Source organism: Sarcophilus harrisii, chromosome 4 (assembly GCF_902635505.1).
Source record: "Sarcophilus harrisii chromosome 4, mSarHar1.11, whole genome shotgun sequence".
NCBI lineage: Eukaryota > Metazoa > Chordata > Mammalia > Dasyuromorphia > Dasyuridae > Sarcophilus > Sarcophilus harrisii.
In genome coordinates this window covers 313155549-313299727 of record NC_045429.1, presented here as the reverse complement: position 1 = coordinate 313299727, position 144179 = coordinate 313155549, and the positions used below count along the sequence as shown (strand labels likewise).

At 33.0% G+C, this 144179-nt stretch overlaps 1 long non-coding RNA gene across 1 annotated transcript; it reads right to left on the bottom strand.

Annotated features, from left to right (window-relative positions):
• Positions 1–97794: 97794 nt before the first annotated feature.
• On the bottom strand, positions 97795–141239 carry LOC116423267. Its single transcript, XR_004233799.1, has 3 exons — positions 141181–141239; positions 127058–127135; positions 97795–101100 (listed from the first exon to the last, which is right to left on the bottom strand). It is a non-coding gene; the product is annotated as an uncharacterized LOC116423267 (long non-coding RNA).
• Positions 141240–144179: the final 2940 nt, after the last annotated feature.

The following is a 144179-nucleotide window of genomic DNA, read 5'->3' as shown; positions in this document are numbered from 1 at the left end:
TTCTCTAAGATACCATCATGTCATCGGCAATTGGCTTCCTCATTCTATTCTTATTCCTTTTATCTCTTTTCAGCTCTTATTGCTATAGTAGCGTTCTAATACAATATTAAAGTAACGGTGATAGGGGGCAACCTTGTTTCACTCCAGAACTTATTGGGAATGGTTGCAGTTTGTTCCATTACATATGATGTTACTGATGGTTTTAAATGATTGCTGATTATTTTAAGGAAAGTCCATTTATTCCTATACTCTCGAGTGTTTTAATAGGAATGGATGTTGGATTTTATCAAATGCTTTTCTGCATCTATTGAGATGATCATATGGTTTTGTTAATTTGGTTATTACATGGCCAATTATATTGATAGTTTTCCTAATATTGAACCAGCCCCATTCCTGGTAAAATCCTACTTGATCATAGTGTATTATCTTGGAGATGATTTTCTTGTAGTCTTTTTGCTAATATCTTATTTAAGATTTTAGCATCAATATCATTAGGGAGATTGGTCTATAATTTTCTTTCTCTGTTTCATCCTACCTGGTTTAGGTATCAATTACACGTCTGTGTCATAGAAGGAATTTGGTAGGACTCCTTCATTTCCTATTTTATAAATAATTTATATAGCATAAGGGGAATTGTTCTTTAAATGTTTGAAAATTACATATAAATCCATCTGGTCCTGGGTTTTTTTTCTTAGGGAGTTGTTTAATTGCCTGTTCATTTCTTTTTCTGAAATGGGACTATTCAACAATTTACTTTCTCCTCTGTTAGTCTGGGAAGTCTATATTTTTGGAGGTAGTCATCCATTTCACTTAGGTTATCAAATTTATTGGCATAAAGTTGAGCAAAATAATCTATTATTTCTCAATTTCCCTTCATTGGTGGAAAGTTCTCCCTTTTCATTTTTAAGACTACTTAATTTCATTTTCCTCCCTCCTTTTCTAATCAGATTTACCAAAGGCTTATCTATTTTATTGGCTTTTCATAGAACCAACTCTTAGTTTTATTAATTAGTTCAATAGATTTTTACTTTCAATATTTTTAATTCTCCTTTAATTTTAGAATTTCCAATTTAGTATTTGATTGGGGTTTTTAATTTGTCTTTTTAGTTTTTTTAGTTGCAAGCCCAATTCATTAATCTTTTCTTTCTCTGTTTTATTCAAGTAAGCCTCTAAGGATATAAAATTCCCTCTTATTACCCTTTGGCTTGCATCCCACAAATTTTGGTATGATGTCTCATCATTGTCATTATCTTGAGTGAAATTATTAATTGTATGTATAATTTGCTGCTTCACCTAATCATTCTTTAAGATGAGATTGTTTAGTTTCCAATTACTTTTGGTCTATTTCCCCTAATTTTTTTGAATGTAGTTTTATTGCATCATGATCTTGAAAAGATTACATTTCTGCTTTTGCATTTAATTTAGGTCTTTATTCTAATATGGTCAATTTTTGAATGTTATGAACTGCTGAGAAGAAAGTATATTCCTTCTATCCCATTCAATTTCTCCAAAGATCCAACATACCTAATTTTTCTAATATTCTGTTTCACTTCTTTTTTTTTGATTGAGGCAAGATTGGATCTCCTTCTTATTACAGTTTTGTTGTCTATTTCTTCTGCAACTCTCTTAACTTTCCTTTGAAGTTGAGTGCCATACCACTTGGCAAGTTTAATATTGATATTGCTTCGTTGTTTATGTTACCCTTTAGCAGGATGTAGTTTCCTTCCCTTATCTCTTAATTAGATCAATTTTTACTTTGCTTGATCTGAGATAAGGATGGCTACCCTCTTTTTGACTTCACCGAAGATAAGATTTTGGCTCCACCTTTACCTTTACTCTAATATTATCCCTGCTTTAAATGTGTTTCTTGTAAACAAATAATTGTAGGGTTCTGACTTTTATCCAGTCTGCTATCGTCCTCTTTATGGGGTTCATCCCATTCACATTTACGGTTGTTATAAATCTGTATTCCTTGCCATCCAATAACAGATTGTGTTTACTTATTCTTGCCTCCCAACCTCTTTTCCCCTTTTAAATTATTCCCCTTCTTTATTAGATTACTTATCCTCTTTATAATCCTCCCTCCCCCTTTTGAGTCTTCCTTCTTCCCTTATTACTCTTTTCTTTTCCTTCCTCTCCCCCCCTTATCCACTTAGATCAATTTTGCTTTTGTTGATCTGAGATAAGAATGCTACCTCTTTATTTTACTCACTTGAAGCATAATAGATTTCTCTTCCTTGTATTACTCTATTTATCTCCTGTTTAAATGTGTTTTTAAACAACATATTGTAGGGTTCTGACTTTGATCCAGTCTGCTATCTGCCTCTCATGGGGAGTTCATCCCATTCACATTTACGTTAGAATTACTAAATCTGATTTCCTGCCATCCTAATAACCCCAGATTATGCTTTACTTTTCTCCTCCCCAACCTCTTTCCTTTGACTTATGACCCACCTTATCCTGATGTTACCCTTTGAATGTCCTCTCCCCCTTTGAACTTTTCCCTTCCTTCCTTATTACTCTTTTTTTTTTCCTCCTTCCTTTTGAGGTGAAGAGAATTTTCTAAACAAATGTCAATTATTTTTCTTTGAACCAACCTGATGAGAGTAAGATTCACTGTTTCTCCCCCTCTAAATTCCCCAGTATAATTAAGTTCTTGCCCTTCTGGGATGTGGTTCCCTCTTTTTATCCCCCCCTTCCCACCTTATTCGCCATCACCTCTTTTCCATTCCTACTTCAGTTTTTTTATTCATAAAATCAAATTATATGTATTCTTTTTTATATCCACAACAGAAATACCTCAAGAGTCTTTTACCTTTTCGATCTCTTGAGTTCTATTTGGAGATCAAATTTTTGTTTAGCTGGTTTTAGAACAAATGAATTCATTTTCATTAAATGTCCATCTCTTCCCTAAGAAAATGCCTCGTTTAGCTGGGTAGTTTATTCCTTGGCTGCATCCCAAGTTCTTTTGCCTCAAAATTATGATTCCAGGCCCCTTCGATCCTTATTGGGGCAGCCGATCTTGGTGATCCTTATTGTCCTTGGTATTTAAATTTTTTTGGTTTTTTGTTTTTTTTGCTCTTGTAAAATTTTTTCCTTAATCTGGTAGTTCTAAGTTTCACAATATCCTTGGGGTTTTTTAGAGTCTCTTTCAGAAGGTGTTTGATGAATTTTTCATGCCTATTTTACTTCTGATTCTATTATCTGGAGTTCTCTTTGATGATTTCTTGTACAGTATCTAGGCTCTTTTTCATCATAGTTTGAAAGTCCAATAATCTCGATTATTCTCTTAGATCTATTTTCCAGTCTTCATTTTAAGAATAATTATGCTTTTCCAGTTTGTCATTTTTGGTTTATTTTGCTTGACTGATTCTTGCTGTTTTAATGAATCATTAGTTTCTATTTGTTCAGTTCTAATTTTAAAGAATTATTTTCCATTAGCTTTTTATTTCTTTCTGTATATGTCCAATTGAGTTTTAATGATTCTTTTGATCTATGGAATTTTTCCATTTCACTAATTTTTTTTAATTGTTATTCTTTCAATTAGATCCTATTTCCTTGAGTTCTTTGTCTTTCCCATTCACAAATTTTCTATAGGAATTTTTATTTTTCCAATTCACAAATCTTTCCCTGAGTTTTTTACTTTTCCATTCCAATTTTGTTTCTGACTCTGGATTTTATCTTTTTAATTTTTTCAGAAGTTTTGTCGAAGGTTCCTTCCTTTCCCATTTGTCTTCTACTCTCTTTAGACTTTAATTTGTCTCTTCATAGAATCATGTGGCAGTGCATTCTTTTGGGTTTGTTGATGCATTTTGCTATTAGTCTTAAGTTTCTGACCTCCTCCTTTTAAGAGTTATCTTCTTTTCATTTTTATTCATGTTTTAAGTTTAGGTTCCCAAGGGGAGTTGCTTCCTTGAGAAGGAGATTTAACCTTTCCCCAATATGGAGGTGGGAATTTTCCTTCCCAAGTACAGCATGGCCGAACTATCGAGGTGCCAGTTGGGCTGTTGTTGTGATTACCTAGGCTAGGCTAAGGGTGAAAGTTACTGCCCCAGGCCAATCAGGCTGTGGGTATTAGCTGCTGACCACAAACTGCCGATTCTACTGGAATTCTGCTCGGCAGTCTCTGCTCCAGTCTCTGTCCGATGCAAATCGACCCTGTGAAAGCTCTATTTCCCCAAGCCAAGCCCCCCACTGGGCAGATTAGAGGCTAACCTGGGCTGTGCCCTCCTGCTGTGCAGGTTTACAGCTATCCCAGTGGGTTGGGGCTGCAAGCTTGTGCTGAGATCTGTGCTTTCAATTTCGGTTTGAGAATCTCTTCAGAACCTAATTTCTCTCCCAGTCTACGCTGATCTCCCCCCTGGCCCTGGAACAAACTTTTTTTGGCGAGACTGCAGATTTTCTTTAGCTAGTGAGTTGTTATACTTCTTATATTTACGAATTGTAGCATTCAAGACTATTTTGAGGCTCAATATAATATTGATAAAGAGGGTAAGAGAAGAGCTTAGAAAGTCGCATGTGCTTTCTATGCCATCTTGGCTCCCAGTAGCACCTATTTAAAACCATCAGTAAGCATCATATGTAATGGGGAAAAACTGCAACCATTCCCAATAAGATCAGGAGTGAAACAAGGTTGCTCACTATCACTTTTACTATTTAATATTGTATTAGAAATGCTAGCTTTAGCAATAAGAGTTGAGAAAGGGATTAAAGGAATAAGAATAGACAATGAGGAAACCAAATTATCACTCTTTGGTGATGATATGATGGTATACTTAGAGAACCCCAAAGATTCTACTAAAAAGTTATTAGAAACAATCCACATCTTTAGCAAAGTTGCAGGATACAAAATAAACCCACAAAAGTCATCAGCATTCTTATATATCACTAACAAAACTCAACAGTTAGAGTTACAAAGAGAAATTCCATTGAAAGTAACTACTGATAGTATAAAATATTTAGGAATCTATCTGCCAAGGGAAAATCAGAAACTTTATGAGCAAAACTATAAAACACTTTCCACACAAATTAAGTCTGATCTAAGCAACTGGAAAAATATTAAATGTTCTTGGATTGGGTGAACAAATATAATAAAGATGACAATACTACCTAAATTAATCTATTTATTTAGCGCTATACCAATCAGACTCCTAAAAAACCATTTTGATGACCTAGAAAAAATAACAACAAAGTTCATATGGAAAAACAAAATGTCAAGAATTTCAAGGGAATTAATGGAAAAAAAATCAAATGAAGGTGGCTTAGCTGTAGCAGATCTAAAATTATATTATAAAGCACCAATTAATAAAACCATCTGGTATTGGCTAAGTAATAGATTAGTTGATCAATGGAATAGGTTAGGTTCAAAGGACAAAACAGCCAATAACTTTAATATTCTAGTGTTTGACAAAACCAATGTCCCCAGTTTTGGGGATAAGATTTGCTGGGAAAATTGGAAATTAGTATGGCAGAAATTAGTCACTGACCCACACTTAACACCATAAACCAAGATAAGGTCAAAATGGGTTCATGGCCTAGGCATAAAGAATGAGATTATATAAATAAATTGGAAGAGCATAGGATAGTTTACCTCTCAGAACTGTGGAAGAGGAAGGAATTTATAACCAAAGAAGAACTAGAGATCATTACTGATCACAAAATAGAAAATTTTGATTATACCAAACTGAAAAGTTTTTTGTACAAACAAAACTAATGCAGACAACATTAGAATGGAAGCAATAAACTGGGAAAACAGTTTTATAGTCAAAGCTTCTGATAAAGGACTCATTTCCAAAATATATAGAGAACTGACTCTAATTTATAAGAAATCAAGCCATTTTCCAATTGATAAATGGTCAAAGGATATGAACAGACAATTCTCAGATGAAGACATTGAAACTGTTTCTAGCCATATGAAAATATGCTCCAAATTATTATTAATCAGAGAAATTCAAATTAAGACAATTCTGAGTTACCACTACACACCTCTCAGATTGGCTAGAATGACAGGGAAAGATAATGCAGAATGTTGGGGGGGGATGTGGGAAAACAGGGAACTGATACATTATTGGTGGAATTGTGAAAACATCCAGCCATTTCGGAGAGCAATTTGGAAAAATGCTCAAAAAGTTATCAAACTGTCAATCCCCTTTGATCCAGCAATATCTCTACTGGGCTTATACACCAAAGAGATACTAAAGAAGGGAAAGGGATCTGTAAGTGCCAAAATGTTTGTGGCAGCCCTGTTTGTAGTGGCTAGAGGCTGGAAAATGTATGGATGCCCATCAATTAGAGAATGGTCAAGTAAATTGTGGTATATGAATTTTATGGAATATTATTTTTCTGTAAGAAATGACCAGCAGGATGAATACAGAGAGGATTGGAGAGACTTACATGAACTGATGCTAAGTTTAATGAGCAGAATCAGGAAATCATTATATACCTCAACAACGATACTGTATGAGGATGTATTCTGATGCAAGTGGATTTCTTTGACAAAGAGATCTAACTTAGTTTCAATTGATCAAGGATGGACAGAACCAGCTACACCAAAAGAAAGAACACTAGGAAATGAATGTAAACTGCTTACATTTTTGTTTTTCTTCCCGGGGTTATTTATACCTTCTGAATCCAATTCTCCCTGTGCAACAAGAGAATTGTTCGGTTCTGCACACATATATTGTATCTAGGATCTACTGTAATCTATTTAACATGTATAGGACTGCTTGCCATTTGGGGGAGGGGGCGGAGGGAGGGAGGGGAAAAATCAGAACATAAGTGAGTGCAAGGGATAATGTTGTAAAAAAAATTACCCTGGCATGGGTTCTGTCAATAAAAAGTTATTTTGTAAAAAGGCAAATAAGAGAGTTAGAATAAAAAAGGTGAAAAGGAATGAGAGGTTTTCAAGAGAAAGTCAATACCTTTGAAAACAAAGAAAAATGACTGAAGAAAACAAGTCCTTAAAAATTAAAATTGGCAAAATGTAAAAAAAAAAAATCCAGTAAAAAAACAATATTTTCAAAAGTAGAAATGATCAAATGGAAAAAGAGATACAAATGCTAACTGAAGAAAATCACACATTAAAAAGTAGAACAGAGCAAATGAAAGCTAATGAATGACTCTATGAAACAGTAAGAATCAGTCAAACAAACAAAAAAAAATGAAAAAGTGGAAGAAAATATTAAATATATCACTGGAAAAAACAGCCAACCTGGAAAATAGATACAGAAGAGACAATTTAAAAATTATTGACCATGCCCCCAAAAAACAGCCTGGATAGCATTCTTCAAGAAATCATTAGAGAAGACTACTCCTATATTCTTAAAACAAAAGGAGAAATACTCATTGAAAGAATCCATTGATTGATCGCTTTCGGAAAGAGATCCCACAAGATAACCCCCAAGGAACATTGTTGTGAAATTCCAGAACCAAAATCTCAAGAAAAAATTACTTCAAGCTGCCAGACAAAAAACAATTCAAATATCAAGGAGCAATATTCCTAATAATAGGATAGTATTGGTAATAATAGTAATAGGATTACTCAGTATCTGGCAGCTTCTACTATAAAGGACCATAGGGCCTTTGGAAGGCAAAGAACTTAGAGTCACAACTAAGAAACGGAAATTAACACAATAATTAGAAGCTATTTTGCTCACCTGAAAGACAGCAAATCTGATTGATGAACATTTACAAAAATATAAATTGCTCAGATTAATAGAGGAAACAAATTACTTAAATAGTCTTATTTTAGAAAAAGAAATTGTACAAGCCATTAATTAATTAACTCCCTAAGGAAAAAAAAATCTCTAAGACCAGATGGATTCATAAGTGTATTCTACCAAACATTTGAAGAACAATTAATTCCAATAATATGTAATTTGAAAAAATAAGTAAAAAAAAGGAGTGCTGTTCAATTATTTCTATAACATAAATATGGTACTGATAACTAAACCAGGAAGAGCAAAATATAGAAAGAAAATATCCCTAATGAATATTGATGCAAAATTTTTAAGAAAAGGATTAGAAAGACATTATTGCAATTTATCAGCAGGAGAATACATTATGACCAAGTGGCATTTATACCAGTAATGCAGGGATGGTTCAGTATCAGAAAAACTTTTACCATAATCGATCATATCAATAACAAAACCAACAGATATCATATAATAATCTCAATAAATGCAAAAAAAAGCTTTGACACAATACAGCACCCATTCCTATTAAAAGTATTAGAAAACATAGGGATAAAGGAAGCTTTCCTTAGCATCTATTTAAAACTAATTAAATCTAAATGTAAACCACTCTAAATCAAAATCTAAAACCGGTGTTTTTATTAGCATTTCATTTCTTTAGCAGTGTCTATCTAAAACCAACAGCAAATATTATTGTAATGAAGAGAAGCTGGATATATCCCAGTAAGATCTGGGGTGCAACAAGGATGCCCATTATTACCACTAATATTCAATATTGTACTTGAAATATTGGCTTTAGCAATAAAAAAAAGAAAATGAAATTAAATGAATTAGAATAGGCAGTGAGGAAATAAAACTATCACTCTTTGCAGATGATATACTTAGAAAATTCTAAAAAATCATACAAAAATCTACTGGAAATAATTCACAACTTTAGTAGAGTTGCCAGAGACAAAATAAATGCAGACAAATAATCAGCATTTTTATATATTACAGACAAAGCCCATTAGCAAGAGATAGAAAGAGAAAATTCCATTTAAAATTACTAGGGGTCTATCTACCAAGACAAATCCAAGAACTATCTGAATACAATTGCAAAACACTGCTCACACAAATAAAATAAGATCAAAACAATTGGAATAGTGTCATGTTCATGGTTAGGTTGAGATAGCAATAAAAAAGGCAATTCTGCCTAAATTGGTCTACCTGTTCAGTGACATACCAATCAACCTGCCAAAAATTATTTTATAGAACTAGAAAAAATAATAACAAAATTCATCTGGAAGAATAAAAGGTCATAAATGTCAAGGGAATTGATGAAAAAAAATGTATAGTATGCTGCCTTAGAAGTACCAAACCTAAAACTATATTATAAAGCAACAATCATCAAAACCATGTGATACTGGCTAAGAAATAGAGTGGTGGATCAGTGGAATAAATTGGATATACATGACACAATAATCAAGACCTATAGCAATCTAGTATTTGATAAACCACCAAACTCCAGTTTCTGGAATAAGAATTTACTATTTGACAAAATCACTGGATTTTGTCAAAACTGGAAAGCAATAGGTCAAAAACACCACCTAGACCTATATCTCACAACCCATTCCAAAATAAGGTCAAAATGGGTACATGTTTTGGGCATAAAGGTTGATATTATAAACAAATTAGAAGATCAAGGGTTAATTTTTCTATCAGATCTTTGAAGAAGGGAAGAATTTCTGACCCAAGAAGAGCTAGAGAATATTATGAAAGGAAAATGGACAACTTTGATTACATTACATTAAAAAGATTTTGCACAAACAAAACAAACATAACCAAGATTAGAAAGGAAATACAAAGCTGGGAAAAATCTTTGTAGCCATTGTTTCTGATAAAGGTCTAATTTTTAAAATATGTAAAGAATTGTTTCAAATTTATCAGAAATAAATCATCCCTCAATTGATAAGTGGTTAAATGATATGAAGAGATAATTTACAGATGATGACATTAAAGGCATATATAGTCATATGAAAAATCCTCTAAATCACTATTGATTAAAGGAATGCAAATTAAACAATTCTGAGGTCCCACCTCACATCTCTCAGATTGACTAAGATGACAGGAAAAGATAACGATAAATGTTGGAGTGAATGTTGGAGTGAAATGTTGGACTGAAACACTAATGCATTATTGATGGAACTATGAAATGATCCAACCATTCTGGAAGCAATCTAGAACTATGCAAAAAGGCTATAAAACTGTATATACCCTTTGACCAAGCAGGGCCAATCCTGGATTTATTTCCCAACGAAATCATAAAGGAGGAAAAAGGACCTACATGTGGAAAAATGTTTGTAACAGCTCTTTTTATGGTAACAAAGAATTGGAAAATGAGTAGATGCCCATCAATTGAGAAATGGTTGAATAAGTTATGATATGTGAAAATAATTATTCTATAAAAATGAGGAACAGGCTAATTTTAGAAAGACCTGGAAAAAATTGCAGGAAGTGATGCTGAATGAAACAAGCAGAACCAGGAATACATTGTACAGAATAACAGCAAGAATGTATGATGATCAACTATGAAACACTTGTTTCTTCTCAGAGGGTCAGTGATCCAGAGCAATCCCAACTGACATTGGACAGAAAATGCCATCTGCAGCCAGAAAAAACTATGAAGATTTTGTGTAAATCAACACATACTATGTTCACTTCTTTTTTTCTGCTTTTTTTTCTCTCCCATGGTTTTTCCCTTTTGCTCTGGTTTGTCTCTCCCCATATGATTCATAAAGCAATGTGAATTTAAAATGCATTTAAAAAAATAAAAATAAAAACAACAATTTAGGCTGTGATTACTAAAGTCTCCTTCAGCTCTTCCTATGATTTCACTATATTATATTCCCTTCAGAGAGAAAGTCATTATGAAGTATCTTTGAAATAGAATGGCTTGTTTATATTTCAATATGACAAGGTAATAATTTTGACTCTTAAAACTTTATTAGTATAACAATAATTAGAAGACATTCATTTAGATAGAGGATGTAGATATAAGGTAATTTTGATGGAATGACATCCCAAAAAATTAAAATAAGGGTGTGAGAAAGAAAACCCTACTAGTAGGAGGGAGAATATTAAATATTAAATTATTAAATTATTCCACATGAAAAAACACTTGAAAGAACTATCATAATGGAGAGGAAGATGGAGGAGTGATCAGAAAAGCTTAAATCTTATTCTCATCAAAATTGGCTCAGAAAGGAAATAATATGCACATTAAATTGAATATGGAAATATATATTATTCTATAAGGAATGAAAAAAGGACAAGAATAATAGAAAGAGGGGGACTGATAAAGGAAATATATATTTGGGAAGGTGGTGATAAGAAGTAAAACCCTTTTGAAGAGCAAAAGGGTAGATGATTAGAGGGGTGGAGGATAAATAATTTAAAAAAAAAATAGAGAGTTATAACTATAAATGTGAATGGGATGAACTTGTGCATAATGTAGAAACAAGAGCAGAATGAACTAAAAAACATTTTGTTTACAAGAAACACATTTGAAGCAGAGAGATACACACAGGATAAAGATAACAGATTGGAAAAGAACCTATTATGTTTCATCTAAATCTAAGAAAGCAGGAATAACAATCGTGATCTCAGGCAAAACAAAAGCAAAAATAGATCTAATTAAAAGAGATAAAGAAGAAAGATATATCTTCCTGACAGTTTTAGACAAAGAAGTCATATAATTGCTAATGACTCTACTAAATGGTAGAACATCTAAAATTTTGAAGAAGATGTTGAAGAAGTTAAAGAAGGAACTAGATAATAAAAGTATACTACTGAAGGATATCAACTTGCCCTTCTCAGAACTAGAAGCAAAAAGTAAACAAGAAAGAAGTTAACAAAGTGTATAAAATTCTAGGAAGGTTAAATATGATAGGTTTTTTGGGGGGAAATTAAATGGAAATAGAAAGAAATACCTTTTTCTCAGCAGTGCATGGCACCTAAACAAACAAAAAAATTTCCATGTATTAGGGCAAAAAATCGCACAAGCAAATACAGAAAAGCAAAAGTAGTAAACATTGTTTTCAGATCATAATGCTGTAAAATTATATTTAATAAAAGGTGATGAAAAAATACATTAAAATGTAAATTAAATAACCCAATCCTTTTAAAAAATTGAGAAAAAGAACAAATAATAGAAACAATTGATCATTTCATTAAAGAAAATGACAACAATGAGACAGCATGCCAATAAAACAGAGAAAAAAAAAACAAATCAATGAACTGGAAAAGTAACTTAAAAAATTAGAAAAAGAACAAATTAAAAATCCCCAATTAACCATCAAATTGGAAATGCTGAAAATCAAAGGAGAGATTAACAAACTGAAATCATATGATTAGCTCAATAGTTGCAGAAAAGGCCTAAGACAAAATACATTGCCCATTCCTATTTAAAAAAAAAAAGTTGATAGCATAGGAATAAAAGGTGTTTTTGTTAAAATGATAAGTAATATTTATCTAAAACCATCAGCAAAAATGATATATAATGGAGATAAGCTAGAATCCTGACAAATACAATCAGGATTGAAGCAAGGATATTCATTATGACATCTATTATATAATATTATACTATAAATGTTAAATGTAATGAGAGAAGAAAAAGAAATTAAAGGAATTAGAATAATCAATTAGGAACAAAATCACCATTCTTTGAAGATATGTAATTGTATACTTAGAAAATCCTAGAGAATCAACTAAAACCTGCTTCAAATTTCTAACAACTTTATCAAAGTGGCAGGACACAAAATAAATCCATATAAATCATCAGCATTTCTATGTATTACTCACAAAGGCAATCAGCAAAAGATAGAAAGAAAAATTCTATTTAAAAATATTTGTAGACAGTATAAAATACTTGGGAGTCTACTACTAAGATAAACCTAAAAACTACATGAACACAATTATAAAACACTTTTTCACATGAATGAAATCACATCTAGACAATTGGAAAAATCTTTATTGTTCATGGTAGAAAAATAGTGCCTGCCTATATTAATCTGTTTATTCAGTGCTATATCAATCAAACTTTCAAAGATATATTATAGAGTTAGGAAAACGAAACATAAGAAAATTAATCTGGAAGAAGGATATCAAGAGAATCAGTGGATGGGGGGATGCAAAAGAAGATCATCTAGCCATATATTTGATGTTAAACTGCATCATAAAGTGGTAATATCAAAACAAAACAATCTGGTATAAGGGGTGAGTGAATATTATATATATATATATATATACATACATATACATGTATGTATATATATATATATATATATATATAACAATTTAGTAAATAACCATAGTCATCTACTACATGATAAAGCTTCCAAGCTTTTGGAACAAAACTCATAATTTGACAAAAACTTCTGGGAAAACTGGACAATATGATGGAAATGAGTATAGACCAACATTTCATACCATACACTAGATAAGGTTAGAAAGGAATAGAATAAAATAGGGTTATTCATAAAGAATGATATCAAAAGTAAATTAAGAAAGCATGGAGTAGTTTATCTGTAAGATTTATGGATAAAGGGAAATTTTAGAATGAAAGAAGATGTAAAGATCATAAAAAATATCAAATAGATAATTCTCATCATATAAAATTAAAAAGTTTTTGCACAAACATAACCAAGGCAGCCTAAATTATAAGAAAAGCAGAAACTTGCAGTGTGGGAGGAGGAATTTGAAACAAGTATGTCTGATAAAAGCATCATTTCTCAAAAAATATAGAGAACTGAATCAAATTTATAAAAATACAAGTCATTCCCCAATTAATAAATGGTCAAAAATATCAACAGGCAGTTTTCAGACAAAGAAATCAAAGTTATTTATAATCATCTAAAATATGCTTTAAATCACTATTGATAGCATAAATGCAAATTATAAATACCCTGAGGTACCACCTCACATCTATACCAATGGCTAATATAAGCCCCTCAAAATAGAAATTGTTGAAAGCACTAGAGGATATGGGAAAACAGGAACACTAATACATTGTTGGTAGAGTTTTCAATTAATCCAGTCTTTTTGGAGAGTAATTTAGACCTATGCCCAAAGGGCTACAAAATTGTGTATATCCTTTGATCTAGCACTATCATTGCTAAATCTATATCCTAAAGACATAAGAAATGGGTAAAGACCTATTTATATCTATACATGTATTAATATGTATATATTTATATATACAGAGACAGAGAGATATAAAAAAAGAGAGGAGAGAGAGAGAGAGAGAGAGAGAGAGAGAGAGAGAGAGAGAGCTGGTCTTTTGTGATTGTTAAAAACCGGAAATTACAGGAAAGTCCATAATTTAGAGAATGGGTAAACAAGCTGTGGTATATAATTGTGATGAATATATTGTGCTATAAGAAATGAGAAGCAGAATAATTACAGAAACACCTGGAATGACTTGCATGAATTCATGCATAATGAAGTGAACAGAACCAGGAGAACATTGTACACAGTGACAATATTATTGTTCAATGAAGAATATGAATAACTTCGTTATTCTTAGCAATAAAATAACCCAAGACAATCTGAAAGGATTAATAATGAAACATAATTTCTGCCTTCAGAGAAAGAATTGATATTGATGGAATAAAAAATACAGCTGGAAGCATGCTATATTTTTACTTACTTTCTTTTTTTTTTTTTAATTCAAGTATTCTTAATCAAAATGAGTAATATAGAAATCTTTTAGATAAGTGCATATATACTCTATACCTAATTGTTTGCCATGTCATACGGAAGCAGGAAAGGGAGAAAGAAGGGGATAGAATATGGAACTCAAAACTTTTTTTAATTGGAGTAAAAAGAAATAGAACAGCTTGCCTGCCTTGAAACAGGAAGTGGGTTTGAGTTGAGGGAGAAAAGAGAAACTTAGTTTTTGTCTAGTCAGCCACTTTAAGTTGTCATATGCAGTGCTGCTCATAACTTCACATTTATATCATGCTTCCAATATTCCAAAATCTTTTCACTCATAATTTTCCAAGGTTAGCAACATGAAGATGATCATCCTTTTAGTAGATGAGGAAATTGTTCACAATTTACCATAGCTGATGGAATACAAATTAAATTTTGTATCTTCTGAGTCAAAGTCCATGCTGCTTTCTGATGATGAATATGAATACAATGATGATGGTGGTAGTGGTGGTGGTGGTGATGATGATGATGATGATGGTGAAATAAAAAAAAAATTAAGAATTTAATTTGTGTCAGACATTATGCTAAGTACTTGTAAAGTGAAGAAAGAAAAAAAAAACCCTTGCTTTCTAACAGTCTAATGATGACAAGTATAAAAATAAAGATAACAATAAAGATTTCTTGTAGTTGAATATATATATTTCACTCCTGAAGCTTTTCTATTCATAACAAGCAATAGCATTGTTTCATTTGATCCTCCACTAGATAGCATTACTATCTTTGTTTAACAAATGGAAGAAACAAGGTTCAAAATTATTTTACAAAAGCCACATAGATATTTAGTCATAAAATTACAAAAAGAATCTGGTTCTTTGAACCTTTCCATCAGTTTAGTCTTCACCAACAGCATGTTAATGTGACATTAACTGTCAATGTCACTATTCAGATGACAGTTCTTAAGTAGGACACACTGTCTCAATTTCCATTGTCCATAAAAAACTTAATTGAAGTAGTCCATCAGTTTGCATCATTGATAGGTTTTATAATATCTCTCCTCAATATTAACGTCAAAGATGTGGCTTTGGGACAGCTTTTGCTGTACTCAACACAAGCCTTTATAAATCGTTGAAGTCATAAAGAAAAAGTAAGGAGAGAATGAACTCTTTAAGTCAGTGAAGGTTTCTTGGAATCATCAATCTTCCGGGACTGTTTTCTCAACCTTCAAAGGAGCTTATCTAGCCAACCATAATTCTTAAGTGGGAAAATGTGCTGCCCACAAGTGATATAAAATGGCTTTTTTTTGGAGGTTAGGTACTGATTGCTCTAAGGACAAGGAAAGAAGGAGCATAGAAAAACAACACATATACACACACAAGTCCTTTGGATCAAGATGAAATAATCTAACAAAATGAATCAGAGGAAAGAATAGAAGGAAAACAAGAATAGCCAACTCTGCTGGAACAAGAGCCTTTTCTTTCTTCACTAGCAGTCTATCACTCAGTGCCATGGTGCTGTTTCATATCAAGATTTTAGAAATCATGACAAGCTGCATAGGTATTAGAGGTATAACCAGATGTGGCAGATTTTCCATTGTTGTGATTAGCCCATGGAAAATATTACTAATGGCCTGTGTCAGGGGAGGCTTAACTGACCCCAACTGGCCAAACTCATCTGGCCACATTTCTGTAAGTCAGATCCATTAAATGTTCCTTCTTGTTTTTTTTACAAAAAAAAAAAAAAGGCACTCCTTCCCCCAAACCCCTACTTCCAACCACCACCACCTTTTATGAGAGGTATGACTGTATAAAGCTCAGTTCAGGCAAGAGAAATTCCATGACAACATAAACAGGTGGGCTGAGAAGGGGAAGTACATTTCCCTGAAAGGAATTTTATTTATGGCCCACTTTTGATCATTTGTGACTCTGGAGAACTGAAGAGTTATGAAGGACAAAATACAAGCAATAGAAATGCATGACAATATGTACAGCTTCAAATGAAACAATCTCCCAACCTCTTTTCTATATCCACTAAAATATCACAAAAGTAGCAAAATTAACTTATGTGATCTTCTTCTTATATTATAACCCACTCACTCATTTTTGCTGGTGGAGAGGATAATTAAAGTATTGAAAGTGCCAGGCAGAAGCAAGATAAAGAAAAAAAGAAAAGAAAAGAAAAAGGAACTATGTAATGCACAAACAACTTAAGCCCTCAAATAGCTATAAGTAAGCTGTTTTTACAAAACACTTTTTTTTACTCCATATGAATTGTTATTGAAAATAAGTCTCCCACCAAGTCTTTCTGTCCCCAAAGTCAGGCTTAAAAAGTCTCCTTGGTTTCTACATATGACAGTTTCACCTTACAGATAGCTCTATAAGGCTCCTTTTGCAGTTTGTTCACTGGCTGGTTGGCTTCTTTGTTTTTAAAGGCATACCCAGACAAGAAAAAATAAAATAAAACAAGACAAGACACCCATGAAACTTTGTATTTAAAATGCCAACACACTAAATCTTAACTTTAGTTCTTCAATAATTTATTCCTGGCAAGTTAGGAAAAGTTGAGGAAGGCAAATGCAGTTTAGGGATCATGGCAAAGTTTGAATGCTTTGTTAAACTTCAAATGACCTTTTTCTGAATCTCTTGTGTTTATAACATCGAGGTAGAGAGCTTGATTCAATTTGATACAATTCAGTAAATATTCATTAAGAGCTTACTATGATGTCAAACACTGTGTGAAGCATTGATAATATAAAAAGAAGCAAAGGATAACTCCCACCTTCAAGAAGCTTACAATCTAAGAATTAAGACAATATGCAAATATATATAAAGCAAGCTATATGCTGGGTTAAATAGGAAATAATTAAAAGAGGAAGATGGTATTGCCCACTACAGTAATAGGAAAAGATGGAGGAGAGTTTCAGGGGGGAAATAATGAGTTCAGTTTTAACATATTAAGTTTGAAATGTCTCCTGGACAATCAATTCCAGATATATGAGAAGCAATTGGAGATGCAAAATTAGAGATCAGCAAAAAGGTGAGTTTGAGAATTATTGCATTAATATGGTAAATACATTCATGGGACCTAATGACATCATCAAGTGAAATATCATAAAAAGAAGAAAGAATAGGACTTAGGACAGAACCCTATAGGACACTTAAAGAAAGAGGGGATAATTCATAGAAGGATCCAATAAAGAAGACACAGAAGTAGCAGTCATAGAAGAAAGCCAGGGAAAAGTGATGTCCTGAAAACCTAGAAAGAAGAGAGTATGAAAAAGGACCCAATAGTATCAAGATTGCAGAAAGCTCTAGGAGAATGAGAATTGACAAAAGGCCAACTAAGAGATTATTAGCAACCTTGGAGATGCACTTTTGGTAGAATGATAAGGGGTTAAGAAAAAAGTGAGAGCAGAGAAAATGAAGATGCCCATTGTAAATGGTCTTTTTGAGAATTTTTGCAAAGAAACAAAAAACCAAGAAAAATAGCAAAGATAACAAAATCAAGTGAGAGCAATTTTTATTTGTTTTAGAAGGGAAAGACATGGATTTGATTCAAGGCAATAGAGAATGTGTCAGGAGAGAAGAAAGAGAGATAGACATTCAGACACATACACAGAGAGACAAAGAGACAGAGAGAGAGAGAAGAGAAAGATAAAAAAAGTGAGAGTAGAGATAACCAAGCGGGCAACTATTGGAAGAGACAGGATGAAATATTATCACTTGAACAAGCAGAGGATTTAGCCTTAACAAGGATTAAGGCCACTTCACATGAGACAAGAGTGATAAAGGAAGAAGTGGCAAAAGACATTCAAGGGAAGGAGGTGGGGAAGAAGAGAGAAAAAGAGACTTCAGAGGGGATGGCCTCAATTTTTTTTTTTTGTAAAATATGAATCAAGGTTCTCTACTGAAAAAAAATGAATGGAAGGAAAGCCAATGGAAATTTGAGGAAGTCTGAAAAAAATTTGAAGAGTTACTGAGGAGCATGGAATTATGAGTTGATAAAGGAAGTACAGTAAGATTTTCTACCTTCAGTGAGGACCCATCTGAAGTTGACCCAAATAGAACAATTTGTATGATGTTCTCCACTTTCATTCAGAATCAAGTGTATAGGCATGAAGGCTACAAACGGTAAGAGTGATCCAAATCTGATTACAGTAATCTGAAATTCTCTTATTTGACCACAATCTATTAGGTTTTCATCTCTCTGACTACCTCTTTATGGTAGAAAATATAGATAGAGAGATGAAAACCCAATAGATTGTGGTCAAATAAGGGAATTTCAGATTTATTGTATGTGGAGGTTTGTTTTGGGGTAATGGCAAAATCAAGGATATAACTATCTTTGTGTGTAGTTGAGGTAGATTGGAGAAATAGCTCATGAGGGGAGAATAGATGGAGAAACTGAGTATTTAGGGTATTAAGAAAGAATCAATATGTATATTGATATCCCTTATTATAAGAGCAGATTATTGTGTTTCCAGGATCCACATAAGTAATGCTTTAAAATAAAAGACGGAGGAGAAGAGGGGGAAAAAGAAAAAGAAGAAATTTACATGATTCTTCAAGGTTTATAAATATATAGAAGTAGCCATGTGGTAGAGAGGATAGAATGATGAACCTGGAGTCAAGAAAACCTGTATTTGGATCCTGCATCAAACAGTTGATTTTATGACCCTCACTTAAGTAAACAAATGACTTGCTTATTATCATATGACTAATAAACTTTTGAGATAGTAATGACGTGTGGGTCTCCTTGATTCCAAATCTTGCATATCATCCAGTACTTCATGCTGTCTATCCCACATGCCTACATATGATCTGTAATTCAGTACTTGTTCTTTAATGGAACTTAAAAAACAGATTTATTCAAGTAATAAAATACATTTGTAGTTTTTTAAAATTCTGCAATAAATGAAACATCATAGATGGCATTTCATTTTGGCAAGGCTACATACTCATGGTTATTGCACAATTGATATATTTTTGTTGGCCTCATTATGGTTGCTCTGAAATATGTGGATCCCTGTAACCATCTCCTTGAAGCCAAGCTGAGGAGTCAGTTGGATGTTTGACTCTCTTTATGGTAGGGTGCCAAGAAGGAAGATGAAAATGAAAGTGTGTGCCCAAACAAGCCAACAATTATATGGAGAACATCTCATGTCATAATGTGTCTGGCCAGCATTCTGTCATGTTACCCAATAGGAGTGCAAAACTAAGTTCTTAGTGGAAGATTAAATATTTTGTTTCTAAAATGAATGATGTACAGAACAAATAATGAGATGAATGCATGAGGTGGTTCTCTAGTCAAACTATTGTTCTACAATTTCCAAAATATTTTTGCTTTCTAAGCTTACTGAGAAACACAATAGTATTTCCAAATTGTTTTAATTAGAAAAAAGCAAAAATTGTCCCAGGCACATCATAATGTTTACATAGGACCCCATGTTGGTGTAACAAAAATTCTATTTGGTGAGCTTTAGTAATTGTGTCCTATTTTTATGAATGAAGTTGTAATGATTTTGGTACTAGAGGGACAGTTTGAATTCCTCTTCATCCTAATGTTCCACTCAGTTTGATGGTTGGAGGTTGAGAATAAGTGGCCGACTTTTTAATAGAACATATGATACCATAAGAAAACAACACTAAGGTTTTGTGATTTTGTGAGTAGAAATCAGGGATTTCTGCAAGGATGGAACCAAGATGATAGAGTAAAGCCAGCAAGCTGCTCAAGCTCTCCCAGTTTCCACATAAAACACAAGCCTCCACAAAAAATCTCATGAAACCAAACCTCTGAACAGAGTCCAATGGAATGAAACCACTCTCCAGTTCAAGATAGACTGGAAAAACTTCAAGAAAGGTCAATATCACTGAAATGAAAAGGATGTTCAACCTAGCTCAGATAGGCTATGAGAAAGCTGGTGAGAGAGTTTTAATCACAGCAAATCACCAGCTAAGACTCTCAGTCCTGGTTTAGTAGTGGGGCTAATCATTGTCCTAGCTGAGAAGGCAAACTCTGGGAAACCAGGCTGCTTCCTGAAAATAGCAGACAAAGCTACCCCTTGCAAATACAAGGAGTCCCTGTGTTCAAAGTCAAGGTTCAGAGTTCCACAGGAAACTTGGGACAGCACTCCCTTTAGCCCAGGATCAGAGCTCAACCATAAAAGTATAAAAAAATACCAAAAGAAAAGGAAAGACAATGAGCAAGAAAAAGAAAAGAACCTTGACCGTAGAAAGCTACCATAATGACAGGGAATGCCAAAATACAAACTCAGAAAAAGACAAAATACCCACAGTAGAAATCTCGAAGAGTAAGATGAATTGATCTTAAGGCCAAAGAGGCTTCCTGACAGGCTCATAAAAGATTTAAAAGGCAAATAAAAGAGGTAAAAGAAACAAAGAAGAAAGGAAATGAGACGTATGCATGAGAGATTCAACAGCTTGAAAAAGCAAGGAAAAATCGAAGAAAACAACTTCTTAAACAATAGAATTAACCAAATGGGAAAAGATACAAAACTCTAACTAAAGAAAATCAAACATTAAAAACTAGAACAAGGCAAATGGAAGCTAATGACTCTGTGAGACATCAATAATCGGTTAAAAAACTGGAAAAAGAATGAAAAAATGGAAGAAAATATGAAATACCTCATTGGAAAAATAGCCAAGCTGGAAAATAGATCTAGAAGAGGTCATTTCAAAATGAATGGCTATCTGAAGGTTATGACCAAAAAAAAAAAAAAAAAGATCCAAGATATAGCATTCTACAAGAAATCATTAAGGAAAACTTCCCTGATATTCTAAAAACAAAGAGAGAAATACTCATTCAAAGAATCCGTTGATTACCCTCAGAAAGAGATCCCACAAAGAAAACCCCAAGGAACATTGTTGTAAAACTTCATAATTACAATTTCAAGGAAAAATAATATAAACTGCAAGACAAAAACAATTCAAATATCAAGGAGCAACAGTTAGCATTACGCAGAATCTGGCAGCTTCTACAGTAAAGAATCAGTGAGTCTGGAATATCATATTCTGGAAGATAAGGAATCTAGGGTTACAACTAAGAATTAAATACCCAGTAAGACTGAGCATCATCTTTCAGGGGAGGAGATGGAGCTTCAATGAAATAAAAGACTTTTAATCATTTCCAATGATAATAACCAGAACTCAACAGAAAATTTAATCCACAAAAACAGGACTCAAAAGGGTAATATAAAGGTAAACAGGGGGAAAATATACATTTAAAAGTTAAACTGTTTTCAGCCCTAGACAGGAAAACAATAACTGGAATTCTTGCAAAAGGTATCTGTCACTGGGACAGACAGAGTGGGGCATCACATGGACAGAGATTGTTGTTGTAAATGGATTCTGATGTGATGATCAAAGAAAAAGACATCAAGGCGTGGAAAAAGATATGTACTAGGGGAAAAAAAGAGGAAAGGGGAGGCATAATGGAATAATTACTTCACAGAAAGAGATGCAAAAGACCTATGACAATAGAGGGAAAGAAAGAAGGGGGATGAGCATTGTTTGGGGGTTGATCTCATCAGTTTTGGCTTTAAGAGGGAATAATTTAATCATTCAGCCGGGTACAGAAATTTATCTAATCCTATATAAAGAAATAGGAGAAAGAGAGGGGAAATGGGAGGGCAAAAACACTGGTGAAAAGATCAGAGAAGCAAGAGGAGTTGATAGAAGAAAAAGTAGTGGGTGTAGTGGGTCAAAGAAATTTGTAAGAGAACAGGGGAAGAATGATAGGAAATAAGGTAGTAGGGACAGGTTAAAAAAAACAGGACTTAGCACGGGGTAGAAAGAGAGAGCAAAGATATATACATGGGAAAAATAGGATGGAGGAAATACAGAGCTGATAATTATAACTGTGAATGTAAATGGGATAGACTCTCCCATAAAAAGCTCATTTGACAGAGAGTCATACAGAGTAAAAGTTAAAGGCTGGAACAGAACTATGCTTCAGCTGAAACAAACAAACAACAACAAAAAAAAAAGCAGGGATAGCAATTCTGATGTCAGATAAAGCAAAAGTAAAAATAGATCTTACTAAAAGAGATAAAGAGCGAAAGTACAACTCCTAGAGAATATTTTAAGCCAATTACAGGAAGAAATAGAAAGCAGAATTATTGTAGTGGAGGACCTTAACCTTCCCCTCTAAGAATCAGACAAATCTAACAAACAAACAAACAAAAAAAAAAAGCAAGAAAAAAAATAGGGAGGTTAATAGAATCCTAGAAAACCTAGATATGACAGACCTCTAGAGAGAACTGAATGGGGACATAAAGGAATACACTTTTTCTCAGCAGTATATGGTACCTACTCAAAAATTTACCATATGTTAGGACATAAAAACCTGACAATCAAATGTAAAAAAGGCAAAAATAGAGAATGCCTCCTTTTCATACTTTATTTGAATAAAAATTATGTTTAATTAAAGACCAGGAAAAGATAAGCAAAAAATTAATTGAAAATCAAATAATGTAATTCTAAAGAATGATTGGGTCAAACAACAAATCCCTGAAACAATCTATAATTTCATTCAAGAGAAATGACAATATTGAAAGAACATACCAAAATCTGTGGGATGCAGCCAACACAGTTCTTAGGGAAATTTTATATTTCTAAATAGTTACATAAAATAGAGAAAGCAGAGATCAATGAATTAGGAATGCAACTAAAAAAGCTACAAAAAGAATAAATTAAAACCCCCCAATTAAATACCAAATTAGAAATTCTGAAATTCAAAGATCTTAATAAAATATAAATTAAGAAAACTATTGAACTAATAAATAAAGTGAGTTGATTTTATGATAAAATTAACAAAATAGATAAACATTTAATTAATTTGATCAGAGAAAGGAAAGAAAAAGACAAATCACCAGCATCAAAAATGAAAGTCATGAACTTACCACCAATGAAAAAGAAATTAAAGCAGCAATTACGAACTATTTTGCCAAACTCTATGACAGCAAGTCTGATAATCTAACCAAAATGGATGAATATTTACAAAAAATGTAAATTGTCCAGGGTAACAGGAGAGGAATTTATTATTTAAAAAGTCCCATTTTAGAAAAAGAAATGGAACAAGTAATTAATGAATTCCCTAATGACAAAATATTCAGGGTCAGATGAATTCACAAGTGAATTCTACCAAACATTTAAAGAACAATTAATTCTAAGACTATATAAAATATATTGAAAGATAGAAAAAATAGAACTTCCAAATTGCATATGTATGACATATATGGCACTGATAACTAAACCAGGATGAGCCAAAAGAAAGAAAATTACAAACCAATCTCCCTAATGAATATTGATGCAAAACTTTTAAATAAAATATTAGCAAAGACATTATAGCAACTTCTTAGCAGGAAAATACATTATGACCAAGTGGGATTTATACCAGAAATGCAGGGCTGGTTCAATATCAGGAAAACTATTACCATAATCAACCATATCAATAACAAAACAAACATAAATCACAAGATATTCTCAATACCTGCATAAAATGCTATTTTTTTTTACAAAATACAGAACCTATTCCTATCTAAAATACTAGAAAGCATAAGCATAAAGGGAGCTTTTCTTAAAAATAATAAGCAGTATCTATCTAAAACAAACAGCAAGCATTATTTGTAATAGAGAGAAGTTGGATGCATTTCCAATAAGATCAAAGGTGAAACTAGGATGCCCATTATCACCACTATTTTTCAACATTGTACTAGAAATGTTGACTTTACCAATAAGAAAAAAAAAATTAGAATAGGCAATGAGGAAATAAAACTATCACTCTTTGCAGATGATATGATGATATACTTATAGAATCCTAGAAAATCAACCAAAATTCTACTGTAAACAATTCAGTTTTAACAAGGTTGTAAGGTATAAAATAAAACTATAGAAATCATCAGCATTTTTATATATTACTGACAAAGCCCATCAGCAACAGAGAGAAAATTTCCATTTAAAATAATCATATACAAAGTGAAATATTATAGAAACATGATAACAAAATTCATCTGGAAAAAACGAAAAGTCAAGAATATCAAGGAATTTGATGTAAAAAGTACAAAGGATGCTGACTTAGCACTATCAAAACTAAAACTACATTTTAAAGCAGCTGTCATCGAAACCATTTGGTACTGGCTAAGAAATAGAGTGGTGGATCAGTGGAATAGTTAGATAAACACAACATAATCAACAAGGCCTATAGCAATCTAGTTTTGATAAACTCCCCAACTCCAGATTCTGGAATAAGAACTCACTATTTGACAAAAAATGATAGGAAAACTGGAAAATAATGTCAGCAACTCAGCATAGACCTACATCTCACACCCCATACTAAAATAAGGTCAAAGTGGGTACATGATTGTTGCATAAAGGATAATATCATAAATAAATTAGGAGATCAAAGGATAATTTTTCTATCAGATCTTTAGAGAAGGGAAGAATTTATGATCAAAGAGAAGTAGAGAATATTATAAAAGAAAAAATGGACAACTTTGATTACATTAAATTAAAAAGTTTGCACAAACAAAACCAATTAAATCAAGATTAAAAGGGAAGTGCAAAGGTGGGGAAAAATTTTTATAGTCAGTATTTCTGATAAAGGTCTCATTTCTAAAACACAAAAAGAATTGTGTCAAATTTATTAGAATACAAGGCATTCCCCAAGTGATAAATGGTCAAAGGATATGAACAGATTTTCAGATGATGAAACTAAAGCCATGTATAGATATATGAAAAAATGCTCTACATTATTATTGATTAGAGAAATGCAAATTAAAACAACTCAGAAATACCACATTATACCTCTCAAATTGGCTAAGATGATAGCAGAAGACAATAAAGAATTTTGGAGAGGATTTGGGAAAATGTATACTAATGCATTATTGGTGAACTTGTGAAATGATCCAACCAGTTTGGAGAACAATTTGCAACCATGCCCAAAGGGCTATAAAAGTGTGCACACCCTTTGTTTGACACAGAAGTGCCATTACTGTGTGTCTATCACAAGGAAATTATAAAGGAGGGAAAAGAACCCACATATGTAAAAATGTTTGTAGCAGCTCTTTTTGTGGTAGCAAAGGATTAGAAAATGAGTAAATTCTCATCAATTGGGGAATGGCTAAACAAGTTGTGGTACATGAAGGTAATAGAATACTATTGTTCTATAAAAAATGAAGAAACAGCTGATTTTAGAAAGGCCTGGAAAGATTTACATGAACTGATGCTATTCAAAACATGAATACCAGGAAGTTCATTTAGGAAAGACTTAGTTCTTCTCCGTGATTCAGTGATCCAAAGCAATTCAAATAGACTTTGGACAGAAAAGCCCATCTGCATCCAGAAAAAAAGAACAAAGGAGACTGAATATAAATCAACACATGCTATGTTCACTTTTTTCTTTCTTTTTTTTATCTCTCCCATTGTTTTTCCTTTTGCTCTGATTTTTCTCTCCCAACATGATTCATAAAGCAATGTATATTTAAAATAAATAAATTCACTAGGAGAAAAAGAAATCAGGGATTTCTGTAGGACAGAAAGGAAAGGATCAGGGTTCTTCCATCAATAACAGTAACAATTCACTTTTAACTTTGAAGATATTGAAAGACTTTACACATTATAGCTAGCCTTACTTTAAAAAAAGGATTCATAGCATTTTATAGTGCTTTAAAATTTGCAAAACACTTTACATGTTCTGTCTCTTTTCTATTATTACTAAAGTAAAGAAAAGGAAATAAAGTAATGAAGCATTTAAATAATAACCTCTTATGGGCAAGATTTGTTGCTGCTTTTAAAGAAAAGAAAAAAAGTAAAATCCAGATATAGCAAAGATACATTTTATAAGATATATTTAATTCATATAACATGCAATCAATCTTCCCTCAGAATTATCACTGAGACAATCACTGACACAAATATAGCTTATTTGTACATAATTGTTTCTTTGTGGGTTCCCACATGAGAGATTTTTATATTAGGGACAATCTTTTGCCTTTCTTGTATCTCCATCTTTAATTACAATGTCCAGCACATAGTACTTGCTTAATAAATGCTTGTCAATAGTCTTATGCTGTGTGTGTGTGTGTGTATGTATGTATGTATGTATGTATCTGTGTGTGTTGAATTCCTTTGGCAAACTGGTAAAACTTACAGACCTAAGAACTTTTTAAATGCACAAAATGAAATTTGTAGGATTATAAACACAATTATACTGAAATAATATTATAAATTATTTTCTTTAAATCAAGGACCTTAAATTGGCTCCTAAAGTCTTTTAGCTAGTTTGCAGAAAATAAGCACCTCGGTAAAAGACTTTAGGAGCCAACTTAAGGTCCTTGATTTAAAAAAAAAATTATAATGATGTATAACATTATTTCAATACAATTGTGTTTATAATCCTACAAATCCTGTCCACAAAGGTGTTTCATTCTTGTTTCTTAAACTGAATTGAAACTATAATATCTTTACCTAATAAAGGCAAATGTATTTATTATCTTTTATCTCTAGGCTGACTTTTTGTCATTCTATTCTAGAGAAGTCCCGGGGTGGCAACCTAATCAACAAGAGTACCTCTGCTGTATCATACCTTTCCCAAGATATTTCCACACTAGTGGAAGGTCTCAATACATTTTTCCAGATTTTATTATTGATGATCAATCTGAAAATATGAAATTGGTCTGTACATTCTCTCCTTTGAGTGGAATGATCAGAATAAGCTGTCTTCGAAGCGCAAAATGAGCTGGATATTTGCCAACTCTCCACTCAGTAGTAGGAAAATCTGGGCTGTGGCTGCTATTACTATAACAGAACATCATCTTAGATGAAAGCTCCATGGTTGCAAGTCTAGACACCAGCTGCTTCTTTGAATAAGCCATATTTACCTTGAAAATATGAAAATCAATTAAGTAAGTGAGGCTTTTTTTTTTCATTCTATCCCTGTTCTCTTAAGTTGCCCAGCACTAAATATTGCCTTACATGTAGGCAAATGCAAGACACACTCCAGTCCTATGTTTGCTTAATTGTTTTCTGTTTAAGATGAAAAAAGTTATATAGCAGTAAATGGCAATAGAAGACTTGAGAGTTTTTTTTTTTAAATAAAAGATTAAATTGTGAGCCTCATTCCTAAATGAACACTTAAGAAAAGTTGCTAAGAACTTTGAAAGATTACCGAAAATACCAGTTTTTCTATATTAAAAAAAACTTCATGTCCATAAGTAAGTCACTTAATGCTTCTAAGCCTCAGTTTCTTTTTTCTGTAAAGGAGAAATCATAACATGTATATTAGCTACCTCATGGAGCTGTTTCCCTTCATTTTCTAAACCTTAAAAAGTCCTATGTAATTGAAAGTTGGCATTTTCACTTCAGTAACATATATATTAAATTAGAATATGTAAGAGAAACTTGGCTCTTTCACAAAGATGACATATAAATATGTAAAGTGTTCAATATTTTTCATTCAAAGAATTTGATGTAGAAATATATCTAAATTAACATGAAAAAAGTTGGAGGGAAATTAAGAAAGAAGATAATCCTGAGGAGGAAATAATCACTAATAAATCAAACCTCTTCATGTTGAAGAAATAGAAATTAGGATGATATCAATTAAATTGGAGAATGGATGAACAAACTGTGATATATGAATAGAATAGAATAATATTGCACTGAAAGAAATGATAAAAGAGAATTTCAGAGAATCCTGAGATAGTAGGAACAATGTGGAAAGATAGTGAGGAAAGCTAAAAGAACAATTTATAAAATGATGATACTGCAAAGAAAAATAAATAACTTTGAAAAATTTGTGGATTCTGATAAAAAAAAGTCATCTCTTTAGAATAGTTATGATAAACTATGTTGCCTATCTTCTACCATAGCCACTGTTTGAATTTGCTTTGCTTGACTGAGTATGTTTGTTACAAGGATGTTGTGGTGGGGGTGTTGGTTGTTCATATTTTCTGTTTTTAATGGTGAAGGAAGGGAGGAGAAGGGCTGAAAGTGCTGGAGATGCCAAAAATGTAAGGAGAAAAGAAATTAAACATTAGTACTTAGAATACATTTAAAAATGAACACAAGAGTAAAGAAGGGGATTTAAAAGTAAATAAGCAACCAGAACAGTTTCAAAAATAAAGATTATATTTATGGTAAGCTTTTTCTTTTTAAAAATCAAAGTTATAATAAGACAAGAAAAAGAAATTGAAGGAATAAAAACTGAAGGAGTACAGGCAGTGAGGAAACAAAACTTTCATTCCTTGTAGATGATAAGATGATATATTTAGAGAAATTTAGAGAATCAGTTTAAAAATTAGTTGAAACACTTAACTTTAGTAAAATTGCAGGATAGAAAATAAACTCACATATTCAGTGTGCATTTCTCTATACTACCCACAAAACTTAACAGAAAGAGATAGAAAAAGAAACTCCATTTGAAATAACAGCAGAAAATTAAAAAAAAAATACATGGTAATAATCTACCTGCCAAGGGAAACCCAGGGACTACATAACCACAAATGCAAAATGCTTTTCATACAATTAAAGATAAAACTAAACAATTAGAGATATAGTAATTGCTCATGTATAGGCTGAGCCAATATAATAAAAATGACAATTATACTTATTAAATTAACTTAGTGCCATACCAATCAAAACACAATAAATATTTTATTCAACTTAATAACTAGGAAAAATAACAAGAAAATTAACCTGAAAGAATAAAAGGTCAAGAATAACAAGGAGGTTGAAAAAAACACAAATGAATATGCCCAACAGTACCATATTTCAAACTATGTTCCAAAGCAGTAATCATCAAAACAATCCAATTCAGGCTAAGAAATAAAGCGGCAAATCAGTAGAATAGATTACTCATATAATGCAAAAAAAGTAAATGATCATAGTAATCTAATATCTGATAAACCCAAAGACTCAAGTTTTAGGGGCAAGAATTCACTGACAAAAATTTACTGGGAAAACTATAAAGTAGTTGGCAAAAATTTGGCACTGACCAGCATTTTACATTATATTAAGATAGGATAAAAAGAAGTATATGATAAAAAGGCCTATATCGTTAGCAATCAGAGAGATATAGAAAATATTACCTGTTAGATCAATGGATAAGAGAAAAGTTTATGACTAAACAAGAGTGAGAGAGAGAGAGAGACAGACAGACAGACAGACAGACAATCACTAGCAGTATGATGGATAATTTTAATCACATAAAATTTTAAAGATTTTATATAAACAGAATTAATGCAGCCAAAATTAAAAGAAAAGCAGGAAACTAGGCAAAAGGAGAGATATTAGCAAGCTTTCTGATGAAGGTCTCATTTCTCAAACACATAGGAACTGAGCCAAACATAAAAACAAAAAGAGCCATTTCCCAGTTGACAAATGGTCAAAGGATAAGAACAAATTTTCAGAAGAAATCAAAGCTACCTATGGTCACATGAAAAAATGTTCTAAATTCTTATTGATTAGGGAAATGCGAATTAGACAATTCTGGGGTACTTACTGCCTCACAACTTACCAGGTTGTCTACCATGTCAGAAAAGGAACATTACAAATACTGAAGGGTATGTGTAACAATAGGGACATTGATACATTATTGGTTGAGTTTTGAACTCAAGTTCCTTTGACCCAGCAACAAAACTACTACATACATAGATATATAGATCTATCTATCTATCTATAAATATAGATAGATAGATAGATCTATGTATATATAGAGAGATATATCTATATATCAAAGAGGAACTATATGTAGAAACCTATTTTTAGAAGCACTCTTTGTGGCAGTAAAGAATTGGAAATTAGAGGGATATTCATTTACTGGGGAATGGCTAACCAAATTGCAGTATATAAATGGATTGAATATTATTGTCCTATAAAAAAGGAGGAAAGGAATGATTTAGAAAACCTTGGAAAGACCTGTATCAATTGATGCAAAATTAAGTGAGCAGAATTAGGAGAGCATTGTACGAAGCAACAATAGTACTGTAACAATGATCAATTTTACCTGATTTAGCTATTCTCCGCAATAAATTGATTCAAGACACTTCTAAAAGATTCATGGTGGGAAATGATTATCACCTTCAGAGGAAGAACTGATGAACTTTTAATACAAGTGGAAGTATATATTTTTAATTTGTTTTTGTATTTTCCCCATATGGCTAATAAGGAAATCTGCTGTGCATGTTTCCACTTTATAATCAATAATACTTTGCTTGTCTCCTTAATGGCTGGGGGAGGATTGGCAGGGAGGGAGAGAATTTGGGACTCAAAATTTTTTTTAAGTTTAAAATAAGTAATAAATTTAAAAATATAAAAATACCCCAAAAGTATAGAAAGTATGATTCATGATTTCATCTTTTATTATGTGCATAGAAATCTTCTTCTCAAATATTAATTATAGAATTGAAAAAAATTGTTTTCCTTTTTCCTTCATTTTAAACAAATACCAAGTAGAAAAAGAAAAAAAAAAGCATTTCTTTACATTATTTATATATAGTTCCATATTGCTCTCCAAAATGGTTGGATCATTTCACAACTCCATCAACAATGCATTAGTGTCCAAGTTTTCCCACATCCCCTTCAAAATTTATCATTATGTTTTTCCTGTCATCAGCCAATTTGAGAGGTGTAAAGTGGTACCTCAGAGTTGTTTTAATTTGCATTTTTCTAATCAATCGTGATTTAGAGCATTTTTTCATGTAGCTATAGATGGCTTTAATTTTGTCATCTGTAAATTGTCTGTTCATACCCTTTGATCACTTATTAAAATGGTATTCTCATAAACTTGACACAGGTTTTTATATATTTTAATATGACCTTTATCAGAAATATTGGCTATAAATATTTTCTCCCCCTTTGTACTTTGCTCTTAATACTGGTTTTGTTTGTGGAAACCCTTTTTAATTTAGTGTAATCAATGTTGCCCATTTTATCTTTCATAAAGTTCTCTAGATCTTTTTTGGTCACAAATTCTTCCCTTCTCCAAATATCTTATTGAAAAATAATACATTATTCTCCTATTTTATTTATGGTATCATCCTTTTTTACCCATTCATGTGCCCATTTTAAGCTTATTTTGGAATGGCATGTGAGATTTCTGACATATTTTCCAGTTTTTCCAGCAACTTTTGTCAAATAGCGGGTTTTCTATTACAGAAACTGGAGTTTTGAGGTTTATCAAATACTAGATTACTGTAGGCCTTGATTATTGTGTCATGTATATCTAATCTATTCCACTCAACAACCACTCCATTTCTTAGCCAGTACCAAATGGTTTTGATGACAGCTGCTTTATAATGTAGCTTTAAGTTTGGTACTGCTAAGTCAGCATTTTTTGCATTTTTTTTCATCACTTCCCTTGATATTTTTGACTTTTTATTCTTCCAGATGAATTTTATTATTATTTTTCTACTTCTATAAAATATTTTTGGTATTGTCATTTTGATTGGTATGGCACTGAATAAGTAGACCAATTTAGGCAGAATTGTCATTTTTCTATTATATCAGCTTGGCCTACTTAAGAGCAATTGATATTTTTCCAATTGTTTAGATTTGATTTTATTTGTGTGAGAAGTATTTTGTAATTGTGTTCATATAGTTCTTGGGTTGGTCTTTGCAGGTAGATCCCCAAATATTTTATTTTGTCTATAATTATTTTAAATGGGATTTCTCTTTCTATGTCTAGTTGATGGGCTTTGTCAGTAACATATAGAAATTCTGATGATTTGTGAGGGTTTATATTATATTTTGCATCTTTACTAAAGCTATAGTTTTTTTCCAGTAAGTTGCTGGAAGATTTTCTAGAATTCTCTAAGTATATCATCATATCAACTGCAAAGAGTGATAATTTCATTTCCTCATTGGCTATTCTAATTTCTTTTTCTTATTGCTAACATTAACATTTCTAGTACAATGTTGAATAATAGCGGTGATAATGGGCATCCTAGTTTTACCTTTGTTCTTATGGGAATGAATTTAGCTTTTCTCTATTACAAATGATGCTTTCTGTTTTTTAGATAGATACTGCTTATTATTTACAAACTATCCAATTACTAATGATAGCTTTAGACATACAGTTTATATCTGCACATATGAAAAGAAGCAATTTGTCTTTTTTGAGTCCTTTGTAATTAGTCTTTGGTGTTGATCTCATATTTTTCTTGGCTCTTGTATGTTAAATTTTTTGTTATATCCAGGTCTTCTGGCATAGACCTATATCTCACACCTCATACCAAATTAAAATCAAAATAGGTACATTTTTGGGCATAAAGGATAATACCATAAACAAATTAGGAGAACAAAGGGTAATTTACCCATCAGATCTTTGGAGAAGAGAGGAATTTTTGACCAAAGAAGAACTAGAGAACATTATGAAAGACGAAAAAAAAATTTTGTAAAGATCCTGTCTTTCATTTTGATTGTATTAAATTAAATAACTTTGATTACATTAAATTAAAGATTTGCATGAACAAAATAACTAAAACAAAATTAAAAGGGAAGAGCAAAATTGGGGAAAATTCATTACAGCCAGTATTTCTGATACAGTTCTCATTTCTAAAATTTATAGGAATACAAGTCATTCCCCAATTTATAAATGGTCAAAGGATATGAACAATTTTCAGAGGACAAAATTAAAGGCATTTATAGTTATATGAAAAAAATGCTCTAAATCACTACTGACTAAAAAATGCAAATTAAAACAACTCTGAGGTACCCCCTTGCACCTCTCAGATTGGCTAAGATGACAGGGAAAGATAATGCTAAATTTTGGAATGGATGTAGGAAAACTTTAACATGAAATTATTGTTGCTGGAGTTGTGAAATGATCTAACCCTTCTGAAGAGGAATCTAGAACAATGCCCAAAAGGTTATAAGACTGTGCATATTTTTTGGCTTAGCCAAACTGTAGCTGATTCTGTATCCCAAGAAAATCAAAAAGGAGGGGGAAAGGATTCACTTGTGCAAAAATTTTTGTAGCAGCTCTTTTTGTAAGTGCTAAGAAGTGAAAAATAATGGATGCCCATCATTTAGGGAATGGCTGAACAAGTTGTGGTACATGAAGGTAATGGAATATTATTGTTCTATAAAAAATGAGCAACCAGCTGATTTTAGAAAGACCTGGATTTACATGAACTAATAGTGGGTGAAACAAGCAGAACTAGGAATACATTGTACACAGTAACAGCAAGCATGTGAAATGATAATCTATGAAAGATTTGATTCTTCTCAGTGGTTCAGTGATCCAGAGCAATCCCAACACACATTGGACAGAAAATGCTATCTGCATCCAGAAAAGAATTAAGGAGACTGAATGTAAATCAACACCTGATATGTTCTCTCCTTTTTTTCTGTTTTTTTGTCTCTCTCATGTTTTTTTCCCTTTCGCTCAGATTTTTCTCTCCTAACGATTCATAAAGCATTAAAAGTATTAAAATGTATTAAAAGTAAATAAATTTACTAAAATAAAAAACTTCAGGTTTTTTTTGCATCAAAATCCTGCATGTCTGGCAATTATTTAATTTTTTAGGATTATGCTCAACTTTTCTGGATATGATATCTTTTAAGCAGCAATGACAATTCAATTGCTCTTCAATATATGGTGTTCCAAGACTTGCAATCATTTAATGTAGCTATAGCCTTGTCTTGTGTGATTCTATACAGATTCTTCTAAAAGGAACTGTCAGAAGAAGATAAAGACTTTTCCATTTTTTGAGGATGAAATATATGGTCCTTTGAACCTGCCCTGAGTGACCTATATGCAAAGGGTTAGAGTAAATAATTTGACAAGGATTGGAATTTATTTATCAGGACAGCCTATAAATAATTGTGACCACAAAATCAAACTCAAGTGCTTGACTGATTGACCACAGCTGAATGTATTATTCAACCAGATATTTTATGTACTCCATTTGATCATTCAATATTCAACAAATATTTATAAAATACTTTGTCAATGAGTGTATATGAGGAATACTAATTCAAGGAGACAATTTTCTCTTACATTCACAGAGTTATAAGAAACATGTAAGGTTATTTATTCTCACTTATAATCAAGCAAGAATAGTCACTTCAGCGTTTTAGATAAATAAATGGTCATCTTAAGGTTTGTTTGGTTTTTTTTTTTTATTTGACCAATGACATCAGGAAGGTGATGTCTTGACTTTCAAGTACATTATATTTAAGTAAAGCAGAGTTTGCAAAGTCCTCAGCCTCACTCTCTCCTCCAAAGTTATCTGAGTCTAGTAGCAAGACATAGAGCACAACAACTGATGGCCCAAATGCAGGGGAATGTTTTGGTCCTTTAAAGCTAAGGTGTTTCCCAGATCTGTTTGTCTAAAGTGACATTTACTCAGTTATTTAAAACTTGGTTAGAACTGAGGCAAAAGATAGCCTAGTGTGCTTTCTCAAAAGAGTCATTAAGAGATGGGAAGACCTACAAGGTTTCTGGCCATAACAGAAATAATTGCTATTTGTACTCATTCTGAGCCATCAAAACCCAAATAATGAGCAAGTGAGGCTTGGACTGGAACCTATTATTAGCCAAGCTGTGAGAGCCAGTGATTTAGGTTTAAAGGCATAGTCTGATAATTCCATTTGATTACCAAAAGGTAAGGCTGTGCAAAGTCTTCAGGCTCACTCTCTCCTCTAAAGTCTTCTGAGTTCTAACTTTTCTTTAAATATAATTAGTAAAGAAAAATTCAATAACTTCCAAGACAAATCATTATAATTATGGATACCTCTAAGTGATACGTTTTTTCCTGTGAACATGTCTAAAATTTTTTTCTAGTTTTCACTTATTAGTATTAGTTTGCTCTTTAGGACATGAATTTTTCATAAAGCCTTTCAAACATATATATATATATATATATATATATATATATATATATATATAGCTACATTTTGTTTTTGACACAATATTGTCTTCAGGGAAAAAAAAAAAAGTACCACCAATACCACAGCCCCCATTACCATGACAAAACATCTTATCTCTAAGAGAAGACATGCATACTTATGCATTGTTGATGAAACTATGAAATGATTTTCACCATTTTATAAAACCTTTTGGAATTAATAATTGAAAATTACTAAACTACTGATATTATTTGATCCTGAGGTTCCACTCTTATGTATATACCCTAAGAAGTCCAAAGACAAAAATAAAGGTAATTCACATAAAGATAGATAGATAAGTGGATCTAAATATAGATATAGAAATCACTTTGATTTCTGTTCTTACACAATAGCTAAACAAGCTCTTATAAGATTATAGATATTAATGTTTATAGATTATTTTTTATATAAACATAGATATTGTATTATAAGAAATCAATAGACATATGTGCAAAATGTTTGTGGCAGCCCTTTTTATAGTGGCAAGAAACTGGAAACTGACTGGATGCCATCAGTTGGAGAATGGTGAACTAGTTATGGCATATGAATGATATGGATTATTATCGTTCTATAAGAAATGATTAGCAGGATGATTTTAGAGAGGTATGGAGAGACTTACATAAACTGATGCTAAGTGAAATGAGCAGAACCAAGAGATCATTATACATGGGAATAAAAGTATATGATGATCAATTCTGATGGACCTGACTCTTTCAATCTCTTTCCAACAAGATGAATGAGACAAATTCCAAAGATCTTGTTATGAAGAAAGCCATCTACAATCAGAGAGAGGAATGTGATAACTGAGGATGAATCACATCACAGTAATTTCACTTTTTTTCTTGTTCTTTGCTTACATTTTATTTTCTTTCTCATTTTTTCCTGTCTAATTTGATTTTCTTGTGCAGTGAGATAATTTTTATAAATATGTATGCATACATTGGATTTAATATATATTTTATAATGTTTAACATATATTGGGGTACTTGACATCTAGGAGAGGGGGGAAGATGAGAAAAATGTAACGTAAGATTTTGGAAGGGTTAATATTGAAAAATTATTCATGTGTATATTTTGAAAATTAAAAAGCTCATGGATAGAATATTGGCCCTGAAGTCAGGAGGACCTGAGTTCAAATCCAGCCTCAGGCACTTAATACTTCCTAGCTATGTAACCCTGGTCAAGTCACTTAACCCCAATTGTTTCAGCAAAACAAAAAAAAATAAATAAATAAATAAAAAGTTTTACTAAAAATATAAAATAAAAAAAATATAAAGATATCAGCATGACTTTTTACATAGCCAAATATAGAGCTCACATAAATTCTGATATAAACAACAATAATAATACAACCAAGGAGATTAAAAAAAAACCTTGAGCAAATATTCAATATTATCATTATTACTGGCATCACCATAAATCTAGATGTACATAGCTTACCAGTTCTTAACTAAAAGGAAATATATTTTAACATCAATAATCTCAAACCAACATTGATCATTGAATTTGACCTGCTATCTCCTTTCACATTATTGTAGTTACTGTGTATATTGGTCTTTTGATTCTTTTCTATAATATTTTATACAAACTCTTCCATGTATTTCTCAATTGTTCATATTTATTATTTCCTATATAATAATTACATTTGCCTTACATGTATATGATTCAAATAGAAGAATTTAAATTATCCCAAGGAGAATATAATCAAGAAAGAAACATTTTTTATTTTAAAAGTCTAATATTTTAATATTTTAAAAAATCAAATAATGCTTATGGTTTGGGGCAGCAAGGGGTTATAATCTGTTTTATCCTTCCTTAAATTATATATATGAGATCCTCATATTTATAATTTTATAGAATAACAGGCTTCATTTCTTAATAGTTGGATACTTGTAAGGCTATAGGTAAATTACTGGGCCATTTTTGACTACTAAATAGTAGCTGAGGATATCAGCCATAATCCAAAACTCAGGAAATGTTAAATATGAATCTACAATTTTCTTATTCTTAAAAGAAAAAAATGATCCAAGTTAAATAAAGGAAAAAATGAAACAAACATGAAAAGACTGAACAGATGTCAACGCATTCTGCAATTTGCAAGAACTCACAGCTGACTACAACAAAGAATCTTCTATTAAGTATCATTCAAGTTGCTTTACTTTTGAGTTTAGGCATATCTGACTCTATGGAATTCATAACAGCTCTTTCAAACTCCAAAATATCACAGAAGTCTGTATTTTAATGCTTATTTTGTTTATGAGAGTTCCAAATAAAAGAATCAATCAATAATGCATTAATTTTTCAAAGTAAACAACACTTGATTTGCCTTTCTTCTGAAAGCTTGTTCTATAAAAGACTTTCTTAACTAATACAGTGATGCACATATAGGAGTCATTCGGTGTAAATATTTGCAGATAAATTAATTGATTTAATGCCTAAGCAAGCTTTTATCTTTAGGTAACTACTTCCAGTCATGGCTTTCTCCTCAAATATTTCAGGTGGCAATTATAACCATCCATATTTTTTATGCAGAATTTAATAGAATCAAGTTTAAAATTTATTTTATGCAGCAAAGAATGAAGATCGTATTTATTTAGGTATGTTTTTTTTTAACTTTAGGGGCAAATAGGTAGCACAGTGAGTAGATTGTCAGGAGGACCTGTCAAATCTGGTCTCAGACACTTAGTAACATTGTGACCCTGGATAAGTCATCTAATCCTATCTGCCTTGGTTTCTCCACCTATAAAATAAGCAAGGAGAAGGAAATGGCAGAGCATGCCACTATCTTTGCCAAGAAAACTCCAAATGAGATCATGGAAAGTTAGACATGGCTTATCAACAAAAGAAGTTTGATTGAAAAGAGAAACTAATGTGGCTAATGGAAGAAGAAAATGGCAAAAGAAACTTCTCTACCTTTTGATTTGGAAAGTGCCCTTGTATTTTCTACTATTAAACTATTAAGGCTACAATAAGTAGATATTAATCACTTCTCAAATTAACACTGAGTCATTATGAATCATTCTTTCCTTGCAAATAACACGTATGTCAATGATTGCTCCACATTTAAAGAATTTAATTTTCATAGTCTATACCTCGGTCTTAAAAATCATAAAGGCTATAGCCTTTTGTACAATTCCAAAAATTTTCATATTGACCAAAACCCAGTGCCAATCAAGAAACAAGACTGAAAAGCTGCTCAACTACGTCTGATTCAGCCTTCTAATTTTAGGCCTATAAAATCAAAGTTCACACATAGTAAGGGCCAACAAAGCTAGCAAGTAAATTAGGTTACTTCATTACAACTAGAGTTCTTTTTCACTACCTGAAATGCATATCCGGGAAATAAAAATAGCTTAGCTCTCATTTGTCTATTCTATGGTATATTCTGAAAGAAAAATTAATTTATTTACTTCCAGTAATTTTTTAGATTGTATCAAAGGAAGTAAGTCAGAAGTATTACAAGTGTTAATGATCTGTATGAGTTGTGATGAGAAGTTTGAATTAGAGTATTATTTAAAATTGATTTAGAGCACATCCATCTCATTTAATCACCAAATGAAAATATCCTCTTAAACAATGTTGGTGCCCTTGCCATCATTCTCCATTCCTGTTCCTCCCTTTTCAAACTCCTCAATCCCTCCCAACCCCTCCACACACAATGATTGTTCTACTCTGGCTTAAAGTTTCATTATAAATGGAATTCCAATTCATCCAATTTCATGCATTGGAAAATGTGGAGATTTTCATTGAATTGGAAAACTCAAAGGGGATGGAATGGTGCATGTTTCTAATCCCCAAAGCTCAGAATTCTGACCTAAATCAGACCTTTGGGGGTTTGAACTCATTTACATTTCATAAAATGCAGCTTCCTATTTCTAGATAATAAAAAACTTTGAAAGTCCCAAGGAAATGGTTCAAAAGGCATCCAAGACATCAAATAGCTCTTACAAACCCCCAATTTGATGAGCTAAGTATAAAGGAATCAGAAACATATGGATTGTATTTCCCTTAAAATACACACAGGTTTAAAAATGAAGGGGAAAAATGGCTGGTACAGCATGGTTCAGGTTTTTCCGAACCCAAAACATTTGGAAAATAGTTCAAGATGGTTAATGAATCCAAAAGAGAGCCAGGTCTGCCCTTCCTACTGTAAGAGGAATTATACTGGATTTTACTTCAGTGGGAGTGAGGGTAAGGAGAGGGGGTTCAGCTGGATTACTGACATCCCTCTTTTCACAGCTCATCATACAAACAATGATTCTTTAGAGATTCAAAAAGAAAGAACAATACTGAAAGAGAAGGTAGACCTGGCTGAGAAACAGAGTTCAGTCTGGATTCCATGTCGAATAATTCATGTTTCACCCTAGTCCCTGGCAGTCATCAAATTCTCTGATTTGGTCATTGCAAATTGAAGGAAGATGCAAAAAGAAGCAGAAGGGGTTAAAGAGAAAAGTAGAAGGAAGAAAAAGAAAGAGAAGAATGAGGAGAAGAAAATGTTTAATGTGAAAAAGGAGAAATAAAAGAACAAGAGAAAAATAGAAGGATGAGGAAGACTTAACAGTTAAAAGAGTAAAAAGAAAGTAAGAAAGACTAAAAGAAGAGTTTCAAATATTGCTAAAATTGTTTTCTAAAAGAGGATATTCAAATTTAAAGTCATTTCAGAACTGAAGAATAATTAAATTGCATTGCCAAGTTCAATATTAATAGTGTCATCTGTTTTGGTGGTATTATGAACGCTAGCTTGGAACTGAGCACTGGGAAATACAGTGTTCACATTGAATGGAACCAATGGAAATGAGGATAGATAATAGCCTGAAAACATGGTAGTAAACACACATAAGCATTCTTTCAAAATCCTCTTCTGACATAGGTTAGAAAATAAGCATACAAAACAGCATCATTTTTATGAAGGGGCAAAAAAAATGTGGATACAATATCAGCAAAAGGGCTAGATTTATAGGTGGCGTATTGCTATAGCTGAGGTGCAGAATGGAAAGCCTGTTCACTTAATCAAAATAAATGAAGGAACAAGATTAGAATAGACCTCAAGTAGGAGGTAACCCTTGAATTGAGCCCTAGGAAATCAGGGATTGTGTGAGGAAGAAATAAGAAGGTAGTGAATTTCAATCAAGGGGGAAATATATGCAAAAACATGAAAATAGATGACAGAATTCTCTGTATGGAGAACAAGTTTTCACAAACCCTAATTATTCCTTTTGTGAGGTTGGAATGTGATGGTATAAAGAATAGCTATGGAATCTAAAAGATCCACAAGAGATAACTTTACTTTCACTCCAATGGGATTACGTCTCCAATAAAAATCAAAAGAAAATTGATTCTTAGAGGAAATAAGAGAATCAACTACCCCTTAGAACTAGCATTTAGAAAGAGAAAAAAAAGAGTAATATACATGTATATCCCCAATAAATATACCATCACACACAGAGAGAAAGAAAAAATGCACATTATATTCTTATGTATGTATATATGTTTATATAAACATATATATAATATATCCATATATGTGTACACAAATTGGTAAAGAAATGGATATACACACATAACTAGACACAAAGGTATGGGATGGTGAAATTAGGATTGAGTATTGGGTAAAAAGCTTATCTTCCCTAATAAAATAGGTATATTATTGTTTATCATTTAGTCCTCAAATCCAAGCAAGTGGTATAGTTGCTTAGACATGGTGGGCAAATAATAAAATTATAATGAATGTATAAATGAACAAATTCAGTTCCATTAAAACTGTCTAAATGCCACAAACAATTTTCAAGAAGTGGCTTAGCAGATATTCCAATTGGAAGAAGAGAAAAGACTATTCTCTTATTTAGACTGCTTGGATATTACAGGAATTTTAATCTGTCAGTATGCAACTATATGTGTGTGCATGTGTGTGTGTCTGATTAATTTAAATGCTTTGTCAGTGTTATCTGATGTTTACGAAATCTTCTCAATATTTTTTCTTAGACAAAAAGAGTTTTTTGCCAGAAGAAAATAAGAACATGGAGTAAAAAAAAAAAAAAAAAAAAAAAAAAAAAAAAAAAAAAAAAAAAAAAAAAAAAAAAAAGAAAAGAAAAAGAAAAAAAAATTGCCATCTTAAACCTTTTCTTCAATCCCTATGTGGAAATATTTGACTTGAAGTATCAGAGGCCTTCAGTCCTCTGTTGGTGGAGTTGGGGGAGGAGAAACATGATGATATAAAGCATTTATAATTCACAAAATCAGCTATATATTTTGGGAATATATGGAGTATGAGAACTGGCTATTGAGGGCCCAGTAATTACAGTATGCTTAGATTGGCAATTCCTTGTGGATTACACAGAGTATGTGCAAAATTCTCTATCTACTTCCAAATCAACACAAAAGTGTGAAGCTTAGTGAGCCTTCTTCCGGCCCTAAGTAATACAAATCAAATGCTATTTGATGATTTGAAAAAATCTAAATGTTTTCATCATGAATTGTTGATCTGGAATTTGATTCACTTGCAAAAAGTGTCTATATACCCCTCGCTCAAACTTTTCTTTCTGATAAATAAATAGCTTGAACTGCAAGAATCCTACCCAAGCACCATGTATCCTGAGATCATGATGCCTTTTTTCTATCAGTTTTCATCTTTTGTGATATCAAATGACTGAGTACTCTGTCTGGCAAAAGGACTGAGAGTGGAGATCCATTAGAGTTATCAGAAAGATCCTTATTGTGGTATCAAAAGCCAGTCCTGGCGAGGAATCATTCTAGCATATAGGTTCTTGAACTAGCTTAGTGCTCATCAGCCAAGATTCTAAATCCTGAAAGGATCTGCCCCAGGTGAGCAATATCCAGCAGTAAACTTAGTAGAGAAAAGGAAGACATTGTACAGAGGAAAATATTCTTTGAACTCAAGATTCTCTATAGCCATTTTTTTTCTATTTGTTTAACTATTTTTTGTACTTCATATTTGAGCTTACACATCCCAGTGATTTTATGCACACAAGAGTGAACTGCAGTTTGGAATATGTTTTACAAACTTTTGTCCTTATTATATGTTCTCAACAAATATCAGAGTTAATTGATATGAACTGTTTGATCAATTTGGGGGACCTCACCAAATGGAGGCTTATAAAGAATTGCATTAAAAGCCACAACCCCTCAAGATGGCACCCCTAGAAACTTCTAGAATACTCACGATTAGGTACATAATCAGTCAACCCAAATGAGATTTAGGAAAGAGATTCTTACAGTAACAAAGGTCATCCAAATGCTTAGATTTTAGAGTTGTAAGTAACTTTTAAAATTGTCTCATTCAACTCTCTCATTTTACAGATAAAAATATTGAGATGCAAAGAAGTTAAATTGCTTGGTTAAAATAACATAGGGAAACACCCAGACCCAAACTCAGGTCTTCTTCTACTAATTTGATGCTCTATTTACTACAGTATATCAAACGAATGAGAAAGTTTGGAAGAAATATCCTTTCTCAAGACTTACTTCAAAAGACTCCTCTAAGAAGTTTTCCTCAACTAATCCACCTACATTTTTTCACCCTCTTTATTTTTCAACTTTTATTGTATTTTAGCTCTAGCATTTACCTTGATTTGTGGATGCAAACGTTCCTTGGTATTGATTGAAGACTTCCTGTGTTGCAGAATCAGAAAAAGTGGTAACTGATTGATTCCCATGCAAGTAGGAACCAAAGTGATCTCTGAAATATGAAAGCTCCTGATAACTTTGAATTTTATTTTTCATTATGCACTGCAAAGAGTTTCTATGTACAAAGTAGAAGAGAAAAATATATGTGAAAACACAAATCTATATCCTGTATTGCTTGATTTAAAAAAAAAAAAAACATGCAATAATTAATTAATTAATTGAGTTCATGAAAGCTACCCTTTGTGTCTCCTCCTGAATTTTTCAGTTCTATCTTTTGCATTTTTAGGCTTCCAGAATTCACTTTTCTTTCTTTTCTTCTTTTTTTTTGGGGGGGGGGGAACACTCTCATTATCTCCTCTTTCTCCAATACCCACTATAAATATATGTAAATATGCCATCATAAAGTATCATAAATAAGTTTAGTAAAACCAAATAAATATATGTAGATATATTTGTCATATCTAAAACTATGTGTCATTCAGCATTTTGAATGTATCACCTCTTTGTTAGTGGATCATATACTTCTTTCTCAGTCTTCAAAAGTTGTAATTGATCATTGCAATGTTTAGGGTTCTTAAGTTTTTCACAGTTCTCTGAGATACCACTACATACCTGTCAGATTGGCTAAGATGACAAGAAAAAATAATGATGAATGTTGGAGGGGAACTGGGACACTGATACATTGTTGGTGGAGTTGTGAACAAATCCAACCATTCTGGAGAGTAATCTGGAATAATGCCCAAAAAGTTATCAAACTGTTCATACCCTTTAATCCAGCAGTGTTACTACTGGGCTTATATCCCAAAGAGATACTAAAGAAGGGAAAGGAACCTGTATGTGTCAAAATGTTTGTGGCAGCCCTGTTTGTAGTGGCTAGAAATTGGAAAATGAATGGATGCTCATCAATTGGAGAATGGTTGGGTAAACTGTGGTATATGGATGCTATGGAATATTATTGTTCTGTAAGAAATGACCAGCAGGATGAATACAGAGAGGCTTGGAAAAACTTACATGAATTGATGCTGAGTGAAATGAGCAGAACCAGGAGATCATTATACACTTCAATAACAATGCTGTATGAGGATATATTCTGATGGAAGTGGATATTTTTGACAAAGGGAAGATCTAATTCAGTTCCGATTGATCAAATGATGGACAGAATCAGCTACACCCAGAAAAGGAACATTGGGAAATGAATGTAGACTACTAGCATTTTTGTTTTTCTTCCCAGGTTATTTCTACCTTCTGAATCCAACTCTTCTTGTGCAACAAGAGAATTGTATGGTTCTGCACACATATATTGTAGCTAGGATATATTATAACATATTTAACATGTATAAGATGCCTGCCATTTAGGGAAGGGGGTGGAGGGAAGGAAGGGAAAAGTCGGAACAGAAGTGATTACAAGGGATAATGTTGTAAAAAAAAATTACCCATGTGTAGATTCTGTCAATAAAAAGTTATTTTAAAAAATAATATATATTGAAAAAAAAGTTTTTCAGAGTTCTTTGTCTCTATGATGTTGTTACAGTATTAATTGTTCTCTGTATCAGGTGGTCACACAAATGTTCTTAGGTTTCTCTGAACCTTGACTTTCATTATTTCTATTATATTTATGGACTATAATATATCTTAGCAATCTTCCAATGAATGGACATAGACTTTATTTTGAGTCCTTTCTTATATAAAGTGCCCTTATAAATACTTTTTGTACCCATGTTTCTTTTTTTCCCCTCTTTCTTTGCTCTTTGTAGTACAGAATTGATAGTGGTATCACTAGGTTAAAATACAAGTACAGTTTAATGACTTTTGGTGCATATTTCCAAATATGTTTCCAAGAACATTGTCTCAATTTATTGCTTTATTAATAGTGAAACAATGTGACTGGTTTCCCACAGTCTCTCCACCAATTGCAATTTGTGGAGGGAGGGGAAGGGAGAGGAGAAGGGGTGAAATTTTTGAAAATATGATATAAAATGGAATCTCTGAATTGTTTCAATTTATATTTATCTAATTATGAATGACTTGGAGCACTTTTCCCCTGTGGCTGCTGATCACTTGGATGTCTTCTTTTGAGATGTGATTGTTCTCATCATTCATCCCCTGAAATTTAGAGGAGGGTCTATTATGATTTGATTTATTTTATATAAAAATTCTTTAGTTTAATGTAATATCAATTTTAGCTTCTACAGTATCCTCTCTTCTTCATCTCATAATGAATGTTTTTATAGTCCATAGTTTAAATGTTTTTTTTTCCTCCTTCATTTGTTAAAAACTTTTTTCACAAAAAATTCATCTATTCATTTGGAGCTTTGTGTGTGTGTGTGTGTGTGTGTGTGTGTGTGTGTGTGTGTGTATTGAGAGAAAGAGGAAGATATTAGTGTGACTTTAATCTCTGACAAATTGCTTTTTTTTTTTTTTTTTTTTTTTTGCAACAGTTTTTCCTAGTACTGAGTCTTTAGATCAGTGGCTAATTATTTATATTGAACAGTATTCTACTATCTTCATTTGCTTCTTTGCATTATATATTTAGTGTGCTCTGTTGATTGGCTCTCAATTTCCATAGTTTTAATGATTACTGCTTCATAATATAGTTTTAAATCTGGTACTGCTGACTTCCTTCATTCTCAGGTTTGTTTGTTTTTTTTCTTAATCATTTCCCTTAAGGATTTTGACTGCTCCTCCAACTGAAATTTGTTTTAAAATTTTCTAGGTCTTTAAAAAAAAAAAACTTTCGATACATTACTTGGTGTAGTATTAAAAATTGAATTATTTTAGGTTATACTATCACTTGTATTATATTGGCTGATCACAGTCCAACTATGAGCAACTAATATCTCATTAGCATATCTATTTCTATAAAGAATATTTTATAGTTGTATTCACATAGTTTCTACATATCTTTACAAGTGGGTTTTATACATTATTTTAAATGGAACTTCTATTATTTACCGCTAGGTTTTGTTGGTTCTGTATAGATAAGTTGATATGTGTGGGTTTATTTCATGTTCTGCTACTTTGCTGAAGTTACTATTTCAGTTTTTTAATTGATCTCTACAGTTCTCTCTGTATCTTATGTTATCAGCAGAGTTTTAATTTTGTTTCTCTTTTTCAAAAGTTTCTTCTGTCAGTATCTTTATTGTGATAATAATGCTAATAATTCACATTCTTGCTTTATCACTGTTATTACTATGAATTCCTTCTCTAGATATATAATTAATTGATTCCCATTAAATATAATGCTGCCTTTTGATTTTAGATTGATGCCATTTCCCATATTAAGAAAAGATTTATTTAATCCTATATTTTTAGCATTTAAACCAAAAATGGGCATTTTACTTTGCCAAAAATTCTTTCCTGAATTTATTGATACAAATGATTTTCTGTTATTTTAAATTAATAATAGAATTTATTGAGTTCATAGTTTTCTTAATACATCTGACTTGGTACTAATCGAATCTGGTATAATATATAATGTTAAATCTTTTTGATTTGTTGTGGCTTCTTTGCTAATATTTTACTACAGTATCTCTATTTTGACTCTCTCTGACTTGTATCATAAAAGGAATTTGGTAGGAGCACATCTTTTTCTATTTTTAATTTTTTTAATATTTGCTAGAATTCACTTGTAAATCCATCTATTCCTTGTGTGTGTGCATGTGCATGTGTGTGTGTATATGTGTCTGTGTGTGTGTGTGTGTGTGTGTGTGTGTATGGTGATATAGTAAAAATATATGACAGATGAAGCCATGCTTACCCAAAACACATAGAGGAGAGACTCTGAATATGGATACAATAGATGGTAGCAATCAAGGAACTAATCAATTTTCTGCAGAAATACATGATAGAAGCAGAGGTGCTCATAAACACTCAGTTCAAGAGGGCAGTTTTGTTTCCTATAATCCTGTGTGGAAAGGAAAGTGAGGTTTGATTTTCCCAGTAGTATAATCCAAGCATCTACTTTTCTAAAACGGGAAGGAAATAAGCATTTGTTAAAAATCTACTATGTGTCCAGCCTGCAGATACAGTCTCATTTGACCCAATACTGGGAGGTGAGTGCTATTTTTATCTTCATTTTACAGGTGATAAAATTGAGACAAAAATGAAATGACTTGCCTAGAGTCATGCATTTAGTAAATTTCAGAGGTTTTATTTGAACTTCCAAAATCTCCAATGTTAGTGTTCTATGCATTGTGCCACTTAATTGCTTATAGAAATGGTGTTATTTCCTGGATTTTTTCATGGCAAATCCCAAATTAAAAAATAAAGATCAGGGAAAGAGTTTGCAAATAAGCCTTGTTCATTCTAAGATGACAATTGCTTCGCTATGTCATATAGCTTTCCAGTTAGCATTTCCTATTTACTAGTGACTAACATTTACTTATTTCTTCAAAATTTACAAGACACTTCACATACATTATTCCATTTGGACCTCACAATAGTCCTATGATATAGTTGCAATAAGCATTATTTCACTGATTTTGCAGATGAGGAAATTAACTTTCAAATTATTCATATGATTTTTATACAGATTTTAATATCAACAGAATGAAACAAACTGATCTTCTTGACTACAGATGTAACATTTTACTCAAATAGCACTTTATTTCCCATATATCCTATATCACGTTCTTATGTCATTTCAGTAATGTCTGACTCATCCAGACCCCATTCAGGATTTTCTTGGGAAAAACATTTTCCATGTCCTTCTACAACTCATTATGCAGATGAACAACTGAGGCAAACAAAGATATGATGACTTGCCTAAGATCATAGCTGGTGTTTGAGGCCATATTTAAACTCATGCTCCCTTGACTCTAGGATCAGCATTTGTTGACTGTGTTATTATGACTATTAAATGATATTACTATGAATATGTGACTTGATCTTTGTTCTTTAGCAATTTTAGCTATATTTGTATCTCCCCAGCTAGAAAGATCTTGGAGAACAAGGATTAGATCATTTTGTTTTATAGCACAAAAATAGAGATCTAAACAGTAAATACTTAATGCTTTAAGATAACCAAAAAAGATTTTTGTTTTTTACAATATGCCACATTCTGTGATAGTCATAATGTGAAACCCTGAAGATTGAATGAAAAATAGCATTTCATTCAAGGAGAAGAGACATGATTTATAAGAATCAGAGTGTTCTCTCCCATATAAGTTTATTTCTATTTTTAAATAGAAATCATTTATAAACTGAAACCTATTTTAAAAAGTCAACTTCAGAATCAGACATCTTGGATTTTAATGGTAATAGGAATATCAAAAGACCCACTTGTGGTTAGGTTCCCAAGATCTTCTCTCCATCACCATCAAATATTATTTGGAATTGCAAAAATCTTCAAGTCTATAATACAATTTGTAAACTTGAAATTGTATTCTGGGAAGCTATCTTATCTAGTCATAGAAAGGTTACAGCTATTTAATTAATTTAATTTAATTAGCATTACATTAATACTTTTCCTCTCTGTTGGGATTTTAGAATGTAGTTATTAGTAAGTATAATCAAGTTCATTTCATGCAAATGTTATTATGGTCAGCCAAACCTTCAACATGGCATTGTAAAATAAGCTTATAATCTTGGCCCCAAATCTCTGTCCTAGACTCCCAAAGGTGTAATTCAAACTACGAATAAAGTGATAGCATTTAATAGAACCAATGGAAGAAGAAAGTTGTACAGATAACACAGTTTGTATAACTTATGTTGAAAAAAAATTTACCAAGAGAATCTCCAAAGAGAGTATATAATAACAGCAAGAAAATTCCAAATTGTATTTAAAAAACTAAACATTTTAAAAGATGTATGGAATAGAAATTGGGTTAGAAATAAGACCTCTCATGACATGACAGAATTAACAAAAAGAAATAACAGCAAGATATAATTATAATGAAAAGATTAATAAAGTGAAAGATTTTTTTTCATAAGTACAAGTTATTTAAAATAAAAATGAATTGTGTCAAGGGGTAAAATAAAGAACACAGAGAATTTACAAAGGATTAAAAATAATTAATAAGGCTAATGACTAAGAGGATCTTAAAGAATTAAGAAGAAAAGCTAAATTGATATCTCATGGACATTTTCCTTTAAGTGAATCAATATCTTGTGTATAAAGGATAACATAGTAGGAATTTGTCCCTACAGGGGTCAGAGAACAAAAGGGACAGAGGGAAGTTGAAATGTTATCTCTTTCAGTCCTGATAAAAATGGAGAAAATTCATTCATTTCTTCAGTCGTTCAAAAAGAAATGAGTTCTTAGATGTGTGATGGAAGAATTGTAAGTTTATGTCCTGGAATAATGGAATTATAAAATTGGTTTCAAACTAGGAGATATTAGAATTTATAAAGGGCTATTTTCATGTAAGAATGGATGAAAAAACATTCTTGAGTGCTTCTTGTGTGCCAAAAACTTTCTTAATTAAACATTGGAATACAAATAGAAAAGCCAGACAGTCTCTGCTTTCAAGGACTTCATGATTTCTCCCATCACATGATACTGCTCCATTCATGAATTAATATATCTATGAATAAGATATAGTAAGGGGAAAATATCCAAGCAGAAATAAAACAAAAGGAAGGAGAGATGCCAAAATCACTTTTAGACTTTGAATGGCTGAATTGGGATAACAGCTCAATCCTATATAAAAGCACATATCAAAAATTAGGATTTACAACCTTGATGTTGGAGCAGGACATCCAAATTGTACAACAATTAAAGTTCTATGTGATCTGAGTTCAGACTGGAGAAATCCAGGTCAGTTTCTATTTGTAAAGAAGAACATAGGTGCAGAGCTAAGATGGAAGATAAGGCACACAGGACTTTCTAAGTTCCTCTCATGCTCTCACCACCAACATTAAATTCAGCCTCAAAAATAGCACTTGACTGGTAAAATCCACGAAGTTTAGAAGCACAACAACTTACCAGCCAAAGATAATCTGGAAGATCACCAGGAAAGGTTTGTCCTGAGGGGCCAGGAAAAGACCAGCTCAGGCATGAAGAGACTAGCATCCTGAGCAGACCTGGGGTGGGAGGTGACCTCTGCAGCTAGAGATGACTCTGCCATAGGCTAACTGTTCTGCCTTAATTATAAAGCAGCAAACTAGCAGAGAAATTAAAGCCAAAGACAGAGGGTACTCTCTAAAAAATGCCAGAACCTCACAAGATCTGGCTTTAACCAGCAAAACTGGAAATGACTCAGGCAGACTCATAAGACAGCCCTGCAGCCACATCCTGCAGTATGGGGCTTTTGCAGGGGCAATTATAAATCTATACAACAGGGGGGCACAGCCCAGGGCAGCCTCTAATCTTCCAAGTAGGGGGCTCGGCTTGGGGAATAGAACTTTCTCAGCCGATTTTGCTTCCCTGGGCAGGGAGGCTTCCAGTCCCTTCAGGACTATTCACTGATCAGCCCCACACCCTCACAGTGGGTTTTGGCCTGGGGTAGTGATACTTTCACTGCCCAGCTTCTAGCTCCAGGGCAGTCCTTAACTCGCACAGCAGGGTTCTTTGCAGGGTACTTCTTCAGCTCCACAATGCAGGCCTGAGTCTCTTTGGGGGGAAGAGCACTCCTGTACCTCCCTGCTCTTTGTATCGGGTTGACAGAACAGCTACCCCCATATACTTATCACTGCTCTGCAGAGGAAGTTGATAACCTCTTGGCCCTGAAGGCAGACCCTACAGGTTTTAACAAAATGAGTAAAAAAAATCAAAAGGATAATTAATAGCTTCTATACAGAAAGAAAGCAGCTTTTCAACCCCAAGGAGACTAATAGCAGACACTCTCCAGACAATCGTTGGTCCCCAACACAAAAGGCTCTCCTAGAAGAGACTATTAAAAACCTTAAAAGAGAACTAGAAGAAAAATGGGGAAAGGAAAGAGAAGCTATGCAAGAGAGCAACAACTTCCTGAAATGTGAATTGGAAAAGATTTAAAAACTCCTAAGAAGTGCAGAAAAACAGAATTTGTGAACTGGAAAAAGAAAATAACTAATTTAAAAAAATAGTGAAATGGAAAAAAATTCCATAGAGCAAAACAACTCATTTAAAAACTCAACTGGACATATACAAAAAGAAGTAAAAAAAGCTATTAAAGAAAATAACTCACTAAAAATCAGAACTGAACACATAGAAATGACTGATTCATTGAGACATCAAAAATCAATCAAGCAAAACCAAAAAAAAATGAGAGATTAGGAAAATATGTCAAATATATACTTGGAAAAACAACAGACCTGGAAAATAGATCTAGGAGAGATAACCTGAGGATCATTGGACTTCCCAAAAATTATAATGAAAAAAAAGAGCCTAGATACTATTTTATAGGAAACCATCAACGAGAGCTGATCAGAAGTAATAGAACCGGAAGGTAAATAGGTGTTGAAAGAATTCATAGAACACCTTCTGAAAAAGACCTTAAAATAAAAACTCCAAGGAATAATGTGGCCAAATTTCAGGACTAAAATACTAAAGAAAAAATATTACAAGCAGCCAGGAAAAAACAATTCAAATACCGAGGTACCACAATAAGGGTCAGTCAAGATCTGGATGCCTCAACATTAAAGGATCGAAGGCCTGGAATCTGATATTCCAAAAGGCAAAAGAATTTGGAATGCAGCCAAAAATAAACTACCCAGCTAAGCTGAGCATTTTTTTCCATGGAAGAAGATGGACATTTAATGAAACAGAGGAATTTCATTTGTTTCTAAGGAAAAAAACAAATTTAAACAAAAATTTGATCTCCAACCATAGGACTCAAGAGAAGTAGAAAAAGGTAAAAGGAACTGTTGAGAACTGTGGTTTTATCTGTTGTGGATATACATAAAGACCACATGTATAATTTGATTTTACTGATATAACATAAAAAAAGGAAGTAGAAATGGAAAGGGGATAGTGTCAGAAAAAGGGAAAAGGGGAGATAAAAAGAAGGAAACTACATGCCACAATGAGGCAAAGGAAAGCTATCATATCTAAGGGAACTTAGAGAGGGGGAGGAACATTGTGTGAATCTTACTCTCAACAGAGTTGGTTCAAAGAGAAAATAATTGACATAATTATTTTACAGAGAATCTTCTCTCACCTCATTAAAAAGTGGGAGAAGAAAAGGGAAAAGGAAAAAGAATAATAAGGGAAGGGTACAAGAAAGAGGAAGGGATTCAAAGAGAGGAGGGAGGGATCCTAAAGGGGAAGATCTGCATGACACAAGTAGGGCCCATAAGTTTAATACTAGGGAAGGGGGAAGGAGGGCAAGAAAGAGAAACGTACAATCTGGGGATATTATGATAGCAGGAAATACAGAATTAGTCATTTTAACCATAAATGTGAACGGGATGAACTCTCCCATAAAGCAGAGGTAGATAGCAGACTGGATCAAAACTCAGAACTCTACAATATGTTATTTACAGGAAACACAGTTAGAACAGGGAGATACATACAAAGTAAAGGTCAAAGACTGGAACAGAATCTATTATGCTTCAGGTGAAGTCAAAAAAGTAGGGGTAGCCATCTTTATCTCAGATCAAACCAAAGCAAAAATTGATCTAATTAAAAGAGATAAGGAAGGAAACTATATCTTGCTAAAGGGTATGAAAATGAAGCAATATCAATATTAAACATATATGCACCAAGTTGTATGACATCTAACTTCCTAAAGGAGTAGTTAAGAGACTTGCAAGAAGAAACAGATAGCAAAACTATAATAGTGGGAGATCTCAAACTTGCACTCTCAGAATTAGATAAATCAAACCACAAAACAAATAAGAAAGAAATTAAAGAGGTAAATAGAATATTAGGAAAATTAGGTATGATAGATTTAGGTATGATAGATCTTTGGAGCAAACTGAATGGTGACAGAAAGGAGTATACTTTCTTCTCAGGAGTTCATGGAACTTACAAAAAAATTGACCATATATTAGGAAATAAAGACCTCAAAATTAAATGCTGATTACGATGCAATAAAAACTACATTCAACAGAAAGTTAGGGGTGAATAGACGAAAAAGTAATTGGAAACTAAATAATCTCATCTTAAATAATGATTGGGTGAAACAGCAAATTATAGACACAATTAATAATTTCACTCAACATAATGACAATGATGAGACATCATACCAAAATTTGTGGGATGCAGCCAAAGCAGTAATAAAGGGAAATTTTATACCCTTAGAAGCTTACTTGAATAAAATAGGGAAAGAGAAAATCAATGAATTGGGCTTGTAATTCAAAAAGCTAGAAAAAGACCAAATTAAACATTCCCAATCAAATACTAAACTTGAAATTCTAAAATTAAAAGAAATTAATAATATTGAAAGTAAAAAAAACTATTGAACTAATAAATAAAACTAAGGGTTAGTTGTATGAAAAAAAAAACAATACAATTGATAAACCTTTGGTAAATCTGATTAGAAAAAGGAGAGAGGAAAATAAAATTAGTTTTCTTAAAAATGAAAAGGGAGAACTTTCCACCAATGAAGAGGAAATTAAAGAAATAATAAGAGGTTACTTTGCCCCACTTCATGCTAATAAATTTGACAACGTAAGTGAATTGGATGACTACCTCCAAAAATATAGGCTTCCCAGATTAACAGAGGAGGAAGTAAATTGCTTAAATAGTCCCATTTCAGAAAAAGAAATTGAACAAGCTATTAATCAACTCCCTTAAAAATATTCCCAGGACCAGATGGATTTACATGTGAATTCTACCAAACATTTAAAGAACAATTAGCCCCAATGCTATATAAACTATTTGAAAAAACAGGGAATGAAGGAGTGCCACCAAATTCCTTTTATGACACAGGATACCTAAACCAGGTAGTGTGGTGTCATCTTCTTTAAAATATAATGATTCTCTCTGGGAGCAGTTTTCTTGGGGAGGTTTTCTGGAGGCAGCCTTGCTTTCAGTTGCAAGTAATAATCATCTCAAGTTCAGCCAGCTGATAAAATCCAAACATTTATTTCTTATCTCTTTCCAAGCCCGGTTAGCTTTCTTAGAGGCCTCTTTGTCTCCTTGGTTCCCAGAGCTCTTGCAGCTTTGTCCTTTGCTTCTGCCTCTGCTTTCTTCAGCCTCCAGCCAGCACAAAGATGGAAGATGGAAGGAATCTGACTCCCCCTTCGAGAGTGGGCTTGTGGGCTTCTTCCCAGAGTGCTCTTTGGCCCTATGAGTTTCTTGCTCATATGAGCTCTCTAAAGGTGTGAACACAAGCATTGTTTCTATCAGTTCCACTTAGTACCTTGTTTCAAGTGCTGGCCCATAACATCTCCTTGTAAGATCAGATTAATCATACTGAACGATGCCAAATTAAATAATTATTGTCTCTATCAATTCTAATGACTTAACAGCTTGTAAGGATTCTAACAATGTAGGTTGAAAAAAGAGAAAGAAAATTACAGACCAATCTCCCTAATGAATATTGATGCTAAAATCTCAAATAAGATATTGGCAAAAAGACTACAAAAAATCATCCCCAGGATAATACACTATGATCAAGTAGGATTTATACCAGGAACGCAGGGCTGGTTCAATATTAGGAAAACTATCAGTATAATTGGCCATATTAATAATCAAATTAACAAAAACCATATGATCATCTCAATAGATGCAGAAAAAGTATTTGATAAAATTCAACATCCATTCCTATTAAAAACACTTGAGAGTATAAGAATAAATGGACTTTTCCTTAAAATAATCAGTAGCATCTATTTAAAACCATCAGTAAGCATCATATGTAATGGGAACAAACTGCAACCATTTCCAATAAGATAAGGAGTGAAACAAGGTTGCCCACTATCACCGTTAATATAAGGAAAAAAACTGCAATCTTGCTAAAAGGTACTGCAGAAGACAATGAAGCAATATCAATACTAAGCATCAATATGCACTAAATGGTATATCGTACAGATTCTTAAAGAAGAAGCTATGTGAGTGAAATGAAGAAATACCCAGCAAAACCACTACTGGAAGACTGTCCCCTTTTAGAACTTGGTAGATCTAACAAAAAAAAAAAAGAAAGAAAGAAAGAAACTAGGAAAGTAAATAGAATATTAGAGACCATAAGCAAATTAGGAGATCAAAGAATCATTTACCTGTCATTTATGGGAAGGGGAAAAGTTCATGATTTAGCAAGAGATAGAGAGTATTATGAATGTAAATATTTTGATTATATTAAATTCAAAGGCTTCTGTACAAAGAAAATCAATGCAATCAAGATAATTTTTATTAAAGCCTTTTATTTTCAAAACATATACATGGACAATTTTTCAACATTAACCCTTGCAAAACCTTGTATTCCAATTTTCCCTTCCCTTTTTCCACCTACTCCTCTAGATGGCAAGTAATCCAATATATGTTAAACTTGATAGAAATATATGTTAAATCTAATATATAATGCAACCAAGATTAAAAGGAAATTAGAAAGCTGGGAAACAATCTTCACAGCTTGTTCTTATAATAAAGGCCTCATTTCTCAAATGTATGGAGTACTGAATTAGATTTTCCTCAATTGATAAGTAATCAAAGAATATGAATAGGAAATTTTTAGATGTAGAAACCAAAATTATCCATAGGAATATGAAGAAGTTTCTCTAAATCACTTTTAATTGGAAGAAAAAAAACATGAATTAAAATTATTCTAAAATACCACCTTATATCTATCAAATTGGCCAATGTGACCAAAAAAAGGAAAGTGATAATGTTGAGCAGTTATGTGGGAAAATTGAGATACTAATGAACTATTAGTGGAGCTGTGAACTGATCCAAACACTCTAGACTCAGCAAGGCACTAATAGAGGAAGTGCCTATATGTGCAACAATATTTATGGTAGCCCTTTTTTATGGTGGTAAAATATTGGTAATTGAGGGGATAACACTCAATTGAAGAACATCTGAACAAGCTGTAGTATATGAATACAATAGAATATTATTGTGTAATAAGAAATGATGAACAGGTAAATTTCAGAAAAAAAATTGTAAAGACATATATGAACTGATTTCAAGTTAAATGAACTGTGCATGGTATCAACATTGTGTGACAATCAGCTATGATTGTTTCAACATTTCTCAGCAACATAATGATCACAAACAAATACAAAGGATTCACAAAGGAAAGTACTATCCATAACCAGTTTAAAAAACTGCTTGGCTCTCAGTACAAATCAAAGAATAATTTTTTGCTTACTTTATTCTTTCTTTTGTTTTTTATCTTTTCTTCACAATTTTTATTAATATGAAAAAATGGTTTACATGATAATACATGTATAAACTACCATTTTTGGAAAAGGAGAGGGGAGAGATAAAGAAAAAAATTTGGAACCCAAAGGTTGATAAAAGTGAAAGCCAAAAATTTTCTTGACATGTAACTGGAGAAAATAAAATAACATTTTAAAAAAGGAATATAAAGGAAAGGAAAGAAAGCAGAATGGAAGAACTGGGAATAAACATGAGGATTAAAATGATTGCAATTTGAATGAAATCAAAAAGAGTGGCCTCCTTTTCAGAGGAGTAATTACTTACATAAATGATCATCTAAAATACAGGCACTATTGCAATGGTAGCAAATAAAATAATTCTTGATGCCAAAAAAGCCATTCAAAAGAGTGATTCCATTTGTATATGAAAAGATCTGAAATGTGGGTGAGTAAATAGTTGATTCAATGAAACTGATCTTGGCCATAGTTTGCCTTTGTAATTTTTCCCCTTCTCATTCATTTACATGGAAAAAATAAAAGATGTCTTAAAAATGGGTAACCCTGGAACCCAGAGCTTTTTGGCAATTATTAAGCCAATAACTTTTATCTTTCATATAGCTTAACATGTAGAGATAAAGAAACATGTATTCCTATGTATATACAATTTCTGTCAAATTCGAAGATTAAACAAAAAGGTATTGTCTGAAGTCTTTTTTCAACTCTGATTATATGTACCTATAATTCTACTTTGAAAATCTTGGAGAATCAATATAGAAAAGAATTAAAGCAATCACTTCAATTAAATAAAAAGATATTTTAAAAAATCTGTTAAACTCTAAAGCACAAAAACATTCATATATAGTATTAAAAAAATTAGAAGAAAATTATAGAAAGAGAATATTCACTAAACTCAACTAATAAGTAAAAAACACTTGTAGAAAAATATGGATAGATCATGCAAAATAAAAATATAAGTGGCTCTCTTGAGTTACCTTATCTTATTTATGTGTCCCTTTCTGATATTCCTTATTTCTTCTGATTATTTTTAGTATTTCATTGATCTTTTTTTTTCTTTTTCTCCTATTTATCCTTTTATCACCATCATTACCTCTTCCCAAGCCTCCCCATATCTTTCCCTCCACATATAAATAAATAAGTCAATAAAGATTTAATGAATACCCACTTTATTCCAAGAACTATTCTAAGACTTGTACAAAGAGGATACAAAAAAAAAGAGGAGGGAGCAAAATCAGCTCCTATCCTCAAAGGACTTCAACGTAAATGAAAGCCATAGAATATAAATAATTTGGGTATATTCAATATACAAAATAAATGGAAGGCAATCTGAAAAAGAGTCATTAACATTCAGGAACAAGGATGCGAAGGAAGAGAAAAAGAAGATGAAGATGACAATGACAACAACAAAGAAAAAGAACAAGAACAAGAAGAACATGAGGAGGAGGAGCAGGAGGAGAAGGAGGGAAGGAAGGAGGAAAGAAGGAAGGAACTGAGCATTATGTATTTATAGATGGGGATGGGGGTGGGCAGGAAGATCTGGATAATAAACAAAAAAAAAAAAAAAGCCAAAATGCCAAAACTACATGGAGTGTTTTGGTCCAGAATATTGAACCTGATACCATATAAATTGGGATAACCTCTTTGTAAGGATCATTATATTCTAAGAGCCAATTCAGTGTGATCTTAATTCCTTTGAATGTCATTCAGAAGATACTGGATCCACACTTCAGCTAACTTCTGAAAGATATCATAGGTAATAAATATATCTTTAGATACATTTTATAACCATTTTGGAGATTTAAAAGCACAGGGCTGCTATAACTGGCCTTCATCTAAGAAAGCTGTCTCTCAGAAAGCAAGGCAAAATGTGTATTTACAGGATCTCCAGACCACCAACTCAGTGGGAAATTCTTCAAGACAATTTTTAAAATGACCTTGAAAACACTATTATTTGAACAAAAGAAAGTTGCCAACAGGCCTAAGTTTGTTCTATAACTCATATCTGTCAATTTCCTAGGATGAGCTCAGCTATCCAGGAACTCTTGCAGGGTGGATTGCATGCTGAGAAAGGTAGGGCTGTATTTGCATCGAACTGAATGGACCATGATTCTTTCTCCAAGTCTATCTCTTGTCTCCAAACCTAAGTACATTTCAACAGAGCAGCCATAGACCAAACATTTCTTCAGATGTATCTGAAGAATGGCTTGTATACCTACAATGTTCTGTTATTCACTTGGCAAAAAATAAGAGAAAGGGTGGGAATGGCATCAAAGAAGCACACACACACAAAATGAGTAATATCTGTCTCGCCAACATGAACTTCAACAGTGGAAGCAGAGTGAAGGAAATTTGTCAAATTTCCATCAGTTTGGATTCAATACGAACCATATGTAGCTACAGATTAGGTCATATTCTTATGATAAAATTACTAATTCAGTTTTCAATTCTGTCTGCTACTCAGTGTTTCCATGATCTCTTATTAGGTGCATTATTACATTTTGCTTTTTGCCTTTAATCAGTATCAATCCAAATATAAGAAATACTGACTAAATCCCAGAGTTTTAGTGTATGTTCAGGGATTTTAGTTTTGTCTCAAAGTAAAGACAGAAGAATAGAATAGAAAGAATATAGGGTTTACAGCCAGAACACCTTGACACTTATTTTTGCTTCCAATGAGACTTTTGTCAAGCCACCTCATTTTTCTGAGTGTATTTTTTGCCCACTAAAAAAAATGGATATCATAATAGTGGCATTATCTATTTCACAAGACTATTGTGAGAAAAGCATTTGGTAAGCCATAAAATTCTATATCAATATTAATTATTAGTTGGATGGTGAAAAGATTATACATTCTTGGTTAAAATTCATCTTGACTTTACAATGAATTATCATGACCTTGGGCAAGTCATGATTTTATTTAGCTTTAATTCTCTAATAACTAAATATGAAACCATAATATCAACTATTTGCTTTATCCATATTTAATTCAATTCAATAAGAAGTTTTCAAATATCTGTCATGTGTCAGGCACTTGCACTAGGGATACATGCAAAGGTAAAATGAAAAACAACAACCACATTTGTCTAGCACTTATCATATGTCTAAATACATTACAATTATTAGTCAACTGATTCTCAAAAATTCTGAAAAGCAAGTGATATTATTATAGCTATTTTTAAAGTGAGGAATTGAGTCAAGCAGAGGTTATGTGAGTTTCCCAAATCACACAATTAGTAACGATCTAAAATTGGATTTGAATTTAGGTCTTCCTGACTCCAGATATCACCTAACTGCTAAAAAAATGAAACATCCCCTCTTTGCAACACAATCTCCAGCCCATGAAGATTATATTCCCCTGTCTTTATAAAAATCGATGACATCGTGAAAATTAGATGATATATTAGATAGATCACCTCACTTAACTTCTCAATTTTATTTTATTCATCTGTAAAAGAGATAATAACACTTCACAGGTTGTTATGAAATTTAAATAAGATTATTATATGTAAATGCTGTATAAATTATAGTGTCATGGAAATGATAACTATTGTTATTATTAGTATTGTATTTAATTCAAGTTCCTTAGAAAAAAAGAGAATATACTCATCTCAAGAGTCATTTTCATTTAAACTTAATAGTCACATGCCTTGTGTTCTACTAATTTTGTCTCCCCATAACAGTGGAACCATGCTGAACATGTGGATGATATTTAATATTGAATATTTGAATCTTTGAATGATATGACAAACTTATGATAGCATGTCTTTCAAGACCATGCTTCTATTTTTTTATGTTTTCTTACATCATTCAACTCTTCTGCTTCTGTTATTTTGTTTGGATGATGAATATACCTGTAACCTATAAAAATAAAAAGAAAGAGGAAAAGGTAAAACCGCATATAAATCCATCAGTCCTAATATCATATTACCCTACATAGATACATCAAAAGAAGTCAACTGAACATAAAAAAGCAGTGTCCTTGGAGTATGAAGCAGCCTAGGTATAGAGTGTGCCATTGACAGAATGCTAGATACATGACTTTGAACAAGCCATGTAATCTATCTGAGTCTGTATTTTCAGTTGTAAAATAGAGACGGTAATACATAAAGTAATAAAATCAGAAGATTTTCTTGACAATTAAATGAGATTATACATGATGTTTTGAGAATACTTGAGCAATTATCATTAAGAAGAATGGTAAACAATGAAATGACAAGGGGAATGGTTTCAGAAAAACCTAACGTGAACAAAGTGAAGTGAGCAGAACCAGGAGAATATTATGTACAACAGTATTGTAAAAATGATCAACTATAAAATAGTTATCTAGTTAGCTACTAATGAATAACGATGATCTGAGACAATTCCAAAGAATTCTTGATGAAATGTGCTAAACACTTTCAAAGAGAGAAAAGATGAATTTTGAGTACATGTTGAAGCATATTTTTTTTTCACTTTATCTTGCTTGTGTTTGGCTTTTTTGCAACATAGGTATAATGGAAATATGCTTTCCATGACTTTATATAAAGAGTGGGGATTGTATTGCTTGTCTTATTAATAGGTGGAATGGCTAAGTGAGAAAAAAAAATAAGAATTAATTTTTAATTGCTAAAAATAAATAAAGAATTTAAATAAAGAATACCAAAATATCTGGGTCATATGAGCAACAAGATGGAGGCCTAGACTTTTTTTTTCATGAACCTCTCCAAGATAAAAATTACATGGAAGAGAAAGCAATTTCAATTGGCTCCATAGTCTAGAATACAAGAACTTAAAGAGATAAAAGACCAACAAACTTATAGCAGAGACATTTAACTGCAGAACCTGTATTTGTTCAGTGAGGACCAGTTGCCAAAATTCACTTCAAATTCTGGCAAAAGGCAAACCATGATCTAACATGAAAAGTCAATATTATGTCTCCTCTCACCAGTGCTGGAGAAATAATGCTTTAATAATGCAATAATAGATGCAATAATGAATAATAATGCAATAAATAGATGCATGCTTTGTCAGGGATGGCAGCAATCTATAAGATACAGTATTTAGAAAAGTGAGAAGAGAGAACTATGGCAAGAAAACAAAATATGCTTGAAGCCATAAAGTTCACCTAAAGGAAAAGGCCCAGCATCCAACTGCTCCTAGTTCTGTCATCTGAAAAGTCATATGGACAAATACTGAAGTCAGTTAAATGTGAATTGTCCAGCATGAGAGGAAGCTGAGATAGTGGTAAAATCTAGTTTCCAGAGAAACCATAATGAAAGGAAAAGTCAAAAAGTAAGAAATAAGAGATTATAAATGGGAAAGACTAAGGCATGTCTTGGATCATTGTATTGCTGAGAATAGTTATGGCATTCACAATTGATAATCTTATAATATGAATTGATAGCCTGACATGCAAGACACTGGCAGAAGATCACCCAACATGGTATGCTCTCATCAGAGAAGGTGCTTTAGTTTCTGATGAAAGTAGAATTTAAGTAGTTCAAAAGAAACAGAAGATGCATTCATTTAGACAATCCACTCCAAATGTTCCCTTAGATTATTTGTGCCTGATTGTAGTAGTGCATATGTTTGGATAGGTCTGATCATTCACAACAGGACACACTGACTTGACTCTAAACATTATTTTGGTCCTCTTTGAGAATGCAGGACCAAAACAGCATCCCAAAAGAGACAAAAAAAAAAAAAAAAAGGAAAATGACATGTATGTACAAAAATATCTTTAGTAACTTGTTTCTGGAGGCAAAGAACTGGAAAGTAAGGGGATGCCCATCAATTGGGGAATGGCTGAATAAATTGTGGGATTTGATAACAAAGATTTTTTTTATTTTTAATTATTATAACTTTTTTATTTACAAGATATATGCATGGGTAATTTTTCAGGATTCCCCTTGCAAAACTTTCTGTTCCAACTTTTCCCCTCCTTCCCCCCATCCCTCCCCTAGATGGCAGATAGACCAATACATGTTAAATATGTTAGAGTGTATGTTAAATACAATGTATGTATACATATCCATACAGTTATTTTTTTGCACAAGAAAGATCAGACTTAGAAATACGGTAAAAAAATAACCTGAGAAGGAAATAAAAATGTAAGAAACTATTCTGGTTTATGCTCTCATAGCTTCTTGACTAGATCATTCAAATAGCTCCTAACTGGTCTTCCAGACCACTCCAGAGGGTGTAGAAATGCAATTGTGGTTCACACTCATTTCCTATAGTTCTTTCACTGGGTGTAGCTGGTTCTCTTCATTATTGAACAAATGGAACTGATTTGATTCATCTCATTGTTGAAGAGAACCATGTCCATCAGAATTGATCATCATACAGTATTGTTGTTGAAGTATATAATGATCTCCTGGGCCTGCTCATTTCACCCAACATCAGTTCATTTAAGTCTCTCCAGGACTTTATGAAATCATCCTGCTGGTCATTTCTTAAAGAACAATAATATTCCATATCATTCATATACCACAACTTATTCAGTCATTCTCCAATTTCCGTTCAATCTACAGTTTCTAGCCACTACAAAAAGGGCTGCCACAAACATTTTGGCACATATAGGTCCCTTTCCCTTCTTTAAGATCTCTTTGGGATATAAACCTAGTAGTAACACTTCTGGATCAAAGGGTATGTACAATTTGATAACTTTTTCAGCATAGTTCCAAATTGCTCTCCAGAACGGTTGGATCTGTTCACAATTTCACCAGCAATGTATCAGTGCCCCAGTTTTCCCACATGCCCTCCAAAATTCAGCATTTTCTTTTTCCTGTCATCCTAGGCAATCTGAGAGGTGTGTAGTGGTATCTCAGAGTTGTCTTAATTTGCATTTCTCTGCTTAGTAATGATTTGGAGAATCTTTTCATATGGCTAGAAATAGTTTCTATTTCTTCATTGGAAAATTGTCTGTTCATATACTTTGACCATTTATCAATTGGAGAATAGCTTGATTTCTTATAAATTAGAGTCAATTCTCTATATATTTTGGAAATAAGGCCTTTATCAGAACCTTTGACTGTAAAAATGTTTTCCCAGTTTATTGCTTCCCTTGTAATCTTGTCTGCATTGGTTTTGTTTGCACAAAAGCTTTATAATTTGATATAATCAAAATTTTCTATTTTGAGATCAATAATAATCTCTAGTTCTTCTTTAGTCACAAACTCCTTCCCCTTCCACAAGTCTGAGAGTAAACTATCCTATGTTCTTCTAATTTATTTACAATGACACCTAGATTTATGAACCTATGATCATGAACCTTTAAACCTAGATCATGAATCCATTTTAACCTTATCTTGGTGTATGGTGTTAAGCATGGGCCAATGCCTAGTTTCTGCCATACTTATTTCCAATTTTCCTAACAGTTTTTGTCAAACAGTGAATTCTTATCCCAAAATCTGGGGTTTGGGGATTTGTCAAACACTAGATTATTAAAGTTATTGACTATTTTGTCCTGTGACTCTAATCTATTCCACTAATCAACTACTCTATTTCTTAGTCAATACTAAATGGTTTTGGTGACTGCTGCTTTATAATATAGTTTTAGATCTGGTACAGCTTCATTTGAATTTTTTTTCATTAGTTCCCTTGAAAATCTTGATCTTTTGTTCTTCCAGATGAATTTTGTTGTTATTTTTTCTAGGTGATTACATTGAAATATTATGTGCTATAAAAAATGATGGGCAGAATGCTCTCAGAAAAACCTGGAAAGACTTACATGAGCTGATACAAATTTAAATGTGCTATGTACAAAATAACAGCACTATTGTAAGATGAGCAGCTATGAATGATTTAACTATTCTCAGCAATACAGTGAATTTACTCTGAAGAATTTAAGATGAAAAATACTATCTACAGCCAGAAAACTGATGACATCTGAATGTAGATTAAAGAATTATTATTTTTTTTTGCTTTCTTTATCTTTCTTGAGGGATTTTTTGTCCACATTTTCCCCTTTCATACCATGACAATTATGGAAATGTTTTGTATGATTATGCATGAACAACCTTTATTAAATTCTTTGCATTCTTGATGAAGGGGAGTTGGGGAGAAAGAAAAGAATGAATCTGGAACTGAACATTTTTTAAATGAATGTTAAAAAGGATTTTATATGTAACCAGGGGAAAATAAAATACTAAATAAAATCATAAAAAAAATTTTTTTAAAAAGTCTTAGTACAGTCTTAATATTTATTGGTCTAAAACTTCACTAAGACTTTTGGAACACCTGTGTAAATGATATTAAAAGCCATTCCCAAACAAATAAGCAGCTCAACTACATGAATAAACCTTTCTCAAAAGTACTGGAAACTATTAAGAACTATATGAAAGAATATTTCAAATCATTAATAAGAAAAATGCAAATTGAAAAAATTTTGTAATATCAATTCACCATGCAAATTACAAAAGATGAAAAAAGGTGGGGAGAGTCAACATTGGAAGGTTGTAAGAAAATATGCATAATAAGGCATTTTGTAGAGTTATGAATAAAGAGAACTATTCTGAATAGCAATTTGGAATAATGCCAACAAATTGATTAAATTATCTATATCTCCAACTCAATCATTCCTATGCTAATATCCCAATAAGATGATTAATAAGAAATTACATATATATGTGTGTGTGTGTGTGTGTGTGTGTGTGTGTGTGGCAATTCTTTATAGAGTAAATGCTTATTTGGGGAATGGGACAAATTATTTACACTAATATAAGGAAACATTTCTATGCTTCAAGAAAAGATGAACCCATAAATACAAAAAAGTATTTATGAACTAATTCAGAGCTATAAAAGTAGAGTGAAAAACACAATCTACAAAATTACTGTAGCAATGTTAATAGAAAAAAATCCACAAAATAATAAAATAAATATTACAAAATAATAAATAATTACAAAATTATAAAGAATAAGCCTGCTTGCTTACTATAGCATATAGCATATAGCTTGGAAGTTCTATAATAAGATACTCCCTTCCCATCTCTTCAAGGAAGTGGTGAGTACAGTATGCTACACATATTTTCATACCTTTTTCAATGAATGATCAGTTAGGAAATTTTTTCTCTTTTTTCTCATTTCTCTCAATGTTTCTTGAAAACATTTTATAAGGATTGAGTTCAGGGATTTTGAGAGGATAAATACTTGGAGAAATTATGGTGATGTAGAAAAGAGAATAGCCATAAAATGTTTTCTTAAAAATTAATAAAAGAAGAGCAGGAGAATCAATAATTGATATATTATGAAAGAAAAATGTGAGTTATAAAACCAAGTCCCTCAGATTCATTCATATAAAGTCACAAAATGTAGATAATACAGAGAGTGAAATACCCCAAAGAGAAGAAGTAAAATTGATGTCACAACTATCTCTAATATTTAGGGATTAGACTTTGAACTGGAATGCTTCTATATGCCTGAAGTTGTTGGGGACAATGGTGTTTCTAAAGGAATCAGAAACAAGTCTTCAATGAAAGCATATCTGAAGTCAATAAAGGAAGATTTGTCTTCTCAAGATTTAAAGAATAAATGTTACAAAAAGAAAAAAAAATTGTGACCTTCAATTTTTTTTTATTTTTAAAACATATGCAAAGATAGTTTTCAGCATTCACCCATGCAAAACCTTGTGTTCCAATTCTTTTTTCTCCTTCCATTCCTTCCATGGCAGTAATTCCCTTCCCATTCCCCTAGACGGCAAGTAATTCAAAATATGTTAAATATGTGCAATAAATTATTTCAACAATTATCATGCTGCACAAGAAAAATCGGATCAAAATGGGAAAAAAGAGAATGAAAACACAAAGCAAGTAAATTACAAAAAAAAAAAAAGTGAATATACTAGGTTGTGATCCACACTCAGTCTCTCTCCCTGGGTGCACATGGCTCTCTTCATTACAAGACTATTGGAATTGGCCTGAATCACCTTGCTGTTCAAAGAGCTATGTCCATCAGAGTTAATCAAATATAATCTTCTCTACATCCCTACCAACATTTTGTGTAATTACCTAAAAGTAACATTTCATTTGTTTTTGAATTAAGTTCAGAAATTCAGTTTTCTTGCTAACTATTGTTCTATTCTTGTGTCAAAGAAATTTGTTATCCTTGAAATATGTAGATAGATGCTAGGGAGTCTGGTCTATTATCTCTGTAATATCTCTAGAATGTCTACAATATTCTCTTGGTTCTGCTCACTTCACTTAACATCAGTTCATGTAAGTCACTCCAGACCTTTCTAAAATCATCCTGCTGATCATTTCTTATAGTACAATGATATTTCATAACATTCACATATTATAACTTATTGAGCCATTCTCCAATTGATGGGCATCCACTCAGTTTCCTGGTTCTTGCCATTATAAAAAGGGCTGCTACAAAAATTTTTGCACATGTGTATCCTTTTCCATTTTTGTGATAAAAAATTCTGGATCAAAGGGTATTCATACTTTGATAACTTTGGGCATAGGTCCACATTGCTCTCCAGGTTGGATCAGTTCACAACTTCAATGCATTCATATCTCAGTTTTCCCACATTCCCTCCAACATTCATAATTATCTTTTCCTGTCATCTTAGTCAATCTGAGATCTGTGTAGTGGTACCTCAGAGTTATCTTAATTTGCATTTCTCTAATCAATAATGATTTAGAGCCCAAAAAAAGCCCTTCTTAAAGAGGTAGATTGATGATTTCAGAAAGAAATAACTATTTCTACCATAAAGAAAAATATAATAAAGTTAGTGATCTATTAGAAGATAATTCTCTGATTGTGGGTATTAATGGAACTATTTATTGACATGATAAAAACAGGTAAGTCCATTGTCTCTCCAGGGCATGTATCCAAAATACAACAGAGAATATCCCAAGACATAGACTCATGTTGGCACAAATTATCCATTTAGAGAAACATAAAGAGTATTGCCAAAGATTATGAAGTCTTGGGAAAGATATGGGCACAAATTGTATCCATTATCCATTGAAGGCAAAGAATACAAAAAAAGATAAAATTGATTTGGGAAGTGAACAGTTGGCAAAGAAGGTTTTTAAATATGGAATTTGGTCTTCATCACAACTTAAAATGTAGGGATGACAGATTCCTGGAAAGGAATGAAGTACACATGACAAAGATTGATAAGAATATATTTGCTTGGTGTCATGCAAATTTAATCAAAAGGGTTTTAAACAAAATGGATGGGGGAGAACATAAACTGTCCACATATATCCACCCAGCTAAATCGTCACAGAGAAAAGAAGAAAAGCAGTTTAAAGACAAAGAAAATAATATTAAACAAAATCTAAAAAAAAAGTCACTAGCAAATTCCCTGGCTTCATATGTCTATATTCAGTATTATACATGCATGACAACAAGCAGGATAAAAAAAAAAAAGAAATCCTAATGAAAAGCAGAAAAAATGATTTTAAACACATCACTGACACTTTGTGGGATAAAATCCATGTCTGGAATATTGCTCTGGATGGCTATACATTATTTAAAAGAAACTGGCTAGGTAAAAGTGTCAGTGTATTCAGAAATCAGAAAGATAAAATCTTAGAAGAGAGTATTTGGATGAAGGTTAATGGAAGGAAAAAATAGAAATTGTTTTTTGTCATTGTTGATACTGTGGACCACCTAGATATAAAAAAGAGGAATAGATAGAAACACTGGAAACAGATTGTAAGCCTGGCAAATAAGCATGACATAGTATTGATGAGGGACTTCAATTACACAAACATCTGCAGGACTTCTATGCCAAAACCAGAGCAGTTAATAATTTTCGACTTGCCTTAGTGATAATTTCACCCTTTAGAAAATTTTCACCTAAAAATGTGCCAAAAAAAGAAATTCTATTCTTGATCTGATTCTTGCTTAGACTGGATAAAATAGTTGCTGGAGTGGCAATAAAAATCCTAGAAGTGACCACTACTTATTAGAACTGAAGAAGAAGAAATTTGGTCATAGTCTGACAGGCACATTAGAGTTTGTGAAAGCATAATTCAAAGGTTTAAGAACAAGGTTAATCAGCATCCCAAAGAGAAAAAGTTTACTTGGAAGTCAGCCCAGGTGATATGGAAGATGCTTAAAAATGAAATTCTCAGGAGACACACACACACACACACACAAATAAACAAACAAACAATTAAATGAAGCGGATAATGGGAACTATCTGAAAAGAACAATAGTTTTTTTTTTGTTTGTTTGTTTTTGTTATTTTTTTTTTTTTTTTTGCTCAGGGAACTTACCAATCATTTTCGATCTAAAAAGCAATATAAAATATTTTCAGTTAAGATAATGATTAGAAAGTGCCTAGATAACTCCTAATAAATATGCCAGCAAAAATTTAAAATGGAATTTGAATATATATACATATACACACACTACTTTTTCTATACAATAAAGACTAGACAAGAAGATCATCAGGGATCTGTGGGAATTCTGAACTGTCAAGGACCTGAGATGTCTGAGGCTAGCAAGATTCCTAAAAAATAACATGCCCCAAATCCAGGAGAAACTTGACCATTTTCTTAAAGAACCATAACAAAGATTTGAATCAGTTCCAAATAATATACATATGTGTGTATATACTAATTTATAAGGCTTGGATTCAATATGTTTTCCTGTTAGAATAGTTGTAAGATGTAACACTCATTTAATATGTATTTAATAAGAATACACATATATATATACCCTAAAAGAAATGCTTTATTCATTCACTTATATGTGTATGTATGTATATAAGTGCATATAACATTTACACATCTATTTTCATATACACATATGAATATATAAATATACAAATAAATGAAGAAAGCATATTTTAGCAATTATTATATACTAAACACTGAGGATATGATTAGAAAAGTATGATAATTCCTTCTCTAAAGCAGTTCATATTGGAATATGACAACAATACATATAGAAAGTAAAAACTTCATGTAATATGAAAAGGTCATGTATTACCCAAGATTTAGCAGCAATAAAAAAATACAGTAATTGTCAATAATGTCATTTCTACTGATAAAATAATAGCAATTTCTGATGTTGTACCATTTAACAATGTCAAAAACTTTGGTGAGAAGAATTTTGCTGTCTGGATTTTCAATATATATACCTTCAGGATTTGTTGTTTAGTATCACTTTCATAGATGTTGCTTCACAGGATGATAATTCTCATCTATCTATGACTGAATCTCTATTGACTTCCAATCTCACATCTCCAGCTGCATTTCAGACATTTCAAACTATATATTCAGTGGACCTATTAAACCAATGTGTTTAAAACCAAACTTATCTTCTCCTGAAACCCTCACATATTCTTGTTTTCCTAATCATTGTAGAAGACAACACCAATCTCCTGGTCCTTCAGGTTCACAACCTAGAAGTAATAGTTGACTTTTTAGTCTCTCATTCACTCTAACTCAATCTGTTGCAAAGGGCTTTCCATTTTATTTTGCAACACTTTTGAAAACACCTTCTTCTCTTCTCCAACACTGCCACCACCTTGGTACAGACTTTCATCACATCATTGCAATAATCTCTCTCTACTCCAATCTATCTTCCATTCAGTTACTAAGGTAATTTTCATAAATCACAAGTCCAACCACATCATTTCATCCAATAAACTCCAGTCATTCCTTAATGTCTTCAGAATCAAATACAAAATTCAATTACTGAATGAGTGTTCACTTTAGTATTCAAAGCCCTTCATAATTCAGTCTCCTGCTATCTTTTCAGTCTTTTTGTACCTCACTCTCCACCATACTCTTCAATCCAGTGACATTACTCTCTTTGCTGTTGCAAGAACAAGAAAGTTCACCTTCCCAGATCTGGGCATTTTCTGCAGCTGTTCCTTATCCCTGATATGTCTCCTTCTTCATCTCCATCTACTGCCTTCCTTTGTTTTCTTTAAGCCCTAACTAAAATTCAGTCTTTTACAGGAAGCCCTTTCTAACTCCTCTTAATTCTAGTTCTTTCATTCTTTTGTTTTTTTTGTCTTGATATAGCATATTTTTATTTGTTTGTCTTTTGTCTTTTCCATTAGACTGTGATCTCCTTTTATACTTCTTTTTGCATTCTCAGTGGTTAGCATAGTGCCTGGAACGTGGTAAATGCTTAAAAAATGCTTATTGACTTACTGTCTGATAGCTGTAGACATTGAGCTGGAAGCATTGTTATTTCCAAGTTTTTGGATAATAGAAAACAGCAAAGTGACAATTAGATAAGTGCAATTTTTTTAATGGGAGGGAGAAAAAAAGATATGTAACTTTAGGCTAGTGGGCTTAGCTTCAATTTCAGTGAAAATCACAGAAGAGATCATTAAATAAATGGTTAGAACATCTCAAAAGAAATGGAAAGAGCCAGAATAGCTTCATAATGAATAGGTCATGCCAAGTTAACTTTATTTCCTTTGTAAAAGAATTACTAAATTTGTAGGTAAAATAAAATTCTGTAGACATAGCCTGACTGAACTTTTGCAAAGCATTTTATCAATAATTTCATGCCATCATTGTGGAGAAGACTCAGACAGATAAAGTTAGACGGATTTAAAAGTATTTGAATGGCTAGACTGAATGACTAATTGTTAATCTTTTACTTTTCAGTGTGACAGGAAGTATCCTTTGTAATACCTGAGAGATCTATGTTTGGTGCTGTGCTATTTGATAATTTTATCAGTAAAGTGGATAAGAGTAGTTGATGTTCTCATCAAATTTCAGGTGAATCAAATTTGGAGAAGATAACTAAAACATTCATTGAGAATGTTTTCAATGATTTCAAGCATTCAAATGTTCAAAGTCCTAAAGGATTTAAAAATATCATCTTCCAAATCCAGTTCTCCATCCTCTATCACCAGTTCCTTTTCCCCATCACACTAAATCCTCCCACCCAAATTTTCACCCAAACACCACTCAATACTTCCTCTGTGCCTCTGGAATGCCTATTTCATTCTTAATATTTTCTTCCCCAATTCCCTACATTTGTTATATATTACTGAAATCTGATGCCCCCAAGATGTCCCAGTCTGCCTTGTCACATCCCCCTTGTCACCCTTTCCAGTACTGGTTGCATCTTAATTCATTCTAGCTAGTTCATTGACCAAGATAAAGGAGTTAGAGTATTCTTTGCTCCCCATTTCCATTTCCATATTCTCCCCCAACCTCAATCATCCCATAATATCCCTCCCTAAGAAGTTCATTCTATTCACATTTATCATTCAATTAAAATATTAAAATCTCAATAGTTGTTGATTATAAATTCCCAGGTAACTCTCCTTCTTTTCTCAATGTGATTGATACATGTTTCAAAATTTTTATCTCTGTAACTCCTGCCCTTATATGACTTCAGCATACATAGTGACTCTTCTTCAAATTATTTAACCATGCAGCTCCTCAATTTATTTATTTCCCCTAAACTATTGCTTTACTTCATCTCAAGCATACAAAAATGATCATATCTTTGATCTTGTTATCATCCACAAATTTAACATTTCTGTGTTTAAAAATCCAAAATCACCTAGTCCAATTATAATCAAATCATTCTTTCATCTCTCCTTCTATCCTACTCTTTTCTGCAAATGCCTTCCTATTAAATGAATCTTTAATTCTTTCTCTGGCAGTTTCCCATGTCTTAACCACCCTGTTCTCCCCATATTCACCATTTGGTAAATCAATTCAACTCTAAGTTGTTCATCTCTCTTGAATACCTATTATGTCCTTCCAATCCTTAACTTTGGAGCACTTCCACCATTTACTGCTTTCATTCCTAGACATGCTGCTCAACAAAGCTGGAGAAAATAATGCAATTATTCTGAATGGACCCACCAGAAATTTCTGTTATAAAACCTCAACTCAGCCCTCATTTCTGCTAGACAAACCTGCTAGAGTTCCCTTATCAAATCACTATCTTACTCTTCATAGTAGCTCCTTCAAATATTTTCAATCTTACACAAACCTCCCATTCTCCCCCTTTTCCCCACTCAGAGGAGATTCTTGCCTCAGGTAAGGCAAGTTTTACAGAAAAAAATTGAGACCATTCACCATGAACTTCATCTTATCCTCTCTTTCTCATCACCTATTATTCCTATATTTTTGTGCCACTATCTTCTTTACTCTAAAAATTGAGAAAGTCAAAGTGATTCCATTCTGAAACTGATTTTATTTTATATCCCTACCAACATTTTGTATAACTTCCTAAAAGTAGCATTTCATTTGTTTTTTCAGTTAAATGTAGAAATTGTACTATTCTTGGGACAAGGAAATTTGTTATCCTTGAAAGTTGCAGATAGATGCCAGGGAGTCTGATCTGTTACTCCTTGTAATGCTGACTGCCTTTCAAGAAAGTCTGTTTTTATCATTATAATACAAACTAGCCATGTAGGTTGAAACCACCAATAAGTGACAAGATGCCTTATGCCTTTGATACTTCAGACTTTGTAGACTTTGTTTGCTTTCTTCTGGTTCTCCTTCTATCAATCTGACTACTATTCTTCAGTCTTTGTTGCCAAATCTTCTTCTAGACCAGGGATGAGTAACCTTTTTTTCAGTCAATGGCCATTAGGATTTTTGTACCTTATATGGTCTGTAGGCTGGACATTCCCCACCTATCTCTAAGCCATGCTCTCTGATCATAAGTATCCGTGAGATTTCTTTTCTGTGCCTCTTCTCCCTCTACACTATTTAATGTAGAGGGATGGAACTCTGAAAAGGTGTCATCTATATGTTTATAGTATATGTTTATAGAACCATATTCAAGCGAGATTTAACACATTTCCAGAAGAAGATACTTGGAAGAACTTCAGAAAAAAATCTGTTTTAATTGGGCAGAGTGAAAGGCTGCTCAGGGCAGAGCAGCTGAAAGGAGTCCAGGGCAAGGAACCAGGGCTTTGAGGCTTTCCTCACTGAGGAAATTTACTGGGGGGGTACTTAGGCTACACTGTCCTGATTACAATCCAGGTGATCAGCAGATTAGCTGTGAGACATCAAAAGTAAATATAAAAAGCAACTAGTGAGCCCCTGAACCCCAGAAAAATGGGGGGCCTGACCACACACACACCCAGCATCAGAAATCAGCAGCATCAGGCCCAGGACAACCTATAACAGCTGTCTTGCCTTAAGAGCAGACCTCAAACTTTTTTTTTAATGAGCAAAAAAGCAAAAAGAATGCTGACAATAGAGTGCTTTGTTGGGGGGGGGACAATAATAGACCTCAAACGCTGTGAATCCTAAAGGTAAAGCATCTCCAGATGAAGCCTCAGAGGATGATATGAGTTAGTGCCCATTTCACAAGGCTCTCTTGGAAGAATTCAAAAAGTATCTTTAAAAAAGAGTAAGAAGAAAAAAGAAGGGGAAAGGAAATGTGAAATTGAAAAAAGAGTTTGGAAAAGGAAAAACAGAAATTATTTGAAGAAAACTCCTTAAAATGTAGATTTGATGAAATGGAAAAAAGCATATAATTCCTTAAAATATAGATTTGATAAAATGAAAGAGGCAAATAACATCTTACAAAATAGATTTGACAAAATTAAAAAAAAATAACTCCTTACAAAATAGATCTTAAAAGTAAACCAATTTGTTGAAAAAAAGAATTTGGGAAATGGAAAAAAATGCAATGAAGAAATCACCTCAATTAAAAGTTCAATTGGCCAAATAAAAAAGGAAATTTTAAAACTAACTGAAGAAAATAATTCACCAAAACTTAGAATTGAACAAATGGAATAATTCAATGAACAAGAATCAAAGTAAACAAAAAAAAAAAAAAAAAAGGAAAAAGTAGAAGAAAATGTAAAATACCTCATTGGAAAAACAATTGACCTGGAAAATTGATCCAGGAGAGACAATCTAAGAATTGTTGAATGTCCTGAAAACCATGATAAAAAAAAGCCTAGACCTTATTTTTTTATTTTGGAATTGTAATGTTTTTTTCTTTTTTAAAAAAAAATTTTAATTAATTAAATAATTCTTTATTTACAGAATATATGAAAGGGTAATTTTTCAACATTTATTCTTGCAAAACCTTCTCTTCCAAATTTCCCCCTATTTCTGCTTACCCCTTCCCCTAGATGACAGGTAGTCCAATACATGTTAAATATGTCAAAATATGTGTTAAATCCAATATATGTATACATTTATTCAATTAACTTGCTGCACAAATCCGGATCAAAAAAGAAAAAAAACTTGAGAAAGAAAACAAAATGCAAGCAAACAACAACAGAAAGAGTAAAAATACTATGTTGTGGTCCACACTCAGTTCCCACAGTCCTCTCTCTGGGTCTAAATGACTCTCTTTATCACTGAACAACTGGAACTAATTTGAATCATCTCATAGTTGAAGAAAGACACATCTATCAGAATTGATCATCATACATTCATGTTGTTGTAGTGTATAATGATCTCCTGGTTCTGCTCATTTCACTTAGCATTAGTTCATGTAAGTCTTTCCAGGTCTCTATGAAATCATCCTGTTGGTCATTTCTTACAGAACAACAATATTCTATAACATTCATGTACCATAATTTATTCAACCATTCTCCAATTGATGGTCACCCATTCAGTTTCCAGTTTCTGGCCACTACAAAAAGGGCTGCCACAAACATTTTTGCACAGGTGATAGACATGATTTTTCAGGAAATCATCAAGGAAAACTGCCCTGATGTCCTTAAACTAAGAGTAAAGTAGCCATTGAAAGAATTCACCAATCACGCCCTGAAAGAAACCACAAAATGAAAACTCCAAGGAACATCATAGCTAAATTTCAGAATTATCAAATCAATGAGAAAATATTGCAAGGAGCCAGAAGGAAACAAGTCAAATATCAAGGGGCTACAATCAGGATTAGAAACTTCCATTTTAAAGGTTCAAAGAGCATGGATTCAAATATTCTGAAAATCAGAGAAACTTAGATTATAGCCTGTAATGTTCAAACTAGCTTTCTGGAGGTTCTCCAGAAGATCCTTGGTCTCAGCAGGATAGACACTAGGAGAATTGACAAGAATAGAATCCAAAGTCTTTATTGTCTCTTACATAGTTTGAGTCTCTCATAGTGACCCAGTCTTTCTCAGAAGTCTGCCAGTCTGACTTCTGTCTGACTTTCAGTATGCAATTCTTATATACTCTATTACAATTGCATCATTACAGCATATTGAATAGGTGTGAACTAGAGAACTATTCCATCACCATGCTAAGTACTAAGTATATGTAAACTAGATAACCATTATCTCATCAATTCCTCTGAGTTAACACCTTGTTTCATATATACTTCTTTCAAGTATACTTACTTCTCCAAAGTTCTGGCTCTTTACAGCAACCTAAAATCAACTTTCCAGAAAAAATTGACCATTATCTTTCAGTGAAAAAGATGGACATTCAATGAAACAGGTGAATTTCATTTATTTCTGATGATAAGACCAGAGATGAATAAAAAATTTGATCTTCAAATGCAGAACTTAAGAGAAACATAAAATGGTAAAAAGTAAATAAACAAATAACTTTCTTTTAAAAGTTAAAAAGCTTATATCCCTATATGGAAAGATGATATATTTGACTCTTCAGGTCTGTATCTCTCTTGTGGGTATACTTCTAGGCTGCATGTGATTTATTGTGATGATATAAAAAAGAAACTAGAGGAGGAAAAGTGATTCTCCTGGAAGAAAAGGGAGATGGACTTAAAATGGGTACATCTTGTAAAGAGGCAAAAAAGACCTATTACAATTTAGAAAAAGAAGGGAGGGGATGAACACTGTGTGAATCTTACTCTCATCAGATTTGACTCAAAGAGAGATTGTCAGAAATATTTGGCTTCATAGAGAAACTTGTCTCACCTATAAGGAAGTAGGAGGGGAAAATGGAAAGGAAATGGGGAAGCTAATATCAGGAAGAACAAAAGAAGACAGGGAAAAACAAAATTTTAGTCTCAAAAATTAAAAGAGTGAACTTTCTACCAATGAAAAGGGTAAACTTTCTATCAATGAAGAGGAAATTAGGCCAATAATTAGAAGTTATTTTGCCCAACTATATGCCAATAAATCTGATAATATAAGTGAAATGGATGAATGATTAAAAATATAAATTGCCCAAATTAACAAAAAAGGAAATGAATTACTTAAATAGTTCTATTTTAGAAAAAAAAGAAATAGAACAAACTTCCTGAGAAAAAATCTCCAGGGTCTGATGAATTTATATGTGAATTCTACAAAACATCTAAAGAATGATTAATTCCAATATTATGCAAGCTATTTGATAAAATAGGGAAAGAAATCCTACTAATTCCAAAAGAGTTGTTATGGAAAGTGCTACGTGCATGCAGAGAAAACTATCAGGACTGAATATGGATCAAATCATAGTATTTGCACCTTCTTTTTTGGTTGTTTGTTTGCTTAGTTTTTCTTATTTTTTTTCACTTTTGATCTCATTTTTCTTGCACAGGATGATGAATATGGAATATATATTTAGAATAAATGCACATGTTTAATGTATATCATATTGCTTGTTGCCTTGGGAAAGAGGGAGGGGGAGAGATTAAGAGAAAAAGATTTGGACCACAAGGTTTTGTGAAGGTGAATGTGGAAGACTACTTTTACATGTATTTGGAAAAATAAAATGTTATTTAAAAAAAGAAGTCCTACTAAATTCTTTTTAATGACACAGATATGGTGTTGATGCCAAAACCAGTAAGGTCAAATCAGAGAAAACTAATTATAGAACAATTTCCATAATGAATATTAATGCAAATATGTTAAACAAAATATTAAGAAAGAGATTATAGCAAGTCATTTTCAGGATGACCAAGTAGGATTTATACCAGGAATGCAGGGCTAGTTCAATGTTAGGAAAGGTATTAGCATCACTGATTATACCAATAACCATATGAAAAAAAAAACATATAATTATCTCAACAGATACAGAAAAAGTAAAAATTGTAATGTCCACAGGAGAGCAGCCATGATGGTAAAACCTTGAGTCCATGTCATATGTCATGTTAAGGGAAGTGGGACTATTTAGCCTGGAAAAGAAATGACTTAAACTAGGGAGGAAAGATAATCATGGTTCTCAAGTATTTTAAAGACTGTCACATGGAGAAGAGATTTGATTTATTCTATTTGGCTGCTTAGGACAGATTAAGGTACATTGAATAGAAGTTGCAATAAGGCATATTTAGTTGATATCAGAAGGGGAAAGAAACTCCTAAGAATGGAACTGTCTAAAAGTAGAGGTGGTGAATTTCCCCTCCATGGAAGCCTTCAAATAGAAGCTGAATTATCAGATATGTTATAATAATAGTTGGTTTCATATATAGTTTGACTAGATGGATCCCTTCCAATTCTGAAATTCTGTGATTTTTGAAAGCTGTTTATTTTCAAAACATATGCATGGATAATTTTTCAGCACTGACCCTTGCATAGCCTTCAACATCCCCCTCCCTCACCTGTATGTGCAAGAATGTTCGTGGCAGCCCTCTTTGTAGTGGCTAGAAACTGGAAACAGAGTGCATGCCCATCAATTGGAGAATGGCTGAATAAATTGTGGTATATAAATGTTATAGAATATTATTGTTCTGTAAGAAATATCCAGCAGGATGATTTCAGAAAGGTCTGGAGCAACTTACATGAACTGATGCTAAGTGAAATGAGCAGGACCAGGAGATCATTATATACTTCAACAACACTACTATATGATGATCAATTCTGATGGACGTGGCCCTCTTCAACAATGAGATGAACCAAATCAGTTCCAGTAGAGCAGTAATGAATTGAAACAGCTACACCCAGTGAAAGAACTCTGGGAAATGAGTATGAACCACTACATATCATCCCCAATCCCTCTATTTTTGTCTGCCTGCATTTTAATTTCCTTTATAGGTTAATTGTACACTATTTCAAAATCCGATTCTTTTTGTACAGCAAAATAACTGTATGGACATATATACACATATTGTATTTAACATATAGTATTGGTCAATCTGCCATCTGGGGGTGGAGGGGAAGGAGGAGAGAAAAGGTTTTGCAACGGTCAATGCTGAAAAATTACCCATGCCTATATCTTGTAAATAAAAATCTGTAATAAAAAAATTACCCTCCCTCTTCCTTAGGTGGTAAGCAAACCAATATATGTTATACATGTTAAAATATGTGTTAAATCCAATATATGTAAACATTTATACAATTATCTTGCTGCATAAGAAAAGTCAGATCAAAAAGGAAAGAAAATGAGTAAGAAAAAATGCAAGTGAACAACAACAAAAGAGAGAGAGAGAGAATGTTAGGTTGTGATCCATGCTCAGTTCCCACAGTCCTCTCTCTGGGTGTAGATGGCCCTCATCATCACAAGATCATTGGAACTGGTCTGAATCCTCTCGTAGTTAGAGCCATGTTCATCAGAACTGATCTTCACATACTATTGCTGTTGCCATGTACATACAATGATCTCCTGGTTCTGTTCATTTCACTTAGCATTAGTTCATGTAAGTATCTCCAGGTCTTCCTAAAATCATTTCCTATAGAACAATAACATTCCATAACATTCATATACCATAACTTATTCAATCATTCTCCAATTATTGGGCATCCACTCAATTTCCATTTTCCTGCCACTACAAAAAGGGCTGCCACAAACATTTTTGCACATGTGGGTCCCTGTCCTCCTTTGGGATACAGGCCCAGTGGAGATATAGCTGGATAAAAGGGTATACACAGTTTGATAAATTTTTTGAGCATAGTTCCAAATTGCTCTCCAGAATGGCTGGATCCTTTCACAACTCCACCAACAATGTATTAATGCCCCAGTTTTCCCACATTCCCTGCAACATTAGTTATTATCTTTTTCCTGTTATCTTAGCCAATTTGAGAAGCCAATTTTAGTGGTACCTCAGAGTTGTCATAATTTGCTTGAAGTTCTGTGATTTTTGTGAGAGAACTAGGCAATAGCACTAGACTTGGTAAATGATAAAATAGTACAGCTCTTTCAAGAAATGATTATGGATTTAGAGTTCATTACTTACAGAGGGAAGATTTTGAGAAGTAGCATAGATATGCTAAGACATAACTAGAATGGAGAAAATTGAGTAGTTAGGCTTAAATTGAATTTTGAGCGATGAAAAAAGTGAGATACATATGCCAAAATAAAACACTAAAGCAAGACCTTATGGAGACTTTAATCCTAGGATAAACTTTTTTTTTTTCAAATGAATTTGACAACTAACAGGAGTCACTAGTTTTTTGAGCAGAAGGATAATGTGATAAAAAGCATGCATTAGAAAAGTTTCTCATATAGTGGTGTAAAAAATAGATTAAAATGAGGGGAAAAACTGCAGGAAAGTCTATATAAGAGCTTATAATGAGGGGCAGCTAGATAGCACAGTTGATAGAGCACCAGCCCTCAAGTTAGGAGAACCTGAGTTCAAATCTGGCCTCAAACACTTAACACTTCCTAGATGTGTGACCCTAGGCAAGTCACTTAATCTCAATTGCCTCAGCAAAACAAAAGAGCTTATGATGACATCTGACCAACAAGGTAGTCATTTTGTATATAAGGCTAGTCATTTTGTATAGTCCTTAGGTTCTCTTTAATCTCTCCAAATACAAATTTTACCCCACAAATAAAACTATTTCAACCTTTTCCACTTTTGAGAATACCAAGAATCCAAACAAGTTAAAAATTCAATTAATAAAGCTTATACTCCAAAGTCCTAAATTTCTAATGAGTGATCATTCTATTTTATCCCCCATCATCAAGGATCCCAGTAGCAAGGTTACCCAGGTCAGATCCAGCTTGTAAGCAGATTTAATCCACACCCTTACTTTCTCTCCCTTTTCTCAGTGCCAAACTCCAAAAGACAGAAATTTGTTCTGGACATAATAGTCATCTTGCAGCACTCTGTAGTAAGAGAGAGCTCCATAGAAATGGGGGGGTGGGGGAAGAACAAGAGAGTAAACATGTACACATTATAATACAACTCAACTATACACTCTGACAGAGATCCAAACTCCAAACACTATAATTTTGCTCAGGCTGTGTGATAACCATGGTAGAACTTTATGATGTTTGTCCACAAAACTGAGGGCATAAAACAGGGAAAGATATATAGGTAGAGCACTGTGTAGCAAAGCAAAAAATCTTGGAGAAAGAAGATGAGCAGCTTGGGCCAGCTCTCACCTCTCAGAAGTCATGAGTGGCAGACATCTAGTCCTACTGGTGAAGCTTGATTTATCCAGTATAGGAAGAAGAGGAAGAGGAGTAGGTGCTTTATGCCTCAATCGCAGTAAAAACCATCTCTAAAGCAGATAAGGACAGAAAGTGAACAAAGGGGGAAAAGGCTGTATCTACCAAAGGTCTCAGGAAGAAGAAAAGTCAAAGACTTTAAGTATAAGCAAATGAACTAACAAGAAAGATATTAACAAATGAAGCAATATCCAATACTAAATATACATGCACCAAGTGGTATAGCATCTAACTTTCTAAAGGAGAAGTTAAAAGAGTTGTAAGAAGAAATAGACAGCAAAACTATAATACTGGGAAATCTCAATCTTGCACTCTCAGAATTAGGTAAATCAAACCATAAAACAAATAAGAAAGAACTTAAAGAGATAAATAGAATATTAGAAGTTTGGTATGATAGATCTTTGGAAAAAACTGAATAGAAACAGAAATGAGTACACTTTCTTCTCAGCAGTTCATGAAACCTATACAAAAAATGACCATATATTAGGACATAAAGACCTCAAAATTAAATGCAGAAAGGCAGAAATAGTAAATGCATTCTTTTCAGTTCATGATGCAATAAAAACTACATTCAACAAAAAGCTAGGGTTAAATAGACCAAAAAGTAATTGAAAACTAAATAATCTCATCCTAAAGAATGATTAGGTGAAACAGCAAATCATAGATAGGCACAAATAATAATTTCACCCAAGAATGACAAAAATGAGACAACATACCAAAATTTGTGGGATGCAGCCAAAGCAGTAATAAGGGGAAATTTTATAACTTTAGAAAAGCTTACTTGAATAAAATAGAGAAAGAGAAGATCAATGAATTTGGCTTGCAACCTAAAATGCTAGAAAAAGTCCAAATTAAAAACCCCCAATCAAATACTAAATTTGACATTCTGAAATTAAAAGGAGAAATTAATAATATTGTAAGTTAAAAAACTATTGAATGAATAAATAAAACTAAGAGTTGGTTTTATGAAAAAAAAACAATAAAATAGATAAAACTTTGGTAAATCTGATTAGAAAAAGGAAAGAGGAAAATCAAATTGTTAGTCTTAAAAATGAAAAGGGAGAACCTTCCATCAATGAAGAGGAAATTAAAGCAATAATTAGGAGTTACTAGGCTCAACTTTGTGCCAATAAATTTGATAACCTAAGTGAAATGGATGACTACCTCAAAAAAGATAGACTTCCCAGATTATCAGAGGAGGAAGTAAATTGCTTAAATAGTCCCACTTTAGAAAAAGAAATAGAAAAAGCTATTAACCAACTCCTTAAGAAAAAATCCCCAGGACCAGATGGATTTACATGTGAATTCTACCAAACATTTAAAGAACGATTAGCCCCAATGCTTTATAAACTATTTGAAAAAAATAGGGAATGAAGGATCCTACCAAATTCCTTTTATGACACAGACATTGTAATGATACCTAAACCAGATAGATTGAAAACAGAGAAAGAAAATTATAAATCAATCTCCCTAATGAATGTTGATGCTAAAATCTTAAATAAAATATTAGCAAAAAGATTACAGAAAATTATCCCCAGGATAATACACCATGACCAAGTAGGATTTATACCAAGAATGCAGGGCTGGTTCAATATTAGGAAAACTATCAGTATAATTGGCCATATTAATAACCAAATTAACAAAAACTATATGATCATCTCAATAGATACAGAAAAAGCATTTGATAAAATCTAACATGCATTCCTATTAAAAACAATTGAGAGTATAGGATTAAATGGACTTTTCCTTAAAATAATCAGTAGCATCAGATGTAATGGGGATAAACTGGAACTATTCCCAGTAAGATCAGGAGTGAAAACAAAGTTGCCCACTATCTTCATTACTATTCAAAATTATATTAGAAATGCTAACTTTGGCAATAAGAGTTGAGAAAGAGATTAAAAGAATTACAGTAGGTAATAAGGAAACCAAATTATCACTCTTTGCTGATGACATGATGGTATACTTAGAGAACCCCAGAGATTCTACTAAAAAGCTATTAGAAATAATCCACACTTTTAGCAGTTTCAGGATCCTCAACAAACCTACATAAATCATCAGCATTGTTATATAGCAAACAAAATCCAACAGTTAGAGTTACAAAGAGAAATTCCATTTAAAGTAACTGCCAATATTATAAAATATTTGGGAGTCTATCTGCCAAGGGAAAGTCAGGAACTGTATGAGCAAAACTACAGGACACTTTCCACACGAATAAAGTCGGATTTAATCAAATGGAAAAATATTAAGTGCTCTTGGATAGGTCGAGCAAATATAATAAAGATGACAATACTTGCTAAACTAATCTATTTATTTAGTGCTATACCAATTAGACTCCCAAAAAACTATTTTAATGACCCAGAAAAAATAACAACAAAATTCATCTGGAAGAACAAAAGATCAAGACTTTTTTTTGTAGGTTTTTTTTTAATTTAATAGCTTTTTATTTACAGGTTATATGTATGGGTAACTTTACAGCATTAACAATTGCCAAACCTCTTGTCCCAATTTTTCACCTCCTACCCCCCCACCCCCTCCCCCAGATGGCAGGATGACCAGTAGATGTTAAATATATTAATATATAAATTAGATACACAATAAGTATACATGACCAAACTGTTATTTTGCTGTACAAAAAGAATCAGACTCTGAAATATTGTACAATTAGCCTGTGAAGGAAATCAAAACTGCAGGTGGGAATGAATATAGGGATTGGGAATTCAATGTAATGGTTTTTAGTCATCTCCCAGAGTTCTTTCTCTGGGCGTAGCTGGTTCAGTTCATTACTGCTCCATTGGAATTGATTTGGTTGATCTTCTTGCTGAGGATAGCCAGGTCCATCAGAACTGGTCATCATGTAGTATTGTTGTTGGAGTATATAATGATCTCCTGGTCCTGCTCGTTTCACTCAGCATCAGTTTGTGTAAGTCTCTCCAGGACTTTCTGAAATCATCCTGTTGGTCATTTCTTACAGAACAATAATATTCCATAATATTCATATACCACAATTTATTCAGCCATTCTCCAACTGATGGGCATCCATTCAGTTTCCAGTTTCTAGCCACTACAAAGAGGGTTGCCACAAACATTCGTGCACATACAGGACCCTTTCCCTTCTTTATGATCTCTTTGGGATATAAGCCCAGTAGTAACACTGCTGGATCAAAGGGTATGCACAGTTTGATAACTTTTTGAGCATAGTTCCAAACTACTCTCCAGAATGGTTGGATTCGTTCACAACTCCACCAACAGTGCATCAACGTCCCGGTTTTCCCACATCCCCTCCAACAATCATCATTATTTTTTTTCCGGCCATCTTAGCCAATCTGACAGGTGTGTAGTGGTATTTTAGAGTTGTCTTAATTTGCATTTCTCTGATTAATAATGACTTGGAGCATCTTTTCATATGACTAGAAATAGTTTCAATTTCTTCATCTGAGAATTGTCTGTTCATATCCTTTGACCATGTTTCAATTGGAGAATGGCTTGAATTTTTATAAATTAGAGTAAATTCTCTATATATTTTGGAAATAAGGCCTTTATCAGAACCTTTGACTATAAAAATATTTTCCCAGCTTATTGCTTCCCTTCTAATCTTAGATCAAGACTTTCAAGGGAACTAATTTTAAAAAAAATCAAATGAAGCTGGCCTAGCTGTACCAGATCTGAAACTATATTATAAAGCAGCAGTTAACACCATTTAGTATTGGCTAAGAAATAGACTAGTTGATCAGTGGAATAGGTTAGGCTCAAAGGACAAAATAGTCAATAACTTTAATAATCTAGTGTTTGACAAACCCCCAAAACCCCAGCTTTGGGATAAGAATTCACTGCTTGACAAAAATTACTGGGAAAATTGGAAATTAGTATGGCAGAAAGTAGGCATTGACCCATACTTAAAACCATACACCAAGATTAGATCAAAATGGGTTCATGATCTAGGCATAACGAATGAGATTATAAATAAATTAGAAGAACATAGGATAGTTTACCTCTCAGATCTGTGGAGGAGGAAGCAATTTGTGACCAAAGAAGAACTAGACATTGTTACTGATCACAAAATAGAAAATTTTAATTCTATCAAATTGAAAAGCTTTTGTACAAACAAAACTAATGCAGCAAGATTAGAAGGGAAGCAATAAACTGGGAAAATATTTTTATAGTCAAAGGTTCTGATAAAGGCCTCATTTCCAAAATATATAGAGAATTGACTCTAATTTATAAGAAATCAAGCAATTCTTCAATTGATAAATGGTCAAAGGATATGAACAGACAATTCTCAAAGAAATTGAAACTATTTCTAGCCATATGAAAAGATGCTCGAAGTCATTATTAATTAGAGAAATGAAAATTAAGACAACTCTGAGATACCACTACACAGCTGTCAGATTGAATAAGATGACAGCAAAAGACAATGCTGAATGTTGGAGGGGATGTGGGAAAACTGGGACACTGATACATTATTGGTGGAATTGTGAATACATCCAGACATTCTGGAGAATGATTTGGAACTGTGCTCAAAAAGTTATCAAACTGTGCATACCCTTTGATCCAGCAGTGTTACTACTTGGATTATATCCCAAAGAGACTTTAAAGAAGGGAAAGGGACTTGTATGTGCAAGAAAGTTTGTGGCAGCCCTCTTTGTAGGGGCCAGAAACTGGAAACTGAGTGGATGCCTGTCAATTGGAAAATAGCTGAATAAATTGTGCTATGAATGTTATAGAATATTATTATTTTGTAAGAAATAACCAGCAGGATGATTTCAGAAAGGCCTGGAGAGACTTACATGAACTAATGCTGAGTGAAATGAGTAGGACCAGGAGATCATTATTTACTTCAACAACAAACTACATGATGATCAGTTCTGATGGAAGTAGCTCTCTTCAACAATGAGATTAATCAAATCAGTTCCGTTTCTTCAATAATGAATAGAACCAGCAACACCCAGCCAAAGGACTCTGGGAAATGAGTGTGAACCACTAGATAGCATTTCCAATTTCTGTTTTTGTCTGCCTGCATTTTTTATTTCTTTCATAGGTTAATTGTACATTATTTCAAAGTCCGATTCTGCTTTTGCAACAATATAACTGTATGTATATGCATACATATACATATATTGTATTTAACATATACTTTTAACATATTTAACATGTCTTGGTCTACCTGCCATCCGGGGGGAGAGGTAAGAGAAAGGAGGGGAAAAATTGGAACAAAAGGTTTTGCAATTGTCTATGCTGAAAAATTACTCATGCATATATCTTGTAAATAAAAAGCTATAATAAACTTTATATAAACAAAAAAGGTAACAAACAAAGTAAAGATGATTTCCAATCTAGTGAAAAAAAAGTTAAAGTATCTATGGGAAAATTCTGCAAAATAAAGAAAATAATTAATACTCGATGAGACAGAAGATCTCATAGATTTTGAGAAGAGCATGAATCACAGAACACAGTTTCTAAATGACTTAAAAGAGAAATAAAAATTATTTGAGTAGATTTCGTGATCTACACAGCAGAAGTAATTGGCAGAATGAGAAAAACTTGAAGCTATTATGGTGGATTTCATTTCTCACTAAAGAAATAAAGAGGAATACTGATTGGGCATGCAAATATGTAAAGTTAAAAAAATCTGAAAGAGATTTTTTGTTAAATGAATGTGAGGAGATAAGGGTGAAAGCAGAAGTAGAATACCTATAGTAGAAAAGCAAGCTAGAAATATCACAAACTAAAACATACAACACCCTGCCTATAGGTAAATATCTTTTGAGTACTAAAAAAATGGAAGGGTACATTAAAAAAGGAAAGAAGGAAAGGATGAAAGGAACCATGTGATGTAAATTAACATTTTGTAGGCTAACAAAGAAAAAAATAAATCATCCCTCTGTGAAAAGAGACCATAAAAGAAAATGGAAAATGAGGCAAGGAGATGAATTGAAAAAGATAGAAAGAAAGGAGAAAAACCTTCCTTCAGTGGTTGAAGAAGGTAACACTGTTGAATGGCCTTGTAGATGATGAGAAATGTTCTTTAAAGGGAGATGGAGACCTTACAATGGATACTATGCTAAGAAAAATGGAAAACACACAAAAAGAAAGACTATCTTCAAAAATTTAACATATCCAAACTGACAATAGAAAAACTAAAATAAGTCAGTCTCAGAAATGGAAACAAACCTACTTGTAAAGGAACTACCCTCCCAAAACAGTCTCAGCCTTAATGGATTCGAAGGCAAATTCTATCAAACTTTTAAAGAACAATTAGTGCCCATATTACACAAATTATTCTCAAAATTAAGAAAGAAAGCACCATACTAAAATTCTTTCAAAATATGAATAGAATCTTTATCTAAGAATCTAAGCCAGAGAAGAATAAAACACAGAACTATAGATGAATATTCATGAATATTTCAAAATGTTAAACAAAGTCTGGTCAGACTAATGGATTTTTTTAGAAAAAATATTCATAATAATCAAGTTGGATTTGCAGGATGATTGCAAAGATAGCACAGTATTAAGAAAACAATCAACATAATTGTATGAAAACTTAAAATATCTTAAATCATGAAGATCTCAATAGATACAAAACAAAGCATAACATTCATTTTTGCTTAGAAAACTTACAAATAGTCATAGAAGAATTTTTAATGTTATTAAAAATCATCTATTTAAATCCAAAAACAAGCATTATAGACAATGGCAATTTGCTAGAAACTTTTCCAATAAATATTAAAGTAAAACATGGACACTGAATCTTCCCACCATTATTTATTACAATTCTGGATATATTAGCAACAACCATAAAGCAAGACAAAGAACCAAAAGCATAAATATTATCTCAATAAAATAAAAATGACAACACTGCCATTTTACACTTTTAATGTTATATCAATAAAATTATCAAGTCGATACTGCAAATGTGATGAGTACAGAAAAGTTTTAAAAAAATTGTTATGAATTGATGCAAAGTAAACTAAACAAAGCCAAAAAACTATATATGAGGACAATATAAATGGAAAGAACAACCACACAGACACACATAATCAAAAATGAACATTGAAAAATTATAATAAATAAACTTGATTCAAAAGCAGAGTTAAGAAGATGTTCTGAAGTCTCTCATTTACAGAGGTAGGAGGGAAATGTGAATTTCACATGTGTTCTAGGACTTTTTCAGACGTGATTAGTTGTTTTAATTTCTTTTTCTCTTCTTTTTCTCTTTTTTTTGTTTTTAGATATAAATATAATTTGTTATTTAGGATTGTTCTTTGGAAGGGAGAAGAATACTGGAGAAAAACATTGATTTAAAAAGCAAAAGATTTCAAAAAATTAATTTTTGAAAGAGCAGAGGGAACAAACAGTGAAAAATATGTGGGGGAGGAGGGTTACATAATGCCTGAAGGAAAGGAAACTGGTATCCAGCTATGGCCAGATCTGTCCTCTAGAAGTCATTTGAAACATACAGTTTGAGAACAGTGAAAACTTAATTCCCTCATTATGGAAGGAGATCAAGACAATTTTGACGTCCAGCTGGGATAAGGGCTAGCATCAAAGGAAAAGGATATATAAAGTGAGAGATGATGAAACATAAAGAAAAATAAAGATTTGTAATCACCAAAGATTCTGGAAGAAAATTCAGTTTAAAAACTTGAATATAAGAAGATAGACCCACAAGTGAGAAATTTAAAAAGTATAGAAGAAGGACTTTAGAATATCAAAGCTATTTTTAACATTTCCAAATAAATATTTCAAAACAAGGAAAAATAAAATAATACTTGTTAAGACTGAGGAGCAAGCATGGAACCACAATAGGATATTCCTGAATTGTTCAAGAAAAAATTAAAAAGTATAAGAAAATTTATGGTCTGAGCAGCAGAAGTAATTAGAAGAATAGAAATAGTTGAATCCACCATGGACAGTCTCTCCAAAGGGAGTGGAGAAAGGACTAATAGAGGGAGAAGACTAAGTGAGGGGAGAGAGACAGAAACAGAGAGAAAGAGAGACAAACAGATAGACAGATTTGCCACACTCTGAGCAAATTTCCTGTTGCAATATTTTTATGAGGTGGAAAAGTAAAATTCTGCCACAAACCCAAAGGTCAGTTTATGCAGGTCTGCTTTCCACAGTGTGATGAGGGATGGAAGAAGGGGTACTGCGAGTATTTGGGTTTAGAGATTCTTCTAAGTTATTAATTCATTAGATTTTTCTCTTATAGCTGCAATTATTTTATTTCTTGCACATAATCCTGAAGAGTTGTAAGAGGTCATAAGGATCAGAGAAAACACACAGTTCTTTTTGTTGGTCACATGATCCAGAAGTTCCCATTTCATTTATAAAATTATTTTGACTTTTTTTTAAATTCTTGCTTTTCTTCCAGGAACTCTACTTGATCTTGTAGTCAAATTGTGTTTTTGTTTAATAATTTCTTTGAACATATTTTGGAATCATTATATTCTTCTTAGTTTCTATTTGGGATTTGCACCTTAAGCATCATTCTCACTAAAAAATAGTCAAATTGTTTTTGTTTTTCTACTCATTCTTCCAAACTTTCATTGTTTCATGGATGTGGATTTTGCAGTAGGGACAGGCTCTGCACATTTCTGGAGAAACTATTTAGGCTTTGATTTGTCTTATTTCCCAGTTTCTTAGGTCTTGTTCTTGCTTTCTCTGGGCTATTAAGTGCGATGTACTTCAAGTTCCTCAGAGCTGGTTCAAACTTGAGACATGCAAACTGTAGGCCCCAAAGCACTCTGAACTAGGGTGAAATATAATTACCACCCTCCTGATCTGAATTCCACAAGCTTCTGACCCTTATTTGTGTCTATGAAACCTATTTGTCTGTCTGACTTTGCTAAGAGTTCTGGTGCTCTTTTCTAGAACTTAAACACCAGCAACTGATTGAAAGACTCTGAAACTTCAGTGTCATATACCATATATGATATATGATATCAGATCTTTAATCTGAGCTTCCTATCTTGATGATTCTGATGCAGGCATTAAACTGACCTTGAAGCTGAAATTAAAACCCTTCTCTATTCTTCTGGTCAGAACCAACTGGCTGCTGCCCCCTTCTTCTCCTCTTTGCCTCAGCCTTAAGCCTCATGACCATTTTGTTTTCTAATCTGCCATCTCCCAGGCCCTTTCTCATATCTGTAATGCAGTTCTGGGGTGTAAATAATATCATTTGGTACTTTTCCCCACTTCTTCCCCAGGAACAGGTCCTACTGTTCTGGATCCAAGATCTCTTCTTGCCCTACTACATAGTCCTAAGCCCTAAATTGGTCCCCATATTGGAAAGTTTGACACAATAATCTATTGCATGAACCTAGTTTCCCGTTTTTACAGACCCCTCTCAGTCTCTGTATTCCAAACTGGACTGGAAAAATTATTTGCTGTGATTTCCCCTTAAATTCCCCAATGAAGCCTTGTTCTGTTTTGTTTTCTGGGTCTTTGTGGAGTACTTGTAGGAGCATTTGTATGCATATCTTCTTCAAATCTGACACCTTTGGAGTCATCCATATTTAACTGAATCTATGTTCTGCCCTTCAAACAGATTATCTCAGTACATTTAACTGAGGGGCAGATTCTTTCCAAGTCTTAAAAACAATCTTGTATCTCTCATCAGTTATTTTTTTTCTGATAAGCTATATTTCTTTTCAATCTGATTTCATCAGTATTCCTTCTACAAATGTTCTTTTACTGCCCTTTTCAGCAATCAAAATTTCCAAATTCAAAAGTTGTAGTACTTCACATAAATATGAATGGAATAAATATGTAACAAGTTAAATATAATTAAGTATAGGGTAAGTAAATAGCCCCTTAAAAGTAAAACTAGTAGAGGAGAGGGGAGAATAGCCTACATGATCTATAAGATCTCTTCTAGCACAAGCATCTTATGAAATCTCCTTTGTGAAATATTACACTTATTAGCTAAAAAAATCTGTAAATATTCTGATCATTTTAAACACTTTTTGTACAAATTACTCAATAATAATAGAAAATTTGATGTGCAAAGCCTCGTTAAACTCTACAAATTGGTTTATTAGATTATCTCATCTTCTTTGTACATTATACTCTTTACTTGTCCATTCTGGACATCAGAGCCCTTTTGAAAACTTTGCCAAATTGGTGATGACATTGCAGAAGGGTCTCCTAGGAACTCTCAAATTAAATATAACAGCACCAGCATATTTTCTTTTGCTGTTCTTTCTTGATCCAACTCTTTCTTTTATGGAAACCAGTAAGAAACAATGCTAAAAAGACAGACCCTGAAGTCTTATCTTCCAAGGCCAACAAGTAGACTTGAGAAAATGAGAATCATTTACTTTGCTTCTTGTATGTTCTTTTCTGTTATAGGTAAAAGTTATTAATCTGGAGGCTCCAACCTTGTGAATTTTGAAAGTTTGGGTGAGTGAATCTCTGGAATCTAAGTATATGTCAGGCTTTGACTGCACTGATGTCACAGAGTGCAAAGAGTGATTTTCAGAAGTAATTATCAGGATCTAGTCTAATAGTAGTTGAAAGAAAGAATCATATAATATTGATGACACATTTCAATGTGTCCTTGGTTTGGGGGCTATGCTATGTAAAAACTGTGCTGAGTAACCTCAGTCTCTCCAGAGATCATTGTGAGACAAGGGAGAGTGTGACCCTGACACATTGGGGGAAAATATTTGTACTTTTGTTATTGCTATATCTTCAAAGTAAATATCCCTATATAAAAGTTACTTTATATAAATTGTTAAATGGAATTGGGGTGCTATTCACAGGAATTTACACAGTGGTAGAAACACAGCTAGTTGAGTTTGATCAAATGATATTATAGAAGAGATTTCCCAAAACTCTTCAGGGGGAGGGATCCTAGAATTCTGAGGGGAATTCATAATATCCTGGTTGTAGGATAATAATCCAGAGAATAAAATTAAATAAAACTTCATGCATATGAAAACAAAACAATTCACGAAAAAGTACACTATTCAATCAAATGATATATATTTAATCAAATTGATAGAATTGGCAACTTTGAAGATTGAGTTCTACTTAAATGAGTCAGAAATGATGATTATTTCTCCAGTCAGCTCAAATATTTCAGTAATAGTCCAACTAGATAGGAGCTATCCTAATACAATTGGCTCAAATAGAGCTTTTTTGGAGAGAGAACAACATATTAGTTGACAAAAAAATCAACTTCTTCTAAAAATAACAATTAGTACATTGGCCCCAGACTTTCTCCTTGACCTTGACCTGTCTGTGATACCCAAGAAGTAGGAGTTAATTAGCAAATTAGATGGGAAAAAGTTATGTTTTGATTTTTCCCCCATGCATGCAAAAAGGTTACTAGGATAAAGAAAAGGGGAAAAATAACATGACAGACCTCTGACTGTGAGCCAGACCACTCAGACTTTTCTGTGTAAAGCGGCAACCATGGCACAGAGTGGGCAGCCTGCCATAGTAAGAATTCAACAATTCCCGGGCATGGAAAAAATGTTGTGAAAGTCACTTAAAGAAAAAAATGCCTACCCAGTCATTGAAGAAGATGGAAACAAAACATAAACAGATCCAGAAGCAGGATATTTTGATTGCTGAAGTTTAGGAAATGTGGAAAATAAGGAAATGAGATGAAATAAGAACTGAATCTAATTACTCTTTTTAATCTAACCATATACAAAAATTAGATGTTCACGGACTCCCAGGGAAAGTTCAGATTCTCACAGATACTTCAGGACAGGTTCTAAGCAGCAGCAAATAAAAAGGACCTGATACTTCAAGACCATAAAGCAGTGAAGTCTTTGAACTACTTTAAAGTGAATAAAATAACTGAAAATATCTTTAAAAGCTTCTATAATCCTGCAGACATTGTTTCTGACTTCCATAAGTTTTCACCTATATGAAACACTTATGAAAGCCTAAAGTTTCATTTATTTTTTCTTTGTTTTTTTGATTATTTTCTTATTTATGTTAGTGCTTAGGAAAGACAAAAATTTCAAGTGTATTCTATTTATTTTAAGAAAAACTTCTATAGCCAAAAACTTTCACTTATATAGCAACTGAATCTTCACTCTTTGAAGGCAATGTACATTGAATGGGATGGCCTGAGTTCTGGGAGTGCTGATGAATTGATCAAGGGATATATGGAAATAAGGGTAAAATAATTGCTTCTAAATTCCCTATCAGGAGATTAAAATATGAGCTGTGTTTGAGACCCTCTGGACCCTCTAAGAAACAGCTTTTATAAAATGTAAATTTTGGACTCTAGCACATAGTAGGAAAACAATGAGTTGATCAAAAGTTCAAAGCATACTTGATCTCAAATATGCTGAATGCAGTAATTAAATTTTTACTTCCAGTGATTAAGATCCTGTAAAATGGGCTGGTATTGAAAGAGAGGAAAGGATTTCAGAGGTCCATTCTACCACTGAAATTTCAGGATTTCCTTAAACCAAGAAAGACACACCTCCAACAGTTTAAGTAGTATGTCGAGTGGCTTAGGCTACTATCTTTTCTTTTGTCATTATCAGAATAGATACAAAAATAATATAAGTAAATTCACTCGCCAAAGGGTTAATGTTCAACTGCTTTCTGAAAGAAATGTGCCTCATCTTCAGGCACAACCACATCTCTGACATTCATATCCCTGAAGATATGAATCTCCTTTGAATGCCTAAACTATTGCTCCCTTATTTTAACAAAAAGGGATACATTTGGAAATGATTGAAAACACACTGTCAACTTGTTTCTGACCTGGGTATCTTGGGTTTAGGATTTGCTCTTTTTAAACTAGTTCCTGTGGAGATAGATTGGTCACTGTGGGCAAAAGGGATGCAGTCACTACCCCTGAATTCTTATGGAACATTTATCTATGGGAACCAGATGCGGAAACAGTTCAAGGATCATAAGAGGTGATGTTTCTTGGAAATTCTTACTTCATAAACAGTACAGAAGGAAGTGGCACAGACAGGACAACCAATTTTTCATTTCAGAAGCCTGATGTCTAACATCCTTAATTGAATCAAGACTTTGCAGGACTTTTGATGCTTTGGTGAATATTCACTTCTTATCACAATCTGAATAAATATCCTTTGACAATGTGAACAAGGCATATTTGAAATGGCATTGAAGATGAATGTAAATGAAGTGTCCAGGTAATAACATGTTCATGGAGTGTTTCTAACACTCACAGAGTGTTATGGTTGATCGATTTCAGATGTCTACTTTTTTTTTTTTTTTTTTTTTTAGCAATGACAGATTGATTTGAGACTAGGAAATGGAAAGTAAGGGTGGATCACAAATAAATTTAAGTCACTATTCTTGTCCTAGCAATGCAGACTAACTACAGTAAATATAAAGTTTGTGGAGGAAATGTTTTTCTTTATTACTAAATAAATGCCCTTCTTTATCTGAAGAATGAGTTATTTGAAGTGTACCATTATTTCTTTCAAGAACCAAGTCCAGAAATCTTTGTGAATTGTACTGAAATAGATAATGAATACTTTACACTTTTACTTGATGTATTATACACATTAATGATCCTAACACAACACCAAAAATAAATGGATTTTATATTATATGTAATCTGTATATGTGCAAATATATGTATACATGCATTTGTTATACACATACACATGCATATGTTTACATTTATACATGAATATATACATGATATTAATAGTAGTGAAAGATGGGATCTGATAAATCATGTCTGAACAAAGAGAAATATCTATTGAAGTTAAAAAATTTTTTGTTTTGCTTTATTTGGGTTTTTTTTTTCAACTTATTACCATATAAAACCCCTTACCCACCTTATAGTACAGACATTTTACACAAGTTAAAACATCTGATAGGTGACTCTAAGCTAAATTTGATTGTATTTTACTATCAAAACATGAGCCCTTTGCCAAACTTAGAAGAAAATGCATCTTATTCTTTTACTATAGCCTCCAAAGACAGCCGCAAGATTATAATTCAGATTGTCGACAGACTGAGTACATTGTGTTCACTTTCCTGTTCCCTTTGTAAATATTGCAATATGAAAAGCTATCAGTAGGAAGTCCTGGGACAATCAGATGGCAGCAATCATCACGAATGTAAACAAATTTAGAGCATAATAAGAAGAGTAACCTGAGAACTGGAAATGAAGCAATAGATGCATTCATTAGATAGAATCAAGAACCTCAAGATAACAGGACCTTTCTCATCTATCTGTTGTTGGATATTCAGTGAATTAAAAGTCACCAAAGGTTCTGTCCTGAACATTGAAGTTGCATACTAAAAATAAAATAGCAAACCCCCCACACACACAAATTTAATTCTAATCAAATTCAGTGAATATCACACCTATGTGAAAAACATCAACACCAACTCTATTCTCATTTCCCTTTCTAACCAAAATTCTCTAATATTACTGTCTATATCTCAAATTATTTGACTCATAGTCAGGTAGAAATAAATTAATTATGAAAATTAATTACACTAGTTGCAGATATTTTCAAAGTATTTTACCCATGCTTACGTTTACATAGCTGGCCTGAGAAAATAGAGAAGATTCTGTTTTGAAATTGAGAATATGCAGGAAATAAAATTGTGCCCAGTTTAGTTACTATATGACAAATATATGGAGAAGAAGAAAGTTCCAAGAAATCAATATGCATCATTTTCAGATTCTATTTCCTATGTAGTCCAGAGATTGTCATCATGTCCTTTAGATTATAAAACCATTATGCCCTATAATTTTGTATTTTGCTCAAAGAAAGGAAAATTCAATCCCCTGTAAGAATTTCAACAAATCTCATTTTGATTCAGCAAAATAGGTAGGGGAGTAGTTGCCCTATTTAGATTTCAACAAAAGTTGAAGGTCTGAAATGGATAAAAATCAAAGACAATGAAAGGTGTAGAGGAAAGAATTTAGATACAAATCAACGTTTTCCATCTTCGAAAGTGAGAGGTCTAAATAATTAGATTTGAAGAAATCAACAAAGAACTTACCACCAGTCATAGGCTGAATTCACAATTTTCCTCACCCACTCATTTACATATTCTCAATTGAGTATGGGAAGTTAAAAATTAATAAAAGATATAAATATAGCATATTTCCATATACACTTGCATGTGTTCATCCATTTATCCATGGATACATATATATTCACATACCATACATCCATACATCAATTCATACATACATACACAGCTATCATTTTAAAATATCTGCTAGTGCTAAGCAAGAGTGATAGAAAGAAAGGTGGCCAGTTTGAGGAGCTAACCAGCAAACAACTTGGGGGTTCAGAAAAAAATTAATAATTGATCATCGTAAGAAAACTTGGGTTTACAGAGGAAAGAAGAAGTTGAATAAGGAAGGTTGCTGAAAAAAAGAAAATCTTCTCCCATCCTCTGCCAGGAAATTACAAAATAATTTCAGAACTAACTCTTTTAGGAAGCCAAAAGGAAGAAGTTTCTGCTAATCTCAAACTAAGTGTCATTACCCTAGCTGAAAAGAGCATTTGAAGCATCCCAACTGAATAGAGCATAGTAACACTTCAGCTAAACAGAAATTATCCCAGAAGAATGTGGAAAACAATACTGAAGCTGTCTATTGAAAGGGAGGAGAGGGAAACAAGTGAATCAACCTGTTCATTATATATGACATACTCTTAGAAGAGACCTCTAATAGATTAGACCTCTGATGAGCCTGGTCTGTCAGCAGCTGCCCAGAGACCTATCTAATAGCCTAATAGCCTAGTAGGCCCCTTGCAATAGCCACTGTTTAACAGACTGCTTACCCCTCCTGGAAGCAGCAAGACCTGATGAGGAGCCAGTATGGTCCCTTAATGACTAACCCAGCAACAAATTGGCCCATCCACCTAAAATCTCATGCCACAGGATGAACAAGCCTAGATGAACCATTAGTCTAGCAGAAATAGAATTCTTTGTTAAAAGCCAGACCATCTGGATAATGGAGAAACTTAAAACAAACTTCAAGAGGACCTCTGAAACCTTGACCTCTGACCATTGAAAGCTTGCAGTTCCAGAGTTGTGGGTTGCTCTAACATGTATGTCCCCTCACTAACTACCAGTGTACTGGGTATTCTGCCTACTCTTCCCTCTTCTGATTTATTAGAGGTATTTCTGGAAAAGAATATCCCTAGTGAGAAGGGAAATGATTCGTAATTAGTTTATACTATTCAATTTGAGTAAATGTTTTTGGGCAGCTAGGTGGTACTGGTCTTGAAATCAGAAAAAAAAAAACATTTATTTATTCATGATTCATATTCAGCCTAAACACATACTCACTATCCTAGGAAGATCATTTACATTTTCCCCTTCATTCCTCATCTATAAAATGAGCTTTAAAAGGACATAGCAAATCACTCTGGTGCTTTTACCCAAAAAAGTCTCAATGAGGTCACAAAGAATGGATGAAACAACTGAATAACAATACTATTATTTGAGTAATTGATTTTACTTGAGGTCTAATCTAGAGTATTGACTGTTAAGGGAACTTTGGTGAGGAGGAGGTTCATAAGCTAGTGTATGAGAGGATAGACTATACCCATAGGATGATCCTTAGAATATTGGGAATAATAACAGCCATTCCTCTGTGGACCCAAAATGCCAGTGCCAGTGTTACTGTGAGTTGATCAAGTGAGACATGTGAGGATGTCATAGTTCCTAAAGATTTCACTCTGTAACTCAGTTTTAATGAAAATAAGGTATATGTTCTGCCAGCATTTTTTCAGTCCATATCGATGCAATCAGATTAAGATTTCAGAATGTCACTAATCAGATTTATTTGAAGCCCATTAAAGGAAATCAAAAATAGGAATTTAAAATAGCATTTGAATATAGTATTTCCATTCTTTTAAAATCCAACCATATAAACTAGATAGTTTAGATAGTTTAGAAACTAGATTTAGATTTAAAACTACATAGGGAAATCTTTGAAAGCTCATGATTTTTATAAATTAAGTGAATCCATTAAGCTGTCATAATTTCTATGGCTTACCATCTTTGCATTTGGAGAACATATTGACATGTCTTTAGTAGTTTCCATATTCAAGGTCTGAAACATTTTGTTATCTAGCTATATTTTTACAAATAAAAAAACTAAGGCCCAGGAAAGTTAAGTGAATTATCTGGTATCACACAGATAATAAGTGGCAGAGGTAGGATTTAAAACAAGTGTCTTTCACTACAAAGCCACATCATGCTGACTTTACCTGTTTGATATCTTGAGCAGTTCCTAAATATGTAAGAACTATCATGAAATAAACTTAAAAATAAAACTTTTTTCTAACAAATTTACCTTTTCCCAGCAGATAAAGCACTGGCCCTGGAGTCAGCAAGGCCTAAGTTCAAAATCCAGCTTCACACACACTTAATACTTCCTAGCTATATGATCCTGGACAAGTCAATTAACCCCAATTGTCTTGCCAAAAAAAAAAAAAAAAATTAGCTTTTCCCAATCAAAAAACTCCAAAGACTGATGTCATTTAATATGATTTTTTTATTTTGTTTTTCATGACATGAACAACAATGCTGAGATATCTACATTGTGTGTTAATGGGTTTCCTATTTGTAATAATCTCATTCAATGTCTTCTCAAAAAAAAAAAAAAAAAAACAGGAGAGAGAGAGAGAAATAAGAACATCTTGTATGTAGAGGGTAAGGAAGGGGGAAAATTTTAAACTTGCAGTTCTTTATAGCTAATAAATTTAATCTATTAGCATGTGTATGTTTTGCATATATATCCTATATAGTATATGCACATAAATATTATTTATATAATATATAATTGCTATATATTATGAATGTATATTTGTGAGATATATATATATATATATGAAAAATATATATTTCTGTTGTCTGTTTCTAGAAAAACATGTGTGCTATTTCAGTTCTTGGTGCTTTGGAAATGATAAAACTCCCTGCTTGCTTCCATTCCACAATGTGTGATGCCTGCATGCTGAAAGGAATTTGATGCCTTGAGATGATAAAGCAATCACTTTACTCACTCATGAATAGGGAGTATCAATGACTCAACAAAGCCTTTCAAGGGAGTGACCTATTCTCAGTATTTTTTTTTCATTAGGTGAAGGGCTTGTAAGTACTCTTGAAAACTCTCATTGTAGTGATATATTTGGCTCTTGCATAGATTGTCTACTTTCATGTAGCATTCCAGGGTTCAGTTAGTTCAAGTTTGAACTTATGCTTCCTGAAGCTTCTTCTGATTTTGTGTTGCTTTATCTGATCTTACTGAAAAAAACCATCAATCACAAGATAGATGTTTACTACCCAGGAGGAAATCTTGTGTGTTCAAAAGGCCCAAAGGTCCTAGGCCCATTGAGTGAGCTGACCAGTGTCCAGAAAATTTCTACACTGGAGAAGGTGACAACTCTAAAAAGAAGGAGCTTGTGTCCTCATTTAACTGGCCACTAGATGAGGAATTTAAGAGTATAGTGTAGAGTCAAAGTGAAATTTAACAATACCTATTCAGCAGCCCCACAAATTATAAGTTTAAGTCATAACCTTTCCAAAAAGATCGCTATAAGCTAATTTTCTGAATCCTGTTTTAAGTCTTTATGTCAGTGAACGCTTGTGTTTGTTCTATATTGAACATTCACTTTATGTGCATTAAATACATGCCTGGTCTCTCATATCTGATTTATATTGTATATTCATTACCTTCTACCTTTCCTCTTTGGGAAGAATCTAGACATTAATCAAAACCTAAGCTTAATAATTTTTTCCTAAAAATGCAGTTTGGGATATTACAAGATGAATATTATGAGGGAATGATCTTAACCCCCTCTGATTAAGGCCTGGACTCTCTTGGGACTGAATCTCCTCTGATTATATGCATTATTCTAGAGTTGAGAGGGGCCCTTTAGAGAGAGGGAAAGAAAGAAAGATTGATACTTTTAGCCAAAAATTACAATAAAACCATTCATTATATTTATCCCACCAAGCATGTAGACTACAATAAACCAAATACTAGATTTCAAGCAATACTTCTAATCTAAATATCACTCAAATGTCCCTAATCCATAAATGTCCATGGTTTACTTACTTTTAAAAGGAAGTCTAGCAGTATCACTAATAAGAAGTCATACTTCACATATATTGACAAATCCCATTATGGTATGGTATAAAGAGTTCTAGACTCTGAATCAGAAGACCTGGATTTGTCCTTCCTATTCATGTATAATTGTTCCACAAGCATTTGTTAAGCATTTAGTTAATAAATTCAATGATCACTTACTAAATACCTGCCAGGATTTGTGCTAAGTACTAAAGATACAGGAGAGAAATGAAATAGTTCCTATACTCAAGGAACTTATATTATAACTGGAGACAACAGGTGTGTACATAAATACAAAGCAATTTGTGGGAGGGAGGAAAAGCAGGGAAATGTAATCAGGTTGGAAAATAAAAGCCTCACATCGAAAGTTACACTTGAATTTTTAAGGAAATTATTCATTCTAAGAGACAGAGGAAAGATAGTAATCTAGCCCAGGCATGGAATTAAGTTTTCATAAAGACGCAGAGAGGAAAAATGGACTATAATATATGAGGAATAGTAAGAAGGAAAATTTGGATAGACTACAGAATGTGAAAAGATAATTATTTAAAATTGTATATGACTAAGTGCTTGTATTTGAATCAAAAATATTTTGTCAGTAATAATCTACAGATGATCTGACTGATAGATATTAACTCATCTAAATACTTTATCTTATAATTTAAAATAATTTATCTTATAATTTAAGTAAAAGGAGAAGGTCTAAGAAATGATTAATCTAAAACATCACCAAGCTGAATCTGGCATATAAGTCTCAAAATTCCTAGAAAAAGTATAGGATAATCCAGACACTTTTATAGTGACTTATTATCCTTTTTTCCCCCTTAATTTCCTCCATATTTATGGGACAAACTATGCTGAGTCCTGAGTCTACAGTTTCACGTCTAGATCTGATGACAAATAATGGCTTAGGGTGAATTTTGCTATCTTCTGCCTCAACAGAGTTTGTTGCTGTATTCTTTTTTCTTGGGGTTTCCATGTCTGGAGTATATACAAATAAGAACCAATCTCAATACTCAACTCCACCATCCTATGGCCAATATTTTAACCCAGATCTGCATAATTTTAGTATATCTCTCCAATACCTATAAAAATACAAATATTTTTTCATCCAGATTTTGGCCTTCATTCTCTTCACAAAGACCATCATCTGATACCAACTGTCAGGATCATAGAATCAGAAACTGAGAATGTAATGTAATTGGAAGTAATTTTAACAGATGAGCAAATTGTGTTCCAAAAGATTAAGTGACTTGTCCAGAGTCTGACAAACTAAGTATCTAATGTAGCTCTCTACCTACTGTTGGGTTCCCTGTCACATCTATAAATAGTGGACATCTTTCTTGGCATCCAAATTCCTTAAATCTCCTTTTTTTGTTTAATTTACCAAGGAGTCTGATTAGCTCCCTTGTGGTTAATCACATCATTGAAATATGTTGTCATTACATGGGTCTTTGCCATTCTTTGGGATTCTTGTAAAATGCTAATTTATATAGTCACTTTTCTACTTAGTGTGGAGTGGTTTTCTGTTGATCTAATAGCTTGTATTTTGCTGGAAGATCTCTTGGAAGGATTCCATCCTCTAGCTGGAGATTTTCACAGTAAACTTGGATATAATGTCATATTTTATTCTTCTCCATATTCATCTTAGTCAGTGTCATATATAGATGGTAGATCTTCTTCAATCAACTTCTCTGTCAAATTACAGATTGACATCTTACCTATAATCAGAAATTCCAACCACAGGTTAACAAGCAGCTATATACATTGATGTCATATTTAATAGCATTAAGGCATATACTCACAAGGTCATATGAACCTTATTCTCATGCCTCAGGGTACCCATTGAAGACCTATGCTTAAAAAAAGCCAAGTTCTCCTATTGCATCCAGGGCCATCTCCAGTTATCCTGGTCTAAATCACTAGGACCCAGATGGCTATGGAGGGGATAGTAAGGCAAGTGACCTTACACAGCCCTCCTTCACTTCAGTCTAATCCAATTGCACATCATAGCATCATGTTCCCTCTTTGAAAATAACACTAAATCACAAAGAAATTTATTTTAAAATAATCCTTGTGTATATGTATAATTTTACCATTTGTTAAATATGAAAGCAAATTTGCCTACTAATGAAATGGATGTACTTGTTTATCTTAATATAAAAAATTAAATCTTTGCAGAATATTTGGTACCTTTTATTGTTGCCAAAATTTCTGTGACTTCCCCCATATTCAATTATGCAATCCCATATGAGATTGTGAATTATAGTTTAAGAAACTGGACATGCCAAAGAGTTACCAAACCACGTATAACCTTTGATCCAGCAGTGTTTCTACTAGGCTTATATCCCAAAGAGATCTTAGAGGAGGGAGAAGAACTCACATGTGCCAAAATGTTTGTGGCAGCCCTTTTTGTAGTGGCAAGAAATTGGAAACTGAATGGTTGCCCATCAGTTGGAGAGTTGAATAAGTTATGGTATATGAACGTTATATAATATTGTTCTATAAGAAATGACCAGCAGGATGATTTCAGAGAGGCCTGGAGAGACTTACATGAGCTGAACCTAAGTGAAATGAGCAGAACTAAGAGATCATTGTCCATGGCAACAAGATTATATCAATTCTGATCAATTCTGATGGATGTGGCTCTTTTCAACAATGAGATGATTCAGATCAAGTCCAATAATCCTGTGATGAAGAGAGCCATCTACACCCAGAGAGAGATCTGTGGGAACTGAGTGTGGTTCACAACATAGCATTTTAACTCTTTTTTGTTGTTGTTTGCTTGCATCTTATTTTCTTTCTCATTTTTACTGGTTTGATTTGCTTTTTCTTGTGCAGCAAGATACTTGTATAAATATGTCTGCATGTAGCTTCTACCATGTTTAACAATTTGGACTACTTGCCATCTAGGGGAGGGAATGGGAGAAGAGGGGGATTGGAACACAAGATTTTGCAAGGATTAATAGAGAAGAATTATTTATGCATATGTTTTGGAAAATAAAAAGCTTTAATAAAAAGAAGAAATACTAAAGACTCAAAAAAATAAAGTATGTATAGCTTCTGAAAAGAGAAAAAACTGGGCATGAAATTCTAGTTTATCAGTAAATGTTTGACTTGTTTACCTATTTTATATACTTATATGCATGGAGTCACATAAAAATTTCTTGGGTGAAAAGGGGTCTCAATGGAGAAAAGTTTAAGAAGCTCTTCTCTAGATTATTCTCCCAGTGTACACTTACACTTACTAATTGAGTTCCCAAAAGGTGGCTTCTGAATGAATACAAAGGTCAATTCTTCACTTCTAATACTAGCTGATGAGCATGACTAACAGTCATGCCAGTAGACATGTTTAGTTCTTTTTAAAAAAAAGTTTTTACAAATATGATGTGATAAAAATGACAGCTATAAAACAATCCTCCCACAAACCTAGAGCTCATTTTCTTGCAAATATATGAAGTGTCCATTGGGAAGAGATTAGCGAGAAAGAAAACAAAATAACAAGGAAAACTTCAGAAGATGAGAGGGAATGGAACCACATAGGGTAATTGCATCAAATTCAAATAAAAACACATTATTGTAGGTTGTATATTGTATATTAGAAAAGCATAAATTAACATCATTTATGTTTTATTATTATATTATTAGATATTTTGTTAACATTTTCCATTTATGTTTCAATCTGGTTCAGGCCCTCGGAAATTTTGAGGGCCATGTTCAGTCCTGAACCATAAGTTTGACAACTCTGATGTAAAGGAATCAGACTTAATTGAGCAGAAATTCATCAAAGAATAAAGTGTAAAAGGAAACAATAAAGAGGGAGAGGTGTCAAGTGGTTGTGAAATGAGGAGAGGAATAATTGGGACTCATCAGAAAAGGCCTTGATTTTCTTGGTAAATTATGAGACAAAATACTCAAATGAAAGGCTGATGTGGGAGGCCTGGGCAGGATAGAAAGCTCACTCAATGTAACCATTGGGTTAAAGATTGAGAAGTGAAAGGATTATTCTGAAGTGCTGATAGCTCAGATGATTTTTGATAATACACATTTATAGTGGGAGCCATGTCGACACAATTGTACTTTCTTCTAGTTTTATGTAGCAGCACAGATAAAGCAGCAAAAAATAGGAGGGAAAAGGAGGGTCAAATTATAAAAGGAAATGAATATATCAGAGCTAGGGTGATAGCCTTGAAAATTCTGACAGGGGAAAGAAGAGAGGTCATGTTATAAAACTAAAGAAGAAGATTAAAAAGAGTAAGTCCTAGGGCAGTGGTTCTCAAACTTTTGTTTTCTGTATCTTTATCCTATTAAAAATTATTGAGGATCTCTCCAAAGTGTTTTTGTTTATCTGGGTTATATTTATAGACATTTACCATATTGAAAATAAAAACTATTTTTGAATATGTAGACCCTCTAAAAGGGTTTCAGAGATCCCCAGGATTCTCTAGCCCATACTCTGAGAACCACTGTGGAATGATCAGATAAAGATATTTCAGAATACTTAAATATAAACATGGAACTCTTGTGGATGGATGGTAATATCAAGGTTGTGTGCATAATACGCATTCATGGAGCACAGTCCAGGTATGTCAAAACACCTCTCAATCTCCATTGGCCCTCTCTTTAAGGGACTATTAATTGCACATGGAAAATTCTAATATTTCTATTTGTTCTTTTCATTTGTCTTGAAGTCACCTTGTTCTTTTTATTTGTTCATTTGAATTTCATTTCTTTTTTCTAAAATTAAGTTGGCCAAAGTTTTGTCAATTTTATGTCATTTCTTTCAAAGAACCAGTTTTTTGTTTGAATTAACATTTTTATATCATCTTTACTCCATTTTATCTATTTCTTTTCAAAGTTCTCTTTCATATGACCAAAATACACTAGTCCTGGAGGAAGAGTAACAATATTTCTTATTCCCTATTTGCCATTTTGATATTATCATTCATTAATGTGTCTTTTGGGATTCCAGCTATCAAAATTAATCTGGAAAAGGGGCAATGGGAATTCTACTGAGGCATCTTGCCTCCACTATATATGTATGTGACCTGTGTAGTTGAAGTACAGTAGAGGAGTTATGACAGTTGAATACATTAAAAAGTTGGAAAGATTAGCATTTTATAAGGGTAAGTCATGTATTAATACCACTTAAAAAGTAAAATATTTTGGGAGCTGGTAGCTAATGGCCTTCAGGATTTGGATTGAATGATAAATTTAGATACAGTGAGATGAAAAGGATATTTTACTGAATGGTAAGAAAGAAGATTCAAAAAATATCAATGGCATTAGGCAAAAGGCATCTGTATGGAATTGATAGAAAACTATGCCTGAGTCTGATTTCAATCCAGCCTAAGACATTAATTTGTTGGGCAAGTCACTTAACAGTTGTCTCGATTCTCTTAACTTTTAAATAGAGTAATAGCAGCACCTACCTTTCAAGGTATCTGGGAGGAATGAGTTAATATTTTTAAAGCACTTGGCACATGGCAGGCACTATATAAATGCTTATTCCATTCCTTGCCATCCTCAATGGGTAATAGTCTTACTTCCCCTTTAGGACAAATGTTTTAAGATATACAAGTGAAGAAAAAAACTTTTGAATTTAAAAAAAATAATAAATAATATAGAAATGATCAATAAAAGAAAAAGGTAGTTTTTTTTAATAAAGTAGTCAACAAAATTTATCTAATGTGTACAAAAAAGAGAAGAAAATCAAATTAGCCAATTAACAAGCAAGATAAATTCTGAACAAATGGAGAAGAAATCATCAAAAGAAATATCAAAAACTATTGTATAAAATCATATGTCAGCAAAACTGAGAATTTAAATGAAATCAGTTTATCTACAAAAGTATTAAAATATTTAAATTAATACAACACAAAATGGAGATACTAAGCTCAATATCAAAAAAATAATAAGTTGAACAAGCCACAAAAAAGAACAAAAGAAAAATACTGTGTTCAGACCTTTAGAGAATAATTAATACCTAAGCTATCAAAGAAAAGGAAGAAAAAATGAAGAGAAAGAGAGAAGTGAGGGAGAAAGGGAAGGAAGAAGGAAGGAAGGAAAGGAAAGGAGACAGGTAGGAAGGGAGGGAAGAAAGGAAAAAGGAAGGGAAGAGAGAAAGGAAGGAAGGAAGGAGGGAAGGAAGGGAAGGAGGGAGGAAAAGAAAAGGAAGGGGAGAAACTACTAAAATAGAATATAGGGTCAGATACCATATATGTATCAGATATTTTCTAAATTGTTTTTCATTGTCACAACAGAAGCATTGAGAAAAAAAACTTGCCCAACATCTTGAATCCAGTCAACATGATGAATTTCTGTCTTAAGGAGAGTTCAATCTGGATCAGTGTGGGAAAAGATTTTGACATAAAGATATAAGATGATGTAAAGGCATGAATTTGTTTGCTTCTTGTCCCTTCCATTAGATAGTAAGATCTTTGAAGACTAGGACTTTTTTTTGTCTCTTTCTGTATACCTAGCACTTAGCTTAGTGTCTGGCACATAGTAGACCCTTAATAAAAGTTAGTGACTGACTGACTAAAGCAATCAATCTAATTTATTTTAAAAGGAAGTGACTGGGTTAGACTCTGCCTCTAAGGATACTTCCCACTCTTCTGTTCTAGGAATTAATGAAAATGCAAGCTCTATGAGACCAAAGAACGTATAAACATTTTTGAATACTCCACAATGCCTTGAACACAGTATATATTCAACTGATTTCCACCAAAAAAAAACATAAATTAATGGTGCAACAAAAAGTTTTCTGCTTTTCTTATGTAGGGAAAGTGAAGAATGTTCTCCCATGAACTACTTGCACAAGAATAGAAATAAGGCATTGTCCTCATTCCATTTGCACTTTTATTTTAGGGTTAGAAAATTCAGAAGAAAGTCAAGTGAAAGGACTTCTATAAGAAGAAGGTTTTGTATGTTTTCTTCCCGTACTCACCTTCAAGAAGTGTTAAGTGCTATTTCTGTTTTAAAGTAAAATGCTTGCTACAATTAAGACTTAGTCATATAAAAATGATCTTCCCCCCAAAAAAATTGTCTTTATATTTAAGTGTATAATTAAAACGTAACAAATACAAGGAAGCAGGCAAGCTTTTGATGGTAGACAGGAAAATTTTTCTAGTCTACCCAAGGACTAGCATTTGTTCCTGAATACTTATAAACATGAAAAAGTGGTTGAAAAAGTATGATTTTAAATTATTTATTTATTTAATGCTGTATAAAAGAAAATAATACTCTACTTCTCCACCCCTCTAGATAGTTTTTAAGTTGAGATACTAATCCTTTCATTTCCTTAGCCTCAGTCTTTCAATTATAATAAGTTGGTACATTGTAAGGCTGTCTTCTAGAAAATGTTATGTCACCATGAACATCATCACTCCCCCAGAGGAATGATGTGTGAGTTCTTTGAGGATATATAGCATCCCAAAGAGTGGAAGGAACATGGATGTAGTAGTGAGAGTAGCATAACCACTGGAAAATATCATGATCATTGGGAGATCTGGTAGTAGGATTAGATAGCATGATTTGCAATACAGAATAATTTCTACTATCCAATGATATTTCTATCCAACTATGTTTCTCTGACAAAATAGTAATTCTAAGAATAAGGATAGTAGGGAAAGAAAAGACATGAAGATTAACAAAACCAAGAGCATAAAAATAATTTAGAAGAATGTGATAGGATTGATATCACAGTTCCCTCTGTGATTCCCTCTGTCACGTGATTTAGATTAGATCCCTTCTTCTGCCTCTGAAAATCAACAAAGGAGTCCCTGAAATATGCTCTGTTCAAATGGCTAAAATTAAAGTTATGAATCCCTTGATGAATCTCTTTGGTGACCTGCCCTGATTGATATGACTTTTTGGTCATCTAAGAACACACACACACACACACACACACACACACACACACACAAAAAGAATCACCCACACAGAAATCAATGCATTGCATATTTAGTGGGGATTCTGAGCACTCCTTGAATCAATCGCTACCTGTCTTACTAATAAGAAATACTTCTATAACAAGTAGAGGGAAACTATCCACCCAAGATAAGCATTACTGTGTTCTTGTTGACCTTCCTTTCTGTATCTGCAACAATTAATAAGTAAATCTATTTTTGCTAACTATTAAATGAAATATAAGTATCTCATTTAATTTCAATATCCAAACTAAGTAAAGTTTTATAGTAACAAAAAGTGAACTAAAACCTGATACTTCAGAAGTTTTAACTCCAGGAGGAACATAGAGATACCTAATTAGAAAGCCTCAAAGTGAGCAGTCAGCCTCTTTCAGAGGACTTAAACTGCTACTGCTTGTGAGAGTTGGAATAAAAAACCTGAAAAAGCAAAAAGGTATTTGATCTCAACATCAAATGATCTAGTTCTTTTTTTCTATCTTTTTCTCGTGCGTTTCCTCTCCCCTCTTTATATACCCATATCTACATACAGATATATCTACAACTATCTATATATAACTATAAATATAGATAGATAGATATTTATGGAGAGAGAGAGAGAGAAAGAGAGAGAGAGAGAGAGAGAGAAGAAAGAGAGAGAGAGAGAGAGAGAAAGAGAGAGAGAGAGAGAAATTCCCAATATAGAGTTAGATCCCCTTGGTGATGGTCTGCACCCTAAGTTATATTGATTATTTGGGGGCATTTCACAAATTTTAATGTCTAGAAACTTACATCTTTAGACAATAATTGCTTGCCCCCAAAATAACAAACCTGCTCTGGGATTTGAGATACTTTTAATTTTTTTTACATTTGGTAAATTCTGGGAGCTAAGATGTCAAAAATTTCTCCCATATTCAAACTCTCCAAATGATCATAAAATAACACCCTAAAAAGAAATCCCGGAACAACAGAACAAGGAAAAATATGGGGTAAAATAATCATTGAGCCCAAGAAACTTGGAAGATCAGCAAGAAGGTCTGTTTCACTTGGATAAATAGGGATCAGTTTAGGAAAGGAAACATCCCAACAAGCTAGGAGCAAGCTGCACCTCAGCAAGCCAGTAGTAAATCCTGAGCTCCAGTGCAGTAAACAAATGACAACACCAGTCCCTCCACACACACTCTTTGTGTCACACTGGCCTTGGCACATTTCAGACACCATCACTAAGACCAAGGCTCAGCATCAGGTAAATTGTTAGACACTTAAGAGTCTCCAGAAGCCTCAGTCACCTTCTAGCTCATCTTTTCTGTTTAGCAGCAAACATCAGAGACTCCCATAGACCTCAGGGAAATTTCAGTGCGGCACCCAGTAAACATTCAGGGCACAAGAAGTCTGAGACAATGTCCCTTCTACCCCATGAGTAGAGGGAGCAGCTAAATGATGCAATGGAGAGAGCACCAGCCCTGAAGTCAGGAAGATCTGAGTTCAAAACTGACCTCAAACATTTACCACTTACCACCTGTGTGACTCTAAGCAAGTCACTTAATCTCAATTGTCTCACCAAAAAAAAGAAAAAAAGAAAAAAGAGGAAAGGTCAAAAAAGATGATAAAACAACAAAAACAACAGAAGAGTCTCACCACAGAAAGTTATTATGGCAACAGAGAAGATCAAGACATAAACTCAAAAGAGGAAAACAATGTCAAACCACTTATGGGAAAAATCCAAAGAAAATTGGGAAGTACTCTCAAGCACAGAAAGAATTCATGAAATAACTCAAAAAACAATCTTTAAAATCATATAAGAAAGGTAGAAGAAAACTGGAGGAAAATGAGAATAATGCAAGAGAATTATGGGGGAAAAATAAAAGTTTGGAAAGAGAAAATTACTTAAAAAATAGAATTGGTCAAATAGAAAAGGAGATAAAAAAATCTACTGAAGAAAACAACCCTAAAATATATAATTGGTCAAATAGAAAAGTAAGTACAAAAACTAATTGGGAAAAACAGCTCCTTGAAAGTTAGAATTAGGAAAGTAGAAGCAAATGGTATTTATGAGATGTGAAGACCGAGTTAGCACCCAGGATATTTTAGAATCAACCAGAATCAGGATAAGCAAAAGTCCTTGGTCTTCATTCTTGGTCTTTAGGAGTAGAAGTGAATTGGATGGATGCAGGATCTCCACGACCTCTCCTCTTTGTCTCATGCCCAAAAGTGACTCTGGCTAGTCTTACTCCACCCCCAATCCCTCCTACAATTTTCTGTATACACCAATTATTGAGCCAGCACAGAATAATGGGAAGGGCCATTTTCCAAGTATATGCTAATAGAGTATTGTCCAATCAGTAATTAGCCTTAAGTGCTCAGTGCATCAGCTCAAGAGTTTCAGCCCTTTACAATGAAATACCAAGAATCAGTAAAACAAATTTAAAAGAAGAAAAAATTAGAAGAAAATGTGAAATGCCTCTTGGGACAAACAACTGACCTGGAAAATAGATGCAAGAGAGATAATGTCAGAATCATCAGAGTACCTGAAAGCTATAATGAAAGAGAAGAACTGAACATCATCTTTCAAAAAATTATCAAGAAAAACTGTCCTGATGTTGTAGAACCAGGGGACAAAATAGGCATTGTAATAATCCATTGATCACTTCAAGAAAGAAATCTCAAAATAAAAACTCCAAGAAATATCATAGCCAAATCACAGACCTATCAGATCAAAGGAAAGAAATACTACGTCTCTGCTGTGCACTTATTTTGTTCTTGTTTTTTTTTCTTTCATTCATTACCACTTTCCCCAAGTGGGCTATAATTAAGCACAGATATATTTATATATGCATATATAGATACATACTTCCATATATATATACAGTCACATGCACATATATGTATATACATTCACACACATATTTCTATAAACACATAAATAGAGTAACATGCATATATATCTACATATACTCAGACACACACATATATACATATGCATTAATACATATATAAACATGCAACTAAAACAATATTAGGATGGCTAATGTATAATGTGGATTTCTCTCAATGAATCTTTTAAGTTTGACTTTGTCTAAGATCAATAATTACTAGCTGTATTTCTTTCACAATTAATTCTACTCCTGATTGATTTATATCTGTTCTTTCCTATCCCTGCTAATTTTTTTACTTAAATTCTGCTCCTTGTCTTGCTATTACTTAACCTCCCCACACTCATGAATTTCTTTTTCATTTTCTACTATCATTTTTTGCTTCTTCCTCCCCCAATCCCTTCTCCCTTATTTTTAAATAGATTTTGGAGGGTGCTATGCCCTTCTTGTAGCATTCCCCTATTTAACCCATTGACAAAGTGAGGAAGTTTTTAGAACTCTGAGCCTTCCTCCCCCCTCTAATGCCTCTGTGTCTATTCCTCCTTTGCAACTCATTTATAAAACATAATTACTAATTTTTTTTACCTTTTTCTAGATGGCTTTGCTTTTTAGAATCAGATCATATTCAACTCTGCCTCAGTCTTTCTTTTGAGCTATGCAATTGCTTATGTCAGCCTTAAACGGGATATATATTTCCATGCAAAAAACAATTTGTCCATGTCAACTTTCTCAAAATTAGTCTTTGATATTGGCTCTTATATGTTGAATTTTCTATTGAGTTTTATTTGGCTGAAAATCCTGGCAATTTGCAAGTTTTTTGAATGTCTTTTTTTTTAACTCAAAATTTTGGATACTTTTGCCAGGTGGATGTGTTTGGGCAAAGGTTTTGTTTGCTGGTCAATATGATTCCAGGAGCTGTGGTCTTTTATTGTGGCTACTGATATGTCTTGTGCAATTCCAATTATAGCTCCAACATATAGGTATTTTTTTTTCTTGTTTCTTGCAAATTTTTCTCTTTGATCTGGGAGTTTCAAAATTTGGTGATAACATTCCTGTGTTTTCCATGAAGAATGTTTTTGAAGTGGTGATCAATGGATTTTTTTTATTTCTATTTTCCATATATATGTTGTTTTCTTCTTGCCCAGTAGCACAGCTGGACCCAGTATTCCTAATCAGCTGAGGTTCCTTCAGTGTTCCGGGACTCAGATCCCCAATTCCACACACAGTTCAGGAAGTGAAAGTTTCTGTGGTTCCTCATAAGACTCTAGCCAAACCCAGCTAGCCCCAGGAGTCTCTGTTTGGTGTTTCTGCAGAGCTAGCCTAGAAATGTTTGCATTTCACAATAGTTAATCCCTGGGCTGCAGTCTTTCTTAAAATCTTGGATTATTCCAGGAAGACCCAAATTCTGACTTTTTTCTATTCAAATGTTTATGATATTTAAAAACTTTTGAAGCTTTTCTCATAGCCTCTTAGCTGGAAAGTATATGATTGTGAGTAATAACATTCTTTTCAGTCCTTAAAGACTTACAAACACAAGTTGATATGGTTCTCACCCAAACATCAATAGTTGTAAACCCCATAGCTTCATTGCTGCTAGAGTTGTTCCTGTGTACTGTTGAATCCACTAAAATTTTTTCCTCTTGAATATGCCCACAAAATACTCAGCAATAAGTGTTTGAAATGTTCACATATATAGTGAGCATGGTAAATATATGAAGATTATAAGTTATGATTACAAACTTTTTGATACTAACCTAAATCAATATTTTATATTTAACCTTTGTTTAAATCAAGACCATCAAGAAGTTCACACACTGAGAAATATTCTTATCTCCTTCAAGAAATAGAAAGTTTTATTAATGTCTTATTTTTAATTTGTATTATTTACTTTTTTAACTTGTATTATTTACAAATTCTAAGAATTTATTAGTGTTTATAATCAATAAAAATGCAGGACAACTTAACATTCTCTATTTTGCACACAATTTAATATTTCTCACACTTTTTAGTGATGTCTGATATCCAATCTAATGCCTGGGGCGGCAAAATATGTTTTAGTAGTACTAGGATACTGTCTTACCCCATATATACAAATTCTTCATGGCCATAACAAAATAATTGCTTCCTAAAACCATATGGGAGGAAAATAGTATTTATTAATCACCTATTATGTACGAAGAATTATAGTAAATACTTTTTAAAATATTGTCTCATTTTATGTAGAACAACTGTTAAGTAGATGTAAGCAGAGTACCCTCAGAGGACAGAAATATGTCTGTAACTTTTCTTCTAGTTCTTGTCATTTACTTCTCTCCATCTCTCATTAACCATCTGATTTCACTCTCTATCAACTACATATAATAGAGTCAAAAGAAGTTAGATCAATCAAGCAGAGTTCATGTATTCTACTGCCATATAGTTTGTGAGAACTCCCAAATTCTACTATTTTATCTTTTGCTTGCATCTGAGCTACCCAGTTGTCATAAAAACCCTGTGTTCTTTTCTTAGGTATTATTACTTTGAAATCAAATCCTCCTGAACGGTATATCTGCATCTCTATTAGTCTTTCCTGGTCAGTATAATGTGTAGAAATTACTGTTATTTAGTGTTTTTGCCCATCTCTGCCAAACAATAAATAATTGAGCACTTTATGTCAATGGATGGTTTTCAGTCTACACCTTCAAGTCCAGTTAATATATGTAAATAATGAACCAATGAGTAACAGCCTACTACAAATTCAAGAGTTCTAGTTTATGTGTAAAACAATGAATCTTGCTGTCACTTATCTCTGTCCTGAAAAATGCCATAAGATTGTGGTGATTGCCATTCTCTTGGCTTGGGAATGCTTCAAAGCTAGCATCTGTGTAAAGAACAAAATGTTTGCATAGATCTTCATAGTGCAACACTGATACACGTTTGAGATAGATGACAAAGTCTTTGAAACATGTTTGTCAGGTTTGTCTGTTCATCTTTGTCTCCAAAGATTTTTGTGGGTTTTAAAACAAATTAATTTTTGTCCTTTTGTAGCCAGGAAGACCTATATTAAAATTGTATCTTTATCCTATTACCCTATTTGACCCTTGAAAGTCACATAATTTCTCTGGACCTTTATTACTCAACTGTAAAGTGAAGAGGGAATATACTACAGTGGAAAGAAAAGTTACTCTAAATTCATAAGACAGAAAATTCCAGGAAGATGGCTGAGTAGATCAGAGAACTCTTATTTCCCCAGATTTACTTTTCAAGCAAAACAGAAGAAAACCTTACAGCAAACAAAGAATGGTAAAAATAAGAGTTGAAGCAGAGCAGTGGTCATCCTGGGACAATTCAAGGAAAGACACCAAGATCAAAGTTTGGCCCCTGTGAAATTAAACGTGTCTAAGCAAATCCCACTGAAACAGTAAGCAGTGAGCTCTAAGGCTAACTGGGTTGGGAAGTAATCTCAGCCCCAGCCAAAAAAAAATTTCAGACAATGTGGGAAGTCGAGCATCTGAATTGGGGAAGATTGAAGAAACCTTTACCAGACCCAGCTCTGATGACAAGATATGGCCCTGAACCAGAAGGTAACAGGAAATGCCTAGTGAGTGTAGATGGGACAAGGATGCTGCTTAGTTGTGGACATTTACAAGAAGACTGAACGCTTGGTTCTGGTTTCCAGGTCAGAGGGGAGAATTGAATAAAGACCTGAGTCCTGAAACACCATTACCAATACCTCAGGACTAGAGATAATTACATCAAAAACCTACTATATTTTTTAAATGAGCAGGCAGTGGAGAAAGAATCCATAGAGAGTTATTGTGGGAATAGGGAAGACTGGGGCTCATCTTCAGAAGAGGATACTTTACCCCAAAGAATAACTTCAAATGATCACTTGCCCAAATAATCCACAACTTTAGCAAAGTTGCTGGTTATAAAATAAACCCACATAAGTCATCAGCATTCTTATATATCACTAACAAAATCCAACAGTCAGAGTTACAAAGAGAAATTCCATTTAAAGTAACTACTGATAATATAAAATATTTAGGAATCTATCTGCCAAGGGAAAATCAGAAACTTTATGAGCAAAATTACAGACCACTTTTCACACAAATTAAGTCTGATCTAACCAATTGAAAATATTAAATGCTCTTGATAGGAGCTAGCAAATATAATAAAGATGACAATATTACCTAAACTAATCTATTTATTTAGCTTATACCAATCAGAGTCCAAAAACTATTTTAATGACCTAGAAAAATAACAACAAAGTTCATATGGCAAAACAAAAGGTCAAGAATGTCAAGGAATTAATGAAAAATGCAAATGAAGGTGGCTTAGCAGTACCAGATCTAAAACCATATTATAAAGCAGCAGTCACCAAAACTATTTGGTATTGGCTAAGGAATAGATTAGTTGATCAGTGGAATAGATTAGGTTCAAGGGATAAAACAGTCAACAAATATATAAACCTAGTCTTTTGACAAACCCAAAGATCCAGCTTTGGGATAAGAACTTACTGTTTGATAAAATTGCTGGGAAAATTGAAACTAATATGGCAGAAACTAGGCATTGATCCATACTTAATGCGACACCAAGATAAGGTCAAAATGGGTTCATGACCTAGGCATAAAGAATGAAATTATTAAAATTAGAGGAACACAGGATAGTTTACCTCTCAGACCTGTGGAAGGGAAGGTCTTATGAACAAAGCAGAATTAGAGATCATTACTGATCACAAAATAGAAAAATTTCTGATTATACTAAACTGAAAAGTTTTTGTACAAACAAACTAATGCAGACAAGATTAGAAGGGAAGCAATAAACTGGGAAAATATTTTACAGTCAAAGGTTCTGATAAAGGCCTCATTTCCTAAATATATAGAGAATTAACTCTAATTTATAAAAATCAAGCCATTCTCCAATTGAAAATGGTCAAAGGATATGAACAGACAATTCTCAGATGAAGAAATTGAAACTATTTCTAGTCATATGAAAAGATGTCCAAGTCATTATTAATCAGAGAAATGCAAATTAAGACAACTCTAAGATACCACTACACACCTGTCGATTAGCTAAGATGACAGGAAAAATAATGATGATTGTTGAGGGATGCGGAAAACTGGGACATTGATGCATTGTTGGTGGAGTTGTGAACGAATCCAACCATTTTGGAGAGTAGTTTGAACTATGCTCAAAAGTTATCAAACTGTGCATACCCTTTGATCCAGCAGTGTTACTTACTGGGATTATATCCCAAAGAGATTATAAAGAAGGGAAAGGACCTGTATGTGCACGAATGTTTGTGGCAGCCCTTTGTAATGGTTAAAAACTGAAACTGAATGGATGTCCATCAGTTGAGAATGGCTGAATAAATTGTGGTATATGAATATTATGGAATATTACTGTTCTGTAAGAAATGACCAACAGGATAATTTCAGAAAGGCCTGGAGAGACTTACACAAACTGATGCGAGTGAAATGAGCAGGACCAGGAGATCATTATATACTCAACAAATACTAGATGATGACCAGTTCTGATGGACCAGGCCATCCTCAGCAACGAGATCAACCAAATCATTTCCAAAGGAGCAGTAATGAACTGAATCAGCTATGCCCAGAAAAAGAACTCTGGGAGATGACTAAAAACCATTACATTGAATTCCCAATCCCTATATTTATGCACACCTGCATTTTTGATTTCCTTCACAAGCTAATTGTACAATATTTCAGAGTCTGATTCTTTTTCTACAGCAAAATAACGTTTTGGTCAGGTATACTTATTGTGTATCTAATTTATATTTTAATATATTTAACATCTACTGGTCATCCTGCCATCTAGGGGAGGAGGTGGGGGGTAAGAGGTGAAAAATTGGAACAAGAGGTTTGGCAATTGTTAATGCTGTAAAGTTACCCATGCATATATCCTGTAAATAAAAAGCTATTTAAAAAAAAGAATTTATAGAAAACTCAAAAAAGAGTTTTGAAAATTAAATGAGAGAGATTAATAAAAAAATTTAAAAATATAAGAATAATCTAAGAAAAATCAGAAGACTATAAAAAGAAAGATAACCTATTAGAAAAGGAGATCCAAGAATTTTAAAAAAGAAAATGGATGACTTCCAGGGGCAGAACCAAGATGATAGATTAAAGCCAAGAACTGCTCAAGCTCTCCCTGTTTCCCTCAAAAACCACATGAAATTAAGTCTCTGAGCAAAGTCTGATCTCAGCTCAACATAGATTGGAAGAACTTCAAGAAAAGGAACTCTCACTGAAGTGACAAGGGTGATCAACTCAGCTCAGAGTCTGGAAAAGCCAGTAAGAGTGTTTTAATCACAACAGATCAGCAACTGCCACCCTCTGTGCTCACTTAGCAATAGCATAGATCAGTGGGGCAGCCTTCAGTCCCAGCTCAGAAGGCAAATTCTGAAAAACCAGAAAACAGCAAGTTTCCTGGAAAAATACAGGTAAAGCTAATCTCTACAGTGAGCAAAACATCAAACAAAAGGGATCCTGTGTTCAAAGCCAATGCTGAGAACTGCACAGGAAGTTTGGGACAGAGCGCTTTTGCCCCAGGAGCAGAGCTCGACTTAAAGTCACAAAAGAAGAAATACAAAAAAAGAAAGAAAACGAACAAGTGATAGAAAAGAACTTTAGTCATTGAAAGCTACTACAGCAATAGGGAAGACCAAAACACCAACTCAATATGAATTGGTCTCAAGTCCAAAGGTTTCATGCAAATGCTCATAAAAGACTTTAAAAAGCAAATAAGAGAAGTAGAAGAAAAACATGAGAAAAGAAAAGAAAGGAAAGTTACACGAGTCAACAGTTAGAAAAGAAAGGAAAAAATTAACTGAAAAAAACAATTCCTAAAAAATACAGCTGAACAGATGCAAAAAAAGGGGAAAATATATACATACTTATTATATATAAATATATATATAATATAATTATATATGTGTGTATCTATATACATATATATATATACATACACATATAATTTAAAGGTTAAACTATTTACATCTCTAGATGAGAAAATGATATCTGTAATTCTTGAGGATTGTTTTTGTTATTGGGACAGTTAAAGGGGGAATACATAGACTAAGGATGTGGTTGTGATGCAACTCTGATATGATGATATCAAAGAAAAAGACATTAAAGGGTAGCAAAAGGAATGTGCTGAAAGAAGAAAAAAGGAGTGGTATAATGGGACAAATTAGATCACAGGAATATCACTATTACAATAAAAAGAAATTAAGGGAGAGAGATGAGCATTGTCTATAGTTCAATCTCATCAGTTTTGGCTCACAGAGGGAATAACTTAGTCATTTAGGTATGAAAATTTATCTTACTCTATAAAGAAGTAAGAGGAGAAAGGGGACAGAAAAGTGAGGGACTGAATAAAAGGGTCAGCAGAAATACCAGGAGAATCAGGGCTAAAAAAAAAAAAAAGGAAAGAGGGGTGACAGAAAGTACGGCAGGTAGAGGATGGGGTGGATTAGAAACAAAACAGTACTGAGGAAGGACAAGGTGGAAAAAGAGAACAAAAGTATATATATATATATATATATATATATATATATATATATGAAAATAGGATGGAGGGAAATACAGAACTGGCCATCATAACTGTCAATGTAAATGGGGTGAATATTCCCATAAAATGGAAGGCAATGACAGGATTTACAGGCAGGCAGAATCTTATAATATGTTGCTTAAAAGAAACACATTTCAAACAGATACATACAAGGCAAGTCTAACAATCTAATCGAAATGGATGAATATTTACAAAAATATAAATTACCCAGGCTAACAAAAGGAAATAAATTACTTAAATAGTCCCATTCTAGAAAAAGAAATTAAACAAGCTATCAATGAATTCCCTAAAAAAATCTCCAGCTCCAAATGGATTTACAAGTAAATTTTACCAAACATTTAAAGAGCATTTAATTCCAGTACTATGCAAACTCTTTAGAAAAATAGGTAAAGAAGGAGTCCTGTCAAATTCTTTTTATGACAGAAATATGATACTGATACCTAAACAAGGAGAACCAGAACAGAAAGAAAATTACATTCCAATCTCCCTAATGAATACCAATGCAACAATTTGCTAATAGCAAAGAGATTACAACTTATCAACAGAATAATATACCATGGCCAAGTGGAATTTATACCAAGAATGCATGGCTGGTTCAGTATCAGAAAAAATATTGCCATAATTAACCATATCAATAACAAAACCAACAGAAAAATAATAATAATAAAATAATAAGCAGTATCTATCTAAAACCAACAGCAAACATTATTTGTAATGGAGAGAAGCTGGGATGCATTACCAGTAAGAATACGGATGAAACAAGGATGCCTAATCATCACTATTATTCATCGCTGTACTAGAAACATGGCTTTAGCAATAAGAAAAGAAAAAAATTAAAGGAATTAGCATAAGCAATGAATGAGGAGATAAAACTATCACTCTTTGCAGGTGATATGATAATATACTTAGAGAATACTAGAAAATCATCCAAAAAACCTACTTGAAACAATTAATAACTTTAGCAAAATTGCAAGATATAAAATACACCTGCACAAATTATAAGCATTTCCATATATTATTGAAAGAGCCCAGCAGCAAGAGATAGAAAGAAAAATTTCATTTAAAATAACTGTTTTATTTTGGGATAAGCATTTGGGATTTACCTGCCAAGACAAAATCAGGAACTATATGAACATGATTACAAAACATTTTTCATAAAAATGAAGTCAGATCTAAGAAATTGGGAAAATATCAGTTGCTCTTGGATAGGCTGAGCAACCTAATAAAAATGACTATCCTACCTAAATTTGTCTACTTGTTCAATGCCATACCAATCAAACTGTCCAAAAAATTATTTTATATAGCTAGAAAAACATAATAGCAAAATTCATTTGAAAGAACAAAATGTCAAGAATATCAAGTAATTAATGAAAAAAATACAAATGATGATAACTTAGTAGTACCAGGTCTAAAACTCTGTTATAAATCAGCAGGCGTCAAACCCATTTGGTACCATCTAAGATATAGAGTGGTGGATGAATGGAATAAATTAGATACACATGACACAATAATCGATGACTAAACTAATCTAATATTTGATAAACCCACAAACTCCAGCTTCTGGGATACGAAACTCACTATTTGACCAAAATTGCTGAGGAAACTGAAAAATAATATCAAAGATACAGCATAGACCTACATCACACCCCATACCAAAATAAGGTCAAAATGGGTACATTATTTGGGCATAAAGGATGATACCATAAACAGATCAAGAGAACAAGAGATAATTTACCTATCAGATATTTGGAAAAAGGAAGAATTGATGATCATAGAAGAACTACAAGCATTATGAAAAACCAAATGGGCAACTTTGATTACATTAAATTAAAAAGGGTTTTCACAAATAAAACCAACACAAACAAGATTAAAAAGGAAGTACAAAGGTATGAAAAAAAACCCTTTACATCCAATTTTCTGATAAAGGTCTCATTTTTAAAATACATCAAGAACTGTTTCAAATTTATAAGAAATCATTTCCCAATTGATAAATGGTCAAAGGATATGAACAGACAATTTTCAGATGATGAAATTAAAGCCATCTATAGCCATATGAAAAAAATGTTTTAAATCATTGTTGATTAAAGAAATGCAAATCAAAACAAATATGAGATTCTACCTCATACTTTTCAGATTAGCTAAAATGACAGAAAAAAATAATAATAAATGTTGCAGGAGGTGTGTATAAACTGGGACGCTAATGCATTATTGGTGGAGATGTAAAATGAGCCAACAATTCTGCAGAGCAATTTGGAACCATGTGCAAAGGACTATAAAACTGTGCATACTCTGTCCCAACAGTGCCACTACTGAATCTGTGTCCCAAGAAAATTATAAAGGAAAGAAAAAGACCCTCTAATGCAAAAATGTTTTTAGCAATTCTTTATGGTGGCAAAGAATTGGAAAATGAGTAAATGTTCATCAATTGGGGAATGGTTGAATAAGTTATGGAATATGAAATTAATGGGATATTATTGTTCTATAAAAAATGATGAATAAGGATTTTAGAAGGGCCTGAAAAACTTACACCAACTAAGGTTGAGCAAAACAAGGAGAACCAGGAATACATCATACTCATTATCAGCAAGATTGTGCCATGATCAACCATAGAAGATTTGGTACTTCTCAGCAGTTCAGTGATCCAATAATTTACAGAGATCCTTAATTTCCAGAGTACTAAAATAATAGTGCTACACACGTATGTTATGTCTATACCGCCTTGTAGTAGCAGAGAAATGAGTCACCCAAAACAGTAGGCAATAGACCTGGAATTCCAATCCTGTTCTGACTCCAAATTCTAATGATTTTAACAGTATATTACACTATACTCCATACACTTATGAACCTGTTGCCAAGTGGATTTCTTCTAATATAATTGTGTTTAGAGTCTCTAATAAAAAAAAAAAAGACAATTGTATGGAGGTATTTTATTCATTAATGGCACTAAGTACATATTGTAGAATCTCCATTCCTGGATTGGAAGGAAAGCTGCTTGATAATTTCTTTTAAAAAGTCATTTAGTAGAGTCTTATTCTATCTAGTTTGCTTCTGATAGCATTTGCTAAGACCCTTTTTTTGTTTTTTTACATATATTTTAAAATTTCCACTTTTCTCTACTCTCTTCATAAAGAATTATTTTAAAAGCCTCTATTTTATTAAAGAATCATTGCCATTCACTCCTATAGAATTATACCCAGCTTTCCTGTATAAATTCTACTTTGATATAAGTTTATGTCTTTTGCCTTTTGGAATATTGCATTCTAATATCTGTGCTTCTTTACAGTGATAGCTAAATCTTGCATGATCCTAAATATTACTCCTTGGTACTTGAGCCATTCTTTCTGGCTGCCTGCAGCATTTTTTTCATTGACTTGGAAGCTTTGTATTTTGGCTCTCACCTTCCTGGGAGTGTTCATTTGGGATTTTCTTTTAGGATATGGTCAGTTTATCCTCTCTATTTTTCAATTAGCCCTCTGGTTCTAATCTGGGGAGTTGTCTTTTATGATTTCCTAAAAGACAATGTCCATGATTATCTTTTAGGTGAGGCAATTAGGATTAAGTGACTTGGCCAAGGTCACCCAGCAAGTGTTTTAAGTGTCGAAGGCTGGATTCAAACTCAGATTCTTTTGACTCCAAGACTCAGTCCATTGCTCCACCTAGCTGTTGACTCAGTCATGACTTTAAAACTGTCTCCTAAATTCTTTTTCTTCAATCAGCTTTTTCAAGAAAAACTACAAGAAAAACTTGCAGGAACATCATCACCAAATTCTGAAACCCCCAGATAACTTTTTATAATTTCTTCTTTCATAGAGTCATTAATTCCTCTTTATTCCATTTTAATTTTTAAAAGTTTGTCTTTACTTCTTTCTCATTATTCTCATCCTTTATATTGCATTCTGAATTTTTTTATAATTTGAGAACTATATTTTTATTCTTTGTTGTTGTTCAGCCATTTTCAGACATCTGTGACTGAATTTGAGGTTTTCTTGGCAAAGATTAGAATTATTTGCCTTTTCCTTTTCCAGTTCATTTTACAGATGAGGAAACTGAGACAAACAGTATTCTCACTTGCCCAAGGTCACACAACTAGTGTGTGAGGGAATATTTGAAATCAGGAGGATATCTTCCTGACTCCAATCCTGGAACTCTATCCAGTGTACCACCTAGCTGTCCTATATCTTTATTCTGTCATCATTTACTCTTTGTCCTTTATGGTGTAAAACTTCTTAAGTGGTAGGTTTAAATTTTCTTTTCTCTCTATTGAAATTAACCATATAGATTATGCCCCATGATTTTTTTTCTGCCACTCCTTACTCTTACATATATTAATTCATTTTTGTTTTTCAGTCATTCAGTCATATTCTACTCTTCATGATCCTATAGACCATAGCACACCAGATCTTACTATCTTCCACTATGTCTCATAGTCTATCCGGGTTCATGTTAAGAGTTTTTCATGACTCTTCTATCATCTATCTGTCTGTCTGTCTGTCTATTTATCTCATCCTCTGTTGTCCCTCTTAGACATCTATAACGCTCAACTTTACTTATAGTCTAAAGCTTACAACCATATATTACCACTGGAAAAACAATAGTTTCGACTTATACAGATACTTGTGGCAAGTTGATGTCACTATTTTTTAGTATGCTGTACAGATTTCTTTCCAAGGAACAAGTGTCTTTTAATTACATGATTGCAGTCACCATCTGCAGTGACTTTTTAGTTCAAGAATGTACAATCTGACATTGCTTCCATTTCTTCTCCCTCTCTTTGCCAGAAAGTTATAAAACCAGTTGCCAAGATTTTAGTTTCTTGGATGTTAATCTTCAATTCAGCAATTGCACTCTCCTCTTTCATCCTCATTAAGTCATTTTTATTTTCTACCATTGGAGTGGTATCATCTGCATATCTAAGAGTGTTGATATTTCTCCTGGCAACCTTAATTGCAGCTTTTGATTTATCTGGTCTGGCATTTCACATAAGTATTCTGCATATAAATTAAAAATAAAGTAACAATACTTGCCATACTATCCACATCTTTTTCCATTATTAAACCAATAAGTTATTCCATCTTTACTTCTAATTGTTGCTCCTTGGATTACATAAAGCTTTCTTAGAAAACAAGTAAGATAATCAGGTACTTTTATCTCTTTGAGCTATATTTTGTTATAAATTACACATAAAAGCTTTAACATAATCAGTGAAGCAGAACTCTGGAACTCCCATACTTTCTCCATAAACCAGCAAATGTTAGCAATTTGGTCTCTAGTTCCACTGCCTCTTTCAAAACCAGTATGTTATTCTGTTATTCTTATAAAAGTTATCTTTTCTGGTTCACCCTCCTCCTCTCTAGGGTGAAATTCCATTTTTCAATTCCACGATCTTAGTTCTTTCTCAATGCTGCCTCTCCCACTCTCCTCAAGCCCATCCTGTTCCTGAGAAACATCATTACATTGTTGTAAAATTTAATCCACTCCACAGTCCTTCCCTGTGCAATTTTTGCCTTCCACAAAAGTCACTAATTCACCTGTAAAGGGTCAGGGAATTGAGTCCATTGTGTGTCATATCTTCCTTTTACACCTTTTGTTCTACTTATTAACTTCTACATACATCTTTGGACCATTTATATTCTTTTAATCTCTTTATAATCCTTCACTGTTCTTTTTTTTATGCCATAAGGTATTTCTCTCTCACTTTTTAAACTATAGCTTCTAGACATGATATAATTGATTTAATTACATATTTTTTTTATTTCGAAAATTTTTTCTTTACAACATTATCTCTTGCACTCACTTCTGTTCCAATTTTTTACCTCCCTCCCTCCACTCCCTCCACCAGATGGCAAGCAGTGCTATACATGTTAAATATGGTTATATCCAGATACAATATATCTGTACAGAACCGAACAACTCTCTTGTTGCACAGGAAGAATTGGATTCAGAAGGTAAAAATAAATGGCAAGAAAAACAAAAATGCCATCAGTTTACATTCATTTCCCAGTGTTCTTTCTTTGGTTATAGCTGCTTCTGTCCATCATTGATCAATTGAAACTGAGTAAGATCTTCTCTTTGTCGAAGATATCCACTGCCATCAGAATACATCTTCATACAGTATCGTTGCTAACATATATAATGATCTCTTGGTTCTGCTCATTTCACTTACCATCAGTTCATGTAAGTCTCTCCAAGCCTCTCTGTATTCATCCTGCTGGTCATTTCTTACAGAACAATAATATTCCATAACATTCATATACCACAGTTTACCCAACCATTCTCCAATTGATGGGCATCCATTCATTTTCCAGTTTCTAGCCACTACAAACAGGGCTGCCACAAACATTTTGGCACATGTGGGTCCCTTTCTCATCTTTAGTATCTCTTTGGGGTATAAGCCCAGTAGTAGCACTGCTTGATCAAAGGGTATGCACAGTTTGATAACTTTTTGGGCATAATTCCAGATTGCTCTCCAAAATGGTTGGATTCGTTCACAACTCCACCAACCATGCATCAGTGTCCCAGTTTTCCCACATCCCCTCCAATATTCATCATTATTTTTTCCTGTCATCTTAGCCAATCTGACAGATGTGTAGTGGTATCTCAGAGTTGTCTTAATTTGCATCTCTCCGATCAATAGTGATTTGGAACACTTTCATATGAGTGGAAATAGTTTCAATTTCATCATCTGAAAATTGTCCGTTCATATCCTTTGACCATTTATCAAATGGAGAATGGCTTGATTTCTTATAAATTAGAGTAAAAAATATATATTTTGGAAATGAGGCCTTTATGAGAACCTTTAACTGTGAAGATGTTTTCCCAGTTTGTTGCTTCCCTTCTAATCTTGTTTGCATTAATTTTGTTTGTACAAAGGCTTTTTAATTTGATGTAATCAAAATTTTTTATTTTGTGATCAATAATGGTCTCTAGTTCATCTTTGGTCACAAATTTCTTTCTCCTACACAAGTCTGAGAGATAAACTATCCTAGGTTCCTCTAATTTATTTATAATCTTGTTCTTTATGCCTAAATCATGGAACCATTTTGATCTTATCTTGGTATACAGTGTTAAGTGTGGGTCCATGCCTAATTTCTGCCATACTAATTTCCAGTTTTCCCAGAAATTTTTGTCAAATAATGAATTCTTATCCCAAAAGTTAGGATATTTGGGTTTGTCAAACACTAGATTGCTATAGTTGACTATTTTGTCTTGTGAACCTAACCTATTCCACTGATCAACTAATCTATTTCTTAGCCAATACCAAATAGTTTTGGTGACTGCTCTTTTATAATATAGTTTTAGACCAGGTATAGCTAGGTCACCTTCATTTGATTTTTTTTTTCATTAATTCCCTTGAGATTCTCAACCTTTTGTTCTAATTTTGTTGTTATTTTTTCTAGATCATTAAAATATTTTCTTGGGAGTCTGATTGGTATAGTACTAAATAAGTAGATTAGTTTAGGGAGTATTGTCATCTTTATTATATTTGCTCAACCTATCCAAGAGCACTTAATATTTTTCCAATTATTTAAATCTCATTTTATTTGTGTAGAAAGTTTTTTGTTATTTTGCTCATATAATTCCTGACTTTCCTTTGGTAGATAGATTCCCAAATATTTAATACTATCAACAGTTATTTTGAATGGAATTTCTCTTTGTAATTACATATTCTTTTATAATTCTATTTATTTATTATTCTTGTGCTTCCTGTCTGGGAGGTTTGCAATTAAATATGCTACTCAAATCTATTGCTTTTGTTGGGAAGAAAAGTATTGTGTTGTGTGTGGAGGAGATGTAATAATATCTAAAATGCTTCTTTTTTGTTGAATTACCATATTTTTCCATGAGTGACTAGATTAGATTTATTAGCTATGTCATTACCTGTTTACCTGTTTTGCTCTTTCTAATATACAATGCCATTCCCAATTATGATTTCTTATAAATGTTCAATAATCCTATATTATTCAAATTTTCTTTTCTTTAAATTTAAAAAAGTAATTTAAATCATTAAATTTAAAACTACATATATTAGAATTTATAGTCTGAGGTATAAATGACATATTTTTTAAATTAGCAGTTAGATCTACCACTGGAATAAGAAGGAATGGAAGGAAGGAAGGAAGGAAGGAAGGAAGGAAGGAAGGAAGGAAGGAAGGAAGGAAGGAAAGGAAGGAGGGAGGAAAGGAGAAAGGAAGGAAGGAAGGAAGAAGAAGGAAGGAAAGAAGGAAGGAAGGAAGGAAGGAAGGAAGGAAGGAAGGAAGAAGGAAGGAAGGAAGGAAGGAAGGAAGGAAAGGAAAGGAGGAAAAGAGGAAAGGAAGAAAGGAAGGAAGGAAGGAAGGAAGGAAGGAAGGAACAAAGGAACGAAGGAAGGAAGAAAGGAAGGAAGGAAGGAAGGAAGGAAGGAAGGAAGGAAAGAAGGACTTATTAAGTGACTACTATGTTCCAGACAGGCAATAGAGTAACAGACCTGGAGTAAGGACAATCTGAGTTCAAATATGACCTCAGATATTTATAAGTTATGTAATCTTGGACAAGACACTTAATTTGTCTCAGCTTCCTCATCTGTAAAATGAACTGGAGAAAGAAATGGCTAACTACTTCAGTACCTTTGCTAAGAAAACTACAAATAAGGTAACAAAGACTCAAAAATGACTGATTAACTAAATTACAAGAATAATTTGCCAGACACAACTGTGACAAGTTTTTTTTTTTTTTTTTTTTTTTTTTTTTTTTTTTTTTTTTTTTACAAATATAGCATTGTAGCCCCACAAATTTGGGGATGGGGGAGAAGTATGGTATTGTTATTCCAATTTTACAGCTGAGAAAACTAAGACAGACATTTAAGTGAATTGATTGAGAAATCATAACTAATGTGTGTCTGAGGGCAGAATTTAACTCTAGTTTTGTAATTCCAGACCCCAAACTCTATCTATCATACCATCTGGATATCTTCCTTTTAAATATGCTAATATCATTCCTACACTTTGGGTGTGTTCTCCAAGTTATATCTTAAAAAGTAAGAAAAAATATATAGAATAAACAACTGGATATAGACAGGATGTAAAATTATATTGAATCAAGTATTAATCAGCATTTCATAGTCACAGTGAGACAAGCATCAAGCACTTCTTTCCATAAACCTTATAAGTGGGTTTGGGTTTTAAGACAATAAGCATCTTTTCCTGATGTCATTCTGGCTAATGAATTCTTCAGAAATAATTATTTTTGATTACTGAAATTTTTCAAAATGATCACAAAACACATTATTAAACTTAATTAGTATTTACAAAACCAAAGAGAAAGAAAACATCTAAAACAATACTCACATGTTCCAACTCTCTCATTAACACCCATCCAGAGGGTTTATTTTATTAATCTTGTAGAAATCTCATCACTCATGAAATCTTGAAGGAATTTCAAAAGGAAAAGAACAAAATATTGAATGAGTAAGCAAAAATCCATCACACAGTTGTTGTTTTTTTAATTTTGTTAAGTTTGTTTTCTTGCTTCCAGAATCAGTGAGATTTATAATTACAGAATCTCAGATATGGAAAAGATTTCAGGGCCATCTAGTACAATTTTTAACTGTAAAAATAAAAGTCCTGTCTATATCATACCCAACAAGTATTGACTTACCTTTTGTATAAAGATCTCCAGCGAAGGAAAATCTGTTATGTCCAAGAGGAGCACATTCATTCCACAGCTCTGATTACTTGGAAATATTTCATTATATTTAATTTTTCAAATTGTAACCCTTATTCTTGGCCCTATTCTCCACACCATCCCAACTTCCAAACACAACAAGCATTCCACATGGCAACTTTTCTAATAAGTCCATATTACAATTCTACCTTTCCTCCCTTCTTCTCTTTTTCAGGCCAAATATATCTATCCTCATATGCTAGAACCCCATGGCCTTTCATAATATTGGTTGTCTTTCTCTGGATTTGGATTGACATCCCTCCTGTTTTTGTTCTTGTTTTTCTGATTGTTATTTAAAATGACAAACCAGTGCTAAACATAAATAAATAAATGAGTGAATAAATAACACCCCCCCCCAATTGTCAGGTTCAGTTTTTCAAATTTCAGTTTAATATAGCACTGAGCATGTTCACATTTTTATTGCCAAATATAATGTTCAACAGCCTGTGACACAACAATTCAGACTTGTTGGCAGCTGTTACCCAGTTTCCATTTCTTTCAGTGAAAGATTTAGGGTGTGGAAACTTTCTACTTCCTTGGAAACTCTTCTAAAAACTGGTTTTCACTCCATTTGGCCTCTAAGTGTTTAAGAGGTGACTGAATTTCTGAAAGTGGTCAGACAGTTTTTAGTGCCACTGGCAACCACTCTTAGTTTCGCACTATGTGAAAAGGGTGGGGGGGATCCATTTTATTAAAAATCAAATTGCCTTCCCCAATCCCCTTTCCTATTTCTTTCGAGACCAAGAAGCCAGGGTGCTTTTCCCATGTAGAGGGCATTCAACCTCTAAACCATACAGCACCCTTTGCTAAAAGATTACATCTCTATTTCTTGAATTGATAGCATTGTGTGTGTGTGTGGAGAGAGAGAGAGAGAGAGAGAGAGAGAGAGAGAGAGAGAGAGAGAGAGGAACAGAGACAGAGACAGAGAAACAGATAGAGAGACAGAGAGACAGAAAGGGACAGAGAATACTTAAATTCCATTTTATCTCCAAATCGTTACAGAACTTACCCACTGGCACCCTAGTATATAGGTGAGGCTGAGAGAGATGTATGCAATACATTTGCTTTATGAAAGGATTTGAAGGATGGGGAGGAGGAGACACCTAAATAAGCCCTTAACTGGGCAGGAGATTTTATAATGAATTCCTGAAAATGGAAACAGCCTCTGTCAGCACGGATCAGCTAGCAGTAAATTGGTTTCCTGGGACAGTGGAAGAGACAGTAACTGAAAGTAGCCAGTTTTTTTTTTTTTGTTTTTTTTTTTTCTGACACTCCAAAGGCAGCCTCTTGCTTCTTTTCCCTGGTGCAAGTTAACAAGTCACCTCCCAAGGAGCTCCCTTCTGTTTTCTTATTAACTGCATTAGAGAAGCAGGTTAGTGATCCCGATCTAGACACACTGACTGTGCCTATTTGTCATACTACTGCCAAAGTCAAGAATCCAGAAAAACAAACTCTGCTGTAAGAGAAGATTATTGATTTACCAGAGAGCAGACACATATTTCGGTTCAATATAAGGAGGAATTTTTATCTAAAAGTGGAATAAGATACTTTCAAAATTAATGAATTCCTTCTCCCTGGAAGTCTTCAAGAAAAAAATGAATCATAAATAGATTAAGGCCTGGAAAGATCTTTAGGGATTATCTAATTAACACTTTCATTTCACAATTTAAGAATCTGAAACCTAGAGTGCCTAACTGATTTGTATAAGATTAATGAGCCATCATCTGTAGTGAAGTTGAGATTTGAACCCAAGCTCCTAGATTTCACATCAAATATTCTTTCTATGACATACTACATTTTCTCATGTCACATTAGATGATACCTAAGTTGGAAAAGATCCCTTCCAACTTTAAGATTCTGTGATTTCATGATCTTCACTACTTTGTTGCTTTTTGGTGTGAAGAACATTTGTGTGAGTGTATGTGTATGTATATATATATATATCTATATATAAATATATATGTGTGTGTATACATGTATATGATATGTATATATTCATATATATTCAACACAAATATGCTCATAAGAGTGAGTCTTTGAATCAATGAATCAAATGAAGCCTAAGTATCTCTGTTTAATCAACTGATTGCTTCTTCAAAGACTTTAGAAAAGTTCTTGACCAATTTAGAAATCTTGAAATCATTGGATAGAATGTGATGATGTTGTACAGGATTTGAAGACCCTTGGTCATACCATGTCAATTTTGAATAAAATAAAGAACTAGTTCAAAACTCTGGCATTCAAATATGTAACAGTGAAGAATAGATAATATTCTAGCCAAACTTTTGGCTAAGAGGGAAACACTTTGGAGAATAGGGAAAAGCTCAGTTTGGGAGCATTTTTTGATAGCCTTTCCACTACTCTTTGAAAGGAGGAGAATCTTGTGATTATTAGAAAGCCAAAAGATTTGGGTTTTTTTGTAGTCAAACTAGATTAATTAGCCCCTAAATCTGCATCAATTGATGACTATGTTTGCATCTGGATCTGAGAAGAGAAAAGACATACAGAGGAAAGGTAGCTTCAGTCTCTACAAAGAAGTCAGCAGAAAAACTATAACATGCCAAAGAATGTCATAAATATCTTCACAAAGAGGAAAAAGAGACTCTAAGTAATCAAGAGCTGAAAGTTACCTTTTTGCCACATATTCTTTAAGCTTGAGACCACTCTCTCCTGGACTTTGAATGTACTCATGGAAGACTGTGGTACGTCTTTGGGGGATGTTTTATACCAATTGATCTTACTATTATATCATAATAAAATATCTCTTCTTTAAAAACTTATTCAGACTGGCTGTCTGATATCAAATAATAATAAGGGGGGAAAGTCCAATGATAAGACTTGTGAGCTTTAGCATTAGACAAACATACCTCAATAATTCAAGGTTACTCCTGAGACTGCCCACAAGAGAAAAAGCAGCTGTGTTCTGGGAATCCATATTACCAAAATAAATGGAAATTAAGAAGGCAGCTCCCCAGACTAAATGTGCCAAAATGTGCTAAATGTCTTTGTATTTTTGTGTTTAGTTGCTCTGTCATATCTTCATCATCCCATTTTAGTGTTTTCTTGACCCTATTTGGGATTTGCAGAGGAGTAGGAATGTGGGAGAAATTTTTTTTAATATAAAATGTTTTGATAAATAAGCTTTTTAAATTAAATAAAAATATCACATAGAATGACTCTAAGAAGGGAAAGGATACTAGTGAAATTATGATGATGTTGAAAAAAGGCCAATTTTTATGAAAAAAAAAAGCTATGAAAAATCTATCTATTATACTCTCCATGCTCACCATCAAGGTTACAGTAGTAGTATCCATTGGCAGAGTAACTCAAATGGTGTCCACTGGAGTTGGAGCATTTGATGCCTGGGAAAACTTCTTCAACACAAAGTTCATCCAGGGCTACGACAGAAGCCAGGTCTGGCCCGTTTTACCAGCAGACATGTGCCTTGAGTCATCGGGCAATGCCTAGGGCTAAGGTGAAATGTAAAATGCCTAATTTTCCTTGCACAAATGCTTCATGTTTTAATGAGCCTTAAAATAATAGTCTCACAGCTGATTATACTAGTAATCCAAGTTCCTAAATGTTGTTCTAATTATTCTCTTAATGAATTCTTTAATACTTGGAATTTATCTCAGTATAGGAATAAAATAATCTTTCATGTCTGATTCATATTATATGCCTCTTTAACTTTCTTCTTTGGGAGAACTCTTTATATTTTGGGGCTATAACTATTCCTGTTATTATTAAGCCAAAGAGTGTGGGAAAAAAATATAACCCCCTCCCAAAGTCCTGTAATTAGAGTTCAGGCTTCCCCTAGTATTAAACCCAAGACTAACAGTAATGCATGGATACACAATAGAAATCTACATAGTAGATACAATGCTGGACCTGCAATTATGAAGATCTGATTTTAAATTCCAGCAAAGAGGCTTACTAATTGCGTGATCATGAGCAAGTCACTTAACCTAGCTTTGTTTATCTTCTTTTAGATGTAAAATGGGGCTAATAACAACATTTACTCCCACAACTGTTGTGAAATCAAAAAATACATTTGTAAAGTTCATTACAAACTTTAAATGCTATATAAATGCCAAGTGTAATAATAATAATTAGTAGTAGTAGTGTGATTCCAGTCCCTATGTTGGGATAAGTACATGCTAAGCCTGGAGTCAGGAAGAACTGAACTCAAGTCCAGTCTAAGATACTTAACTGTGTGACCCTGGTCACTTAATCCTATTTGCCTCAATTTCTTCATCTATTTAAATAAGCTGGAGAAGGAAATAGCAAACCACTCCAGTATCTTTGCCAAGAAAATCCTGAATGGGATCATCAAGAGTTGAACATTATAAAAAAACAACAAAATTACAACTAAACCCCCATATTCCCTGTAACAAGGTTAATGAATTGTCAGATATTTTGTGCATTTTTGTAATTATTATGAATCAAATGTCTCTTTTGCTCATTCTTTCTTGGATTTTGTTATTGCTTTATAGAAATGTTGTTGATTTGCAATAGGAGGTAGGATGAGATTTGTTGTTCATGGTCTCAATTATTTCTTCACTGATTTTCTATGGAATTCATCATTTATTCAACAACTATGCATGAATATTCTCTTCATGCCTTTATTTTTCTTGTCTTATTTATATTTCAACATGTCTAGAACTCTATCAAATAGCCATAAGAAATAAGAACATCTATTACTATGTTTTATGATGAAACTTCTATTATTTCCCCATAGCTTATAATGCTAGCTTTTGAATTTAATTATATATTTACATCATGTTAAAAAAATATTTTTATAACATGTATAAAATCTATTTTATCCTGGGGAATGATTTTTTAGAATATATTTCTATAAAATTTTTGGATTTTACTTAAAAGTTTTGAGTTAATATTCTTTAATGATGTCTGGCTATGGTTTTTTCTTTGCTTAGTCTTCCCTGATTTAGATGTTAGGTGTTATATTTGTCTCATAGAAGGAAACTGATAGAGTTTTTTCTCATGTTAGAATAATTTTTAATATGCTCTTTGTTTTTTTTTCTCTGTGTTTTGTATGCTTACAAATTTTTGATAGAAATTAATTGCATCCCAAGTTATTAAAAGAATTAGCAAATATGCATACTGAAATACCATCAAATATGTCTGAAAACTCAGAGAGGTCAAAAGAGGCTCCGCAATGCTAAAAATGGAAAAACAGAAATTCTTTAAACTACAGGTAATATACAAAGTGTTAAAGGGATGGTATGTGAGCATTTAGAAATGGAGGTGTGAAAACTATGAGCCAAGCATAGGCTCCTCAAGTATAATTAATGAGACTTATTGCACGTTAAAAATTTTTGTTGTTCTTAAGTCTGTTTTGGTTATCTTTTAGTGTTAACAAATATCTGAACCAGGATTTTAACTCACAAAGATAAGTCTTCCAAATTCCTGCCCCAGCACTCTTATCTATTGTGTCATCTAGCTGTCCTTTTCTTTTGTTGACAAAATCTAATTTATCAACAAATCTCATAAAACTGAGATATCAGAAGGTTGTCATAGGCTTATACGTAGTTTATGTAGATTAAAACAAGGCATTTAATAACATAAGAGTAAAACAGAGGTAATGATACTGCTATATAACTTGAGAATTGATTGCATGACCTGACTTCCAAAGATGTAATTGACATCTACCAGGAAGGAGGACTTTAAGGCAATAGTATAATAGTCTGTCTTCTATTGTAAAAATTGTTATAAGTGATTTGAAGGAAACCATAGGCAGTATCCTTCTCAAATTTGAAGATTAAACAAAAATGGGAGTAAAAACAGCAACCATTTAGAAGTCAGTGTCTTTGGTTTGTTGGTAAAATGTTGACAATTAAATTGTAACAATTATTGTAACCCACACTTGGGTTCAAAAAAAATAAATTGAACAAATACAATGGTGGGGAGATACAGTGTGAAGCAGTAGCTCACGAAGAACTCAATTGGAATCTAATACTGAGTCAATAAATTTGATAGTAAAAAAATTAATACCATCTTAAGTTTCATTATTAAAATCTATCATGTGAGATGATCCAAATCAGTTCCAATTGTTCAGTAATGAAGAGAACTACACCCAGTAAAAGAACTTTGAGAAATGAGGGTGGACCACAACAAAGTATTTCCACTCTTTCTGTTATTGTCTGCTTGCATTTTTGGTTTTCTTCTCAAGTTATTTTTACCTTCTTTCTAAATCTGATGTTTCTTGTGCAGTAAGATAACTATATAAATATGTATACATATATTGTGTTTAACATATACTTTAACATATTTAACATGTATTGAACTACCTACCATCTAGGGGAGGGGGTGAAGAGAAGGAGGGGAAAGGTTGGAACAGAAGGTTTTGCAAGGGTCAATGTTGAAAAATTACCCATGTATATGTTTTGTAAATAAAAAACTATAATAATAATATTAAAAGCCTATTGTGAAAAATGAAAGTGTTCATTGTCCTCTTATACTGTGAGTTGGTTAAATCACCTCCAGACTACTGTCTTCCATTGTGGACACTAAATCTGAATAAAAGCATTGAAAAATTGGTGTGTGTTTAATGAAAGACAATCAGACTGATTAAGACTCAGACTATTCCATAGTTTCAAGGAACTGGAAGTACATCATCTGGCTAGGTGAAAATTTAGAAGATTTAAAACATAATAGATATTAATAAGTTCTTGGAAAGTTGTCATGTGAAAAATGTTTAACTTACTTTCCTTGGATATAAAGAGCAGAACTATGATCAATTATTACATACCACATACATTCTAAATTTATCTATTACTGGGTTTGATACAGGGGCAATTTTGAAAATAAGTGCATATTGCTTGGCATAATCTCCTATCCCAAATCTTCTAGGTATTTCTAAGATCATTTTAACTCAGTCACAGAACCATATTAGGACACTCATAGAAAGTCATATGAATGTTAAAAAGTAAACCTCTTAATCTGGATTCAAACAAATAGCAATAAAATAGTGAATAACTGTCACAATTTGTTTAGCCACTCCCCAATCAATATTTTGATTCAGTTATATAACTGAATTAATTAGTGTCTATAAGGACCTTGTTATCAATGACTTTCTTGGAGCATAGATCTATAGTGGAATCTCTAAATTAAAGAAAAATTCTCATTTTAATCACTTTATTTTGCACAATTACAAATTTCTTTCCAAAAAGGGTGCCCTGATTCACATTCTTGCCATAGGATGTTACTCTTTCCTTGACCTCTTCAATATTTACTATTCCCATCTTTTCATCATGTCAGTTTCCTTGGTGGGAAGCAAAACCTCACAACTGTTTTGCTTTGCATTTCTCTTATTAGTAATTTGGAGTTATCTGTTTCATTTGGTTGTTATTAGAGTTTGATCATATTCTCTGAGAATTTATCTGTTGAGGAATCGTGCGTGTGTGTGTGTGTGTGTGTGAAATATACAGACATAAATATAGGTATAAATGTAGATATGTATGTATCTTCTTTGACATATTTTATTCCAAAACCTTCTCTGAAAATTTAATATTGTCATTTCACGTTGATTCAATAGCCATTATGTACAAACTAGCCTAATTTGCACAGAGACAAGACATTAAAAATCCTTATCCAATACCCATGGAGAGGAATTCTAGCAGATAAAATTGCTGCCAAGAAATATTCCCTCTGTTTCCTAGCAGATTTTCCCTCTCCAGCACCACCACTCCCAACTTTCTACCTACCTCTCCTTATCAACTGATATTGTCCCTACTACTTTCAAATATACCTAAGTCCCACCTTCATTTAAAAGAAAACTTTCACTAGATCCTATTATATCCTCAAGATATTACACTATATCTCTCCTGCCTTTCTATCTAAAAATATTGCCTCTATTTCCTCTCCTCTTATTCACTACTCAGCCCTTTGCAACCAGGCTTTTAACTTCATCACTCAACTGAATCTACTGTTTGAATTTAGGAGATAATATTAATCATACCTGCCATTTTTAAAAGATTTGTATTTTTGTTCACAATAGTCTTATGATATAGGCTCTATATTAGAAATGAGAAAAGTAAGGTTCAGAGAATATAACTAGAATAGGGATCACATTATTATTTTATATTTGAGATAGGATGTCAGTCCATTTTCTGTTACCAATACACAGACATATATATTTGCATGGAAAGTAGGGGGGAGAAAGAGAGAGAGAGAGAGAGAGAGAGGAAGAAGGAGAGAAAAAGAAAGAGGTGTTGATAGTCTTTAGTGACTCAGAACTATTATGGATGTGTGTGGGTGTGTGGGTTTGTGTATTCGGTGTGTGGATATATGAGAGAGAGAGAGAGAGAGAGAGAGAGAGAGAGAGAGAGAGAGAGAGAGAGAGAAAGCTGTTGATAAGTCTTTAATGATTCAGAACTATTATGGGTGGGTGGGTGGGTGGGTGTTGGTGTGTAAGTGTGTATATGACTATCATTGGAGATATATAAAAATATGTACATATAATATTCTATAGACTTACATCTATAACTATATAGAAATAGATATAGATCATTATATAAATCCATATATATATAGTTACTTACATACCAATTATAAAGATACATAGAATTGTAAGTTTTATAATTTATGGTTATATACAGAATTAGTGTTTTACATATATGTGTATGTGCAAATGTACATATAAGGTGTGTGCTTATATGTGTGTATATTTACACATCCCATTTATTATACAGATGAGTTCTAATTTGATTGTGCTTGACTTGGCAAATATCTATGGGAATCTAATTGGAAATATCTAATAGGCAGTGGGAGAGACTAATCCAGGTGAGAGACTAAGGAAGGATATTCGGCAATTAAACCAACAGAAGTCAGTAAGTTTGATAATTGAGTGAATTTAAATAGAGAAGAGAATATGTCCTAGGACAGTATTAGAAATATAATATCAAAGATAAAATAGTTAAGGAGATTGAGGAGGAGTGATTGGATAGGCAGAGGGATAACCAAGAATATCACACACACACACACACACACACACACACACACACAAACACAAAAAAAAAAAGAAAAAAGAATGTATAGAACAAGACAATGATCAAAGAACACCCCAAATTCAGTAACTAAAAGCCAGACATGACTCAAAAACAAACAACTAACTTAATATTTTAAGAATATTCTAAAGACATATTTAAATTCTTTCATTTTGACCTTTTATACTTGATCTAAAAACATAACTGATTGATTTAGATATGTTTTCACCTAGTTAGGGTATCGATGGGATGGGGTAGTTTCTTCCCCCATCTAAATTCCCAGATGTATAGAATCTCTTAGGCTTCCCTGACAGAAGGGACAGTGCTTCATATTGCCTATATACCATTACTGAAGTTGTAGAGGGGGAAAAAATTATTTTTTTTAAATAACAGTGATAGCAAGCTATTACATAGTTCTTTAAGATGTACAAAGCTCTTTACAAATAGTATTTTATTTCATACTCAAAACAACCCTTGGGGGTAGGAGCTATTATAATCCTCATTTTGCAACAAGGAAACAGAGGTAAATAGAATTTAAGTGATTTGCCCAGGGTAGCATAGTAATAAATGTCTAAACCAGAATTTAAACTTCCATTAAATTGCCTTTAAAAAAAAAAAAAGGAAAGGAAAAAGGAAGAAAATATACAACTTCAATTCCTAAAAAGTCAGTTCCTTCTCTCTACACCCATGGTTTGAAAATGGAGTGTTAGCAACCAGCTATGAGCCAACATATTTGGATGCCAAAAATATCAAACTACTATGAACATCAAACTACATTTCCCAAGATGCTAAGCATTTCAAAAGGAAGCCTAAATGTGAAGAAGAATATAAAGAAGAGATATCTAACTAAAAACAATGGGAAATCTGATTGTTCTCTTAATGGAAGCAGATAAGAGAAAATGAGTCATAATTTTGAAAAAGATGCACAATTTTAAAGTGATCAATGCTTTTACTTCAGAATGTAGCAACCTGAGTAAAGTTCTTGATTATCCTTTTAAAATGTCTATAAATTAAGCATCTATTTTGTGGAAAAAAAACTTGATTGTATTCAAATCGACCCTTAGATGCATGTTGATTTTTTAATGATCATTTTGAACTTTACAATAGCAGAACAGCTAACAACTGACATTTCAGCAACATTCCAAACAGTAAAAAATAAAATAAAATTTAAACACCCACAAGCCTGGATGCTGAGACTCAGCCTTAAGAGACAATTGAAATCATAGGAACAAAAGTCTCCCCATCTGTTGCTATTAATTTAGCCAACTTCACACATATGAGATTCTGAAGCAGGATTGCCAGGCTGAGTTTCTGGTTTTCTAAACTTATACTACCTCTGACCTTTATGATTAAAATCTAATTTTAAAATGTGGTTATTTTTAAAAGGTAGAAGTGGCGTAATTTTCTCATCTGCTTAAGTTATGAGTAATTGGTAACCTTAACTTGCTGATTCACTGCCGTGCCTTCCATTTCAATTTTTTTCATAATAATGGCTAGCAAACTGTGAGATTGCAAAACAATTCTGTTGAGAGAATGCAATTCACTTGCATTGCATGACCAAAACAATGTCTAAAAGACATCTACAAAGCTGATCATCCAGCTTTTCAATTCAAAGAGTATTTCTGTACATTATCCTGAGTAGTCCTCAAATTAGTATAGAGAATACAAAAGAGATACATCCTAATATAAGAATTCTACAGTATTGATGGGGAGAAAGATTTATATTTGTACACCAGTAGAAAGATAACACACCATTGAAGTATCAAGATGAATTAGAGGTGTGTTCACTTCAGTCATGTGTTATAAAGGTCACTTTTTAGCTGGAAAGCAACTGGGATAATGAAGGACTTTGAGAGAATGACACTAGCTGATCATTTGAAGGGACTAGAGACATTTATCCTGAAAAAGAAAATATTTATACAATCATGAGAAGTCTTCAAGTATCTGAAAGTCTGTCATATGGAAGATGTATTAGCCAACTAAGAGCTATAATAATGAAAGTTACAGAAAGGCAGATTTTTTGCTTAATGTAAGGAAAGCTTTTTTAACAATCAGATCTATTCAAAAGTATGATGACTGTTCTGCACATAGTGGGTTCTACATCTCAACATAACTCTTTAAGCAATGCTTGATGAAAAATTAATATGTTATAGATTAGAACCTTATTAAAGTATAAATTGTGTTAAATGGCTTCTGAGGAAATCCCTACCTCTGAGAAGCATGATTCTATAATTTTTTTTTTACCTCTGTGAAAATTACTACTTTGTTTCTGTTCTAGAAATCTATTTTATTGGGTTAGCCCATTAATTTGTTCCAAATGATGTGGAAGAAAAAATTATTTAAAGAGTGTTATAATATTTCTAGAAGTTTTTGATAATTAGGAAAATCACAAAAGTACTTTCCTACTTGTGTTGTTCACTTTTTATATACCATCAGAGACTACAGCACTCATTAATTCAATAATCATGTTTCAAATGTCTACTATGCCAGACATATCTATTCTCACTCATTTTTAAACTGGAATGACTTTCCCCCCATTCTTAAAGTTTCTTGACTCCTTTGTTATCATGTTTGTTTCCTTTTTTCACTTTTTTTTCTTATTTGCCCACAGTTGTCTTAGGTTCCCTTCTATATAGGTATATGTTTATGTGTTCATATACATACACATAAACATATAAACATATGTGTGTATGTATAAACATACACAAATAGGAAGAAGATACAAAAAGTCATAGAAGATAATGAGAAATCCAATACCATTATTGAGCATTTATTCTTTCTGTTGTTATATGGTTCTTTCAGGCATGTCCAATTCTTCATGATCCTATGAAACTCTCTGGAATTTGAGAGGCAAAGATACTAGGTGATTTGCCATTTCCTTCTCCATTAGCTGTTAAGTGACTTGCCCACAAATCATACACAGCTAGAAATTTCAGAGACTGAATTTGAACTCAGGTCTTCCTCATGCAAGCTCAGATCTCTACCCATGCAATATCTAATTGATAAGTTACTTTTAAATAAAGTTGACTAAAGGTATTGAGATTGACACAATTTTTGAATTTTTACAAAAATTTCTTTCATATTAAAAATATAAAGCCATCATTATCTCAAAAATAATTTCAAATTCTAAAAATAATTCCAACAAATTATTTTTTTTCTTTCTTTATCAAAGCTAAACATAGAAGCTTAAAGAATCTGCCTATTTCTAAAGGAAGATCCTTGGCCTTGTATTTTTAAGCTAAAAAAGAATGAGAGAAAAGTCTTCAGTGATGAATCATGAAAGGGCAGAATTTCTGCTAGCAACCTCTCTAGTCAGAGGCATAGCTGGCAATTTTTATGCCCAGAGAAATTTTTGCTTTGAGAAATATAAATATCTCCACCCCTTCATTTCCTTAGAACAAAACAAATGAAAGCCTGTGTTCCTTCTGTACAAACAGGACCCCATTCCAACCATTCTGAACTTTTGCCCATTGACCTATTCCCTTGAATTTGACTTCCAAAGGCTAAAGTTCTATGTAATGGCAAGGTTGTGTAGAAAGATTTGGTATGTACCCTGCTTCTGGACTACATGCTGCCCCAATAATATTTTATTTTTTCAAATACATGTACATTCATTTTTATAAAATTTTGAGTTCCCAATTTTTTATCTTTTCCTTCCTTCCTTTCCCTCTCCCCAAGACAGCAAGCAATCTGATATAATCTATACATGTACAATACTTTTAAACATAGGAAACAGAAATTCTTGAAATACAAGACTGCTTCAGAAGTATCCTAAATGGTGTTACTAGCTATGGGTAAACATTCCAAAGAGATCTTTGTTTTTTTCCCCCACACAGGTTTGCCCATCCCTACAAATAACATTCTTGTGTGAATACTCCCAAAGTGAGTCACACCACCAACAAAAACAGAGAGTTTCCCAATTTGAAACAGGAAAGAATTTTTTTATTTGAATTTGCATGTTGTTTATATGTTCAAATAAGAACTGTAAGAAAAAAATTCACTTTCCTTAGCATATTAAGACACTTTTTAAAGATTCCCTTGCTCCCTCTCTTTCTTTCCCTTTCTCTCTCTCTGTCTCTCTCTCTCTCTCTTTTCTTCCCTCTCTCAGGTGTGTGTGTGTGTGTGTGTGTGTGTGTGTGTGTGTGTATTTTCAGTTTCCCCTAGCAGAATATTTGGACTGTGAGGGAGAGGGGAACTATGATATTATGATTCAATTTCCCCTCCCGTAATCTCATTCTTTGTTTTCTCCAATACCCTCAACATGCTAACAGAATAGTTTTTGCCAACATTAAATCCCGGCCTTCAGCCCTAACTACATGTCTTCACCAATCCTCCTCATCTTGGTAAAGTTCAAGTTTCCACATTTTGGGAAAGTTCTTCAAACCTTTACCTCTTCTTTCTTCTCTGATCATATCACATCCCATATTATCTCCTTTGTTCTTCACCATCTCAACTAACTTCCATTATATCGTTTCCTTTACGCTTATTAGAACAAATTAATAATATCCCTGGTAAGATGTAATACATAATAATGGAAAGATCTCTGGACTACCCAGAATCAGATAATTTTAGAATCCTTTGGGACATGAGAAGACATTTAGTGTATACAAGAAAAATAGGATAAATGACCTATATAAAACAACTACTCATTCAGCAAGAAGTGTGATGAGGGGGAACTCATAATATCCAGAGGTAGACCATTAATTTCAATAGCTCTAATTATATAAAAAAAAAACTTTCACCTTATATCACGCTTAAATATGCTTCTCTCCAATTTTCATTGCTCCTGGTTTTCTGCCCTCTGGAATTGAATAGAATAAATGTAATCCCTTTTACCCATTTCATCCCTTTAAATACTTAAAAGAACAGTATTATGTTCTCCCTGTTTTCTCTGAGACAATCACTTCCACCAATTCTCATATAGTATGGACTCAAAAGCTCTACACTAACTTGTTTTCCTTTCTTTGAGGCATTATCTTACTTGTCAGCGTCCTTAATCTATGACATCCAGAAATGAATGTAATACTCTTGATATGTATTGACTAGAGTTGAATAATATAAATGCCTAGATATTGTGTTTCTTTAATGAAGTTTAAGATCAGATTAGCTTTTCACAATCCACTAGAACCACTACCTGATCTATTTTTTTTCAACTATTGCCTTAAGCAGACCTGCTTCAAACTGTTTGTGAAGGGTAAGTCTTTACATTTATTCTTATATTCAAATCAAATGTAAGCCTTTACATTTATTCTTATATTCAGTCCAATACTGTAATGTGTCAAGATTTTTTTTAAATAATCCTGACTCTTATCATTAACTGTATCATTAACTTTGTGTCATATGCATATTTGTAATGTATGCCATCCATACGTTATCGAACCCATTGCTAAAAATGTAAAATAGCATGGGACCAAACACAGTTCCCTGGGTACTGCACTATAGGTTTTCTTATAAATTAACATTCAAACATTAGAAACTACTCTTCAATTATGGTTATCCAACCAACTTGTGAAATACTCAAAAAGACTTCCATAATATTTCTGGTATGCACCCTTAATAATTATGTGTAAAAACATATTTTTTGCTTCTTAGAATTACATAATTAAAAATAATGCTTCTTTATTATGGGGAATATAAATTAATCAATAAATTTCACTATGGAATATGCATATTTCTAATCTTGAGGAACCATTGCTGGGCCCTCAAAGGCTGGGGTACTATGTTCACACCCTGTTTTGTACTCAAGAGATATGTTTTGGATTAGATTTAGCCTTGACTTTTGGACTTTACTTTCTGCTTTAAATCTTTTGAGATAGAGAGGCAGGTCAGGGTCCCCTCTTCTCCCATCCAGAGAATGTTAAAACCTTCACTCTGGGAATAATGTTCTGTATGGCTTGCATTACATATAAAATATAGTATTTTCCCAAAGCCAACTAAGAAAATTAAAAGTTAAACAAGGGGGGTGGGGCATGTCTGTGTTTGGATACAACAGGAAATGATGTAATTCATTAAGATACAGGGATGATATGATTAGATAGGAACTTAAAGAAATTAGCCTTTGCAAGTAAAGTGGAGGATTGCCTAAAGCAGGGATACTATTGAGGTAAGAAGCCTGCTTAGGGAGCCACTGCAATAATCTAGATGGGTGATGATACAGGTTTGAACCAAGGTATTGGCTGCATTCATAAAGAAGAGTTGAAGGTAAAAGATGTGGAGAAATAAATGTTAAAATTTCACAACTTATTAGATATATAGAATAATGGTAAGTGAAAATCCAAGGAAAATACTCAACATTATTACTGGAAAACTGGAAAAAAAAAAATGGAGATGGGGCGTGCTACCTGTTAAAAGGTTGAGCTAGAAACAATCTCATCTTTTAATTGATGGAGCTCTCCATCCCTCTTTAATTGTCCTTACACAGGGGAAAGACTAAGGGACTACTCAGAACTTGCCATGTCAAGGACAAATCCTCTCAGTACCAGACCAACATGTGGTTAAAAAGAGGGCCTTAAGGCACCTGTGTAGCATACCAAAATTAAGAAGAATTACATACATGGTCTTTGGGATGATTTTTATTACTCATGCATATACATATGTTTTAATAGCTACATTAATTAAGTTTTATTGCTTTACTTATTATACTTTAGGAGCTTTATGAATGGAAAGTTCATTACATCTCCTCTATAAAATCTAAGTTAGGTTTTCACTTGTGGAGGCCCAAGGAGTCCAGCAGTATGGAAATGGGAAGGGAGGGAAAAATGAAACTATTCTAAGCATCCATCCCTATAACCCTTTTGATTCATAACTCAGAAGAAGAGCTTAGGAACATTCTCCTGGCACTTGCCATATAATTGGCACATGTCCTGTAAGTGTTAATTCTCCCTTGCCTTTTTTGCTTTCTCCTTTAAAACTAGTTTTTTCACTATCATTTTTGCCCAATTATAACTTTTTAAATCAAGTTTCTATACCCACATAGCACCTGACATCATAGGTAGGACTCTTCCTATCTCCCTTGTACATTAATCTTGGGGAAATCAAGTTATATTTCAGTCCCATATTCTTACTCTCTCAACCATTTACTCGAGTCAAAAATGTCTGTCTAGAAGTAATTAGAGCTGATAACACTGACGTCTATCCATCACCATCCAAGTACTCTAGAAAAGAGCATTGCTAATATACATGAAAGATAGATTTTTTTCCTATACAAAAAAAGAAAAAAAGCTCAAATACCATCAGTGGAACTGACTCATCACAACAATCTGAGCAGCCATAGTAATAACAGAGGTGTTTAGTGATTCAGTGGATAGAGGACTTAGGGTTAAGATATGAGTTCAAATCTAGGCTCAAAAAAAATAAAAAAAGAAAATTTTAAAAAATTAAAAAAAAAAATCTAGGCTCAAACACTTATTAACTATGTGACCCAAAGCAACTTAACTTCTGCTTCAGTTTCCTCAATTGTAAAATGAGGATAATAGAACCTACTTTCCAAGGTCCTGGTAAGAATCAAATTAGATAATATTCATAAAAGTACTAAGCATAGTACTTGACATAGTAGACACTATGCAAATGTTTTTCCCCCAGTCTGGAAGTAGATTTGGAAATACCCCAAAACCATCTCCAACCAACTATAATGTCCCTCATGTCCATTCATGAATGTCCCTCAATAAATGTTTGTAAGTCTTGTTCATGAGACTTTTTTTTATCTTTTATCTTTTCCTAGTGTGGGCACAGGTTTACCCCA